The sequence below is a fragment of the Oncorhynchus mykiss genome, chromosome 15 (assembly GCF_013265735.2).
Source record: "Oncorhynchus mykiss isolate Arlee chromosome 15, USDA_OmykA_1.1, whole genome shotgun sequence".
NCBI classification, from domain to species: domain Eukaryota; kingdom Metazoa; phylum Chordata; class Actinopteri; order Salmoniformes; family Salmonidae; genus Oncorhynchus; species Oncorhynchus mykiss.
Window position 1 is genome coordinate 58313640 of NC_048579.1, and position 143018 is coordinate 58456657.

General features: G+C 43.8%; 8 protein-coding genes across 14 annotated transcripts in view; 4 read left to right on the forward strand and 4 right to left on the reverse strand.

Moving 5' to 3' along the window:
- Positions 1–10056: 10056 nt before the first annotated feature.
- LOC110490434 (nuclear receptor-interacting protein 2) lies at positions 10057–38314 on the reverse strand. The gene is made up of 6 exons (XM_021563824.2): positions 37522–38314; positions 24109–24438; positions 15301–15383; positions 14915–15030; positions 13911–13963; positions 10057–12548 (listed from the first exon to the last, which is right to left on the reverse strand). Exons 1-6 carry the CDS (start codon positions 37675–37677, stop codon positions 12429–12431), a joined length of 858 nt encoding a protein of 285 aa, XP_021419499.2. The 5' UTR covers positions 37678–38314; the 3' UTR covers positions 10057–12428.
- Positions 38315–41652: 3338 nt separating this feature from the next.
- Positions 41653–45203, reverse strand: LOC110490433 (kelch-like protein 42). Its single transcript, XM_021563823.2, has 3 exons — positions 43966–45203; positions 43620–43813; positions 41653–43433 (listed from the first exon to the last, which is right to left on the reverse strand). The coding sequence occupies exons 1-3, from the start codon at positions 44727–44729 to the stop codon at positions 42982–42984; spliced, it is 1410 nt and encodes a 469-aa protein (XP_021419498.1). The 5' UTR covers positions 44730–45203; the 3' UTR covers positions 41653–42981.
- A 7109-nt stretch (positions 45204–52312) lies between these two features.
- Positions 52313–65308, forward strand: elapor2 (endosome-lysosome associated apoptosis and autophagy regulator family member 2). The gene is made up of 22 exons (XM_036944817.1): positions 52313–52549; positions 55022–55142; positions 57112–57301; positions 57818–57965; positions 58263–58352; positions 58458–58563; positions 58775–58924; positions 59024–59112; positions 59250–59430; positions 59568–59696; positions 60138–60228; positions 60375–60477; positions 61523–61660; positions 61814–62083; positions 62379–62552; positions 62667–62856; positions 63025–63121; positions 63500–63601; positions 63929–64055; positions 64222–64400; positions 64706–64868; positions 65022–65308. Exons 1-22 carry the CDS (start codon positions 52445–52447, stop codon positions 65091–65093), a joined length of 3015 nt encoding a protein of 1004 aa, XP_036800712.1. The 5' UTR covers positions 52313–52444; the 3' UTR covers positions 65094–65308.
- Positions 65309–67331: 2023 nt separating this feature from the next.
- tsn9 (Tetraspanin-9) lies at positions 67332–71954 on the forward strand. Of its 5 annotated transcripts, NM_001165078.1 has the most exon segments (10): positions 67381–67591; positions 68052–68076; positions 68169–68217; positions 69381–69460; positions 69618–69809; positions 69908–69982; positions 70096–70197; positions 71025–71156; positions 71279–71362; positions 71434–71951. In NM_001165078.1, coding segments are annotated over 7 exon segments (720 nt in total). In that variant the 5' UTR covers positions 67381–67591; positions 68052–68076; positions 68169–68217; positions 69381–69397; the 3' UTR covers positions 71506–71951.
- Positions 71955–75879: 3925 nt separating this feature from the next.
- LOC110490436 (small nuclear ribonucleoprotein F) lies at positions 75880–77700 on the reverse strand. The gene is made up of 4 exons (XM_021563825.2): positions 77543–77700; positions 77157–77282; positions 76680–76744; positions 75880–76180 (listed from the first exon to the last, which is right to left on the reverse strand). The coding sequence occupies exons 1-4, from the start codon at positions 77543–77545 to the stop codon at positions 76114–76116; spliced, it is 261 nt and encodes an 86-aa protein (XP_021419500.1). The 5' UTR covers positions 77546–77700; the 3' UTR covers positions 75880–76113.
- Positions 77701–81362: 3662 nt separating this feature from the next.
- LOC110490767 (netrin-4-like) lies at positions 81363–119197 on the forward strand. Its single transcript, XM_036944818.1, has 10 exons — positions 81363–82026; positions 82716–83257; positions 101578–101850; positions 110433–110559; positions 110745–110930; positions 113900–114113; positions 116773–116867; positions 117346–117414; positions 117737–117910; positions 118069–119197. The coding sequence occupies exons 1-10, from the start codon at positions 81969–81971 to the stop codon at positions 118206–118208; spliced, it is 1878 nt and encodes a 625-aa protein (XP_036800713.1). The 5' UTR covers positions 81363–81968; the 3' UTR covers positions 118209–119197.
- A 2976-nt stretch (positions 119198–122173) lies between these two features.
- Positions 122174–141990, forward strand: LOC110490438 (ubiquitin carboxyl-terminal hydrolase 44). Of its 3 annotated transcripts, none has more exons than XM_036944819.1 (6): positions 122174–122952; positions 124527–126230; positions 137343–137541; positions 139529–139637; positions 139817–140058; positions 140205–141990. In XM_036944819.1, exons 2-6 carry the CDS (start codon positions 124662–124664, stop codon positions 140327–140329), a joined length of 2244 nt encoding a protein of 747 aa, XP_036800714.1. In that variant the 5' UTR covers positions 122174–122952; positions 124527–124661; the 3' UTR covers positions 140330–141990. The 3 variants fall into 3 exon arrangements, with proteins under 3 accessions (XP_036800714.1, XP_036800715.1, XP_021419502.1); XM_036944820.1 differs by lacking the exon at positions 122174–122952 and adding an exon at positions 123027–123494; XM_021563827.2 differs by lacking the exon at positions 122174–122952 and adding an exon at positions 124347–124436.
- A 462-nt stretch (positions 141991–142452) lies between these two features.
- Positions 142453–143018, reverse strand: part of LOC110490439 (methionine aminopeptidase 2) — a 6141-nt gene continuing 5575 nt past the window's right edge. Inside the window, exon 11 of the mRNA XM_021563828.2 lies at positions 142453–143018. This exon is cut by the window's right edge and continues 603 nt beyond it. The gene's annotated coding sequence lies outside the window, so the exon portion shown is untranslated.

Below are 143018 nucleotides of genomic sequence, written 5' to 3' on the forward strand. Positions count from 1 at the left end.
TGAAGTGTTCCAAAACGTGAAATCATGGGATTTTTCACGTCAGATCATGTGTTTTTTCTGTAAGGGAGTATCCCCCTCAAATCCTTCACCTTTGCCATCAGGTCACTCGGTTGTCATGGCCGTCTCCTCAGACGGCTAATAATAATGCGTGTCAGATAGCACTTGTGTGACACTAAAGAAGCCCCCCCTCTTCCCTCCCCTCCTTCCTCTGATCACTAGGACTGAGACTGATTCATGTTCAAATCAAATTGTATTGGTCACATACACATGGTTAGCAGATGTTAATGCGAGTGTAGCTAAATGCTTGTGCTTCTAGTTCAGGCAGTGCAGTAAAATCTAACAAATTCACAACGACTTTCTTATACACACAATGTAAGGGGATGGAATAATAATATGTACATATAAATATATGGATGTGCAATGGCCATGCGGCACAGGCAAGATGCAATAGATGGTATAAAATACAGTATAGACAAATGAGATGAGCAATGTAGGATATGTAAACATTATTAAAGTGGCATTATTTAATGTGACTAGTGATACCTTTTATTAAATCAATTTATTAAAGTGGCCAGTGATTTGAGTCTGTATGTTGGCAGCATGCTCTCTACAGTATGTTAATGATGGCTGTTTAACAGTCTGATGGCCTTGAGATAGAAGCTGTTTTTCTAGTCCCTCGTTCCCAGCTTTGATGCACCTGTACTTACCTCGCCTTCTGGATGATAGCGGGGTGAACAGGCAGTGGCTCAGTTGGTTATTTTCCTTGATGATCTTTTTGACCTTCCTGTGACATCTGGTGCTGTAGGTGTCCTGGAGGGAAGGTAGTTTGCCCCAGGTGATGCGTTGTGCAGACTGCACTACCCTCTGGAGAGCCTTGCGTTTGAGGGTGGTGCAGTTGCCGTACCAGGTGGTGATACAGCCTGACAGGATGCTCTCAATTGTGCACCTGTAAAAGTTTGTGAGGGTTTTAGGTGACAAGCCAAGTTTCTTCAGCCTCCTGAGGTTGAAGAGACGCTGTTGCGTCTTCTTCACCACGTCGTCTGTGTGGGTGGACCATTTCAGTTTGTCCATGATGTGTACGCCGAGGAACTTTAAATCTTTCCACCTTCTCCACTACTGTCCCATCTATGTGGATAGGGGGGTGCTCCCTCTGTTTCCTGAAGTCTCCTTTGTTTTGTTGACATTGAGTGAGAGGTTATTTTCCTGACACCACACGCTGAGGGCCCTCACCTCCTCCCTGTAGACTGTCTCATCGTTGTTGGTAATCAAGCCTACCACTGTAGTATCGTCTGCAAACTTGATGATTGAATTGGCCACGCAGTCATGGGTGAACACGGAGTACAGGAGAGGGCTGAGAACACACCCTTGTGGTGCTCCAGTGTTTAGGATCAGCAGGGTGGAGATGTTGTTTCCTACCTTCACCACTTGGGGGCGGCCCGTCAAAGTCCAGGACCCAGTAGTCGAGGACCCAGTTGCACAGGCCGGGGTCGAGACCCTGTGTCTCAAGCTTAATGATGAGTTTGGAGGGTACTATGGTGTTTAATGCTGAGCTGTAGTCAATGAAAAGCATTCTTACATAGGTATTCTTCTTGTCCAGATGGGATAGGACAGTGTGCAGTGTGATGGCAATTGCATCGTCTGTGGACCTATTGGGGCGGTAAGCAAATTAGAGTGGGTCTAGGGTATCAGGTAGGGTGGAGGTGATATGATCCTTGACTCGTCTCTCAAAGCACTTCATGATGACAGAAGTCGTTTAGCTCAGTTACCTTAGATTTCTTGGGAACAGGAACAATGGTGGCCATCTTGAAGCATGTGGGAACAGCAGACTGGGATAAGGTTTGATTGAATATGTCCATAAATACACCAGCCAGCTGGTCTGGGCATGCTCTGATGACGCGGCTGGGGATGCTGTCTGGGCCGGCAGTCTTGCAAGGGTTAACACGTTTAAATGTTTTACTCACGTCAGCCACGCAGAAGGAGAGCCCACAGGCTTTGGTAGCGTGCCGTGGCATTGTATTGTCCTCAGAGCGTGCAAAGAAGTTGTTTCATTTGTCTGGGAGCAAGATGTCGATGTCCGCGACAGGGCTGGTTTTCTTGTTGTAATCCGTGATTGTCTGTTGGCCCTGCCACATACTTCTCGTGTTTGAGCAGGTGAATTTCGACTCTACTTTGTCTCAAGACTGACGCTTAGCTTGTTTGATTGCCTTCTGGAGGGAATAACTACACTGTTTGTATTCGGTCATGTTTCCAGTCGCCTTGCCATGATTCAAGTTCAATTTCGGCCATCATTGTCCCTTCAAGGCCTCCTCTCTATCAAACACTGTATGCCTCTATAGGCCTACCGCCCCCGTTTCCTTTATATATCACAGTGTTTATGTGCCGTTCTGTGTGTTACTAGCCCACATGCTCCCCTGACCTCTGTAGCACATAATTAAATAGAACAGTTAAGTATGTATGTATCAATGCTCATTAGCCCCTCTATGTGAGAGCCTCCATGCATTATCTGGGTCTGTTGCACTACAAAGCCTTATTGATTTTTACACAATAGCGCTACAATGTTGCATTCATACAGGCTGAATAGGATTCATACAGGCCGAATAGGATTCATACAGGTTGAATATTGAAGTAATGTTGGTAGTTGTTTACGTACGCTTCATGCATTGTCTCAACCTGAATAGACATGGTAGTGTAATGTAATCAGTCCTGGTCCTTGTGACTACATGAGAGCTGGTAGAACGATAAGCCATAACAAAGTCCCTAGTACATGAGACAAAACTCATCTGTACTGTGCTTTTGCTGAGTCTCTGTGGTGGCTACAGTCTGTTCCAAACTGGCGTGGTACCCCTGTGCATGCTTAGGCTTGATGCTGATGTGTGTGTGTTTGTGTGTGTGCGCGCGCTCAGGCTTGATCCCAGTGTCACCGTGACGGGTTCTGATCCTGACTGACAGCCCGCCGGCCGCTAGCCACCTCACAAGGGTCCTTGATGTGAGGGCTAGTCTCTGTCTTCTCCACGGCCCCCGCCACGACATTTGACACAGCTGAATGGCATCCAATGGCGTACTTCACCATTTCATAAACTCACGATCCCCCTCGGGGGTCTAACGCGGGCTGAATGACACAAGTGGGCGTTTTAATAAGCGGCGAGTTTTATCACAGCGGCGAGGATTTCGAACTCAGTGTGTCCACCAAGCGCGGAGCACACATTGATGTGGACGTCAGTGTAATGTTTTTTTATCAACCACAAAGTCCCTGTGGGTCTGCTAGTCAGTGTGTAGAGGGCACTGCATGTTTCATTACAGACAGGAAGGAGTCATGTTGCTGTCTGTGGGAGGGGGAACTCTCCGTGTGTGTGTGTATGTGTGTGTGAGATATATATATATATATATTTTGTGTGTTCCCTGATTAATATCCTTCCCAGCAGCTCTCCCTGGGCTCAGGCAGCTGGAGGCTGTTCGTGACCACCCTTCTGGTAGCCACAGGAGAACGCTCTATGTGCCAGACAGAATCATCACTTCACCACAGCACTGAGAGATGGAGAGGAATAGAAACCCAAAGAGCAATTTGTCTTTGACAGGCAAGACAAATCATCGCATTGTGAGTTGACGTACAGAATACAGACAGACAGGTTTCTCCTCCACCCCACCAACCCTGTCTGTTTATTCTTAGGTCTATTACAATAGGAGCAGGTAACATGTCAATTATAATACAGTATGGCAACACTGGCCTGCAATTTTGACTACAATTGTGCTTTCTTGTCCAATATTTATTTTCATATCATGATCTATTGCATGATTTGAAACAACACTTTTCTTTCAATTGCCATAGTTACACCATTCAGCATGCGATGCTTAAAAGCAATGAAGGCTCTTCCATTCGCGACCGGTTGGACACAGTCACACATTGACCATCGTTCATCAGTGGAACGCCTATGTAACCTGAGATAGAGCCCATGTGTAGTGATGAAGACTCAGAGAGAGATTCAGTGTGTGATGGTTCTGTGGGTGGGAGTGTTGTATCAGCCTTTCATCCACTGGGTCTGAGTATGTCCCCTGCTAGGCTCTGCAGAGCCCCTCTCCTTCCAGTAAGTGAGAACTGTCTCCGGTACGGTGTCTATTTGTTGAGGTGTGAGGCTGTCATAAAATGGACACCGTACTCAAGGTCTGCGGGGAGGTGCTCTGTTACCCTGCAACACTCTTCTGAAGATGGCGAGAGACTTCAGACGTGGCTAGACTTTAGTGTGGGAGGCAAAAGAGGCCTCACTGAGGCCTCTAGTTTAATGTATTTTTAACCATATGACTAACAGAATCTCAAGTGATACACTGTTTTCTGTTTTATTCACAGCAGTTTTCAAGCAATCAAGCAAGAAAATAGCTTGGCGGAGGTCCAGAGGTGTAAAAAGCCTCAAAGTACCAACAATAGAGAGTACCATTGCTGTTTCCTGTGTTCAACGTTTATACCATATGCCGTTTGTTCTCTGCAGAGGAACAAATGATGTGGCGAGTTAGAGCTGTGACAGGATGTGGCCTGTGCACTGACTCCAAAGGAAAGTTGCTACTGGCCGCCCAAAGCATGCTGCGACTGCAAACTGCAGTTTTGCACAGATGACTATGCTTTGGTTTATCTGTAAGGTGCTCGGGGGACGTTCTGTACCTGGCTTTGATATAATGTAGCTCCGCAGAGTGCCTTTGAGCCCACGCGTTGTGTTTAAACCTAGGATAAGCCAGGGACGTCCCATGGCTCAGATGAAACAGGTACTGAGAGACAGTCCAGATGAGATGAATGGACTTGGCTGTTTTTGTGACATGACAGCTGATACATCTGTTTAAATCCCGAATCATAGAACAAACAGCAGCAGCAGCAGCACAGGACAATAGCTTTTTAAATTGACACTGATCTCTTTAGACATTTCCTTAGCCGAGGTCCATTTCTCATCAGCAATGTTATTCTGAATCCTGTGTACTGCAGTACCTGTTCTTATTTCATCAGCACTGTGGACATGGAGAACAGTGGGAAAATAGTCTCTTGTGACAGCCTTAACATTGAAGCTGATTTGGTTCTGGGTGCCAAGGTAATGACTTGGTCATAGAGACCTCTGCTAGTAGCATTGTTTTGAGCTTGTAGTCCTTCGCAGTCAGAGTTAAATCTGTGTAATATGAATGGCTCTAGTCCTAACGCTGTTTGTTGGTAGCAGTGATTCAGCAGAGCACCTGGGGCTGGACTGGTATGGGGGATTAACAGAGGCAGCCTGCCTCCCTGGTTCCTCTCTGATTGGGGGGGAGCATGTGTAACAGGGTTGGTTATGTTTCCACTTGCCACTGAAGAAATATGTATTCAATGTTTATGTATTCCTATTGGTTGGTTTAATTTACATATCAGTAAGGTGTTATGCCGTTGGTCATGCTTGCAGATAGGGGGAGATCGAAAAATGTACATTCTTCCCAGTCTGATATTGAAATGCAAGCGATAGGTCACGTTCTGAAATAGTGCATTCTATTTACATAATTACAATGTGTATGAGTTCACTATGTACATTTCCATATATATGTGCGTGTGTGTGTTATTAATGAAGCCGGTGACTGATGTGGTAAACTCCTCAATGCAGTCGGATGACTCCCGGAACATATTCCAATCTGTGCTAGCCAAACAGTCCTGGAGCTTAGAGTCCACTTCATTGGACCACTTTCCATATTGAGCGAATCACTGGTACTTCCTGTTTTGAGTTTTTACTTGTAAACAGGAATTAAGAGGATGGAGTTATGGTCAGATCTGCCAAATGGAGGGAGAGCTTTGTATACATCTCTGTGTGTCGAATAGAGGTGATCTAGAGCTTTGTATACATCTCTGTGTGTCGAATAGAGGTGATCTAGAGCTTTGTATACATCTCTGTGTGTCGAATAGAGGTGATCTAGAGCTTTGTATACATCTCTGTGTGTCGAATAGAGGTGATCTAGAGCTTTGTATACATCTCTGTGTGTCGAATAGAGGTGATCTAGAGCGTTGTATACATCTCTGTGTGTCGAATAGAGGTGATCTAGAGCTTTGTATACATCTCTGTGTGTCGAATAGAGGTGATCTAGAGCTTTGTATACATCTCTGTGTGTCGAATAGAGGTGATCTAGAGCGTTGTATACATCTCTGTGTGTCGAATAGAGGTGATCTAGAGCTTTGTATACATCTCTGTGTGTCGAATAGAGGTGATCTAGAGCGTTGTATACATCTCTGTGTGTCGAATAGAGGTGATCTAGAGCTTTGTATACATCTCTGTGTGTCGAATAGAGGTGATCTAGAGCGTTGTATACATCTCTGTGTGTCGAATAGAGGTGATCTAGAGCTTTGTATACATCTCTGTGTGTCGAATAGAGGTGATCTAGAGCTTTGTATACATCTCTGTGTGTCGAATAGAGGTGATCTAGAGCGTTGTATACATCTCTGTGTGTCGAATAGAGGTGATCTAGAGCATTGTATACATCTCTGTGTGTCGAATAGAGGTGATCTAGAGCTTTGTATACATCTCTGTGTGTCGAATAGAGGTGATCTAGAGCGTTGTATACATCTCTGTGTGTCGAGTAGAGGTGATCTAGAGCGTTGTATACATCTCTGTGTGTCGAATAGAGGTGATCTAGAGCGTTGTATACATCTCTGTGTGTCGAATAGAGGTGATCTAGAGCTTTGTATACATCTCTGTGTGTCGAATAGAGGTGATCTAGAGCGTTGTATACATCTCTGTGTGTCGAATAGAGGTGATCTAGAGCGTTGTATACATCTCTGTGTGTCGAATAGAGGTGATCTAGAGCGTTGTATACATCTCTGTGTGTCGAATAGAGGTGATCTAGAGCGTTGTATACATCTCTGTGTGTCGAATAGAGGTGATCTAGAGCGTTGTATACATCTCTGTGTGTCGAGTAGAGGTGATCTAGAGCGTTGTATACATCTCTGTGTGTCGAGTAGAGGTGATCTAGAGCGTTGTATACATCTCTGTGTGTCGAGTAGAGGTGATCTAGAGCTTTGTATACATCTCTGTGTGTCGAGTAGAGGTGATCTAGAGCTTTGTATACATCTCTGTGTGTCGAGTAGAGGTGATCTAGAGCTTTGTATACATCTCTGTGTGTTGAGTAGAGGTGATCTAGAGCTTTGTATGCATCTCTGTTTGTAGAGTAGAGGTGATCTAGAGTTTGTATAAAAAAAACAGTTAGATTTATATTTTCCTTTTCCTTGTTCAGCCACTACTAGGTGAAACAGGATATTACAGTTCTTCAGATCACGTTGATAGGATTGTCTCGAATGGAGCTCACCCAGTTTATTTTCCAGTGATTGCACGTTCGCCAATAGAACGGAGGGTAATGGCAACTTATCTACTCGCCCTCGCAGTCTCGTTAGATATCCCGCACGCCGACCCCTATAGCGCCGACTCCACAGGGATTTGGGCCTGGTCTGGGATGAGCATTATGTCCTTCGCCTCTGATTTGTTGAAATAGTCCTCATCCAAATCTCTGTTTTGTTGTCCAGAAGCTCTTTTCGGTCATATGAAACAATGTCTGAAACAAAATAGAACAATTGATCAGGAACCCGTAAGACGGCACCATTATAAGTCCATGGACTCATGCTGCTTATCGAAAATCCTGACTCTGCCATCAGCATGACCCAACAGGAACCGGGACTCGTGGGACCAGGCAATGTTTTTCCACTCTTCAATTGTCCAGTGTTGGTGATGGCGTGCCCACTGGAGCAGCTTCTTCTTGTTTTTAGCTGATAGGAGTGACCGTGTGGTCTTCTGCTGCAACAGCCCATCCGTGACGAGGGTTGTCGAGTGGCGCCTTTAAAGATGCCGTTCTTCACACCACTGTTGTACTGCACCGTTATTTTGTCTGTTTGTGTCCCGCATGTTAGCTTGCACGATTCTTGCCATTCTCCTTCGACCGCTCTCATCAATGAGCTGTTTTCGCCCACAGGACTGTCGCTGACTGGATGTTTTTTGTTTGTGTCACAACTCTCTGTAAACCCTAGAGACTTTTGTGTTTGAAAAGCCCAGTATGCCGGCCATTTCTGAGATACTGGAACCAGCGCGCCTGGTACTGAGGATCATACCACGCTCAGTCACTTAGGTCACTCAATTTGCCCGTTATAACATTAAATGGAACAGTAACCGAATGCCTTGATGCCTGTCTGCCTGCGTTACAAAGCAAGCCACGGCCACGTGACTCACTGTCTGTAGGAGCGAACCATTTTCGTGAACAGGGGGTGTACTAATAAGTGTACAAAACATTAGGAACACCTGCTCTTTCCATAACATAGCTTTCATTTGGATTCAACTGGTCAGTCTATGATCCCTGATTGATGTAACTTGTTAAATCCACTTCAATTAGTGTAGATGAAGGGGAGGAGACCAGTTAAAGAATGATATAAAATAAATGGCAGTGTCAGAGGAAGTCCCGTGTGGTGCCAGGTTAACAACCTCTCCCTCAACGTGATCAAGACAAAGGAGATGATTGACGACTACAGGAAAAGGAGGACAGAGCACGCCCCTATTCTCATCGGCAGGGCTGTAGAGGAGCAGGTTGAGAGCGTCAAGTTCCATGGCCCAAACACACCAAGACAGTTGTGAAGAGGGCACGACAAAGCCTATTCCCCCTCAGGAGACTGAAAAGATTTGGCATGGGTCCTCATGTCCTCAAAAGGTTCTACAGCTGCACCATCGAGAGCATCAATGGAGGTCCATCCAGGACCTCTATACCAGGCGGTGTCAGAAGAAGGCCCTAAAATTTGTCAAAGACTCCTGCCACCCTATTCATAGACTGTTCTCTCTGCTACAGCACGGCATGCATGCAAGAGGCTTCTAAACAGTTTCTACCCCCAAGCCATAAGATACCTGAACAGCTAATCAAATGGCTACCCAGACTGTTTGTATTGTCAAGAACTGCAACGCTGCTGGGTTTTTCAAGCTCAACAGTTTCCTGTGTGTATCAAAAATGGTCCACCACCCAAAGGAGATCAAGCCAACTTGATACAACTGTGGGAAGCATCGGAATCAACATTGGCCAGCATCCCTGTGGAACGCTTTCGACGCCTTGAAGAGTCCATGCCCTGGGGAATTGAGGCTGTTCAGAGTGCAAAAGGGGGTGCAACTCAATATTAGGAAGGTGTTCCTAATGTTTTGTACACTGTGTGTGCGTGCGTGAGTACGTGTTAGATATTGTGGGCTTCCTGGGATTTGCTTTTGTATGTTATCGCTGTAAGAGCAAGTTAGCTAGCATTCTCTGATTGTAGTGGTCGCATTAGCTCCCTGCTTATTCAGTTGTTTTTATGCTAACAGACAAATCACAAATCTACAGCCATCAACATACTGTTGGTCCTGCACATCTAATGTGCTTCCTTGTGTCTATTGTCAGGTACTTACATTTATTGTATTCTGTACTATTTTTGTCATTGTTTGATTACAAAATACCCAGTCTATTGACATGCAAACGACTAATAACGAATCTACAGCCGTCAACCTACTGTCCGTCATATCTAATGTGCTTCCTTGTATCTATCATCAGAATAAACACCAATCAACAGGGGATCCCTGGCTGGACAGAACACAACGCAAGAGTTCCGTAGTACGATCACATCTGTTACACATGTCAGCATTAGCACAGGGACACAGCCATCCAGGGACCTGCTCCCTAGTCAGAGGAGTCATCCCTCCAGCCCCCCAGTCCCTCGCTGTGGGAACATCTGCTTTCTCTGCTGCATCAACGAGAAAAGGGTATTTTTATAACGACGTCACAGCAACACAACCATGAGAATATCAGAGCTACAGGTGGGTTATTAAAAAAAGAAAATGGCAGCACAGTGACTCATGTTTTAGTTAGCGCTGCATATCCTCAGTTGATCAGGTGGTGGATATTAGTGATACTGCTTGTGGTTTGATGTGTTTTGAGCAGATAAATAGTTGTACTGTTAGCTTAGTCTTATTTTTGTGTCATATCAGGCATTCGTCAAGATGTGACTGGCACATCATAGTCTTGGCATAGTAAATGTGTGCAAATTAGTCCTATAAAAAACTGCAAGCATAATAGCTAGCCAGAATACATATTTTAATAGGCAGAGAAAATACTGTTCAGAAAAAACACAAAAAATAAATGTATTTCATACATCGATTACCATCGCACAGCATATTAAGAAGTACACTAGTACGAAACATTAGCAATCTATTCGTGGGTGACCTCCAAAGAAAGAGCTAGAGGTCAGATGGATATTGTTACACAGTCGAGAGCATGGCACTGTCCAGGGCCCTTCTTCACAAAAAGTCTGAGTAGAAGTGCTGATCTAGGATCAGGTCCATGTAATCTTCTCCATTATGCTCTGAAAGGCATGACTGATCCGATATCAGCACCTACCCAGGGTAGTCACTAGTTACCACAGCCACAAAGTCATAAAACCCAGCCTATTTCTACGTCTCTTCCAAAAATCTGATTTTAAACCTAACCGTAACCACACTGCAAAACGTATGCCTAACCTTGAATTAAGACCAACAAGCAAATTTTTGTTTTCATGTATTTTTATTTTTCGATATATAGCCAATTTTGACTTTGTGGCTGTGCTATCTAGTGGAAACCCGTACTCAGAGAGTCTTTGAATACAGGTCCAGATGGTAAAAGCAGAGTATGAAGACCTTTCTGAGGGCGTCTGAAGCGCTTCTCGATTGTCCAAACAATGTGAATGGATCAAGGCAGAGTGTAATTCATGTTAATGGGAAGATTATAGTGTGGCCTTTTGGCTCTCTCACATGCCTGATTCACACCATAGGGTCAAACTGAACTAAGCCGAGCTGTACAGTACTGGGTTGGCCTCGTTACGACTCCACCGTAGTAGCTGGAACCGTGCTGCAAAGGATAATGAGAAAATACAATATTCAAGCCAGCACAGTACGTTTCGGCCCTGTAGTCGACTCTGTAGTGTGAAACTGTCAGTCAGGCAACAAGGGGCTTGATGATAATTCTGTACCGCTGCGCCGGTCCTAGTAAAATACCAAATCAGCAAACAAGGCTTGTCAAAGTGAATAACGTACGTCAGCAAAAGTGGAACGAACGAGAAGAGGAAAAATGTACCAAGCAGATTTGTTTCCCGAACTTCAAAAATTAAGAGGGAGAGAGAGAATATGCTTAAACAAACATCTATGAGGGCCTTGACTCAGAGAGCAGCCTCAGAGCAGAGTGATTAATGTCCCCTGAAGAAGACGAGGGAAGGAAGGCAGCTGGGGTCGGCTCCGTCTTGCCAACTCCCTCTGACCGGAGCTGGGAGGAGGAGGAGGAGCTGGGAGGAGGAGGAGAAGTATAGAACTCACACTCTCACAGGAACACTAACATCCAGACTTCGACAAAAAAGAATGCGGAATTATGGACTGTTTGGATCTTTTTGTTGTGCTGTCCGTCTGACACACACAATTAGCTCTAGGACTCTATTGACATTTAAGTGGAATTATTGAGAATTAGTTTTGATGGGGGTCATTGTGACATTCTTAGGAGCACTCTTCATTTGGGAAAATAGATGAGAGAAAGAGTCTTCACTTGGCTGAAGGCAGTTAGTTCAGGAGTAGCAGTAGTCTCCTCACATCTCTTCCAGAATTCCCTCTGTCCTGACTCAATTAGATTTTTTTAACAGGCAGATTCAAAGGTTTCATAAGACCTGTTTTTTGTTTCTCTGAGCACGTATGAGAGGACATCTAGAAGACTATCTCTCTGTAAAGGGATGTGAGGGAGATATCATTTTTTTCCTCAAGGCTGAACTGTTTTTGATTTTAAACAGTTTGGGCATTTAATTGATGATCAACGTAAATTATTTCATACTTCCAAATCACAATATGTTCATTTTCAAATGATAATTATCGTCTGACTCCTCAGTATGTTTCAGTACACTCTTAGAAAAAAAGGTGCTATCTAGAACCTAAAAGGGTTCTTCGGCTGTCCCCATAGGATAACTTTTTGAAGAACCCTTTTTGGTTCCAGGTAGAACACTTTTGAGATCAATGTAGAACTCTTTACAAAGAGGATTCTACATTCTACATTCTCCTATGGGGACAGCCAAAGAAAGCTTTTGGATTCCTTTTTTCCCAAGAGTGTATTGAACAATGATGCACTGTCTGGCAGATAAAAAAACACCACGGTACATAATTATGAAGATTGTTACATAGAATCGTCCCAAACCTTGAGCTCCATCCACTCCATAAACTAGGCTAATTCAATACAGCAGTAACATCATGGTAATGTCTTAATTCCACAGAAACAAACACAATGGTGTAAACTGAAGAGAATTGGGATGCTCAACCATGTTGCTGGCAGTGCGAAACACTGGTTGGACAGTCCAGACCCAGACTGCATCATGTTTTTACAGCGCCAGCCAATCAGAGGAGGGTGTGGGACGGCTGGGAGGTTGTGACCCGCCAGGGTCACAGGTTCTCATTGCTGTCTTGGTGATGGCACTGGCTGACCAATGGCGGCTCCAGGAAAGGCAGCTCCTCCCCTGAGCCCTGGAGCTTTAGGACTCTACTGCTCAGGTCCACACAGCACTGGAGATAAAGGATGGATATGGGAGACGTCAGATGGGTGACCGTGACTGACCATAGGGTCAAAACATGGTTTAACATCAACTCTACTACAGATAGAGTGCAGTGCCATGGAAACGCCATTTGTTTGTAGTACTGCCATCATCCAACAATGTGCCATTTTAGACAGCAGAAGGTTAATAATGTTATGTAAACCAATATCCTCGGAAAAGTCGCCGCTGCTGCTCCAAATAGCAGTTAAATCTGTCTGCACATGGTGACATTAAAGGGAGACACTGTACTCTTTTCAGTTCTGTGCTTTTCCATCCAAATGGTTCTTGAGGGGCTCCATGCAATGTTGCACAACATTGAGTATGCCCCAGTGCGCATGCATATGTGATCACAATTCACACAATGGCTGTGAGATGCACCTGAGTCTAGCTCTCTGCTTTCCATTGGGCCTGACAGACTCCACTGAGCTCTGTGTTTTACTTCCAGGTCACCAGAACGGCCCAGGGACTAAACTGAACATTTTGTCTCCGTTCTAACAGTTGTCTATAACTGTAACGCCAGGCTTCCTCCATCTGAATGTATGAGTATCTTTCCTTGCAGGCATACGTGATAATTCAATTAGGATTCACCCTTTTTTCCAAGCCACCGATCTATTTAAGGAGTATTTTGAAAACTTTTCAGCTATGATTTAAATTGAGTTAAAGTTCCCATCTTGAGTTTTGCCGAGGGAGCAGAATACTGAGACTGGATGCACTTGGAAGGAAAATTGGCTCCGGTATCGTGGATCCTCCAGGGGTGCTTTTGCGTAATCGGAGATCTGGTTTCCAGTGTACTCTTAAAGTCTAATTAATTTGATTCTCTGTGAGAAATGGTCGCAATTAGTCTCATCCCTAATTCTACTTTCCCTCTCAGATCCTCTAAGACAGAATTCTGTTCGTGTTTTCCTCTCCTGTTCTGTCTGTTGATTGTCACGTTGTGTTGTCATTTCCTGGTATATCCTGGGGAAATGGCAGCATTTTAAACCTCAGTGAGATGTGCTGATCTGAATTCTGTCTTATCTGTCTGCTTTCACCTGCAGTCCTCACCAGGCAACGCCAGCAGACAGCCGTAACATAACATAGCACAAACATGTCTGTCTCCATCTCTGTTTTAACCTGATATTACTTGACGTGTTCTGATAGGAACCGGCATCTTCAATGTGTTACTAAGGTCTCTGCATAATCTAATTGCTACATTCAATGTCTGCCTCCTTTTTCCTATGATTATTTTTAGCAGCAATTTTCATTAGCTGTAAAGTTCAAGTTGGGGGAGATTTAGGGAGGATGGCAGATCAAACACAGCATTTACATATTTGCGACACTAATGAGGACTTACTTTGATTTCCTGCAGAGTCTGAAGACCCAGGCACAGCTCAAACACCTCATCCTCTGTGGAGAGATGGAGAGGAGAGAGAAGGAGAGACAAAGAGAGGAAGAGAGAGAGCAGAATAAGAAACAGTGAATTTCTAACCTGCCGTGTCTCCTGCTGACTGATTAATTAACACTGTATAAATGAGCTCAAATCTAACAGGAATCATCAGCACATCTCCATTCTCCCATCTGCGTTGTGTGCTTGTGTGTGTGTTCATATGTGTGTGTGCGCGTGCATGCTCTATGTGTGTGTTCAACCATTAAGATATTAATCTCTCCCTGCTTGCTCAGTGTTATTTGTCTTTGTGATTTGACCCTGGCTGCTGAATAGGAAAGGTCAGGAGCACATGCTGCACACTGAGTACACACTCACACTCTCTCACACACATACTCACACTCTCTCACAGACACACACGCTGTCACACACATTGGCTGCCAAGCGCATCTCCAACACCTTTTAAGACAGCTGACTTTTTAGAGCAAGCATTCAGGAATAACACAGCCAGTAAGCAAATCTATTACCGTCTGTTAATGATCAGTACCTAGATGCAACACAGTGTTGGGTCTAGGCACTGATTCGTTGGGGGGTTTTTTACCAGGGGGTTTTGTATTGACATGGGTAAAGGGAAGTAATCTTGATGGTGTGGAAAATGGCTTGTGGTCATTGTGAGAGAGCACCCAGACGGTTTGTATTGATCACTGTCAGGAACATTACTGTTTAACCCCAGCGATTTATGTAATCAAGTGTACTTGTCCAATCCATAGTATTATTCAATTCAATTTTGTTTGTCACAGTCTGTATGTTTACAGAGAAAGAAAAACAAAAGTCTTTCATTGACACTATCATAACACCTGTATTCCTACCCTGTATGAGTGGACTCTCTCTTGCTTCATTGACAGTCAATACAACTGGCTGCAATGCTGCTTTAAATGTTTATGTGACGTAATATGTGGTCTCCCCTTCCTTACCGGTGACGTGGGCAGAGCACTGGACACTCTGTCTGCCCAGCTGCAGCTGCAGGCCCCTCACAGAGCCCTGGCCCTCTGTCTGCTCACAGGGTGGACCTTCCTGGGTGGGATCCAATCTGGCAACACACAACACGGCCATGGTAGAGGTTATTAGGACGCTCCTTTGTTCTGTCTCTCACAGGCCAGTTTGTTGATGCTGATGCAGTCTGATGTTGGTTGTGGTTGTGTGAATGCCTGTAGAACTCAAATGTGTGTGTTGGCACTCTGTACTTCGGTGCTGGTTGGCAAACCTGGTCCCAGGAGTGTTATGTGATGGGTGGGTATTCGTGGGTGTGGTAGAGGTCGACGGAGAAAGAGAGATAGCGAGGGAGAATAAGGCCTCTCACCCAAGCCTCCTGCAGCAGGAGCTGGAGATACGGTTGTGTTGACTCCCGGTGTTGATGGAAGCCTTCACCTCAGTGTCACAGCACTGTGGAAACACAGCAGAACAACTACAGTGTTAACTGACAGTGTACGTGTATAGTCAACACACTTATACTCCCACAAAGGAGAGAACATCAGACAGGAACACGTATATTTGTCCTGCGGCTTTAGTGAAATAGATCTGTTTGATTACAAAAGGCTTTTCATCAAATGGGTCCCAACAGCTCTGCTACGTCTGCCAAGTGCCTGCCTGTAAAACTGCCAAACTACGATATAAAGTCTGAATTAAAGGCGTACCGACTCTAGAGTTTTGGTCATATTTGTGCTAGTAGTCCATTATTAAGCCACATTTCCCAACCAATTACAAGTAGTGTTAAAGACTAGGCGTTTTCTAGGTTTTGCATAGTTGTTTATATGCAATCACGTTTGTATTGATCCTCTCTGTCTGAGTCCGAGACTATTAGACCATGAAGCCTGTGCTGATGATGCAGGACTATTCTGCCTCATGGTTAGAGATAATACCAAACCAACCATGACTGTTTTAGAAAAAAACACCTATGAAATTAGTCTCACTCCAGTGGATGTGTTGACTATTAGTTCAACCATTAGAGCACGTGACTGTGCTTGTTTTCTGAAAAAGATGATGATCCCATGTTATCTGAGGCCTCTCCATGCTTTTATCATCCTGAATGCATTACTAGACAGTGGAATATTCTTCAAATAGTGTTTGTCCGAAACCATTATGCTCAAGGGCAACATCTTCTGTACAAGAGCAACATGATGTTGTCTTCTGAGCCAGAACCATAGAACAGTAAACAACACTTCTGAAGTGAGGATCAGCAGTGCTGTCTTCTCCTGGGTACCTAAAGCATCCTATCCGTCTCACTTCCTGTCATCCAGCGTGTGTGTGTGTGTGTGTGTGTTCAGCCAGGGTGGTGGTCCTTTATCCTCCTCCACATCTCCCAGTGGTTCTGCCGTAGGGCACTTCATGTCACAATGCAGTGATTCACGGTAAAGGGGAAGCAGACATTGCAGCAGATTCTAATGACTGCAGGTAGCCTAGTGGTTAAGAGCAATGGGCCAGTAACAGAAAGAGAGCTGGTTTGAATCCCCGAGCCGACTAGGTGACAAATCTGTCGATGTGTCCTTGAGCAAGGTACTTAAACCTAATTTCTCCTGTAAGTTACTCTGGATGAGAGTGTCTGCTAAATGACCAAAATATAAATGTAAAATGTTCTATAATGAAGTTTCTGTTGTAAATCTTAAGGCTCTTATTAGAATATGACAAATCACACTTCTTCGAGTGGAAGGGAGAACAGGCAATGCTGGTGAAAACACGCAACTATGGAGGGAGGATTTAAAACATGTTCACACTTCACAGCATATGGTGGATCCGCAAGAGTGAGAACGGAACAAGATGTCACACCCGCCCCCTCTCGATGGAGAGGGAAAGACACAGAGTGGACACATAATGATATGCTTCCCTGAACACGAGTTAACACAACCCAGTGACATAACCTCTGTGTTCTCACTGTGTCAGCAGTACTACCTTGTGGTTTCTGAGCCAGTGTACCTCATCTCAAGCCTTCTCTAACATCCACCATGTTTTGAATGAATGGTTCGATAGGTGGATGGATGAATAAAGGTTGGATGGGTGGATAAATGAATCATAGATGTATGGATGGATAAAACATCCTGAGAAAGCATATTTTCACTTTGTATCACACATACATCGACTTGGCTCTAGGGCATTTTTACCCCCTAGATTAAAGCCCACTAGGACATCAAATCCCGTTGCTGTGGCTGGGTGTAAAAAAGTAGTCCCCGACACACAATATAGTTGAGCTTCCCCCCCTTAATCCCTGCAGGCTTCTCACGGCCAGGCTTCTCAGAAGGCCTGCAAACGTGTGCTTTTGTCTCTGCCTGAGTGGTGAAAAATTCCTCCCTTTTCTGTGATGTTTAAAAATGGCTCCGGAATTAATGGGTAACTATGGAGCTTTTAGCCGCTTAAAAAAATGAATTAAACAAACAAGATCAAAGATAAGCTGATCCCCATGGAATGTTCCCAGGCAAACCACTCACTTCAAACACATACACAGTAGCTGTGCTCGAATACTCATACTAACCGCACTAACCATACTACTTGTGATGTGAATTGAGTATATAGTATGCTTATTGGTAATAATATGGATATAGTTAGTATGCCAAAAGTTCCCGGTTGTCGTACTACATTCGCCAAAATACGAAATATAAACTGGGTAGTTTGAGCCCCGAATTCTGATTGGCTGAAAGCCATTGTACATCAGACCGTATACCACAGGTATGACAAAACATTTAGTTTTACTGCTTTAATTACATTGGTAACCAGTTTATAATAGCAATAAGGCACCTCAGGGGTTTGTGATATATGGCCAATATACCACAGCTATGGGCTGTATCCAGGTGTAACAGTTGTTAAAGTACTATGTGAATTTCACCAGGTTCATATATTAACATGTTGTGTGGATTTGTTATGCATGCCTGCATCCTGGGAGAAGGGGAGTGTGTACTTACGTTTTGCCCGGCGTGCTCGTGCTCAAATCATTTTGATGCACTGAGAGAGGTAGGCACGCTTTTTCTGTCTTCAGAAAAGTTTGATTCTTTTAAGTACAAAGTCATACACACAGTGTTTTGTTCATGAATAATGATGTATATTTAGAGGTTACTCATAAGTGGATGGTATTGTTAAGATGCACTTGTAATTGTACTTTTTAGGATGATTTCAACATTCTGAATTCAACATGTGGTTAATAGCTGGCTAAGGTATTAGCAGGCTATTGTATGTGTGAACGATGGCTAGCTCCTCGAATGATCCCAGTCCCTCCTATTGTGCATCTGTTGTAGAAAGAGGCGACGATTCTCAGAACAGATGTGCTCTACAAATGTTTTATTTCCTTTTGGATGCAGGTATGTGGTTTTATCTATGTACAATATGTTATGTATAATAAGGAGAGAGTGTATTCATTTTTGTATTACATTTTTTATTTGATGCACTGAGAAAGAGGCGACAATTCTTAGAACATATGTGCTCTACAAATGTTTTGTTTCCTTTTGGATGCAGAGAGTGAGTTCTGCTTGATTAAAACTACCTGATCTCCAAAGTCCACGTTTATAGTCTCAATCAACCCCACACACAACGCAGAGTTACAGCGGTGCAGTATAGCACCGGCTACACAGGCACTCCGCATTGTGTCGTGCAAAGAACAGCCCTAAGCAGTGGCATATTGGCCATATACCACACCCCCTCGGGCCTTATTGCTTAAGTATTCACCTTATTTATGAACCCGGAAAGAAAACAATGTCCAAACGTTCTGTTTTGTGGAGTACTTCCGTTGTGACGTTCTTGCCTTTTTGCGAACGTTAGCTAGCTAGCTCAAAATGTCGTGGGATCATACCAAAAAAAAACTTTCAAAGCCAAATCAAATGGCAAGTCTGTGCCACATCCGCAGATTATTCAAGAGTGGGAGGACGATATGAAAAAATGGCCGAATATCGCCTCCGAAGACATCTTCAATTATTTTGTCCTGTCTCTCGGTGTGGATGGGTCAGAGGTGAGGAGCTATTATTCACTGTCTTGAGGATGACAACCTGCTGTTCCTCAAAGCAGATGTCCAGCCCAGCCAGAGCAAAACACACCATCATTCTGCCTGGATTCTTATATCATCTGTTGGTACGGTGGAGAGTGCAGGGTGTTGTTGTGTTGCAGGTCAGGGGAAGTCTTGTGGGCATGCAGCTGCAATACTATGGAAGGTAGCTAGCTCGCTGGCTTTTTGTTTATCATAACCCTTTCTTTGACTGATACGCTTGACGTTAGCTAGTTACTAACTAATTGTCATGATACCATATCACTGACCAGAACGTTAACTAGTACAACATGCATACACACTTTTTGGTTTCAATGGCTCATTGTGTAAGTATATCAGTTTAATCTCGAATGGTAATGAGGTCGGTACAGAATCACAGTGAGTTTTACAATCAAATAGGAAATTACCAGCATAACCTAAACCTACCAGTTAAAAGGAGACTGTGTAAACTAGTCAGCTGTGAACACCATGTAAACTAGTGTTCTGTACTGTAATTGACTATTCTAACAGTGGTGTTTTGTTGAAGGTGCAGAATGCTGTGTATGGAAGATTGACAGGGGTGTCCTGTACAGATGAGCAATGCCAGTGGCACTCTGGGGACGCAGCGGAATTTAGCTCCAAAAAGGTTGAGCGAGATCTGTTTCAAACGTCACAAACCAAGTGACGAGTTCTCTGACATCACCCCAGCCGCTTCTCCATCTCTACCTCCAACTCCTGCGTACCATTCCAAAACTTTTATTACGTGCGTTGTGGAAGGGGCCAATGTTCCAGTGGGGTGCCTTCTGCATCAAAGCTAAACTCAACAGTCGTCAGGTTCCAGCAGCAGCCACACAGCTACAGCAGCCTTATGGTGAACACGGCATTAACATGCAGTGTCAGAAATGCTTTTCATTTTGTGACGTCTATGTTAAGCTGGAGGAGTGTAAATGTGCCAGCTTGGAGAAGGCCACTAAAGCACAGAGTGTCTCCCATGCATTGTATGACGCGCGTAAACTTCGGATCCCTGCTAGCTCAGAAAAGAAGGTTTGTGTGCGCAACCCAACAAATCCCGACCACTTTGTGCGGGAGCATCTCTTCCCCCAGGTTCCGCAAGCACATATGGCAAGGAGAACGAGCAGGTGGCCTACACATGGATGGAGAGCTGCGGGTTTAGTCTGGAGAGTGGAGGCACAGTAGTGAGTGTCAAAGAGCCATGTCTTTCTCCAAGCCCAGATGGAGTGTTAAACTCTCAAGAGCTATTCGAAATCAAATGTCCTCTTCTGATTAAAAAGTGTGAGTCTCTGACTGAACTGTTCTCTGGCAAACTCACCGATGTGAAGCTGGTGGATGGGGTTCCTCAGCGGCAACCTAATGCAGCCCGTGGGTACTACATGCAGGTGCAAATGGTTAATGACTGGAGAGATGTGTTAGCAGTTGATGTTATTCTTCAATAACACAGACCCCTAAGCAAATCAGTGGGAGAAAAATATATTTATTCAAAGAGAACAAATCATTGTTGTTATGCTTGAAAGTAGGTGGCAGATGTTTATTCTTCCCTGTCCTCAATGTTTCTCCTCTGAACAAAGAGACAGGATGTCGTTTATAACCCAACCCTAGCCTATTGACCAATTAGAATTCCTTGCAATAAAACTGGGCCAATGGCCAAATAACAAATATCCTGTTTCAGGCTCAACGTATAGACAATACGGACCAATGAGAACTTGACACATGGAGCTATGAGACACAGTGACTGAAATTCCTCCCGTGTCCCTGACCCATTAATCTTCAGTTCCCCATTAGAGAAAAACGACTATTTGCATTGATAATGAATTCCCTCTTGACCTTTAGTCCTCTGAGTTGTGTATTTATCTTTGAATACTCGTACAGATGCAAACTGCTTGTCTGGGCTCCATCCGAGCAGGTTGTTATTGATGTGCCTTTTGATGTGAAGTTCTGTGCTGATGGTATCCCTAAACTGAAGGGGTTCTATTTCAAAATATGCTGCCAAGGATAGTAGATGAGTTCCAGTCAGGCAGACTAACTATGTGCTCCAAATATGCCCATCTATGTGTTATCTAGGGGCCTTATACTTAAAAAAAAAATGTACATATATTTTGTGTCTTGTAAAGCTCTGTCAGCTCTACCTTATTGTTGAAACATAACTCTAGATTGGTGTGTTTTTGTCTGTCACAGTTCTCCTTCAAATGCACATTTACCTGATTATATTTGCAAAATTCTTGTTTTTTTTTATATCGTGTCTTGTACAGCTCTCTTCATACATTTTTATCTAATGCCTACAGATAATGATTTATGAATGTTTTTATTGTGCCTTGTTATAGCTCTCTTTTCATATGGCACTTTATGAACTTATCTCAGCATACCATAATTCATCTTGCACTTGGCAAATGATGGTGTTAATAAAAACCACTATGAAATTCAACTTCGTTGACATTTTCTTTTGATACTTAACATTTTGAAATGAAGGACGAGGAGGCATGTCTAAAGGTCTCAAATGTGTTTTCAGTTTGATTCTGCGTTTGGTTTTCAAGAGCACAAATTAAGAAAACTGTGCAAAGCTATCATCAAGGCAAAGGGTGGCTGCTTTGAAGAATCTAAAATACCAAATATATTTTTAATTGTTCAATAGTTTTTTGTTTACTACATGATTCCAAATGTGCTATTTGATAGTTTTGATGTCTTCACTATTATTCTACAATGTAGAAAATAGTACAAATAAAGAAAAACCCTTGAATGAGTAGGTGTGTCCAAACTTTTGACTGGTACTGTATTTACACCCCTTGATTGGAGTCCACCTGTGGACATTTCAATTGTTTGGACATGATATAGAAATAAAACACACCTGTCTATATACAGTCCCACAAGGTCCCACAGTTGACAGTGCATGTTAGAGCATAAACTATAACATGAAGTCTGTAGATCTCTGTGATATAAATGTGATGAGGCATATATCTGTGGAAAGGTATAAAGTGTTGAAAGTTTCCAAGAGCACAGTGGTCACCAGCATTGGGAAACTGAAAAAATATGGAACTACCCAGACTCTGCCTAGAGCTGGTTGTCCGACCAACCTGAGCAACCGGGCAAGAAGGAGGTGACCAAGAACCACTCTGACAGAATTATAGAGTTCCTTGGCTGAGAAGGGATAACCTGCCAGAAGGACAATCGTCTCTACAGAACTTCACCAGTCTAGTCTTTATGGGAGAGTGGCTAAACAGAAGCCACTCCTAAGAAAAAGGCACATGACAGTAGGCAAATCCTTGATGAGAACCTGCTTCAGAGTGCAAATGACCTTAGACCGGGGTTAAGATTTACGTTCCAACAGGGCAATGACCCCAAGCATACAGCCAAAGCAATGCTGGGTTGGCTTCAGAACAAGAATGTGAAAGTCCTTGAGTGGCCCAGCCAAAGCCCAGACTTGAATCCCTTTGAAAATCTGTGGAAAGACTTGAAGATTGCTGTTCACCGCCACTCCCCATCTAACTTAACAGACCTTGTGAAAATCTGCAAGGAAGAATGGGAGACAATCCCCAAATCCAGGTGTGTAAAGCTGATACAGATATACCCAAGACGACTCAAAGTTGTAATCGCCGCCAAAGGTGCTTTTACAAAGTATTAACTCTGGTGTGAATACCTATGAAAATGAGATATTATTTGATTTTAAATACATTTGCAAACATTTAAAAAACAAATACTTTGTCATTATGTGGTATTGCGTGTAGATGGGTGAGATGTTTTATTGTCAATCAATCAATCAATTGTATTTATAAATTACTTCTTACATCAGCAGATCTCACAGAGTGCTGTACAGAAACCCAGCCTAAAACCACAAACAGCAAGTAATGCAGGTGTAGAAGCACAGTGGCTAGGAAAAACTCCCTAGAAAGGCCAGAACCTAGGAAGAAACCTAGAGAGGAACCAGGCTATGAGGGGTGGCCAGTCCTCTTCTGGCTGTGCCGGGTTGTAGTTAAAGTTATTGTAGTTAATCCATTTTGAATTCGGGCTGTAACAACAAAATGTGGAATAGGTCAAGGTGTATGAGTTCATCAACAAAGCTCCATCTATTCCAAACCACATTGATTTGTTGGAACCTTGAATGCTCTCACAGGTATGATTCAGGCAGGTGTGATTCTGAAAGCCAGTCAGTTAAATGCTGCTAGGTAACACGGAGGACATTGGAAATACACTGGGGACATTGGAAATACGCACCACACTACCTTGCGATGACATGACATCGGTCAGAAATGATGCAACTGAGTGGGTGTTTTTTGTGTGGCAGTCATCCTTGGTCTATAGAGTGACTCAGGTGAGGTGATCTGGAGGAAGGAAAGTTCACAATAGTCTCTGCCGCCAGGGTCAAACTCCTTTAATTGGGGGTATATTTCTGTACCTCTCAGTGGAGTTGATGCCTGGTTAGTCTCGTGTATGTAGGTGTTGTTTCATCAGTCTGAGCCTGTATTCCAGACAATCAACACTTGTGGGTGGGTGCAGTATGGTGTTTTAAAGTTAGTCCAATTATTACGTTGCAGTAGGTGGGTTGTCAGTGGGTTGTGTGCAGAAATAATGTAGCCTGAACATACGGAGTCAGAATTTAATTGAATGCTATTCATTCATTGAAATAAATTATGTTGGCAGTGAACTCAATGCAATTGCGTTACTGGTTTGTTTTCCCATCTTGCATATAGATTGATTCCACCAATGTTGTTCGTATGATTATCTTGTGATGTTAGTATGATTGTGTCTTCAGCTGTGTGTTGACTTCATTATGAGGCTGTTGTTGATCCTGCGTGTGGAGGAGTCACTGTTACAGTGTGTTACGTTAGCTCTTCCTTTAGCCACAGACACAGTGTGACGAGAGTGTCTGAGGGGTACAGAGGGCCCGATATGGGTACTCTACAAACCCTAGCATTAAAGCCATTAAGAATTGATGAAAGCGGGCTCAGTGGAATACAATGAGGGAATGCATCATCTGGATAAATGATGAGTCACTGTGGTCTCTCTGAGTGCTTCTCTCTCCTCCTATCCCTTTATCTCTCCGATTCACTCCTCTTTTATTGTCATATGGAATGGAACTGAATAGTATCTGAGATTTAATTTAGGTGAATAAAAAACCCATGAGGCCAAAATGAAGGAAGGGTGGGTGTTCAAGTGTACCTTGCACTGGACCAGCAGGGTAGTGAGATGCCTCTCCGTCCTCCTCTCCTCTGTTTTATCGTTCCCAGCCGTGCTGCTCGTCTTCCCCCCAGCCTCGCTGCTGTCCTCCTCCTCCTCGTCCGACCTCGTCTCTAGGCTCCTCTCGCTCTCCTCTGGCGAATCCCTCTCCTCCGTGGAGTCGTCAGCCGTGCTCTCGCTCTTCTCCTCTACGTCGCCGGAGCCCCCCTCCTTGCTGTCGACCAGGGGCGAGGGTCTCCCCACGCGGGCCTCGCCACGCAGCTGTGTGATGTTTCCCGCCATGAGGCGGCGCTGCACGATGCTGTGGGGCTGCTGTAACCAGGAGACAGGGCAGGTAGAGGGTTGTCAGACACCATTTTCAATGGGTTAATCCTAGTCCTGGACTAGATTAGATTAGAGAGTTTAATAGTCACATATACAGGGTTGCAGATGTAATTACAGGGTACAGTGAAATGATTGCGCTCCAGGATCCAACAATGCACGACAAAGTGAAAAAACTACAAAAATGTCATAAAAATCGATAATAAAATAATAATATATACATATTACAACTGTGGCAATGATAAATGTCCATTGGGGTGGGGGCAGGGTGACTCAAAAGGATGTCACTGGAGAATCTCCATTGAAAGTGCTTTTTAGTCTTAATAGGTCTTTTAGTTTAGGTAGTGAACAGTAGACCTGGAATGGAAAATAAATAGAAAAGAGAACCAGCTTGGGGTGGCAGGTGGCCTAGTGGTTAGAGTGTAGAGGCGGCAGGTGGCCTAGTGGTTAGAGTGTAGAGGTGGCAGGTGGCCTAGTGGTTAGAGTGTTGGGCCAGTAACCGAAAGGTTGCTGGGTCGAATCCTTGAGCTGACAAGGTAAAAATCTGTTGTTCTGCTCTTGAACAAGGCAGTTAACACACTGTTCCACGGTAGGCTGTCATTGTAAATAAGAATTTGTTTTTAACTTACTTGCCTAGTTTAATAAAGGTTAAATAAAAAAATTAATAGAACATATTGGCTGATGTTCAATGTTAGAATGTTATGATGTTTCCATATTCTTCAGGACAGAGAGTTCTTTAAATATGATACATGTCTATCTTAGTGTTCTGTACAGCTTTCATGTTAATTTACTCAGACCAACCCCATTCCATAGAGACATTAAGGCAACTGTTGTTTTATGATTTGATACTTGCCTGGATGACGAACAAGAAATTCGATTTTAAACCATTTCAAAACAACTGGTGGGCAATGGCTGAGTTGAACAATTGTTTTCATGTGATAAATCTAAAATTAATAGAATTTTGAGCTCCAGAGCCTCATGGTAATCTAATTGTTTTCCAGTAGGGAGTCACTCTAGAGAAAGATGGAAATAGTTTTTCTAAGAGGCCATGTGGTTCAAAGTGAACAGAAGGTCAGCAAACACCAGCAAAACCAACAGTATCAATTCACCAGAAGGAGGATTTCAGTGATTTCAGATATAACTGCTGCTGAAAAACGATGCTGCTACAGACGGGATGGAAACATCCATTGTCTCTATGCCAGAGGCACATCGTTAGCTGTAAATGGCGTGTGTGCGCTCTTATGTGTGTGTAGGCGCGCCTCCAATTTGATGTGTTTTTATCTGCACTGTGCATGTCTGTACAGTATGTAGCCTACAAAACAGTTGTTCTGCTTGTATCACACAGTTGCTGGTCTCAAATCTCACTAGCCTAGTGGTTAGAGCATTGGACTAGTAACCGGAAGGTTGCAAGTTCAAATCCCCAAGCTGACGCGGTACAAATCTGTTATTCTGCCCCCCTGAACAGGCAGTTAGCCCACAGTTCCTAGGCTGTCATTGAAAATAAGAATTTGTTCTTAACTGACTTGACTAGTTAAATAAAGGTAAAAAATATATATATATATTTTAAATGTGAGTTCAGTTGAGGTGTTGAAGGTTTCAGGTAATGACCACAACATCTGAGCATATCAGAGCCGAGCTGTCTGTCTGTCAGTCTCCTCCTGGGCTCATTTCTCCTGTGCTCCAGCTCTCCCTGTCAGCCCGTCAAAGTGATTACTGGTCAGTGCTCACACAATAGGCCTCTGTATACCTCTGTGGGTTGGTGTTCTATTGATCAGGGAGGAAGTGCTCTCTGGAGAGGCTTCTCTGTTATAGGGCTTATTGACACTGTAATCAGGCTTATATGCACTCTCTCTCTCTCGCTCCCTCATATATACTGTAGCTCTCTCTCTCTCACACACTCTCACACGCACCCAGAAGCAGGTCTGCGTATGTGTGATAACCACATGATCAAGGTCAAATTAATAGGTAAGCAAAAACAGGAATCTTGTTTTCTCTGACTTTTCTAAGACTTCAATGGGTATACTGTATATAGTGTATACAGTATTGGGACGGTGGCTTTTTTGTTGTTGTTTTGTCTCTGTACTCCAGCACTTTGGATTTGAAATGAGACAATGACTATGAGGTTAAGATACAGACTGTCAGCTTTAGTTTGAGGGTATTTTCATCCATATCTGGTGAATCGTTTTTGGAAATGACAGCCCTTTTTGTACATAGTCCCCCCATTTTAGGGGACCTAAAGTATTGGGATAATTCCCTCATGTGTATTAAAGTAGTCAAAAGGTTAGTATTTTGTCCCATGTTCCCGGCACGCGATGATGACATCAAGCTTGTGACTCTACAAACTCGTTGGATGGATTTACTGGTTGTTTTGGTTGCGTTTCAGATCATTTTGTGCCCAATAGAAATGAATGGTAAATAATGTATTGTGTCATTTTAGAGTCACTTCTATTGTAAATAAGAATAGAATATGTTTCTAAACACTTCTACATTAACGTGGATGATACCGTGATTAAGGATAGTCCTGAATGAATCATGAAAAATGATGAGTGAGAAAGTTGCAGACTCACAAATTTCAAACCCCCAAGACATGCTAACAATTACAATAACAGCATTTGGGGGTGGGGGGGGGGGTATGATATTTGTGCGTCTGTAACTTTCTCACTCAACATTATTCACGATTCATTTCAAAATCTCTGAGCGATGGCTACTGTAAAGTCAGCAAGATTGCATTAGGAGAGGAGGCTCAAATGAAGATCCTACATCTGTAGGTGGGTTCTGCTGCTGGTATTGTGGGAGACTGCAGTTTCTTGGAAGTGTCTGGTGAGAGTTTACACAGACGTGACCCTTGACCTCCTCAACACCTTCAGCAGACGAGCAGTCCGTTCTGTATGAAGCCTAGAGTCTGTAGTCTAGTGCCTCCTCTAAAATATACTATTACAGAGAGAAGCTGCAGGACATCAGCACAATCAGCCTACTATGTTGTGATACAATGCCACCTCTGATAGAGTTATTTTATAGTTCTATAATAAATCATGTTATTTTACATTTTCTCTGTATGTTAGTGTTATTAGAAAACCTCATAGCCTTGGTACCTTGTATCCTGCTCTCTCTGCATATAAATGAAGTATTTACATGGCCCACTCCTGTAATCACAGTATTGTATTGTATTGCACCCAGATACGAATCCCCAGAGGGTTGACTGTCCAAAATACTGCGATTGCGCAATCATACCCAATAGCCTGAGGAACAGATGGAGCAAGACGGAGAGGAAGGAGGAGGATAAATGCCAGGCTGGTATTTTGTCCCGTTCTTTTCTCAGTTGATTGTATTGTTCATCATTGTTTTGTATTGTGCAATGTGCAGGGCTAATTCACCATTCTCTACACAGTGCTGGAAGCTGCAGCTTGTTCTGCCTGTTTACAATATGAATGAAGATGAGGGGATAGTTTAGGAGGGTAGAGACAGGGAGATAATGAATGAAGGATAGAGCGAATAAGAGGGATAGAGAGATCCCAGCTATAATACTGTCCTCTTATTATTTTCAATGACGGCCTAGGAACAGTGGGTTAACTGCCTTGTTCAGGGGCAGAACGACAGATTTGTACCTTGTCAGCTCGGGGATTTGAACTTGCAACCTTTCGGTTACAAGCCCAACTCTCTAGCCACTAAGCTACCTTGCCGCACTCCTCTGTGTGTGCGTGTGTGCGTGCGTGTGTGAGTGCGCGTGCGTGCGTGTGCGTGCGTGCGCAGTGTATATAATGGCTTTCCTCCTGCTCCACAACACTGACTGACATCTGTCTCTCTGTAACACACCCTGTCATCCTAGAGGTCACATAGGGGTCACACTGTATTCCTCTCTTCATATACACATCCCAGTCCTATCTGTCATCCCTTTAGTTCTCCCTCCCACATCTCCTACTATTTTCCCTCCCATCTCTCCCCTCCTTCACTGTTTTCTACCAGTGCGAAGGCAAAAGTATATTGTTGCTGTTGCTTCCTCATAGTCCAACCAAGGTTAATGGATACTGGATGTGAGAGGTATTCAATCACTCCCAGAGGACATGGAACTTAGATAGAAAAATCCTTCTGTATTGTTCCAAAGCAACTAGTTTGGGCATTACACAATTCATCTGGGTACTTTAGAAGCTACCAGTCTGTATGTTATTGTCCTCCCTACCCAGCCTCAGTTCTAGCTGACCATGTAGTTGTTAGGCTGATCTGTGTTAGTCAGCTCTGACACAAGCTGTGAAAAAGGCCTCTCCACAGGAGCCCTCCCCAGAATAGGCTTTTCACAATGAGCAGCTCAATGTCTGCTCCACATCAATCAACAGGACCACTTGCACCGGGCCTGAATCATAGTGATCTATTATTATAATAGATAATGGTCCTGGAACGAAGTGGACAGTGTTTTCTGACTGTGTCATATCTGACAATCGTTCAAATCAAGCCCCATGTGGTTCCTTTGACCTCACTCACACTCACCTTCCCTGCTATCAACACCCATAGAGACGGGTTTTATCTCGATGTCCGCAGCCCTTTATCAAAGATGTCATTGGAAAACCAGCAGTGTGTCATTCTCGTTTGACCCCCACCATTCAGCCTTCTATCTTCCATCAGCACCAGCCTTGTTGAAGGCAACACAGAAAAGGCGTAATTGCAGCAGTTTTCTCATTTGCATTTCTCAAAGCTTGCAGCATCAGATAATTGATCTAAATCCAACAATGATTAAGGGTACTTCAACACGTATCCCCCCGCTCCTTCCTGCTGTAATGAACAGCATGTGTATGGAAACACACACAGGGAGATAGATAATGAACCCAGGTAAATGTGTGGCTGGCTGATGGATGGGCTTCCCTGGGTGAACAACTAAAGGTTTATCTGGAGGGAGGAGTCACAGTCTGGAGGGAGGAGTCACAGTCTGCGTCCACAAATGGCTCCCTGATCCCTATTTTGACCAGAGCCCCATAGTATCCCTGTCATTTCATTGGTACTGCTGATTTACCTGACTGCGTCCCAGTTACATTTATGGAGTTTTTGTTTGGTCCTTTGGAGGAGATAAAACAAGAAGAAGAAATAAACATATTTCTCATTGACACAGAGAGAGAGAGAGAGAGAGAGAGAGAGAGAGAGAGAGAGAGAGAGAGAGAGAGAGAGAGAGAGAGAGAGAGAGAGAGAGAGAGAGAGAGAGAGAGAGAGAGAGAGAGAGAGAGAGAGAGAGAGAGAGAGAGAGAGAGAGAGAGAGAGAGAGAGAGAGAGAGAGAGAGAGAGAGAGAGAGAGAGAGAGAGAGAGAGAGAGAAAGAGAAACAGGAGTTGCCTGGTTGCCTGCCTCCCCACCCAATGAGAAACCTTCCTTTAAATCCCATTATTGTAAATCAGTTAAAGAAAATCTCCATTACCCATACTTCCCCTCCTCAATGCTCCTCTCTGACTGGCAAAGAGCAGAGCAGATTGAAGCTGACAGCAGTGTACCCAATGTAATTCCCCCTGCTCCATGTGAGTGAGGAGGCAGCTGGCTGTTGTAGGTTCCGATTGCCCTGCAGCTACAGCGAGGTCAGACTGTTTGGATGCAGATCCTCTGTCCACAACAAGCGGCGTGTGTGCAGTGGTTGTGAACTGCCATACAGTATGTGCCCTGGCCTTTTTATAAAGTTCAAATGCAATTCCCTGTTCTAGTGCTGCACTTTGGCGGATGTGCTTAGTCTTTTGTCAGGTTTCAGGGACAGGGATGAAAGTGGCTGCAAAATAACCCGTTTGGAGACAAAGATTATAATAATGTCTGATGTTGCGTCTGTCTAGTCTCTTTTCTAGCCATGACATCCTCAGAGACAAGATAGAGTGCTAAAGTAAGCAGTATGATTTCAGGGCTTTTGCAACAACAATAAAATAATACATCGACCAAATACAGCGAGTAGACGTTGATTATTTATACAGTTTCAGCTGTCACAGTGGACACGTTCATCACTTTTGTGCCAACAGTCAAATGGCAAAAGCATGAGTACATGTAAAACTGTCTCGTTTTGGCCAAATAGATCATACAAGGCTTTTATTTGATTTGTCACACTAAATATGGAGTTACCCCTATTGAATCCCCCCTGGGATAAGGTAGCAGTCATACTACGTCAGACATTGTACGTCAGACATTGTGCTATACAACACCTTGGTTGTATATGGTTGTGAATGTATGTATATGGTTGTAAATGCATCCTGATAGGTGGTAGTCTTTATTGGCTAAGTGGTTCACTTGGAATTGGCATCCCTGCTATGAATTAGGCTAATCTTTGTCTGCATCCATCAGCGTTCATGCAGATGAGATTATATTGGCTGATATCATGATTGGCCATCATTCATTTCAGCCAACAGAGATGATGACTGGATGAGTCTTAAATAGGGATTTGTGATGGTTGGTTAAACATGTACAAAGGATGTGAAGATTCCTGTCCCTTCTTGTCCCTCTCCTAGTTGGTCTCTAGAAATCAATTGTCTCTTCAATTAGCTGTAATTAAAGAGTATAACTTCCCATAGCCTTTCTGGTACTAAAAGTATGGAGTAGAGATTTAAATTGTTTTTTTATTGGCATGACATATAATATTTATATGAGTGTTGTCATCACTGTATAACACTATCAATACCGATACCATAATTTCAAGCCCTCCTCAAATACACATACATATACACACACACTGTTTCTCTGTGTTCTTAATACATATTGCAGACTGCTGATTCGGCTGATGAGCATCTTGCTGTGACCTCCCTCGGAACACGTCCACAGTGTTCCAGTTCAAACCGATCACTATGATGCTCACTCTCTCTCTCTTTCTCTCTCCCTCCCTCCCTTTTGTCATGGCATGTCCTCTTTTCTCTCTCTCTCTCTCACTCTCTCTGAGAGATTAGAGCCTAATTGCCATGTGGGCTAATTATCTGACTGCAACAGGCTCCTCTCTCTGTCATGGCTGAAGTCACATGACTCTGCTAATGCCTGCTTTTCCATTTGGATCAAGGTCCCCAGCCGCTGGCTTCCTGTCATACAAACCATCAGGGTGTAGCCAGCGACACATCTGCTCTCTCTCTCCTCTCTTCTCTCTCCCTCCCCTCTCTGTCTCTCTCTCTTTCTACTCTCGATCTCTCCCTCTGCCATCCCCTCGGTCTCTGTACCTGTCTGTTTCACCCAGGTATTTTTAGGCGGCTGTCTGTCTGCTACCGCCCATCAAAGCTTCTGCCAACTGAGAGAGGGAGAGAGTGGATGAGAGAGAGCGGGAGGGTGAGAGAGTGCAGAGAAGAGAGAGAGAAACAGGTAGGAAGAGAGTGTGGAGAGAGGGTGGAGGGATAGAGAGAAGGGTCCTCGTCTGGCTGAAGTCAGAGGGGGGCTCACCTCCGCTCTCGTCAGCCGGACTTATTGGCTCAGTGCTGGGTTCTAATGGTAATCACTAGAACCTTCCTAAGATGTCTCCTGAATCAATTCACCATGGCCCTCCACAGTCAGAGTTAGGGCACTTTTCTCAAACTTCTTAGGGACATGTCAAGGGATCACATTGAGTGAGTGAGTCCAGACACCCAGACACCAAGTCCAGACACTTCCTCCACTCTGCTTTTCCCTTCCCTCGCTCTTGCGATTGAATGGTGGGTTGTCTTTGCCCTTTTCATGCTCACTGCTCCCTGGCTCTGGTATAGGATGATTACCAGAGCGGGAGAGCGGGAGAGCGGGAGAGCGAGAGAGCGAGAGAGCGAGAGAGCGAGAGAGAGAGAGAGAGAGAGAGAGAGAGAGAGAGAGAGAGAGAGAGAGAGAGAGAGAGAGAGAGAGAGAGAGAGAGAGAGAGAGAGAGAGAGAGAGAGAGAGAGAGAGAGAGAGAGAGAGAGAGAGAGAGAGAGAGAGAGAGAGAGAGAGAGAGAGAGAGAGAGAGAGAGAGAGAGAGAGAGAGAGAGAAAGAGAAACAGGAGTTGCCTGGTTGCCTGCCTCCCCACCCAATGAGAAACCTTCCTTTAAATCCCATTATTGTAAATCAGTTAAAGAAAATCTCCATTACCCATACTTCCCCTCCTCAATGCTCCTCTCTGACTGGCAAAGAGCAGAGCAGATTGAAGCTGACAGCAGTGTACCCAATGTAATTCCCCCTGCTCCATGTGAGTGAGGAGGCAGCTGGCTGTTGTAGGTTCCGATTGCCCTGCAGCTACAGCGAGGTCAGACTGTTTGGATGCAGATCCTCTGTCCACAACAAGCGGCGTGTGTGCAGTGGTTGTGAACTGCCATACAGTATGTGCCCTGGCCTTTTTATAAAGTTCAAATGCAATTCCCTGTTCTAGTGCTGCACTTTGGCGGATGTGCTTAGTCTTTTGTCAGGTTTCAGGGACAGGGATGAAAGTGGCTGCAAAATAACCCGTTTGGAGACAAAGATTATAATAATGTCTGATGTTGCGTCTGTCTAGTCTCTTTTCTAGCCATGACATCCTCAGAGACAAGATAGAGTGCTAAAGTAAGCAGTATGATTTCAGGGCTTTTGCAACAACAATAAAATAATACATCGACCAAATACAGCGAGTAGACGTTGATTATTTATACAGTTTCAGCTGTCACAGTGGACACGTTCATCACTTTTGTGCCAACAGTCAAATGGCAAAAGCATGAGTACATGTAAAACTGTCTCGTTTTGGCCAAATAGATCATACAAGGCTTTTATTTGATTTGTCACACTAAATATGGAGTTACCCCTATTGAATCCCCCCTGGGATAAGGTAGCAGTCATACTACGTCAGACATTGTACGTCAGACATTGTGCTATACAACACCTTGGTTGTATATGGTTGTGAATGTATGTATATGGTTGTAAATGCATCCTGATAGGTGGTAGTCTTTATTGGCTAAGTGGTTCACTTGGAATTGGCATCCCTGCTATGAATTAGGCTAATCTTTGTCTGCATCCATCAGCGTTCATGCAGATGAGATTATATTGGCTGATATCATGATTGGCCATCATTCATTTCAGCCAACAGAGATGATGACTGGATGAGTCTTAAATAGGGATTTGTGATGGTTGGTTAAACATGTACAAAGGATGTGAAGATTCCTGTCCCTTCTTGTCCCTCTCCTAGTTGGTCTCTAGAAATCAATTGTCTCTTCAATTAGCTGTAATTAAAGAGTATAACTTCCCATAGCCTTTCTGGTACTAAAAGTATGGAGTAGAGATTTAAATTGTTTTTTTATTGGCATGACATATAATATTTATATGAGTGTTGTCATCACTGTATAACACTATCAATACCGATACCATAATTTCAAGCCCTCCTCAAATACACATACATATACACACACACTGTTTCTCTGTGTTCTTAATACATATTGCAGACTGCTGATTCGGCTGATGAGCATCTTGCTGTGACCTCCCTCGGAACACGTCCACAGTGTTCCAGTTCAAACCGATCACTATGATGCTCACTCTCTCTCTCTTTCTCTCTCCCTCCCTCCCTTTTGTCATGGCATGTCCTCTTTTCTCTCTCTCTCTCTCACTCTCTCTGAGAGATTAGAGCCTAATTGCCATGTGGGCTAATTATCTGACTGCAACAGGCTCCTCTCTCTGTCATGGCTGAAGTCACATGACTCTGCTAATGCCTGCTTTTCCATTTGGATCAAGGTCCCCAGCCGCTGGCTTCCTGTCATACAAACCATCAGGGTGTAGCCAGCGACACATCTGCTCTCTCTCTCCTCTCTTCTCTCTCCCTCCCCTCTCTGTCTCTCTCTCTTTCTACTCTCGATCTCTCCCTCTGCCATCCCCTCGGTCTCTGTACCTGTCTGTTTCACCCAGGTATTTTTAGGCGGCTGTCTGTCTGCTACCGCCCATCAAAGCTTCTGCCAACTGAGAGAGGGAGAGAGTGGATGAGAGAGAGCGGGGAGGGTGAGAGAGTGCAGAGAAGAGAGAGAGAAACAGGTAGGAAGAGAGTGTGGAGAGAGGGTGGAGGGATAGAGAGAAGGGTCCTCGTCTGGCTGAAGTCAGAGGGGGGCTCACCTCCGCTCTCGTCAGCCGGACTTATTGGCTCAGTGCTGGGTTCTAATGGTAATCACTAGAACCTTCCTAAGATGTCTCCTGAATCAATTCACCATGGCCCTCCACAGTCAGAGTTAGGGCACTTTTCTCAAACTTCTTAGGGACATGTCAAGGGATCACATTGAGTGAGTGAGTCCAGACACCCAGACACCAAGTCCAGACACTTCCTCCACTCTGCTTTTCCCTTCCCTCGCTCTTGCGATTGAATGGTGGGTTGTCTTTGCCCTTTTCATGCTCACTGCTCCCTGGCTCTGGTATAGGATGATTACCAGAGCGGGAGAGCGAGAGAGCGAGAGAGCGAGAGAGAGAGAGAGAGAGAGAGAGAGAGAGAGAGAGAGAGAGAGAGAGAGAGAGAGAGAGAGAGAGAAGCCGAACCCAAACCACATTCACTCATATAACTGGCTCTATACTGTTAAATGATGTACTGGCTCAGCTGAAGTGGAGGGGCAAACCAAGGTACATCTAAAGAAGCCCTGCGTGGTTCAATGTGTGCTTTTACACCAGGAATAGTTCTATTTTAATGACTTGAGAATGATAATGAGGACAAATGTCTTCATCATTCCTCAATAGGGGAAGGAACCCATGAGACTGATAATAGAGCATTCTTGAGATATGAGCACTATTTCAGAATGACAGACACACACACACACATACACACATACTGTCTGTCTATTCAGCTGTGAGGTGACATCACTACCCTGTTGTTGCCTATCAGCTGGCTTCTGTTTGGTCTCAGAGTAGCCCCACGCACCTTAGGGACCCTCCTGCTGCTCTTCTACAATTCACTTTAGCCATTTCTCCACCCGGAGCGTGATTGCTTTTGACAGTCAGTATGGAGAGCGAGGCACGGCGGGGGCGCTGTAACAATGGCTGCCTCTCTGGCGTTCTGCCGTTCAGGCTCCGAGGCCATTACAATGTGATGCAGGGCCTTGAGATGACATGCAAATCATTCTGTAACCCCTGTGGCCTGTTTCCTCCATCGAATGGGGTTTCTAGCAAATGAGGTATGAATCTGAGTTCTTTTCTCTTTCCTTTGAGCAGATAATTGGTATTAGCATAAGAGGGATTTATCCCAGTAAGGTCGTAGAATTAAATGCTGCCATTCACATTCAGATTCAGCTCTGACTGCATTATATCGTGACAAAGTGGCATAAAGTTATACATGTGACTGTAAATACACACTGAAGAGCCTGAGTGTGTCAGTGGCATCATCCTCTCTTGTTGTCACCATTGTAATAAAATATTCCCCTGAATATTTCTTGTTTATATTCAGAAGAATGGAGAAGCTCGTTTACAAGTCAGACACCATGGGTGAATCCGAAATGGCACCTGACTTACTACTGTATATAGTGCACTACTTTTGCCCAGAGCATTATGTGTGTAGGGCATAGAGGGCCATTTAGGATGCAGGAGACAGTTACCTCCAGGTTCTCTCACTGCATAGGGATTTGATATTTTCTCAGTGTGAATAGAATCCAGAGCACCAGACAGGCTCCAACAAATATTTAATTTAGCTCTAAATAACAGCTTGTTATCCTCCCAGCAAAGGAAAATAGATTTAGAGATGAGATTTAGATATAACGTGAGAGGGTTGAGAGAGATGGAAGTTAGTCATAGAGATGCTGCTGCTGCCTTCTGTGAAAGCTGGCTTTAAATACACAGTGTAATCACACACACAGACACACACACACTGACACACACACACAGACAGTGTAAACACACACACTTAGGATGCTCTCCAGTCATTCTGGAGATTTTTGGAGTGCGTTCTGGGAATTTGGGAGGCAGCCATCTAATCAAGACTGTGTCAGGAGTTGACAGTGGGGCAATAAAGCCATTATCACTGGAAGCCCTTGTGTTCATAGAGGAGGACTGGGGGAGAGAGGACTTAGGGAGGTAGTTCGGGCTGATTGAGCAGGAGGTGGGAGGATGGTGGGGGACGGACGGACACTTCATAACAGGGACTGTGGGTCTGTCTCACAGTGTGGTCTGTCAGTGTGTCATGCATTGATTAGAAGAATGCGGGTGGCTGCGTGGGTGGTTGCGTGGGTGGCTGCGTGGGTGGCTGCGTGGGTGTGCGCCTGCATCTTAATCTAACTTGCCTCGCTCTGTTTGTTCTGTCGCTCTGACCTCATAGCTAGTGTACTGATGGAAGGAGACGTGTGAGGGCCACACTGTGTCTCTGAGGCTCCATGTTCTCTGACAGGGTTTGACAGGCAGTCCTCTCATCTACTGTATCTACCGAGTCTTTCATCTTCTATGCGGTTACATGGCCTACCCTCTTCTCTTGCCACCTCGTCAGATAATGGAAATTGCAGTTGATGGCGCAGCGGTAACAGTGAACGGCAGATCCATGATAGGAACACCACAGGTTTGATAGAAAAGCAGCATGGTGTTGATATTCAACTCTTTTTCTGACGACGACATCAAGAGAACAGAGCAATATCATAATCAATCAAGGGTCCACCTCATTAGTCATAGACTTAGTACATTTACTTTACACCGCATTTTACACCTAGTAAATCATGCAGTTAGATTCAGCCAACCGTTGACCCCAGTGGTGTCAGAATACTGTGACAACTTGTCTCCCAACGGTCCCCAAAGCACCAGCAATGCCAAGCAGCTGGTGGCAAACAGAGGACAGCCTCTTCAACTAACTATCCAAACAAGCTCATTTCAACATCTTCTATCTGCCAAGTCTCATCCAAAATGTATTTAGCCATCATTAGCCACCACCACTAAGAGTCAAAGTGACACAGTACAAGCAATAGAGTGTGATCTAATGGGGCTTTCAGACAGCCACTGACCAGGGTCGTAGGGCAGCAAACAGAAGACAAAAGACTGTTCGAGGCAGGGACTATCGGAACGTGTTCAATAAGAGCAGGGCACACTGTAGTAAAGCATTCTACAACAGCAAAACAAACATTTTCCCTTGCAAAACATTTTGCTACGGTGACTTAATGAATAGAACTCATGTAAGTGACAGTACCGCCAATAACAGAATAAGAATAGTCCAATGGGACATTGACAGCCACTCACCAGATCTTTGGAGGTGCCCAGTCTCTTGAGCCCATCCAGGGGCAGCAGGTCGGCTGAGTCTTTGTGTGTGAACTGGGTGGCCTGCTTCAGACGCCTCTGCTGGCCCAGGATGGCTTTATCCCGGATAGCCAGATCACCCTTCTTCGACTCACTCATGGTCAGTCAGTCAACCAGTCAGTCAGTGCAGTACAGCTAGCTAGAGTGTAGAGCAGAGCTGCTCAGTTCAGCGTACCTCTGTCTGATGTAGCCTGGTTTGGAACAGCAGGAACAGCAGTAGCAGCACAGAAGGGTATGAGTGTTGAAGGCAGAGCAGCACAGCCCAATGCCCTGTCCTGTAAAGTCTCTCCTTTTCACTTCCAAGAGCTAGATCGCAGAGAGGAGATGATACCGTTGATTACTCCTGTTTTAGTTGGTCTCTTCCAGAACAAATGTCTTCCTTCACCTTTACTGTGTCCGTCTTCAAACTGTTCCACCTTCAAACTGTGACCTCCCTCTCTGTGAGGGTGAGGTTGTTTTGAGGTGCTAGTCCTTAGCATCTATTTGTGTTCTGTGTTGCTGTCAGTGTCCAGAAATGATTAGTGTGCTGATGGTCCTGTTATGTAGACATGTCTCTCTTCAGGCTGGGCTGTGTGTGTGTCCCCTCCTCTGTCAGTGCAGTCTGTCCTTGCAGCGCTGCAGGAGCAAACTGTGCCCCTCTCTTTCTCTGCTGTCTCTCTCCCTTTCTCTGCTCTCACTCTCTCTCTGCTCTCTCTCTCTCTCTGCTCTCTCTCTCCCCTCTCACCTCTCTCTCTGCTCTCTCTCTGCTCGCTCGTTCTCCTCGCTTTCTTTCTGTCTCCTCTCTCTCCCCTCTCTCTCTCTCTCTCTCTCTCTCTCTCTCTCTCTCTCTGTGATTCTGTCTCTTCCTCTCATTGCTGCTCTCTGGAGGAGTATATACCCACCCCCTGTCCCTCCCCTCAAGCCCTCTTTCCATCACACACACTGACACACACACACACACACACACACACACACACACACACACACACACACACACATCTCGCCTAGTTTCAAAACACGACACCCACATGTTCTCGGTTAATGCCCCGTAGTGGGGGGGGGGACACACTTTGAAGTAGAAAAGCACCCAGCTGCCTTCTTATTAACTCCCTACCCTCCACACACAGAGCTGGAATACCTTTCTGCCCTGGCTGACGTACAGAACATGCTGAGTCATGCTGCTATAGAACATCAGAGATGAACACATCAGACGCTTACTACCTGAATAAATACATAAAGATCAGATTCTCTCCCCTTGAATTTATTTGAGCCTTTCCCCTGAATGTCCTTCTGCCGTGCACCGAGCCACATCTAAAGCACATCAGAGATGTAACATGTTATAATGCCGTCAACCAATAGAGATTCTAACTCCTGTACAGTAGTAGTTCTATGTGACGGATAACACATTGAGGGATCCACTCTGTCAGCTATATGTGTATTTAGCTGAGTTCTAACCAGTTGTCATTTGGTTGCCCTGGGTTTTCAGTGGTTCCGGCACCTATGCTATGGTTGTGTCTGTGATTGGTGTCTGTGATTGGTGTCTGTGATTAGTGTGTGTGTGATGGGTGTGTGTGATTGATGTGTGTGATTGGTGTGGTTGCCCCAGCATTGATCTCCACTCAATCAAGCTCCATGAATAAATGAACAGGCTCCAGCATGAGATTCACAAACCCCTTCAGTTCAGACCCCCCTCATTTATATAAGTATAACCTCATGTATATATAATTATCAAAAGGGGAAAAAATCAATCCCTCAATGAGCATCAGTGTAATAGAACCTATTAAAATGGTAATATATATTTTGCAACTCATTGCTTTTGACCTTGGGCTAAGCAGGTTAAGTCATAAACAACATTTCTCTGGTGCTGCAACAATGCATGTAGCCTAACGCAATACGTGTACATTTACTCATGCCTCTCATGTTTCATGTTCTCAACATTTACATGTCAAACAGAGTATAATGTCCTTAAAATGTCTCCGTGCACAGAATATTGTTTTCACACATGCAATTAACCTGTTTACCGGTGTTTATTTATGGGACTGTTGGACTTCCCAAGGCGATTGATTGGAAATAAACTGTATTGAAAATCTAAATACTCAGACAGGGATATACTGCCACCTTCTGGTGATATTTTTCTTTAACCCTGGTGGATTGTTACATGGGTTTTTTGTCGAAGATGTGCACGCTCACACACGGCAATTTGCATAGCTGACATTAAAAGGTTGTATTTTTACCTTGGCACCAGTCTGTGTTTGCTCTCTTGCCAACTCCTTACGGAATTATCTACAATGCCAAAAAGCATAAACAAATCTGAGACCAGGCTAGTTTTGTTTATGTAGTTTAAGAGAAATGTAATCTAAATCGGTATGTTTGGTGGGGGTTGCAAAATGCTTTTAGCATTGATTTGCAGCTGTGTAGAATAGTAAACATAGTTGCCCAAATGTTGTAGATTCAAATCTCAAAGGAAGCAGACAAATTCCAGATGTTTTAATGGCCACTATTTTAGAATTCTACTAATGTGCAGGGCCATTCCAATAGAATTCAGAATGATTTCCAAATGATTGTTTCCATAGAGACATTACAAACCAAGTGTATAAAAAATATTGTTTTAATTCAAATAAGCAAAGTGTTGATTCACTGCAAGACATGGAGGTGGTTCAGCCCTATGCAGAGAAATATCTTATGAAGCTGACATTCTACGCAGAAGACGATCCTGCCTTCAATTTAGGTAAATATAGTTTTTTTAATGTAAATTGTGAAATAGCCACCAATTTCTTATTTTTTTGTCCGAGTTATTTCAAACTATTTCATAGTTCCGTTCTTTGTTTCATGATTGGGCAGATGTCATGAAGGAAACATTCTCCAACTCAACATACACAGTGACAGTGCGACTGACCAATACAGAGGAGAAGCCTCTGACACAGCAGAACCTGCAGTGTGTGGCCCTCAGCATCCCGGACCTCCACTACCGTCTCACAGGCCATCCTTATGCCCTGGGTCTCCTCCACCTTGCCTACCTCCAGACAGACCCTCTACCCCTGGACTATAGCCCTCCAGCTAGACCAACCCTGGATCCCAGAAAGCAGACATGGGACAGAGTCTCTCTGGAACATTCCACTATTCCCCTGACCAATGTGTCTCTTCCTGAGGGCCAGTTCCATGGCTCTCAAGGGGATAGCGAGAGCAGCAGTATCACTGACTGGTTCCTCTGTGATGGGTCCTTTGTGCCAGACTTCCCAGGGAAGGAGTGGACCTCTGTGAACTATGGAGGCCTAGAGTTTATAAGGGCTTTCTCCCCAATCAGACAGACTGATGATGCAGCTGATATACTGGGAAGGTGTAATATCACCGATTACACTGCTTACGAGCAGTTTGTCTTCTCTGTCGATGTGGACATCCTCAAGGCAAAAGATCCTTCAGGAACAGAGGAATCTAGTCCTGCCTCCAAAATGTTAAAAGAGAATAGTTTAGAAAGAGAGGAAGCTAGTCCCGCTTCCAAAAGGGAAGAGGGGAATAGTTTTGTAAAAGAGGTCACTCGTTTTGATGACAAATGGGACAAGGGGAATAGTTTAGAGAGAATGCCAGTTCCGCCTACACATGGGAAGAGATGAATAATTTAGACAGAGAGGGAACTAGTTCCACCAACGAATGGGAAGAGCAGAATAGTTTAGGAAGAGAGGACCCTAGTCCCACCTACAAAAGAAAAGACAGCAATAGTTCAGGAAGAGGCCACTAGTTTTGCCTACAAATGTGAAGAGAGGAATCATTTAGGAATAGAGGATGCTAGTTCCGCTTACAAAGGGAAAGAGGGGAATCATTTCAGGAGAAAGGCTGTTAGTTCCCCCTACATAAAAAAAGAGAGGACAAAGTACCTGGATGTACAGAAGCAAGGACTAAACCGAAGACAGGGATGAAAGATAACTAAATGATCCTTAAGGCCTTAATATGGCCAGACTATGAAAGTTTAGATGTGATTCAAAGTATTTTATGTCGCTTCACTTGCAGATGAAAAGGCAAAGCCTCCTACTTCCAAAAAGGCATAATCACTGAATGCATGGTTTCAATGTTTATACAATTAAACAGAACACCTACTCCCTGAATATTTTCTTTATTCTTCTAAGTCAAAGTCCAAGGCATCTGTCAGAACATAACCAGAGGTGACAAAATAATATACAGTACATTCATCAAACTCCAACACATCTTTAGAAGCTAAACGACGTAGTTGTATTATCAACAGAAAGACAAACCATCTCCACAGAAAAGGTCTGTAATCCCCTTTAATTAAAGGTAGACTCAGCAAAGTTACGTTGCAGAAAACAGCGCCGGAGATATTGAGATGAGCGACAGTCACACACAGTATCTGTGCACGGGTTCGCGTCACCCTGTTCACAGCGTGGTAGCCAGGGCACCAAAATAGCTGAGAAGTCGAGCCTCACGCTCCTACGCTTCTTAGTTGTGGAAATTGAACCACTATGTTGTTAAGTTTTCTGCTTCATATCACGGAGTCTACATTTGAACCAAAACTACATTCTCATTGTCTTTCATCAATTTGTCCTTAACGTACCCTAATGAAAGCTCTTTCCTGATAATTCAACAGGGAAATGGGAGAAAAAAAACACAGTTTTGGTTGGTCACTTACAATTCAACTCTTGTTCATCTGTACAAAATCCCCCCAGGTGAGGGAGAAGGCTTATCTTATCCATTTCATTGAACTGTACTGCTGCTGAGCTTAGCATTTGTTTTCTGAACAATGTTCATAAGTTAAATCAAGTCAATGAATTACTCAATTTCATCCATTCATGATTCTACCATTTTTCTTCACACAGAAGAGTTAAAATATTTGTTTAGTTACAGTATTAATTGTGGTCCGGCATCAACTTAGCATTTTATTTCAGTTCTTCAATCTCCCATTGCAAAACCGGCAGTGTAAAACCAAAGCCACTTCTTGGCTACAAACGTTCTTCAATATCCAATATGACATGTATTAAATCTATTAGTAATTTGCATTAGCGTTTAAGGTTTGTAGTGAACACTGCAGTGTAAACAATAGGGAATGTTCTATATGATTCAAGTCTACTTCTAATCAAAGAATCCGAAAATGGATCTCGATAGTAGGCCAATGCTGCTATGCTAACATAGACATTGACACGCAACGCGTGACTGTTGCTTTGCCTGTGCTTGTAGCTACTTTAAGGTTTAAATAATGTAACAAGTCTGTGTCTTTCTATATTTTGCCCCACCAACAGGGATGTGGCCACGCTGTGTCCTACTGCAGCCATCTACAGCTCTACCGTTACCACTTCTCTCCATGGGAGCTATGTAGCCGCAGCACGCACAAACAAGCCTCTTGTGGCATATGATGTAGTCTCTGGACTGTACGACCACTGCCATCAACTAAACATCCTTACATTCCATCCGCAACGCTCACAGAACGTTGGGCAGATAGAGGGAGCAGAGTAGCATATTCTGGCCCAGTGCGGGGAAGCGTCTGAAGGCCTCCCAGGCGTCTGAGAAGATGTTGTACTTGAGGAAGACGCGGTGCTCCAGGCTGGTGGGCAGGCTGACGTCGCGCGACATAATATAGACCCCGTCGTTGTGCAGTGTACACGTGAGGTTCAGGCCCGACTTGGAGGTGTTGTCCTTCAGGTGGAGCCACTCCCCGGTGGTCACGTTGTAAGACTGCACCGTCAGCATGTCCTCCGTCTGGCTGGCCCGCCGCCCTGGACCCGGCTCCAGCTCGTGGGTGTACCCCCCCACCAGGTAGATGGTATCTTCCACCGAGAGCATCTGCTGCTTACGCACGTGGGCCGAGCAGGAGCGGAACACTGTCCAACTGTCAGAGGTGGGGCAGTAGCGGAGTACGCTGGTATTCCTGTCTAATAGATACACAGAGAAAAAACAAACAGCATTTGTTAAAATAATTTAAGAACCAGTTGATATTTTGTCAAATGAACAAGCACTATTTGTGTAGCCTACAGTTCTTTATGTCTACTGTGTGTATACATTGGACATTTTAGAAAATGTTCTCACTTCTGCTGGGAATTAAAATCCCCCCCACTAACCTCTGGCAGTATATCCTCCCATGACGTAGATCATGCCCTGGCACTCGCAGGCAGAGAACTCTGCCAGGGGGTCGGGTAGTGACGACACACAGGTCCACCAGTCCTGCTCAGGGCTGTAGCACTCCACAGTGCCCTGACACTGGCCTCCCACTGCATACAGCTTCCCTCGTACAGCCAACAGCTTGAAGTTGGACCTGCCCGGAGGAGAGACGGATATACAACAACGTTACAGGACGGAGACATACTGTAGCCTATGTAGTTTGCTGGCTCATCATCAAAACAGATTGAAGATCAAGACATCGACAGACTGCATAGAGATCTATTCATATGGCTGACCTGTACTGACCTCTTCTGGTTCAGGGGGGCTACCTGGTTCCATTCATTTCTACAGGGGTTGTAACAGTGTGCCGCTGAGATCTCCTGGCTGGTCATTCTGTACCCACCAACAATGAACAGGTAGTTGTCCAACACGGCTGAGCCGTAGCCTCTCACATTGACCATGTCAGAGGGCAGGTTGTTAGCGAGCGGCTTCCAACGCTGCTCTACTTCCCCATATCTCAGCATTGACCAGGGCTCGTCCTGGTCTGGTAGGTCCAGAGCCAGACAGGTGAAGAGTCCGATAGCCACCAGAGTGGCCGTGCCTTTCATACGCATCTCTCTAACCTGGTTACGCAGGGCAGCAGGTAAGTCGCTGAACTCTGGTCTCCGCAGCATCGGGTGGTAGTGACAGCTCATATATCTGAGACAAGCGTTGTGTAGATCATGAGTTCCATATACCTCAGATAGGCTGTATAGTTCCACACAATTCTCTTGTCGAATTTCAGACGAAAGGAGTTTTAGGATAGAGGTGACTTGCAAAAAAGATGCAGTCTCAATCAGGTCTTCCAGGGTCTCGTTGACTACTTTCACTTTGGAGGTGTTGATAAACTCCAGGACCAGCTCGAGCCCTGGCACACTCAGCCCCTGCAGTTGCACTGAATCCTCTCTGGACTCGCGCATCCCAGAGCTGTACAGTGCACGGAAGTAGTCGCTTTTTTCTATCAACTTGCCTTTGTTGACGCTGTACGTTTTGTCATCCATGACAATTACGATTATTTGTTCGGATGACATGTTTAGTGGTTGGGTTAGCTTGATAATGTTGTCAAGTGATCTGTTTTGTTGACTGTCCTCTTCCGACCTCGATCTGTTAATGACTGCCTGTCAGTTTACATTTCTCAGGCGCAGGGGTGGTCTGCAACTCTAGTCGCACCGCAGTCACCAGGCCTATATATGGTAATATTCAGCCCATACGTCTGGATGATGCCTGGATCATTTCAACTCAGCTGTGAGTGTGCTAGCTAGCTAGCAAGAGTGACTTGGAAATCTAGCTAGCCTCTTTATCTTTCAAAAACAGTGGTTATTATCTCGACGTACATCCAAAGAAGATGTTTTGCTGGACCATGTGGTCATTTTTAAGATGTATATACTGGATAACACACTTTATTTGCATTGTCGAGATAATCTGCAGAAAGCTGCAGTTGGTTTTTGAGGAGAAATTGGCCAGCATATTTCCTGTTTTGATCCTGTGGGTTGCGTCACTTGCTTGCTCAACCGGAAACCACCGTTTTCTTCTTCGTGTAAAGACAATGCCATGCAGATTGGTACAAGATGTGTTGCTGCCACCAGCTGGCTTGGGGTATACTCTACCTGCACTCGACAGGTGCAAGCCACCCGTAGTGCATGTTCCTATATTTTGCTTCACCAACTTTTCATGGAACCAGGTACATTAAAACCAACCGTTTCCAACTATCAACAACATAAACTTGCAATGAAGTAAGACCGTGTATAGGGCGGCAGGTAGTGGTTAGAGCGTTGGACTAGTAACCGGAAGGTTACAAGATCGAATCCCTGAGCTGACAAGGTAAAAATCTGTTGTTCTGCCCTTGAACAAGGCAGTTAACCCACTGTATCTAGGCCATCATTGTAAATAAGAATTTGTTCTTAACTGACTTGCCTAGTTAAATAAAATAAATAAAATATAGCCTCTGTGGCACCTGACACACACCTCATCTAGCCTACAACCTCAGGCTGAGCCTACCCAACAGGGACATGTTTATTGGGGGTTGATGTAGGATACAGTATTTTACTGTTAACATAATGGCTATATGGACTGGAGGCAAGCATTGTGCATTACTGCCACCCAGTGATGAAATATGTAACTGTTTTGCACTTCACTGAGTAGGCCTTTTGGAGTACCAATGATATATATTTGAATCTCAATTTAACAGTAGAGTAGTAGGAAGCTGAATCTGATACTTATGTATCAAAAAACACTCATCGAGGGAGGACAAGTCTAGATAATGGCTGATAGCTCTCTTCAAGAATGCAGATGTATAGGGGCAGGCAACGCCATGTATAGGGGCAGGCAACGTGTGTGTGTGTGTGTGTGTGTGTGTTGGTAGGAGGGGGGATGGGTGGTGACACGACACTATGGCAGACCCCACTACTTAGACTGGGACTAACAGCAGATATTCACCCCTGCAACGGGTCTACCCTATATGGGACCTATGAGCTGGACTGTCAGGTGTCCATACGTTGTGGACACTGCCCCAGAACTGTGGTTTGCTGCACCTCTACAGACAACCATCTGGCACCTCCTTCTCATGTACCAAAGCAGATAAATTGTATTCCTATGCATACATGTTTCCAGGGTGAGGGTATATTACTGGTAACTTTAAACTACCAGAATTTTGGTAACTTTCAAGGATTTTATGTCATTTATTAAAGGACATCTAGTGGCCCTTTTGGGTACTTCAGATTATCACAGGCATCTAATTAAATCAAGACCCCTGTGTGGCCTTATCACATGTAAAATATATAAAATAATAAAATAAGAGCATTTTTTACCATAAACTTAGTCAATACCATTGGTCTTTATATAAGGGTTTCAGCACAAAATATGCTTTATATATTTTTTTTTACACACTTTCATTTATTTTACTATGTCAATATATCTGTGCTGTTAGTGTTTTGCTACCAAACTGGTGGCAATTGTGAAAAAAATCAATAGTTGCAGAGTTAATCAAAAAATATGCCTGGTATTTCCCCAGTCATCTTGTATTCTACTTCATTGATGTCTCATCTTGCATCTGTCACAACTCCTCTTGAGAATTAGGACAGGCCTACAACTGGTTTAGTGTGGTTGTTAGCTGACAAGTCAGCAGCTCAGTATCTTCCTGGTGCTTCATTAAAAGTGGTGTGCGGTGCCAGGGTCTGCTGCTTGACCCAATGCTTGACCCATCTGTCTGCCTATTCAGACTCCCCATTTTGACCAACATTCACCCCATTCCATGTTTCTGGACTGCTGTAAGATGTTTTAATTTTCGCCTAATCATTTATGGAAATAAACGGTAATATATTTTAACAGTGACCACTATTGGTAATAGGTCAATACACAGATGGTGGACCTAATAACAAAACAAATTGTTCTTGCTGTCAATTAGACCGAGGTAAAGTTGGTTTTATATTCACATATTCAGACTTTTCATTAGACATTCAAGAGACATTCAACAGACATTAGTCAAAATTCATTTAAAATTGTAAAAATCAATAACTAATTCATCGATTGTCACAGAAACATACAAAAATATATGGTTTATTCTATAAATGCCTAGCAAACTTTTACAATATTTGTTTTGAATAAAAATTCCAGTTTTTGTCATGTATTGTCATGTTGTGTCTTTCTGTCCTTTCCTTTCACCCTGTCTCCCTCTGCTGGTCGTATTAGGTTACCTTTTCTCCCCCGCTTTCCCCCAGCTGTTCCTTGTCTCCTCTGACTACCTCATCCACCCCTTTTCCCACCTGTTCCCTTTTTCCCTCTGATTAGGTCCCTATATCTCTCTCTGTTTCTGCTCCTGTCTTTGTCGGATTCTTGTTTGTTGTGTTTCATGCCTGAACCAGACTATCGTCATGTTTGCTGTAACCTTGTCCTGTCCTGTCGGAATCTGCCGGTCTATCTGAGCCTACCTATGTTTGGTTATTAAAGAAGCTCTGTTTAAGTTAATTCGCTTTTGGGTCCTCATTCACTCACCGTAACAGTTTTGATTTGATGGAAACACATACAAATCTTTCAAATACAATTTAAAGCGGTATAAATCAATAACTAAATCACCGTTTGTCACAGAAACATCAAACTAGATATGATTTATTCTATAAATATCTAACATACTTTTACAACTTTTGTTTGGAGTAAAAATTCCAGTTTTGATTTGATAGAGGGCATGTAGTCTGTCTTGAGGGCGTGTGGTAAAAGTTCTAACGAGTCTGATACCCTATTAGAAGGGGCCTGGTGTAAAATTCTGCATCTTCAGTCATATTAAATTAGATTACAGGAAAAAACAATGGGATGAACGGGTCAGGTCTGACTAACAAAGAAGACAGGTGGATGGATCAAGAGGACCAAGACAACCAAGAGGATCAACATGGGCATCTCCACAGTGGAGATAAGGGAAACTAAGAGTGACCCGTAACACACACTACCGTTCAAATGTTTGGGGTCACTTAATAATCTAATTGTTTTTGAAAGAAAAGCTATTTTTTTGTACATTTAAAATAACACAAAATTGATCAGAAATACAGTGTAGACTTTGTTAATGTTGTAAATAACTATTATAGCTGGAAACTGCAGATTTTTATGGAACGTCTACATAGGCGTACAGAGGTCCATTATCAGCAACCATCACTCCTGTGTCCCAATGGCACATTGTGTTAGCTAATCCAAGTTTATAATTTTAAAAGGCTAATTGATCATTAGAAAACCCTTTTGCAATTATGTTAGCACAGCTGAAAACTGTTCTCCTGATTAAAGAAGCAATAAAACTGGCCTTCTTTAGACTAGTTGAGTATCTGGAGCATCAGCATTTGTGAGTTCGATTACAGGCTCAAAATGGCCAGAAACAAAAAACTTTCTTCTGAAACTCGTCAGTCTATTCTTGTTCTGAGAAATAAAGGCTATTCCATGAGTGAAATTGCCAAGAAACTGAAGATCTCGTACACTGCTGTGTACTACTACCTTCACAGAACAGCGCAAACTGGCTCTAACCAAGAAAGGTCTTCTCTCTACTACCGCATGGAAAGCGGTGCCGGAGTGCCAAGTCTAGGACAAAAAGGCTTCTCAACAGTTTTTACACCCAAGCCATAAGACTCCTGAACACTATTTGCATTGTGTGCCCACCCCCCAACACCTCTTTTACGCTGCTGCTACTCTCTGTTTATCTTATATGCATAGTCACTTTAACTATACATTCATGTACATACTACCTAAATGGCCAGACCAACCAGTGCTCCCGCACATTGGCTAACCGGGCTATCTGCATTGTGTCCCACCACCCGCCAACCCCTCTTGTTACGCTTCTGCTACTCTCTGTTCATCATATATGCATACTCACTTTAACGATACCTACATGTACATACTACCTCAATAAGCCTGACTAACAGGTGTCTGTATATAGCCTTGCTACTCTTTTTTTAAATGTATTTTTACTGTTGTTTTATTTCTTTACTTACCTACACACACACATATACACACACACACACACACACACACACACATACCTTTTTTCCTGCACCATTGGTTAGAGCCTGTAAGTAAGCTTTTCAATGTAATACAACACCTGTTGTATTCGGCGCACGTGACAAATAAACTTTTTTGAAAAATCTTAAAGATTTTATGTATTTCTATCAAGTCAAAAATAACATTTTTCCTCAAAACAATGGTGTATACCTCTGGCCCTTCTTTGGACACCTCCAGGCGAGCTTCAATGCCATACAACTCTCTTTCCGTGGCCTCCAACTGCACTTAAATGCAAGTAAAAATAAATGCATGTTCTTCAACCGATCGCTACCAGCACCTGCCCGCCCGTCCAGCATCACTGCTCTGGACGGTTCTGGCAGTTTATCAAATACTTGTTCTCCCAACTGTATGTGGACATCTACAAATACCTAGGTGTCTGGTTAGACTGTAAACTCTCCTTCCAGACTCACATTAAGCATCTCCAATCCAAAATTAAATCTAGAATCGATTTTCTATTTTGCAATAAAGCATCCTTCACTCATGCTGCCAAACATACCCTCGTAAAACTGACTATCCTACCGATCCTTGACTTCGGCGATGTCATTTACAAAATAGCCTCCAACACTCTACTCAGCAAATTGGATACAGTCTATCACAATGCCATCCGTTTGGTCACCAAAGCCCCATATACTACCCACCACTGCGACCTGTAGGCTCTCGTTGGCTGGCCCTCGCTTCATATTTGTTGCCAAACCCACTGGCTCCAGGTCGTCTATAAGTCTTTGCTAGGTAAAGCCCCGCCTTATCTCAGCTCACTGGTCACCATTGCAGCATCTACCCGTAGCATGCGCTCCAGCAGGTATATCTCACTGGTCACCTCCAAAGCCAATTCCTCCTTTGGCCGCCTCTCCTTCCAGTTCTCTGCTGCCAATGACTGGAACGAATTGCAAAAATCACTGAAGCTGGAGACTCATACCTCCCTCACTAACTTTAAGCACCAGCTGTCAGAGCAGCTCACAGATCACTGCACCTATACATAGTCCATCTGTAAATAGCCCATCCAACTACCTCATTCCCAAACTGTTATTATTATTTTTTGCTCCTTTGCACCCCAGTATCTCTACTTGCACATTCATCTTCTGCACATCTATCACTCCAGTCTCTATCACTCAGGTGTTAAATTGCTAAATTGTAATTATTTTGCCACTATGGCCTATTTATTGCCTTACCTCCTTTATCTTACCTAATTTGCACACACTGTGTATAGACTTTTTTCTATTGTGTTATTGACTGTATGTTTTGTTTATTCCTTGTGTAACTCTGTGTTGTTGTTTGTGTCACACTGCTTTGCTTTATCTTGGCCAGGTCGCAGAAGTAAATGAGAACTTGTTCTCAACTAGCCTACCTGGTTAAATAAAGGTGAAATAAAAAAAACAAAGGTTGTAAAAGTATGCTAGACATACATAGAATAAATCATTCTGAGTTAGATTTTTCTGTCATAATCAGTGAAAACGTTATTGATTTGTACTGCTTTAAATGACATTTAAAATGACATGTTTACTCAAAATAAAAGGTTGTAAAAGTATGCTAGACATTTATAGAAGAAATCATACCTAGTTTGATGTTTCTGTGACAAACAGAGAACTAGTTATTGATTTGTACCGCCTTAAATGGCATTTTATAGATTTGATGTATTTCTATGAAATCAAAACTGGATTTTTTTCCTAAAAACAAAGGTTGTAAAAGTATGCTAGACATTTATATAATAAATCATACCTAGTATGATGATTCTGTAATAATCAGTGAAAACGTTATTGATATATATTGGTTTAAAAGGCATTTTATAGAAGTTATGTGTTTCTATCAAATCAAAACTGGATTTTTTTCTCAAAGCAAAGGTTGTGAAAGTATACTAGACATTTATAGAATAAATCAAACCTAGTTTGATGATTCTGTGACAAACTGTGAATTAGTTATTGATTTATACCGCTTTAAAGGCCATTTTATAGATTTGATGTATATCTATGAAATTAAAACCGGAATTTGTATTCAAAACAAAGGTTGTAAAAGTATGCTAGACGTTTATAGAATAAATCATACCTAGATTGATGTTTCTGTGATTAACGTGAAATAGTTATTGATTTATACCACTTTTAATTGCATTTTATAGATATGTTTTTTCTGTCTATCAAATCAAAACTGTAATTGTTCAACGACAAAAAAGATTGGAAAAGTATGCTAGACATTTATAGAATAAATCATACCTAGTTAGATTTTCTGTCATAATCAGTGAAAACGTTATTGATTTGTACCGATTTAAATGACATTTTATAGATGTTATGTATTTCTATCAAATCAGATCTGGAATGTTTACTCAAAACCAAAGGTTGTAAAAGTATGCTAGACATTTATAGAATTAATCATACCTAGTTTGATGTTTCTGTGACAAACGGAGAAACAGTTATTGATTTATACCGCTTTAAATGTCATTTTATAGATTTTATGTATTTCTATAAAATCAAAACTGGAATTTGTCCTAAAAACAAAGGTTGTAAAAGTATGCTAGACATTTATAGAATAAATCATACCTAGCCTGAAGATTCTGTCATAATCAGTGAAAATGTTATGGATTTATATAGGTTTAAAAGGCAGTTTTATTGATGTTATGTATTTCTATCCAATCAGAACTGGAATGTTTACTCAAAGCAAAGGTTGTAAAATTATACTAGACACTTATAGAATAAATCAAACCTAGTTTGATGACTTTGTGGCAAACGGTGAATTAGTTATTGATTTATACAGCTTTAAGTTGCATGTTGTAGATTTGATGTATTTCTATAAAATCAAAACTGGAATATGTATTCAAAACAAAGGTTGTAAAAGCATGCTGGACATTTATAGAATAAATCACATCTAGTGATGATTCTTTGACAAACGGTTAATTATTGATTTTTAAATTTGTAAATTGATTTTGGTGAATGTCTGTTGATTGTCTGGTGAATGTCTGTTGAATGTCCGAATGTGTGAATATAAAACCAACTTTACCTCGGTGTCAATTGGCTGTTTTAAGATAACGCAAAGCCCGTGCTTTAGCAGAGTAACGTCGGCCGCGTGCCTCTGACAGGATGGATCTTGAGCGCAGAGTAGCCGAGTGGGTGGAGAGAACCGCGCGCATGCATAAAGACGGAGCACCATAACCAAAATCACGCACTGTCATTCATGCGTTTGGTCTTCAACCGAATCCTTTCACGGACTGTCTTTACACAAAACGAGGATGAGGGAAGAGTCACGCGGGTTCTGTTTTCTTAATTGTTTTTTATTCATCTTCAGCGCCCGGCAATGGGTGTCCGAGAGCAGGAACCTGCGCCCGTGCAATGAGGTAAGAGCGCGCAGCTCGACATGTTCGGCAGAGGCTGTCACACTGTTATTTATAACACTGTTTTAAACTACATTAAATAAGCAAGCCATGACATTGCCACCAAGTGCGCTGAACGCACAATGTGTAATCATCTTATACTAGACTATGTCCCAACCATATTGATCATGTTTATGATACGAACGTTATCAAATGGGTCAAGAATTAACATTAACCAGAGGATTATAGGCTACAACCTTCTGCCAATCATTGTTATAAAATGCCTATTGGCGCGGAATGGAGTTGAGATATACGATGTTATGGGAGCCTTCTTTGTTTGTGGTGGGAATTAAAATGTGTTGGTCGCCTGTTCTTCTTATCGGCTTAAATCCTAAACATGTTGACAAATTATAAGGCTCCATAATATGATGACGCAGCGCACTGAGCCGATCACTTGGCATCCATCCTCGTCCGTGCTGCCTTCCGTCGATGTGCGGGAGTAATATTACCGCTGAGTAAGAGGAAAACAGAGGGAAGGACAGCTGAACAGCAAGGGCCCTGGCACTGCATTATCCGGTTAGATTGATCTGTTATGGCAACGATATCAACTCTCTAAGGAAAAAAGCTGCCTGGAAGCCATCTATGTCCCAGCCTTCTCCGTATTATTGGATCTGAAAATGATTGAGTGCTGTCAGATTTGTGTTCCAGAGTGTGTGCCATTACACTGCCAGATCTACACACACACACACGCACACACACACACACACACACACACACACACACACACACACACACACACACACACACACACACTGATGGATTAATGGATGATGGATAGGTCACACTGGTACTAAATATCTCCTCTGTATCCATGGTGACCATGATGTGTCACAAGGAGACAAATTATGCACATTAACCTCAATACCCTTTTATCTAGCTCCAAATCCACTGCACAGGCCCCATATCCACTACAGTACCAATATTTACCCACCAGCCCCTCCCCAGACTCCAGTTGCCTCAGGGGAAAGCAGGTGCATTCCTCTTGAAAGGGGTTGCCATGGGGCATGGTACTAAGGGATTTCTATAGCTACCTCTCATCTAGCTGATATATGGCCTCACATATTGAGAGTCTGTTATGTGTGTGTTTGCTTGTGTGTGTGCCCATGTCCCCAATATTTGTGTGGAAATAGCAGGAACAATACTTGTTAGCGCTAGAGAGAGATGATGATCTATACAAAAGAGCTCAGGCTTATCTATACTCCATGCACAGCCGTAAACTGTCTCTCGCTCTCTCTCTCTCCATCCTCAGATTCCTCACCCTCTCTCTCTCTCTCTCCATCCTCAGATTCCGCACCCATCTCTCTCTCTCTCACCCCCTCTCTCTCTCTCTCACTCACTCACTCACTCACTCACTCACTCACTCACTCTTGTTCTCTCGCTCTCTCACACACAAACACAAACACATTTAGCATTAACAGAACCACATACAGTCAGTATATACACACACACACTCACCCACTTTGAATGCAAAAATGATTTGGGTGGCAGTGAGCTGTTTGTCGGTGGTCCTGATTGATTGCCATGGCAATGCTGGGTGAACAGAAGGTTTGGGAGGATGGGGGAAGGGGACGGGGAGCAACATGGTGGTGGAAGTGAAGTGTTGCATGACTGGCTGCAGATAGAATGCTTAGAGACAAACCTCCATGGCCTCCAAAACAAGATGGCCATCCAGTCTCCTTATGCCTTTTCTCTGTGGGGATCCTCCCTCTCTCTCCCTTTCTCTCTCTCTCTTTCTCTCTCTCTCTCTCTCTATCTATCTATCTATCTATCTATCTATCTATCTATCTATCTATCTATCTATCTGTCTCTCTCTCTCTCTAACTGTTTTTCCCGGTAGAAGTTATAATGTCATTGACCTGAAGTGACCTGTTCACACCTGGCTTACTACTTCGTAGTAAACAAACAGAAGAACAAATGCACACGGCTGAGACAAAGATGAGCGGTGATAACCCAGAGTATTGACTTAACATACAGCAGAGCCGACCCCAGTCTCTGACTCTGTCATCAGAGCTGCTCAGAGACCATGATGGTGACTCTCTGTTCATTTTGAATGGAGCTTTCTTCTCTTTCCGTCTGATTTTGTTTTCCTTATCTGCCCCGCTTCACTGATGACAACCTGCTCTACCACTGGCTTTCCGTCATACTTGATGTTGGCTGTTTAGTACGCCTATGCAGCTTATTAGATTCATTTGGTGCATGCTGTCTTGAAAAACAACTGCATATGACGAGTGAATGGGTGTTCTGGCACATTGACGCAGAAATGACAAGGAGGTGTCACTAAAATGAAATGCTTGCAACCTGTTCTGTCACTGCAGATTTAAGTGTGTCTTAGATTGTTGTATCTACTGGGTCATGTGTGACTGATCGTGACTGTGTTTTAGGTGAGTGTGAGTATCATGCTCTAATATAACTACTGTGTGATTGTGTATCTTCCAGACAGACTACTACTATGAGTATACAGAGTGTGACAGTGTAGGGTCTCGATGGAGGGTGGCCATCCCCCACATTCTGGGCACCTGCTCAGCCCTGCCTACTCCCGCCAGAGGAACAGACTGCTGTGAGTAGTGTGTGTGTGTGTGTGTGTGTTCATTCACATTTATTTCACCTTTATTTATTCAGGTTTGCCTCATTTAGATAAAAATCAATTTTTCCAGAGAGACCTGTTCAAGATAGCAGTGTACGTTCATGAGAGAGAGAGAGAGAGCGAGAGTACAGTTGAAGTCAGAAATTTACATACACTTAGGTTGGAGTCATTAAAAGTAGTTTTTCAACCACTCCACAAATGTATTGTTAACAAACTATAGTTTTGGCAAGTTGGTTAGGACATCTACTTTGTGCATTACACAAGTAATTTTTCCAACAATTGTTTACAGACAGATTATTTCATTTATAATTCACTGTATCACAATTCCAGTGGGTCAGAAGTTTACATACACTAAGTTGACTGTGCCTTGAAACAGCTTGGAAAATTCCAGAAAATGATGTCATGGCTTTAGAAGCTGCTGATAGGCTAATTGACATCATTTGAGTCAATTGGAGGTGTACCTGTGGATGTATTTCAAGGCCCACCTTCAAACTCAGTGCCTCTTTGCTAGATATCATGGGGAAATCAAAAGAAATCAGCCAAGACCTTAGAAAAAAAATGGTAGACCTCCACAAGTCTGGTTCATCCTTGGGAGCAATTTCCAAACGCCTGAAGGTACCACGTTCATCTGTACAAACAATAGTACACAAGTATAAACACCATGGCACCACGCTGTACAAACAATAGTACGCAAGTATAAACACCATGGGACCACGCAGCCATCACACCGCTCAGGAAGGAGATGAACGTAGCTTGGTGCGAAAAGTGCAAATCAATCCCAGAACAACAGAAAAGGACCTTGTGAAGATGCTGGAGGAAACAGGTATAAAAGTATCAATATCCACAGTAAAATGAGTCCTATATCGACATAACCTGAAAGGCCGCTCAGCAAGGAAGAAGCCACTGCTCCAAAACCGACTACGGTTTGCAACTGCACACAAGGACAAAGATTGTACTTTTTGGAGAAATGTCCTCTGATCTGATGAAACAAAAATATAACTGTTTGGCCATAATGACTATCGTTATGTTTGGAGGGAAAAGGGGGAGACTTGCAAGCCGAAGAACACCATCCCAACCGTGAAGCACAGGGGTGGCAGCATCATGTTGTGTGGGTGCACTTCACCAAATAGATGGCATCATGAGGTAGGAAATTATGTGGATATATTGAAGCAACATCTCAAGACATCAGTCAGGAAGCTAAAGCTTGGTCACAAATGGGTCTTCCAAATGGAAAACGACCCCAAGCATACTTCCGAAGTTGTGGCAAAATGGCTTAAGAACAACAAAGTCAAGGTATTGGAGTGGCCATCACAAAGCCCTGACCTCAATCCCAAAGAAAATTTGTGGGCAGAACTGAAAAAGCATGTGCGAGCAAGGAGGCCTTCAAACCTGACTCAGTTACACCAGCTCTGTCCGGAGGAATGGGACAAAATTCACCCAACTTATTGTGGGAAGCTTGTGGAAGGCTACCCGAAATGTTTGACCCAAGTTAAACAATTTAAAGGCAATGCTACCAAATACTAACTGAGTGTATGTCAACTTCTGACCCACTGGGAATGTGATGAAAGAAATAAAAGCTGAAATAAATCATTATCTTTACTATTATTCTGACATTTCACATTCTTAAAATAAAGTGGTGATCCTAACTGACCTAAGACGGGGAATTTTTACTAGGATTAAATGTCAGGAATTGTGAAAAACTGAGTTTAAATGTATTTGGCTAAGGTGTATGTAAACTTCCGACTTCAACTGTATGTATACTGTCTAGGTGTGAATGTGTCTGTCACATTGTGTGTGTGTGACCCTCCTCTCTCCCTGTCTATCTATCTGTCTGTCTGTCTGTCTGTCTGTCTGTCTGTCTGTCTGTCTGTCTGTCTGTCTGTCTGTCTGTCTGTCTGTCTGTCTGTCTGTCTGTCTGTCTGTCTGTCTGTCTGTCTGTCAGCGTTCTCGTGTGCGGTGGGAGAGTTCCTAGAGATGTCCGCTCAGCAATGTACGCCGTGTGCTGCCGGCTCCTATTCGCTGGGCAGTGGGGTGCGTTTCGACCAATGGGACACTATCCCTGCCGGCTTCACCAGCCTGGCCACCTACATGGACCCAGGACCCAGTGGAGAGGAGAGTCAGGCCTGTAATAGGTAACACATGTCTGTTTTCCTGTCCTTGTGGGGACCAAAAAGTTGATTCACATTCAAAACCCTAACTCTTAACCCTAACACCTAACTCCTAACTCCTAACTTCTAACCCTAACACCTAACTCCTAACTCCTAACCCTAACTCCTAACCCTAACTCATAACTCATAACTCATAACTCATAACTCCTAACCCTAACACCTAACTCCTAACCCTAACTCCTAACTCTAACCCTATCCCTAACACCTAATACCCAACGCAAACCCTAAACTTAACACCTAACCCTAACCCTAAACCTGATTCCAACCCTAATCCTTAACCTCTAACCCTAACCCTAATTGTAGCCATAAACATAAATTAGCCTTTGTCCCTGTGTTGAACATTTTCCTTGTTTTACTATCCTTGTGAGAACTTCTGGTCCCCACAAGAATAGTACAACACACACACATTTACTACACATTTAGTTACACACACACACACTCACAGTCATCCTGTATTCTCTTTCTCTCTGTGTACTGTAGCTCGTCGTGGACGCCACAGGGTGTGTATCTGGAGTCTAGTCGTGATGAGTGCACCGTGTCTCTGGTCTACGCTGTGCATCTGGAGCAGCAGGGCTCCGTCTCCTTCAGCTACCAGTACCCTGACAACAACATATTTTTTGAGTTCTATGTGAGTCTGACTCTCTCCTCCCTGCTGAAGCTTATATCAGTTCATTTATTACCCTTTTTTGTAGCTGGTTGACGTACGTAGAGATAAAAAGTGGGTCTTTTTTGCGGTAGCAGAGAATACTTTAATTGTGCATTAATATATTTTTGTACATCAATGGCTTTACATCAATGGGTTTTACATCAATAGATGTGGGCAATTGAGTGCTTTTCTGTGGTGAGGAGAATTAGCTGCTGATTGAAAGCGAGAGAATCATGTGATGCAATATTCTGAGTGGTTACCGTGGTGATGCGTATTCAGGTCCAGAACGAGCAGTGTCAGGAGATGGCCCAGACAGATGATCAGAAGTGGATCAAACTCACCACCAACGGAGAGTGGGACACACACACGGTGAGGAGGAAGGCAGTGTGTGTGACCCATGTGTGTTATATGATTGGTGTGTGTGATGTGTGTAACATAATCTGTGTGCAACATATTGTGTGACTTGTGACTCAGGTGAATCTGAAGTCTGGCACTAACATACTGTACTGGAGGACGACAGGGATCCTGGTCGGAGGGAAGATGGTTAAACCAGTGTTGCTCAGGAACATCCAGATTGAGGGTAAAGACCGCTCGTACCCCTACTCCCTATCTTCACACTCACCTCTATTCTCTCTCCCATTCTGCATGCCTCTGTAATGTGTTTGGTCAAGGCAGTGTAGTATCACAAGTTCTTACCCACTCCAGAACTCGCCCTTCTTAGATCTAGGAAATGAGACCACAGAGACGACAGCCGAATCTACATCTTAATGAATTAATGTGTCTCTTTCTAGGTGTTGCCTACACCTCGGAGTGTTTCCCGTGCCGACCAGGCTGGTTTAGCTCCTCCCCTGGCTCCTCCTCCTGCCAGCCCTGCCCCAGGAACACATCGTCTAACAAGGGAGCCGCCTCCTGTACTCCCTGCCCCGACACACAGTACTCACGTATGTACTAGACACACACACACACACACACACATTGAAATGTATCAGTAGATACCAGTTAAAATATCCACTGTCTCTCTCTTTCACTCTTTCCCTCAGATGAAGGATGGTCACAGTGTAAGGAGAGGCCTCCGTGTTCAGAGAAGGATTACTTTCAGATCCACACAGCCTGCGACAGCGAGGGAAAGGTAAGTCACACACATATATAGTGTGCATATAGAGAGAGAAAGCTGTGGTCATATACATTAGATTACAATACATAAGACATCCTGTGTATAGTATCTCTATGGTTGTGATGAAACTGCTGTGGTTGCCGTGGTGACAGACTCAGGTGATGTACCGGTGGGTGGAGCCGAGGATCTGTGAGGAGAATGTGACGGGCGCTGTGGCACTGCCCCCTACAGGGGAGAGAGAGGCCTGCCCTCCATGTAACCCTGGTTACTACAACACTAACGACTCCACCTGCTTCCCCTGTCCTCCTGGAACACACTCTGACGGCACCTCAGGTACACACACACACATACTATATGTAAACATAAACAGTGCACATACACACACTTACAGTACACACACACACACACACCCACGCCTGTATTGCTGTATATTGAAATGTGTTGTTGACGGTTGTGTGTGTCTGTCCCAGTGTGTGAGGAGTGTCCTGCGGGGACAGAGCCAGTACTGGGGTATGAGTATAAATGGTGGAACGTCCTCCCTTCCAACATGAAGACTTCCTGCTTCAACGTGGGCAACTCCAAATGTGACGACATGAATGGTGAGACGTGTCTCGGGTGATTAGGGTCAAGAGATATGTGATACGATTGTAGTGGGTGAATGGTAAATATGTCTAATATAGACATCCTGCTGGGTATGTAATATCTCTGTGTCTCTCTGACTGATCTGAGCATAGATGTCTTTTTAATAGATATGAGGTGTCCCTCAGATTGTTATTATTTTACCTTTATTTAACTAGGCAAGTCAATTAAGAACAAATTCTTATTTACAATGATGGCCTCCCGGGGAACAGTGGGTTAACTGCCTTGTTTAGGGCCAGAACGACATACAGTATTTTTACCTTGTCAACTCGGGGATTCGATCCAGCAACCTTTTGGTAACTGTCCCAACGCTCTAACAACTAGGCTACCTGCCGACCCTGTAAGGAATATAGATGTGTGTTTAATAGAATGTGTAATCACAGTAATATGTTGTTGTTCAGGCTGGGAGGTGGCAGGGGATCACATCCGCAGCGGTGCTGGAGGCTCGGATAACGATTACCTCATCCTGAACCTGCATGTTCCTGGCTTCAAGTTAGTCTTGGCTTGACTGCATATTATTGTTAGAGCTCTCAGGTTTTTCCTGGTTAGGTCATATGGTCAGAATGAACACATGGCTATGATTATTGTGAAATATAATTTTTTATTGGCCCTGTGTGTGGGTGTGTGTGTTCTGTCAGGTTACCCACATCCCTTGCTGGGATGACCGGGACTGAGTTTGGCCGGATCACCTTCGTCTTCGAGACAATCTGCTCTGCCGACTGTGAGCTCTACTTCATGATGGTGTGTGTCGGACCATTCACATCTGCACGAGTGTGTGTCTAGGATCTCAGGGAAATGTTACTGGCAATATCAACAGTGTGTCAGCCAGTAAATCAATATTACCCAACCCAACATAGTCAGTGTGACATAGCCAATACATGAGTGACCTACTTTCATATTGCTATTGGATAAATACATATCAATATCTATGTTTGTTAGTAAAGCCATGTAAAGCAGAACAGGGTTCCCCAACTGGCAACCCGCTGAGCTCAAAGAAATAATACAAAATGTAACTGTTGGACATAAAACACTGTAAAAACACACCAGCAATCAGTTACCAATTGTAAAAAGTATTCCCACATATAATAGAGAGATATATGTGACTGTATACAAATGTACGCAAGGTTTGAAGTTATTATGTTTTAGTCAAATATTATGTTTGGGCTTCTTGCGGTCAATCCGCGGCTGAATCTAGTTGATAATCCCTGCAGTAGACTCAGTGAAAACAATCCATGTATCCAAATGAAACCAAAGTATATTTGAACAAACACAACTAAATCACAGTACACAATCTACACAACTAAATCGCAGTACACAATCTACACAACTAAATCGCAGTACACAATCTACACAACTAAATCACAGTACACAATCTACACAACTAAATCACAGTACACAATATACACAGCTAGTCACAGTACACAATCTACACAACTAAATCACAGTACACAATCTACACAACTAAATCACAGTACACAATCTACACAACTAAATCACAGTACACAATCTACACAACTAAATCACAGTACACAATCTACACAACTAAATCACAGTACACAATCTACACAACTAAATCACAGTACACAATCTACACAACTAAATCACAGTACACAATCTACACAACTAAATCACAGTACACAATCTACACAACTAAATCACAGTACACAATCTACACAACTAAATCACAGAAAAGCAGTGAGATTTCAGATAAACCAGTCACTGTGTCAATTGTAAACCAGAGTGAGCCGCTGCCATATAAACCCTGTGTGTGTGTCGCCCCCTGTAGGATGTGAACAGGAAGAGCACCACGGTGGTGGAGTCATGGGAGGGCACTAAGGAGAGACAGAGTTACACACACATCATGACCAGAAATGCATCCGTATCATACACTTGGGCCTTCCAGAGGACCAACCAGGCTCAGGACGTGAGTACACACACACTCGCACAAAACTCACAAAACACATACACTCTCTCACACACACACATAGTGACACTGCACACACACATACTACACAGACACACTTACATACATATACATATGTACTTACATATAATTTATTGACGTGGGTGTATCTAGGTGCGGCGGTACATCACAGATGTTGTGATACTCTACTCGGTGAGCGTGACAAATGTCCAGGATGGCGTGGCATCTGCGTGCCGGGCCTGCGCCCTCCTATCCCAGAGTTCTCAGCGGCCTGGGTCGTGTATTCCATGCCCAGCTGGGTTCTACATTGACAGAGACACCAACCGGTGCCAGGAGTGCCCCCCCAACACATACCTGTCTGGTCACCACACATATGGAGAAGACGCGTGTCTGCCCTGTGGCCCCGGGAGTAAGAGCAACAAGGTAATATATTACACACAAACACACAACTCATATCATCACACAACCATAAGTTACAAACTTACAAACTAACCTTACGCAACCATTATAATCATTAGAACCACTTTATAACATTAAATCCTCCTAATCTAAAATCTCAGGGCCATAGTTCTATGAGTTTTACTCTCATCCAGATCAACAGTTAACCGTCTATGGTCTGGATTAGAATGTTTTTAGCATTGGTACTATCATGTGTGTATCATGTGAGCCACTATTTGTTCGATGTGTGTTGACTTGATGCTATTGTGCCCCCTCCTAGGAGCACTCTCGTTGCTATAGCGACTGCTCCTTCAGTCACACGGAGCACAACCGTACCCTGACCTTTGACCTGAGCTCTCTGAGCACCGTGGCCTCGCTCACCATCGGCCCCAGCTTCACCTCTAAAGGCACAAAGTACCTCCACGTCTTCAACGTCAGCCTGTGTGGACACCAGGTAACACACACACACATTCACACACACACACATTCATGCACGCACACATCAGCTTGTGTGGACATTAGATAACACACACATACCTCAGAGTTGTTGTTGTGTGTTCTGTTTCAGGGGAAGATGGCAGCTGTCTGCACAGATAATGTCACCGATCTCGCCAACAAGGACATGGGGAGTGATTCCACCCAGTTCGTCAACTCAGTGGACAGCTTCATCTGTCAATCAACCATCATTCCTGCGGATGGGCGGGGCTTCAGGATGGCTCTGGCATCACAGTCTATCAGTCTGGCTGATACCTTCCTCGGTGAGATTGCAATAGAATAGTGCCTTCATAATGATTATAGGACAGTGCCACAACCACTAGTAGTCATATATCCAGAGCACAAAGTATACTCTTGATCTAAAATCGGATTTATTTTCAATCATTTCATTTGAAAGTTGTTTTCTCCATCTCTTCCCGTCTCTCTCTCAGGAGCGACAGTGGACAGTGATTTAGACGGAATAAACGCCAGACCAGAACTCTTCTCTGACAACGCAAAAGGCATTCCAGACATCAACTTCTTCTACAGGTAGGCCAGCGTAGAGCTAGACGCCATAGAACTGCATTCATAGTTGAATGGTTCCAGTGAAGATCAGTCTGTCTATTATCTATGCGCTGCCTATTATCTATGCATATTCACTTTACCCACACCTACATGTACAAGTGACCTCGACTAACCTGTACCCATGCACATTGACCCTGTATATAGCCTCATTATTTTGTTACTTTGTATTTTTTTTAACTTTAGTTTATTCAGTAAATATTTTCTTCATGCTTTCTTGAACTTCATTGCTGGTCAAGGGCTTGTAAATAAGCATTTTACATTAAGGTCTACACCTGTTGTATTCGGCGAATGTGACAAATAGAATTAGATTTTTGTGTTTGTGTTTGACTCTCTCTTTCTCAGGTCTACTCAGGCGACTGGATCCTGTGAGCGTGGTCGGAGTGCGGTCATGACAATACGCTGCAACCCAGAGAAGATGGACCGCGGGCAACTCACAGTGCCCAGGTATACACACCGGTCTGACTGTCTGCTCAACGTCACCGGTCTGACTGTCTGCTCAACGTCACCTGTCTGACTGTCTGCTCGACGTCACCTGTCTGACTGTCTGCTCGACGTCACCTGTCTGACTGTCTGCTCAACGTCACCTGTCTGACTGTCTGCTCGACGTCACCTGTCTGACTGTCTGCTCGACATCACCTGTCTGACTGTCTGCTCAACATCACCTGTCTGACTGTCTGCTCAACATCTGAGCTGAAAACGTTTGTGTATTATTTGTGTGTGAATTTTCATTAGCTCCTTCTACATTTCTCCTGTGTGCATGTGTGTGTGCAGTGCGTGCCCTGCAGGTACGTGTGACGGCTGTACGTTTCACTTCCTATGGGAGAGTGGGAGCGCCTGTCCCCGCTGCACCCAGGATGACTATCACCAGATAGAGGGAGCCTGCAAGGGAGGGGTCCAGGTAACCTACACTCCCTATATTCCCTCTCTCTTCATCTCCTTTTACACACTCATGCTACTCTTACTTTCACCTCTTGGTATTTCAATTTAACCTACTTTCTCTCTTTCTCTACTCTCTCTCTATCACTTCCCCCCTCCTTCCATCTCACCTCTCTCTCTCTCTGTAGGTGACTCTGTCTGTGTGGAATGAGCCAAAGCTGTGCACCAAAGGTATGTCCCTGCCAGCTAAGAGCTCCGCCCCATGCGAGGCCATTGCCCTATGGCTAAAGGTGGGGGTCGGGGGCGGGGCCTTCTTAGCTGTGCTGCTCGTCTCTCTCACCTTCTATTTCTGGAAGAAGAACAAGAGGTGATTGCCTGACACCTGTTAATAAAATAACCATCCCAGCCATATTCCAGGGCTGTCTAACCCTGTTCCTGGAGAGCTTCCCTTCTGTAGGTTTTCACTCCAACCCCAGTTGTAACCAACCTGATTCAGCTTTTCAACCAGCTAATTATTAGAATCAGGTGCGCTAGATGAGGGACGGAGTGAAAACCTACAGGACAGTAGCTCTCCAGGAACAGGGTTGGACAGCCCTGCCATAGGCTGTAGTACAACGCTCCTGACTCCTGCATCTCTGTGTGTTTCTGTGTCACTATGGCGCCCCATGTCAGGCTGGAGTATAAGTATTCTCGGTTGGTGATGTCAGCCAATAAGGAATGTGAGCTGCCGGTGGCGGATAGCTGTGCCCTGGCCGAGGGGGAGGAGCCTGAAGACGACGTGGTCTACTCCCACAAACCCTCACTGCTCGGCAAGCTCAGGGCCATTGCCAACAAGGTACCTGTGTGTGTGTGTGTGTGTGTGTGTGTGTGTGTGTGTGTGTGTGTGTGTGTGTGTGTGTGTGTGTGTGTGTGTGTGTGTGTGTGTGTGTGTGTTAACCCTGTGTGTATAATCGTGTGTGTTAACCCTTTGTGTATCTCTATCCTTCAGCAGAGGGAGGGAGACAGCAGTGAGTCGGTACAGCTGAAGTCATCCCAGTCTGAGAGATGGGTCTGGGGGTAACGATGAGCAAGAAAGAAGAGAGAGAAAGAAAGAAGAGAGGAAGGAAGAAAGAGGAGAGGAAGGAAGAAGAGAGAAAGGGAGAGAGAAAGAAAGAAGAGTAAGGAAGATAGAAGAGAGGAAGGAAGGAAGAAGAGAGGAAGGAAGAAAGAGGAGAGGAAGGAAGGAAGGAGAGAGAAAGGGAGAAGAGAGTAAGGAAGAAAGAAGAGAGGAAGGAAGGAAGAAGAGAGGAAGGAAGAATAGAGGAAGGAAGGAAGAAGAGAGAAAGGGAGAGAGAAAGAAAGAGGAGTAAGGAAGATAGAAGAGAGGAAGGAAGGAAGAAGAGAGGAAGGAAGGAAGAAGAGAGAGAAAGGGAGAAGAGAGTAAGGAAGAAAGAAGAGAGGAAGGAAGGAAGGAAGAAGAGAGGAAGGAAGGAAGAAGAGAGAGAACGGGAGAAGAGCGTAAGGAAGAAAAAAGAGAGGAAGAGAGAAAGAAAGAGGAGTAAGGAAGATGGAAGGAAGGAAGAAGAGAGGAAGGAAGGAAGGAAGAAGAGAGGAAGGAAGGAAGAAGAGAGAGAAAGGGAGAAGAGAGTAAGGAAGAAAAAAGAGAGGAAGGAAGGAAGAAGAGAGAAAGAAAGAGGAGTAAGGAAGATGGAAGGAAGAAGAGAGGAAGGAAGGAAGAAGAGAGAGAAAGGGAGAAGAGAGGAAGGAAGAAAGAAGAGAGGAAGGAAGGAAGAAGAGAGGAAGGAAGGAAGAAGAGAGAGAACGGGAGAAGAGAGTAAGGAAGAAAAAGAGAGGAAGGAAGGAAGAAGAGAGGAAGGAAGGAAGAAGAGAGGAAGGAAGGAAGGAAGAAGAGAGAGAAAGGGAGAAGATAGTAAGGAAGAAAGAAGAGAGGAAGGAAGGAAGAAGAGAGGAAGGAAGAAGAGGAAGGAAGATAGAAGAGAGGAAGTAAGGAAGAAGAGAGGAAGGAAGGAAGAAGAGAGAGAACGGGAGAAGAGAGTAAGGAAGAAAAAAGAGAGGAAGGAAGGAAGAAGAGAGGAAGGAAGGAAGAAGAGAGGAAGGAAGGAAGAAGAGAGAGAAAGGGAGAAGATAGTAAGGAAGAAAGAAGAGAGGAAGGAAGGAAGAAGAGAGGAAGGAAGGAAGGAAGGAAGGAAGGAAGGAAGGAAGGAAGGAAGGAAGGAAGGAAGGAAGGAAGGAAGGAAGGAAGGAAGGAAGGAGAGAAAGGGAGAAGAGTAAGGAAAAAAAAAGAGAGTAAGGACGGAAGAAGAGAGGAAGGACGGAAGAAGAGAGAGAAAGGGAGAAGAGAGGAAGGAAGATAGAAGAGAGGAAGGAAGGAAGAAGAGAGAGAAAGGGAGAAGAGAGTAAGGAAGAAGAGAGGAAGGAAGAATAGAGGAAGGAAGGAAGGAAGGAAGGAAGGAAGGAAGGAAGGAAGGAAGGAAGGAAGGAAGGAAGGAAGGAAGATAGAAGAGAGGAAGGAAGGAAGGAAGGAAGAAGAGAGGAAGGAAGGAAGAAGAGAGAGAAAGGGAGAAGAGAGGAAGGAAGAATAGAGGAAGGAAGGAAGGAAGGAAGGAAGGAAGGAAGGAAGGAAGGAAGGAAGGAAGGAAGGAAGGAAGGAAGGAAGAAGAGAGAAAGGAAGGAAGAAGAGAGAGAACGGGAGAGAGAAAGGGAGAAAGAAGAGAGGAAGGAAGGAAGAAGAGAGAGAAAGGAAAGAAAGAAGAGAGGAAGAAAGGAAGGAAGGAGAAAGGGAAAGAGAGGAAGGGAGAGAGTTGGTAGGGTTGACACTGAGTTCCACTCCTCTTCATGTCTCCTGGGCTCTGTTTATTCCTGAGAACTCCATCGTGGCTCCAGCCACTCCAGTTTTCTCTGCAAAGGTACTTGTTCCCATGATTCTGACTGAAACTGGAAAGTGGTTTGGCTCTCCACCCTAGACCCTACAACACAGGGGAACACATCCCTGCTTAATGCTATGGATATTATAGGACTGCAAATGAAAGGAACTGTCACTGTTTTGTATATTTTGTATTGTCATTTGGAGTTTATCTGTACAGTCATGTCTAAAGTATTTATAATTATTAATGTTGGTATGATTCATCTTCATTAAATTCTCACTTGGCTTTGGGGCCGTGTTTGTATTTGTGTGCAGTTATGTTCTGTTAGGTTACACATTATTATTAGTTAATGTACCATGAAAGAAAAATGGCAACACAGTCACACACACAAATAAATCCATTATCTCCCAGGACGTCCCATACTCTCGTTGCAGTTCCATTCGGTAACATAATTCCTCCCCACCACAGTCACGCCTCCAGACCAGTTTCCGCCCTTCTGAGAGAAAATACTCCGCCTGCGACTCATCGACGACAGCAGGAAAGTTTAAATATAGCCTACAAAAAGAATACAATCGGATTTGTTAACTTCTGCATTATCGCGAATTCTACGCTGGAAAACCGGATAGAGGTCGGTCGCAGTAGTCAGGAGATGGTTGAAATGAGGATGAGCTGAACTCGAGCTGGTGCAGTTACGGTACGGATTCATCTCTTTGGTCTGGATACTTCGGCCATGGTGTTTAGGACAAGTCTAAAATCATCCCAGCAGTCTGGGTATCAATCCAGTCTGTGTAATGTTCTAAAACTTGGATGAGAATATATGCTTGTAAAGATTTACGCACGACCAAAGTTATATGTTTACGACGTTAACGAATTAAATCAGAAGTGTGGCCAAAACCATTGGACCTGGCTACTAAACAATGTTGACATTTTCTTTGAACAGAAGTTACATCATAACACTATCAGATTCAAACAGTAACATAACACATCCTAGAGCGAGCAACAATGCTTCTTTCTCGATCCTCACCAAATGTCACTTCCTGTGGTGGCGATGTAGAAAAAAGATGAAGAGGGAGTGCAATCTGATGTATTATTCTGTATTTGGCCTAAAAGTGATGGTAGATTTCTCTCTCTCTGTGTGTGTGTGTGTTTGTCAGAGCCCACCACACTGTTACTGGCTCGGTAAGTAATTTCCAGAAGAACATAACTAAGTTTCTACTACATAGAACAACAGTAGGCCTACATGAAATAGTTGTGTGTGCTTTGTTTTACAGGTCCCTCCGCTGAAGGCTCGACGGCACCATCTAATTCCTTATCTAAGTGGTAAAATTATTACGAGAACAGTTTACATGTTCAAATAGTATCAATTGTCATGCCTCAACACGACCCCAAGAGGGCAGGCCTTTCCCATGAAAGAAGTGACTAAATCAAAACATTGTTCGGTATATGTTCTTTAGTTTTTCAAATGCATTTTCTGTTATTTCTGCGGGGCTACCTGGAGGTTTTGGCATTGTGCTCGTATATACGACGTTCCCAAACACTTCTATATCAGGAGTGAACTGGATAGCCTACATAATTATGAAAACGTTGCTTTAGTCCATAGGACTCCAGTCACGTTCAATCTTGAGCAAACTGCCCTCGTGGTTCCGCTGAGGAATTACAGCGGAGTATATTTTCACTGGTACATGTGAAGCAGATGGATAGGAGCTACTCATCTTTATGTATATTCACCTGGGAAAATGTAGGCCTTAGTCTGTTGTAATCTCTCAAAATATCAACCAATTTTTTTGGGAGCAAAAAACCCTTGACATTTTAATAGATGGGTTAGCTGGACATGTCACGAAAACAATGTGCATGATTCTATGGGGGCAGAAGTCAGCGTCTTGTGGTTTTGGATGACCAGATTGCTCGCCAGAATGAGAAGTGCCATGTGGGGAATCGTAAGTGGCTCATTTTCTTGATACCATGTCTTGTTTTGACAGATTTCATGTCAATGCTATGGCCCAAATTCGCAAGCTAACCAACAACTTTAACGATGTATTTGATAGACAATTGCTCATTGTGCACATGTATTTCTGTTTTAATAAACATTGAATTCGAAATAGAGTTTACATGTTGTCAGCAATGTAAAGCCAACCCCGTGTGTTTTGCCCTATAGTTGTGTAAGCGTTGATTTTGTTGCTAAACAACCAACCCTTCTATACCTGCGAGTTTTGATTTTTACTTTGTTAACGCTGCACTGGTGGTTTCTTGAGGAATTACAACAGTTTCGCAAGTGAGGTGAGTGCAGTATTACTATTTACTAGTGCCTATGGAAATACACTCCGTTGTAACGACTAAAAGGAAACAAGTTCGAACAATGTTTGAAGTCATCGAGATATTCAGTCACATTTGAATTGTAGTCGATTGCTGATCATTTGCAATGGAGACACGTACACATTCTTCACAAAAGTTTTGCATAATAAACACTGACGTTTTATTTGCAGATTGTCACAGCTTCACCATGGCTCGCGGCTGCCTCTGCTGTGTCAAATACATGTTGTTCCTCTTCAACCTGCTCTTCTGGGTGGGTGAACAAACTCACTATACACATAATGATTTTCAAACGAATTGATCTTCTGATTCTGCATTATATTTTATTATTAAATCATAGTATACTAAAGGTATAATAATGAGTAGAGTAATGACACTCATGTATTTATATTTTATTCTGCCTCTTTCAGTTGGGGGGCTGTGGTTTGTTGGGTGTGGGGGTGTGGTTGTCTGTGTCTCAGGGCAGTTTTGCCACCCTATCACCATCCTTCCCCTCCATCTCTGCTGCCAACCTCATCATCACCCTGGGTGCTGTCATCATGGTTACAGGCTTCCTGGGTTGCCTGGGTGCCATCAAGGAGAACAAGTGTCTGCTGCTGAGTGTGAGTGAACTACATGACCCACGATGCACCACACTACATTGCTTGGCACATTGGCAACCTCACCTGCCTCTCTCTCTTCTCTCACTTGTTCCCTGTAGTTTTTCATCACGTTGTTGGTTATTCTGTTGGTGGAGCTGATCCTACTCATCCTGTTCTTCGTATACACAGACAATGTAAGACTCCCATAGAGCCTCCTGTCAATTCAACCCCAGGTTATCCTTCCTCCTATGGTTCCTGTACCCATAGTGCCTCTGCCTACATTTCTCATGATCCACTGTGTGTGCAGGTGAGTGATAACGCCAGACAGGACCTGCAAGAGGGACTTGCTCTGTACAGCACCAACAACAACGCTGGCCTCCGCAACGCCTGGAACACCATACAGACAGAGGTACGGTACCTAACTACTAATGATCTACCATATAACGCCTGGAACACCATACAGACAGAGGTACGGTACCTAACTACTAATGATCTACCATACAATGCCTGGAACACCATACAGACAGAGGTACGGTACCTAACTACTAATGATCTACCATACAATGCCTGGAACACCATACAGACAGAGGTACGGTACCTAACTACTAATGATCTACCATATAACGCCTGGAACACCATACAGACAGAGGTACAGTACCTAACTACTAATGATCTACCATACAATGCCTGGAACACCATACAGACAGAGGTACGGTACCTAACTACTAATGATCTACCATACAATGCCTGGAACACCATACAGACAGAGGTACGGTACCTAACTACTAATGATCTACCATATAATGCCTGGAACACCATACAGACAGAGTTACTGTACCTAACTACTAATGATCTACCATACAAGCCTGGAACACCATACAGACAGAGGTACAGTACCTAACTACTAATGATCTACCATACAAGCCTGGAACACCATACAGACAGAGGTACGGTACCTAACTACTAATGATCTACCATATAACGCCTGGAACACCATACAGACAGAGTTACTGTACCTAACTACTAATGATCTACCATACAAGCCTGGAACACCATACAGACAGAGGTACAGTACCTAACTACTAATGATCTACCATACAATGCCTGGAACACCATACAGACAGAGGTACGGTACCTAACTACTAATGATCTACCATGCAACGCCACACTAATAGCATAGCATTCCACAAGGGAGAGGTGCAATATATAACCCTGTCTCCTCTCTCTCCCTGTCAGTGGCATTGTTGTGGGGTGAATGGGTACACAGACTGGCACACTGCCCTGCAGGAGAAGGTGGTTCCTGACCACTGCTGTCAGGATATCTACCAGGACTGTGGGCGCAATGCCACCAACCAGTTCTGGACACGGGTCAGTTTGTGTTTGTTTAAAAATGTCTGATCTTCTCCCTCCCATCAAGGAGTGTGTGTGTGTATTGCTGTGTAGGAGTGTCCTTTTTCACTTCTCAAGATTGTATGTTTCTCTCTTGTCAGGGTTGCTATGAGAAGGTGGAGGAGTGGCTGGATGACAATAAACACCTGCTGGGAACCATCGCCATGTGTGTTCTGGTCATACAGGTAAGGTGTGTGTGAGTGTGTGTGTGTAATGATGTTGTTGCAGTGTTATTGATGTGACTTCCTGTCTGCAGCTCCTGGGTATGGCCTTCTCCATGACTTTGTACCAGCAGATCCACCGATCCGGGAAGAAGTACGAAGCTTAGAACACACACACACACAGAGTTTGAGGCCCATTACTTTTATACAAAATTATACTCTAAAAAGGCACAAACGTGCACACACACATGCCACAAAACTACTTTTAATTTAGTGTTTATATTTACACACCCATGTATCATTTTGTGCACAAAGGCAATTTTAATGTTTTTTGAGGATCATCTTTATCATTATGTTCTTGGCCGGGATTGAATCCCAGCCCTAGTTCAGTTATGGTGGGTGAGGAAGGGGGGTTGGATTGTGTGTATGTGGGTGTAGGGTTATCCCTCGGTCATCCAGAATAGAATGAATGGCTTGAACACAAAAAAGAGTAGAGGGACAGAGGTTTGGTTTCATGCCTTAGAAATTCTTAAACGGATTAGTTATATTGTATGGATGCATTATTGTAAAACCAGTTACTGAGATGTTCAATAAAAGTTAAGCTTATTCTGTCAAAGTGCTGGCCATCTTTCCTTCAGTTCAAATTCCAATTCTGTTTACTAAAGCATCATTTAGTACTGTTACAGGAGTGAACTATCGTCATCTAGTACTGTTACAGGAGTGAACTATCATCGTCATCTAGAAACTGTTACAGTAGTGAACTATCGTCATCTAGAAACTGTTACAGTAGTGAACTATCATCATCTAGAAACTGTTACAGGATTGAACTATCATCATCATATAGAAACTGTTACAGGAGTGAACTATCGTCATCTAGTACTGTTACAGGATTTAACTATCATCATCATATAGAAACTGTTACAGGCTGGAACTATCGTCATCTAGTACTGTTACAGGAGTGAACTATCATCATCATATAGAAACTGTTACAGGAGTGAACTATCATCATCATCTAGAAACTGTTACAGGAGTGAACTATCGTCATCTAGTACTGTTACAGGAGTGAACTATCGTCATCTAGTACTGTTACAGGAGTGAACTATCATCATCTAGAAACTGTTACAGGAGTGAACTATCATCATCATATAGAAACTGTTACAGGAGTGAACTATCATCATCTAGTACTGTTACAGGATTGAACTATCATCATCATATAGAAACTGTTACAGGATTGAACTATCGTCATCTAGAAACTGTTACAGGAGTGAACTATCATCATATAGAAACTTTTACAGGAGTGAACTATCATCATCTAGAAACTGTTACAGGAGTGAACTATCATCATCTAGAAACTGTTACAGGAGTGAACTATCATCATCATATAGAAACTGTTACAGGATTGAACTATCATCATATAGAAACTGTTACAGGAGTGAACTATCATCATCTAGTACTGTTACAGGAGTGAACTATCGTCATATAGAAACTGTTACAGGATTGAACTATCATCATCATATAGAAACTGTTACAGGATGGAACTATCGTCATCAGATAGAAACTGTTACAGGAGTGAACTATCGTCATCTAGTACTGTTAGAGGAGTGAACTATCATCATCTAGAAACTGTTACAGGATTGAACTATCATCAATTTATAGAAACTGTTACAGGATTGAACTATCATCATATAGAAACTGTTACAGGAGTGAACTATCATCATTATCTGTTACAGGAGTGAACTATCATCATCTAGAAACTGTTACAGGATTGAACTATCATCATCATCTAGAAACTGTTACAGGATTAAACTATCATCATATAGAAACTGTTACAGGAGTGAACTATCGTCATCTAGTACTGTTACAGGTCTGAACTATCATCATCTAGAAACTGTTACAGGAGTGAACTATCATCATATAGAAACTGTTACAGGAGTGAACTATCATAATATAGAAACTGTTACAGGAGTGAACTATCATCATTATCTGTTACAGGATTGAACTATCATCATCTAGAAACTGTTACAGGAGTGAACTATCATCATATAGAAACTGTTACAGGAGTGAACTATCATAATATAGAAACTGTTACAGGAGTGAACTATCATCATTATCTGTTACAGGAGTGAACTATCATCATCTAGAAACTGTTACAGGAGTGAACTATCATCTAGAAACTGTTACAGGAGTTCCCAGTAGAAACAATGCCACCTCATTCTGCAGAATATTACAGAAGTCTGCCTCATGATTCTGAGGTTGTATGTTCAAGAGAGAACGTGCAGGATTTTGTGGCTCAATGGTTAGAACCCCTGTCTCATAACCTTGAGTTTGTGGGTTTACCTCAACTTTACACTTGTGTAGATTTCTGCAACTATTAATGTCAAACATACAAAGAGGAGCAAGAAAAGTGTGAAGGAGTCTGCACCCCCCACCCCCACCTTGCACCACTGTGGTTGAGTTCAATGCCATGACATTGTTGAATACTTGTTTCTGATTGGCTTGAAGGGCATTCTAGATTGGCATTATTTCCATATAAGGCACGGTAGTCAATGGCTGTAGTTCATTACATGTTTGAGCTGCAAAAATAAATACAAATGAATTGAAACCACTGCCATTTTTTTATTAAAATTCATAACAGCAAACTAGAACTGATGGTTTGATAAGCTAAACTAGCAAGTCTGTTTCTTTGGTTACCAAGGCAACTACTGTCGCTATCTAGTAAACTTGTAAGCAACTTCAGTGGATGTTGAAGCAGCAAATGTGTCAAATTATAGCCCTGGTTTAATAAAAGGGATAATCAACTAGTGGCTCTGCGTTATCTGGAAAATAATGCAAATCTGTGGAAGGTCAGTTCCACTCTGCGAGCATGTCCTACCGAGAGGTTATGGGTTCAAACCTCATCTCTTGTGCTTTTATGTACGTTTCAAACAATTCCCCATGCCAAACATACAGAGGGGAGGGTGAAGAAGTCGGTGGCTCTGGTGTAAGGATCTTTTCCATAAGCACAGGGTTGTAGGTTCAGAATATCAGAATTGGGCTGCTTGTGTAAATGCCATATAAACCTTTACTTTTACTCTAAAAGGCGAGTCGCATTACAAGCGGTTGAGTCAGAGGGGACAGGACCCATGGACGTCATATTACAAGCTGTTGAGGCAGAGGGGACAGGACCCATGGACGTCATATTACAAGCTGTTGAGGCAGAGGGGACAGGACCCATGGAAGTCATATTACAAGCTGTTGAGGCAGAGGGGACAGGACCCATGGAAGTCATATTTATCTTCACGGCAAATTCATGCACCCTGTCTCCAGCCCATACGGGTGAGTGTGTGCATCAACCAGTCCTGAAACGTAATAATACACAGAGCACGGCTGCATTTCTACAAAACCTAATTCTCTACATGATAGAACACCAAACCAATGATTCAAATATTTGTCTCAATAGAACAGGGGAGCATTCGGCAGGACCGAACATTTTGGAACATTAAAATATGCCAGTTAGGCCAAACATGGCTCTCTGACACACAGGAGGCTGCAGAGGGGAGAACGGCTCATAACCATGTTTGATACCATTCCACTGATTCCGCACCAGCCATTACCTCGAGCCCGTCCTCCCCAATTAATGTGCCAACCACCTCCTATGCTCTGACATGTTGAATAAGGAATAACATCAGCCCTATTCATGGCATTTCTATCTGCACCGTTCGACAACGTTTGACAAATAAACGTGGCCCAGGTTGCATGTTTACATGGCCCTTGCTATCCGGGATCCTTGGGACGTCCCACACCATTGAAATTTACATTTAAAAATGGTACGGGTTAAGTTTAGCATTGGGAAAGGGCTATGGTTAAGGATCCCAGATAGCACAAACCATGTTTACACCTTCGTGCACGCCTAGATCTACCTCCCCGATTGTCCAGGGTGGTGTATTGCACTGATACTTGCCTGGAATGACACACATGCCAGTTGCATCGATTACTTCATCAAACGAGCACCCTGCATATTGGATATCAATGGTGCTCGCAAGTCCAATATCCTTTATCAGACCGTCGCTACACGAACAAAACACAGCTCTTTTAATCAAGTTTGCGGTGGAATAACATTTGGTTTAGCCAAAATGTAGTTTTGCTTTCACAGCACGTTAGGGCAATCTGTAGGCAACTCGTTCTAACCAGATTGTAACAAACATTAACTAGTAGCCACATCCCTTCCTTCGTCAGGAACTTCTCACCGCTGTTGCAACTTAAAACCACCTCTTTCGCATTCTTTACCAAAAGTTTGTTAGACATTTAGAAATTGTCAAAATTAAGCTTAAAAATGCGAGTTACTTTTGTAAGTCACCTCTGTCACTTTCTAGTGGTTTGGGGAAAAGTTCATATGTGGACAACAGGTGTTCAAAGTACATGGTCGGGAGGGGCTTTGGAAATGAGGAATATGGTACATTGATTGACAAGTTCTGTTCAATGTGTAGTGTTTGTTAATAAGGTTGAGACACCACATCAATCACCTCCCTCACAAACCTGTAATAATACCACCAGACAGCAGGTTTAGGAATGGGTACAATAACCATCATTTTCTACATTTATTCTACAGTGATAATACATATTGGATCATAAACAGTAAAAATAAAAAATTAAATAAAAAATGCTCTTGAAAGTTTCATACATGTAAAGCTAACTTTCTTACCAAGAGTCCATTTTCCACACAGTGAAAATGAAAAAAAAACAAAGATTCAAACAACACTCATCCAGATCATCAGTTGCAAGTCTCATCCTCGCCATCACTCTTTCATTTCTCCGTCCTCCTCTTCTTCCTCCACTCCTCTAATATATAAAACATTATTGCACCTGTGGGTAGAGAATTACACACTTTAGATCATAGAGAATTACACTGAAAACAGCCACTATCAAACATCTGCATCAGTCACACCAGAAGTATGCTGGATACAGAAGTCCAGAGAGAATAAATTTCTACTGGTACTCATTAAAAGGTTGACTTGCAGTTCAACAAATATTTCAGAATATAGAGTTACATTCTATTGCAGAAAACATCTGATTTCAACAAATACTTCCTTTCTTGAACTGGGTATTATTTACTACAAACCAAACAAGCCAAAGTGGGACTTTGAGGGACCTTCCTGAACTTGTCCAATATGAAACTTGTTTTTTTTTAAAAAAACACTTTCTGTTGAAACAGTCTACACTAATGAATACACCCCAGATCACTGCTCTAAGAAAAGTAGGTATTTCATGAATGGAGTCGTTGCCGATCATGATCACCTCAGGAGTAAAGGACAAGGGGCAGAAGGCAACATTGTAGAGAATCCAGAAGAGGGCTCTTATTTACCTAACAAGTACTTCTCCAAGGTGACCAGCCAACGCTCCATCTACATACTCTTCTGTGTTCGCCAACTGTCGAAACCAATGACAAAAACATGACAAATTTACATCGCCATTTATTTGCACCAGCCACACACACTGTCCAGGTTCGGTGCAACATACAAGTCTTGTACCTGCGGCATACGTGGACAAAATTAATAACTTGTGGGAGACTTATTTTGATGAGATAAGCAGATAGGAAGTGAGTCTACAACAGACCCACGTTTGGAAAGTCTGTTAAATAACACAATGCTTTGTCTCAAATTCCCAGTCATAATGACCAATCCTCCTGTCCACCGGCACTGTAAGCTGAAATGGAACTGTTTTTAACTTCTGGCTTCCCACGTACTGTTTTTGTGCAACCAAATTCAATTGAAAGCAACGCTAGCGTATATAAATACACCCACGTTGCTAAAAGCACCCGTGTCCAGGTGTGCTCCCTCACCTGCATGTTCATGTAGCTGTCCACAGACACTAGGTAGCCCTTGTACTCCATCCCCCACTTCAGCTTCACCATCACCGGCTTGCCTGTCAGGCCATTCAGGAAGGGTTTAGGGTTCAGAGGTAAACTCTACAGACACACAGAAACAGGAAGGTGGGATTAATTGTTATGGTTAATAATTTAATGGAACAAAATAGAACGTTCAGACCCATGTGTATTAGATTTCAATCTGCAACATGACTTTATTTGCTGCTCATTCACTGTAAATGCAATGAATGAATGGGATAACGTTAGCTTGCCGGAAAAAGGCACCCAACTCAACTGCTAATCCGTTTCTCTTTTCAACAGATCCGGGCAATTTTATTATTACCAACCATATCAACACTCACCATTGCTGTACGAAATGTGGTGCTTTTATATCTTTGTACTTTACTATTTTTTCGACACAAAAACGTCCAGACTTGTACACATTGCCGCCGAAACCAGGAAGCTGGAACCTTTCAACTTTGACCCAAAACAAAGGTTAATCGATTGAGAAAAAGAGCTCGAATTATTTATGTACTGCCACCTAGTGTACCGAGGGGCAAAAATGAAGAGACATGATTTAAATGTTCATGTTCATTGCTCATTGCGGCAGATATTTTAATGGAAATGTTATGGATAAATAAAGGAGAGTAAACTGTTATATTTATCCATGTCCATCTAAAATGGTTGCATTTTATTCAAAAGACTGCCCATGTGAAGTTAACTGAACACCTATGGGGCAGTGGCGCCCTCTGGCGGTTATAGTGGTTATCGTGTTGCGTATTGCACCACGGTCCACTTCCCCAAAATCTTTGGGCTATGATGTAATTTATTTGCTATCAATGGATGTAATCTACCTAGATAAAGCTTTACTAATTTCTATGTAACGCAGCAAATAAACAAATGTATGTTTTCAAGACAAAACCCAGTCTTCGGCCATGCCCCGGGAGGAGTGACCATCAATGGAAACCACTGGTGTCCAAGGTAATTGTCATTTAATTAAAACATTTGAAACAAGATTTTAAATCTGTATTTCATTTCAAATAAAATGTTTCTTTATGAATACATTTTGTCTGGAATTGCATGAAGAACTTATGGCATAGAGGTAGACTGTCATATCTAGGTCTATCTGGCAGCTCTCTTTATGCACTGCCAGTCTGGAGAATGCTCTCATTAATTTTTCTGTCTTGAAGCATTCGACTGTTACTAAACCATTTTGCAAGTTTGAACTTGAGATCATGAATAATACTTCCAACAGCAAGGGATGGTTTCAGTGGAAATTCCTCTGAAATTACACAAAACCCTCTTTGTTGCTGAAATACTGATGTCCTTACATCAATATTAATATGTTTGTGTGAGCATGTTCAGGTGTGTGTGTGTGTGTGTGTGTGTGTGTGTGTGTGTGTGTGTGTGTGTGTGTGTGTGTGTGTGTGTGTGTGTGTGTGTGTGTGTGTGTGTGTGTATGGACAAACATACACCTAGGTATGTATCATGGGAAAACTCTTATACTGTTAAAGGATAGATAAATGATCACTAATCATGAGCTGCTGCATGCATGACACAGACATGTCCCATTGTCTACTGTGTAATAGATATGCAGGGAGGAAGACTCATGGGGAAGATGGAAACAGAAGTGCAGGATATAATCCAGGAGAACTAGAGCGCTCAGCAAAACAGAGAATGAGAGATATTAGACAGTATGCAGGTCGGCTCTGGTGTGCTCCATAGAGAGGAGCCATGCTGGGCTCATTGAGGTGAAGTGGAAAGCAGCAGAGAAGAGGCGGGTTGAGGGCCTATCAAAGAATTAGAGCAGGAGATCACTAAACTAAAGGAGGAAGGGGAGGGGGCATTGAGAGTCAGAGCCCCACATCATTCCTGAATACCAATGCAGCTCCATGACTTTACTGTACTATTGTATAATGCTCATCACCAGCACTGACCACACGAGGGCAGCATGTACACAGAAACGGTTTGTTATTGATTTCGTTCAAATTTCCCAATATTTGTAATCTACTGCAGAGAGAGAATATGCTACAATCAAACCCCATATCCCCAGCAGTGCTGTCACCAACTACACTATCATATAGGCCTAACGACAAGATGAGAAGTTATATTATTATTGAGATTGGGCCTATAATATTAGGCCTACATAAGATTTATTGCTGTCATTATTAAAGGGATATTTTGGCAATGCCCTTTATCGACTTCCCCTGAGTCAGATGAACCCGTGGATACCATTTCTATGTCTCTGCGTGCAGTTTGAAGGAAGTTGATAACTTGCAGATACCCATAGACTTCCAGTTATTGCGCTAACGCAAGTTAGCATTGGCTCGCAAAGCTATCCTCTTACTTTCTTCATAATGGTTTGTCTGACTCTGGGGAACTCTTTGCCAAAATTCCAAAGTACCCCTTTAGGAGTCCTTTGGAAACGGAAACAAGACTTTGGTAGGCTATTAAAAATTAATCTAGGAATTTAAAGGCCAACCCCTGGTATAATCTTCTCTGCATAGGGCAGGGTAGTTCATTAATATATTGGTACTGCGTAATATGGATCAGTTAATAAATCTCAATTGGCTTGCATTCCACTCCAATTAGCTGGGATTTTGTTGGGATAGGCCATCAGTAGCATATTGTCAACATGGCCCATGCAGAATTGTATTTAGCCAAGTGACCAAACTCTTTTGTTGTTGTATTTTACCCCCTTTTCTCCCCAATTTCGATCATGTCTCTTCGCTGCAACTCCCCAACAGGCTTGGAAGGCAAAGGTCCAGTCATGCGTCCTCCGAAACATGACCCGCCAAACCTTGCTTCATAACACACACCCGCTTAACCAGGAAGCCAGTCGCACCAATGTGTCGGAGGAAACACAATTCAACTGATGACCAAAGTCAGCCTGCAGGCGCCCAGCCCGCCACAAGGAGTCGCTAGAGCACGATGATCCAAGTAAAGCCTGCCCGGCCAAACCCGGGCGATGCTGGGCCAATTGTGCGCCGCCCTATGAGACTCCCGATCACAGACGGTTGTGATACAGCCTGGGATCGAAGCCAGGTCTGTAGTGACGTCTCTAGCACTGCGATGCAGTGCCTTAGACCATTGTGTCACTCAGGAGGCCCTCAAACTCCACAATTTTAAAGTAAGTGCCCAGTGAAAATCTCCATTTTAAAGTTAATATTAATCTCTTTGACTCTTCCTACACTCCTATTTGTGGCCAAAGCATAAATTGGAGAAAAAACCCTTCAAAACCCCAACCTTAAATTTGTATTTTAAACAGATGTTTAAAAAATGCTTGCTAAAAAAATGTCCTCAAATAACATGACGTCATCTCCCTGAGGAGGATGAGCTGGCCTATCTTCTTCTAGAGGAGGATGAGTTGGCCATTCCAGTCTACTTCCGTGAATATTTATAATGCCCAGTGCACACACACCATTCTGTTTTTGGGGTATGCCCACACCATTCCACTGTACAATTCACGTGTACAGATTAACATTTTTAAAGTTAAATGGGTTTCCATTGTATTTTCAACTCTACTGATGTCACAAAACATGTGTTATATAGCGAATGTGCCCACTCTGGTATAGGCACGTGCGCTCTATCCACCAGCTCGCAGATACAGTTGTGGGTACAGTCTACATGATACGATTATTATGGCCAAAATTGAGATTGTTTTAATTTGTCAAACGGCAGCCAAGCATGGATTCATCAAATCACCAGAATAAGATCCTCGATATTTATTGGAAAGGAGCATCAAGCTTTCCACCTTGCACCTTCACCACCCTGTGAAGTTCATCCTCATTTATTTCATCTGTAGCCTAATAAACTGTATGTTTTCCCGAGTCGTAGTAGGATGACCACATAAACATGTCATTCCGTGACTCCAAGTTTACTTCGATATGATAGTTATATCAATATTTGGGCATAAACGCGTTCCTACCTTAATTCTCGCATAATACATTTACCTACACAAAAATATCCAACCTTATATTTTACCGACAAAATTAGCTGTTTCCATCAGGTTTGTTGTCATTTTTTTATCGGACATATAGGGCTACTTTATTCGCCTAAAAAGGTTGGTTGGAAACGCGGTTAGAGTCTCCTTTCTAAAAGGGGGCAATTATTACAAATTTGGATCCTGTTCAGCTCACGAGCCTCATTAATTCTGGACCCTGGGTTTTGTTATTCTGTGTTCCTTTGTTTTGTTTAAACGATGTGTCAATAAACTTTACCGTATTTTTTTTTATCCGGATAAGTGTCTGTGGATTGGAGAGGTTTGGATGACCACAGCGTGCCAGCTCTGACCTGACACTAACTGGATCCTGACGACCAAGAATGTTCCTTTAAAGAGAAAAATGCAAAGAGACGGGGCGGAGCCGCAAGCCCGCTGTCACTCTCTCTGTATTCTATAGTAGATTCACAGTTTATCTTCAGGCTATTAGCAAGCAAATTAACTGTAAGGTAGAAGGTCCCGGCGAATACGAGAGAACGCAAATCAGTCCTCGGCTTTTGCAGAAGTAATGCGGAATAATGGAATACTTTTCCCTGGGTGTCTGACCCGGCTGTGTTGTCAAACTGGGGTCTTTGTTCTTCTTTGATCATATCTGATTGTTATTGAAACAGGGAAAGTAAAGACTACTGGCTTTGAACCTTGGCTTTACATTCGGAGGATGACATCTTGCATCTATTTGCCACTTGAATAACACCAACGAGGTGTCGCGTTGCCTATTCACAAGGCTTCTCTCTAGGTATCTCATAGCCTAACCTCTTCTTGGGAACACTTGCTTTTGGGTCGGAACTATGATGTGGACTTTGTTTGCTGTTTTTACCTGTACTGGACTATCTGGGCTTCTTGCAGGTTTGTATTTTTTCTTGAAAAAAAACCCTGCTTCTAATCGAATTCAATTCATAGGAAGTGTATTCATTGTGTGCAACAATGTAGCGTTCCCGCTGTCTGAGAACAATACGCCTGACAAGTGCAGCAACGGTGACAAAAGTATTTCCTTACGCTCCGCTCTGTTGACCACCTCGGGTCAACATTCTATTTGTATGGAGGTGAAACTCGTGTCTCATGATATCACTGAGATTTTCTCTATAATGTAGAATGTTTTCAAACGAAACACAAATATACCGACATGTTTTTATAACTATGTAATAACCTCAAAAGACCCATAACAATGACGGCTACTGTGAGCTACCAATCATTGTTGACTGCCAAAAATCTATTTTGAATACCTGCCAACATTATAAACATAATTGTTGTGTTATATAAAAACATGAAACCCCCGTTCCCCTGTGTGCATGTTGGCCGTGGAGAGGGCTCTTAAAGATGGCAGTGTACCCCAGAAGGTGTTCTTACATCCCACACCCAATGCATCTGGAACTCGTCTGCAGTGCACATCCTCCTCCCATAGCTGCCCAAAAATTGATCTCTGTCAAAGTCCACACTGAAGCATTCAAGTTTAAACGTTTATCTTCAAGTTTAGATTAAATACACAAGAGATCCTCGTCCATCTCCTATAACCTGTCCAATCTCTCTTCCTATAGATTTGGGTCGTGTAGGGGGGGTAGCCGCTCGCTGTGAGAGCCAGGCGTGTAACCCCCGAATGGGCAATCTGGCGCTAGGTCGCAGGGTCCTGACCCAGACCGTGTGTGGCTACAAGGGCACCGAGCCCTACTGCTCCTACTCTGACCCCTCCTCCTCCACAGTGCCCTGCCCCCCGGCCAGGTGTGGGGAGTGCAATGCGGCCCTCCCCCTGCAGGCCCACCTGGCTGCAGCCATGGCCGACTCCTCCTTCCGCCACCCCAACACCTGGTGGCAGTCGTCCGTGGAAGTGGAGTCTGAGACTCTGCAGCTGGATCTGGAGGCAGAATTCATCTTCACCCACCTGATCATGGTGTTCCGCTCGCCCCGCCCTACCGCCATGACCCTGGAGCGCTCGCAGGACTTCGGGCAGACCTGGAAGATATTGCGGTACTACGCCAGGAACTGTAGCGCCACCTTTGGACTGAAGGAGGGAAAGGCAGTGCTGGACAGGGCCCCCTGCACCTCCAAATACTCTGGAGCTTACCCCTGTACCAGGGGAGAGGTGAGGAGGGATTGAGGAGGGCTTTTGTGTGTGTGTGTGTGTGTGTGTGTGTGTGTGTGTGTGTGTGTGTACAGAGACAGACAGCACTGTCTGAGACAGAACCAGGTGTTAGTCCAGACAGCAGCTCAGACTCACACCTCTAGCGGTCCAGGATGTGCCCTGTCATGGCACCTTACTTATGGACGGATGAACAGCTGGAAGGAAGGAGGGATGATAGATGTTGGCTACTGTACTACACACAGGAGTGTCCACTCCACTTCCCCCCATTCATAAAGCTAACCTGCATATTCCCCTGTGTGTCTGAATCATGGGTCTCTAATCTAAATACAGGTACTAATCAAAACCGTGATGAGTTGAGTCAGGTGTGTTAGTGCTGGGCTGGAACTCCAGTCTGCACACCCTAACCTCTCTACAGCTCTCTACACCCTGGGTAGTCCATAGAGCCCAAGACAGCAGCAGCACTACGGAGGATAGTGTTATTACTAGGGAAGGATGGTTATCAGGTGGGGGTGGGGATTATGTGGCATGAAAGTGTTCCTGGCAGCTCCTTGATGTCTAACTGAAACAGTGTGTGAGTGGTTTCAGCTCCTACCAAGGCAGAGCTAACAGTACACAGTGCAGGGAGATCATGTAATGCAGGGTTCCCCAACTGGCAGCCCACGGGACCAATTTGGTGGTTTTATTTGCACCGCACAAATTTTCTGAGAATAAAAAATATATATATATTTTTTGTTGTTGTTGTTGTTGTTGTTTTTTTGTTGGACATAAAAGACTGTAAAAACACCAGGTAATCAGCTCCAAGTAATTTTCATTTAGGAAATCTGTTCCCAAGTATTCACACTCATAATAGAGAGACACGTGATCGTAAACAAAAGTAAGCAAGGTTTGAAATGATTGTTTTAGTCAAAAATTCTATCTGTTTGGGCTTCTAGCGGTTCATTTGCCGTCTACAAATTATTTCCAATTAAGATCCAGCCCCCCGACCATCCGCGTCAGAAAATAATGGGCCGCGGCTGAATCTAGTTGATGATCCCTGATCTAGTGCATGTTGACTCTGTAATGACTCTAGTTGATGATCCCTGATGTAGTGCATGTTGACTCTGTAATGACTCTAGTTGATGATCCCTGATGTAGTGCATGTTGACTCTCTAATGACTCTAGTTGATGATCCCTGATGTAGTGCATGTTGACTCTGTAAGGACTCTAGTTGATGATCCCTGATGTAGTGCATGTTGACTCTAGTTGATGATCCCTGATGTAGTGCATGTTGACTCTAGTTGATGATCCCTGATGTAGTGCATGTTGACTCTGTAATGACTCTAGTTGATGATCCCTGATCTAGTGCATGTTGACTCTGTAATGAATCTAGTTGATGATCCCTGATGTAGTGCATGTTGACTCTGTAATGACTCTAGTTGATGATCCCTGATGTAGTGCATGTTGACTCTGTAATGAATCTAGTTCACGATCCCTGATGTAGTGCATGTTGACTATGTAATGAATCTAGTTGATGATCCCTGATCTAGTGCATGTTGACTCTGTAATGAATCTAGTTGATGATCCCCGATGTAGTGCATGTTGACTCTGTAAGGACTCTAGTTGATGATCCCTGATGTAGTAAATGTTGACTCTAGTTGATGATCCCTGATGTAGTGCATGTTGACTCTAGTTCATGATCCCTGATGTAGTGCATGTTGACTCTGTAATGACTCTAGTTGATGATCCCGGATCTAGTGCATGGTTACTCTGTAATGAATCTAGTTGATGATCCCTGATCTAGTGCATGTTGACTCTAATTAATCTAGTTGATGATCCCCGATGTAGTGCATGTTGACTCTGTAAGGACTCTAGTTGATGATCCCTGATGTAGTGCATGTTGATTCTAGTTGATGATCCCTGATGTAGTGCATGTTGACTCTGTAATGACTCTAGTTGATGATCTCTGATGTAGTGCATGTTGACTCTGTAATGACTCTAGTTGATGATCCCTGATGTAGTGCATGTTGACTCTGTAATTACTCTAGTTGATGATCCCTGATATAGTGCATGTTGACTCTGTAATGACTCTAGTTGATGATCCCTGATGTAGTGCATGTTGACTCTGTAATGACTCTAGTTGATGATCCCTGATGTAGTGCATGTTGACTCTACTTGATGATCCCTGATGTAGTGCATGTTGACTCTGTAATGACTCTAGTTGTTGATCCCTGATGTAGTGCATGTTGACTCTAGTTGATTATCCCTGATCAAGTGCATGTTGACTCTGTAATGACTCTGGTTGATGATCCCTGATGTAGTGCATCAGTAATGACTATGGTTGATGATCTCTGATCTAGTTTATGTTGACTCTGTAATGACTCTAGTTGATGATCCCTGATGCAGTGCATGTTGACTCTGTATTGACTCTAGTTGATGATTCCTGATCTAGTGCATGTTGACTCTGTAAGGACTCTAGTTCATGATCCCTGATGTAGTGCATGTTGACTCTGTAATGACTCTAGTTGATGATCCCTGATGTAGTGCATGTTGACTCTATAATGAATCTAGTTGCTGATCCCCGATGTAGTGCATGTTGACTCTGTAATGACTCTAGATGATGGTCCCTGATGTAGTGCATGTTGACTCTGTAATGACTCTAGTTGATGATCCCTGATGTAGTGCATGTTGACTCTGTAATGACTCTAGTTGATCATCCCTGATGTAGTGCATGTTGACTCTAGTTGATGATCTCTGATGTAGTGCATGTTGACTCTGTAATGACTCTAGTTGATGATCCCTGATGTAGTGCATGTTGGCTCTGTAATGAATCTAGTTGATGATCCCTGATGTAGTGCATGTTGACTCTGTAATGAATCTAGTTGATGATCCCTGATGTAGTGCATGTTGACTCTGTAATGACTCTAGTTGATGGTCCCTGATGTAGTGCATGTTGACTCTGTAATGACTCTAGTTGATGATTCCTGATCTAGTGCATGTTGACTCTGTAAGGACTCTAGTTCATGATCCCTGATGTAGTGCATGTTGACTCTGTAATGACTCTAGTTGATGATCCCTGATGTAGTGCATGTTGACTCTATAATGAATCTAGTTGCTGATCCCCGATGTAGTGCATGTTGACTCTGTAATGAATCTAGTTGATGATCCCTGATGTAGTGCATGTTGACTCTGTAATGACTCTAGTTGATTGGCCCTTGATGTAGTGCATGTTGACTTTGTAATGACTCTAGTTGATGATCCCTGATGTAGTGCATGTTGACTCTGTAATGACTCTAGTTGATCATCCCTGATGTAGTGCATGTTGACTCTAGTTGATGGTCTCTGATGTAGTGCATGTTGACTCTGTAATGACTCTAGTTGACGATCCCTGATGTAGTGCATGTTGGCTCTGTAATGAATCTAGTTGATGATCCCTGATGTAGTGCATGTTGACTCTGTAATGAATCTAGTTGATGATCCCTGATGTAGTGCATGTTGACTCTGTAATGACTCTAGTTGATGGTCCCTGATGTAGTGCATGTTGACTCTGTAATGACTCTAGTTGAGGATCCCTGATGTAGTGCATGTTGATTCTGTAATGATTCTAGTTGATGATCCCTGATGTAGTGCATGTTGACTCTAGTTGCTAATCTCTGATGTAGTGCATGTTGACTCTAGTTGATGGTCTCTGATGTAGTGCATGTTGACTCTGTAATGACTCTAGTTGACGATCCCTGATGTAGTGCATGTTGGCTCTGTAATGAATCTAGTTGATGATCCCTGATGTAGTGCATGTTGACTCTGTAATGAATCTAGTTGATGATCCCTGATGTAGTGCATGTTGACTCTGTAATGACTCTAGTTGATGGTCCCTGATGTAGTGCATGTTGACTCTGTAATGACTCTAGTTGAGGATCCCTGATGTAGTGCATGTTGATTCTGTAATGACTCTAGTTGATCATCCCTGATGTAGTGCATGTTGACTCTAGTTGATGATCTCTGATGTAGTGCATGTTGACTCTGTAATGACTCTAGTTGATGATCCCTGATGTAGTGCATGTTGACTCTATAATGAATCTAGTTGCTGATCCCCGATGTAGTGCATGTTGACTCTGTAATGAATCTAGTTGATGATCCCTGATGTAGTGCATGTTGACTCTGTAATGACTCTAGTTGATTGGCCCTTGATGTAGTGCATGTTGACTTTGTAATGACTCTAGTTGATGATCCCTGATCTAGTGCATGTTGACTCTGTAATGACTCTAGTTGATCATCCCTGATGTAGTGCATGTTGACTCTAGTTGATGGTCTCTGATGTAGTGCATGTTGACTCTGTAATGACTCTAGTTGACGATCCCTGATGTAGTGCATGTTGGCTCTGTAATGAATCTAGTTGATGATCCCTGATGTAGTGCATGTTGACTCTGTAATGAATCTAGTTGATGATCCCTGATGTAGTGCATGTTGACTCTGTAATGACTCTAGTTGATGGTCCCTGATGTAGTGCATGTTGACTCTGTAATGACTCTAGTTGAGGATCCCTGATGTAGTGCATGTTGATTCTGTAATGATTCTAGTTGATGATCCCTGATGTAGTGCATGTTGACTCCAGTTGCTAATCTCTGATGTAGTGCATGTTGACTCTAGTTGATGGTCTCTGATGTAGTGCATGTTGACTCTGTAATGACTCTAGTTGACGATCCCTGATGTAGTGCATGTTGGCTCTGTAATGAATCTAGTTGATGATCCCTGATGTAGTGCATGTTGACTCTGTAATGAATCTAGTTGATGATCCCTGATGTAGTGCATGTTGACTCTGTAATGACTCTAGTTGAGGATCCCTGATGTAGTGCATGTTGATTCTGTAATGACTCTAGTTGATCATCCCTGATGTAGTGCATGTTGACTCTAGTTGATGATCTCTGATGTAGTGCATGTTGACTCTGTAATGACTCTAGTTGATGATCCCTGATGTAGTGCATGTTGGCTCTGTAATGAATCTAGTTGATGATCCCTGATGTAGTTCATGTTGACTCTGTAATGACTCTAGTTGATGATCCCTGATGTAGTGCATGTTGACTCTGTAATGACTCTGGTTGATGATCCCTGATCTAGTGCATGTTGACTCTGTATTGACTCTAGTTGATGATCTCAAATTTAGTGCATGTTGACTCTCTAGTGACTCTAGTTGATGATCCCTAATGTAGTGCATGTTGACCGTGTAATGACTCTAGTTGATCATCCCTGATGTAGTGCATGTTGACTCTGTAATGACTCTAGTTGATGATCCCTGATGTAGTGCATGTTGACTCTGTAATGACTCTAGTTGATGATCCCTGATGTAGTGCATGTTGACCGTGTAATGACTCTAGTTGATGATCTCTGATGTAGTGCATGTTGACTCTGTAATGACTCTAGTTGATGATCCCTGATGTAGTGCATGTTGACTCTGTAATGACTCTAGTTGATGATCCCTGATGTAGTGCATGTTGACTCTGTAATGACTCTTGTTGATGATCCCTGTTGTAGTACATGTTGACCCTGTAATGACTCTAGTTGATCATCCCTGATGTAGTGCATGTTGACTCTAGTTGATGATCTCTGATGTAGTGCATGTTGACTCTGTAATGACTCTAGTTGATGATCCCTGATGTAGTGCATGTTGACTCTGGAATGAATCTAGTTGCTGATCCCCGATGTAGTGCATGTTGACTCTGTAATGAATCTAGTTGAGGATCCCTGATGTAGTGCATGTTGACTCTGTAATGAATCTAGTTGAGGATCCCTGATGTAGTGCATGTTGACTCTGTAATGACTCTAGTTGATGGTCCCTGATGTAGTGCATGTTGATTCTGTAATGATGCTATTTGATGATCCCTGATGTAGTGCATGTTGACTCTAGTTGCTGATCTCTGATGTAGTGCATGTTGACTCTAGTTGCTGATCCCTGATGTAGTGCATGTTGACTCTGTAATGACTCTAGTTGATGATCCCTGATGTAGTGCATGTTGACTCTGTAATGACTCTAGTTGATGATCCCTGATGTAGTGCATGTTGACTCTGAAATGACTCTAGTTGATGATCCCTGATGTAGTGCATGTTGACTCTGTAATGACTCTAGTTGATGATCCCTGATGTAGTGCATGTTGACTCTGTAATGACTCTAGTTGATGATCCCTGATGTAGTGCATGTTGACCCTGTAATGACTCTAGTTGATCATCCCTGATGTAGTGCATGTTGACTCTAGTTGATGATCCCTGATGTAGTGCATGTTGACTCTGTAATGAATCTAGTTGATGATCCCTGATGTAGTGCATGTTGACTCTGTAATGAATCTAGTTGATGATCCCTGATGTAGTGCATGTTGACTCTAATGACTCTAGTTGATGATCCCTGATGTAGTGCATGTTGACTCTGTAATGACTCTAGTTGATGGTCCCTGATGTAGTGCATGTTGACTCTGTAATGACTCTAGTTGATGATCCCTTATGTAGTGCATGTTGACCCTGTAATGACTCTAGTTGATGATCTCTGATGTAGTGCATGTTGACTCTGTAATGACTCTAGTTGATGATCCCTGATGTAGTGCATGTTGACTCTGGAATTAATCTAGTTGATGATCCCTGAATTAGTGCATGTTGACTCTGTAATGAATCATCTAGTTGATGATCCCTGATGTAGTGCATGTCGACTCTGTAATGACTCTAGTTGATGGTCCCTGATGTAGTGCATGTTGACTCTGTAATGACTCTAGTTGATGATCCTTGATGTAGTGCATGTTGATTCTGTAATGATGCTAGTTGATGATCCCTGATGTAGTGCATGTTGACTCTATTTGCTGATCTCTGATGTAGTGCATGTTGACTCTAGTTGCTGATCCCTGATGTAGTGCATGTTGACTCTGTAATGACTCTAGTTGATGATCCCTGATGTAGTGCATGTTGACTCTGTAATGACTCTAGTTGATGATCCCTGATGTAGTGCATGTTGACTCTGAAATGACTCTAGTTGATGATCCCTGATGTAGTGCATGTTGACTCTGTAATGACTCTAGTTGATGATCCCTGATGTAGTGCATGTTGACCCTGTAATGACTCTAGTTGATCATCCCTGATGTAGTGCATGTTGACTCTAGTTGATGATCTCTGATGTAGTGCATGTTGACTCTGTAATGACTCTAGTTGATGATCCCTGATGTAGTGCATGTTGACTCTGTAATGACTCTTGTTGATGATCCCTGATGTAGTGCATGTTGACTCTGTAATGACTCTAGTTGATGATCCCTGATGTAGTGCATGTTGACCCTGTAATGACTCTAGTTGATCATCCCTGGTGTAGTGCATGTTGACTCTAGTTGATGATCTCTGATGTAGTGCATGTTGACTCTCTAATGACTCTAGTTGATGATCCCTGATGTAGTGCATGTTGCCTCTGGAATTAATCTAGTTGATGATCCCTGATGTAGTGCATGTTGACTCTGTAATGAATCTAGTTGATGATCCCTGATGTAGTGCATGTCGACTCTGTAATGACTCTAGTTGATGGTCCCTGATGTAGTGCATGTTGACTCTGTAATGACTCTAGTTGATGATCCTTGATGTAGTGCATGTTGATTCTGTAATGATGCTAGTTGATGATCCCTGATGTAGTGCATGTTGACTCTATTTGCTGATCTCTGATGTAGTGCATGTTGACTCTAGTTGCTGATCCCTGATGTAGTGCATGTTGACTCTGTAATGACTCTAGTTGATGATCCCTGATGTAGTGCATGTTGACTCTGTAATGACTCTAGTTGATGATCCCTGATGTAGTGCATGTTGACTCTGAAATTACTCTAGTTGATGATCCCTGATGTAGTGCATGTTGACTCTGTAATGACTCTAGTTGATGATCCCTGATGTAGTGCATGTTGACTCTGTAATGACTCTAGTTGATGATCCCTGATGTAGTGCATGTTGACCCTGTAATGACTCTAGTTGATCATCCCTGATGTAGTGCATGTTGACTCTAGTTGATGATCTCTGATGTAGTGCATGTTGACTCTGTAATGACTCTAGTTGATGATCCCTGATGTAGTGCATGTTGACTCTGTAATGACTCTTGTTGATGATCCCTGATGTAGTGCATGTTGACTCTGTAATGACTCTAGTTGATGATCCCTGATGTAGTGCATGTTGACCCTGTAATGACTCTAGTTGATCATCCCTGGTGTAGTGCATGTTGACTCTAGTTGATGATCTCTGATGTAGTGCATGTTGACTCTCTAATGACTCTAGTTGATGATCCCTGATGTAGTGCATGTTGACTCTGTAATGAATCTAGTTGATGATCCCTGATGTAGTGCATGTTGACTTTGTAATGACTCTAGTTGATTATCCCTGATGTAGTGCATGTTGACTCTATAATGACTCTAGTTGATGATCTCTGATGTAGTGCATGTTGACTCTGTAATGACTATAGTTGATGATCCCTGATGTAGTGCATGTTGACTCTATAATGACTCTAGTTGATGATCTCTGATGCAGTGCATGTTGACCCTGTAATTACTCTAGTTGATGATCCCTGATGTAGTGCATGTTGACTCTAGTTGATAATCTCTGATGTAGTGCATGTTGACTCTGTAATTACTCTAGTTGATGATCCCTGATGTAGTTCATGTTGACTCTGTAAAGACTCTAGTTGATGATCCCTGATGTAGTGCATGTTGACTCTGTAATGACTCTGGTTGATGATCCCTGATCTAGTGCATGTTGACTCTGTATTGACTCTAGTTGATGATCCCAAATTTAGTGCATGTTGACTCTCTAGTGACTCTAGTTGATGATCCCTAATGTAGTGCATGTTGACCCTGTAATGACTCTAGTTGATCATCCCTGATGTAGTGCATGTTGACTCTGTAATGAATCTAGTTGATGATCCCTGATGTAGTGCATGTTGACTCTGTAATGATTCTAGTTGATGATCCCTGATCTAGTGCATGTTGACTCTGTAATGACTCTAGTTGATGATTCCTTATCTAGTGCATGTTGACTCTGAAATGACTCTAGTTGATGATCCCTGATGTAGTGCATGTTGACTCTGTAATGATTCTAGTTGATGGTCCCTGATGTATTGCATGTTGACTCTGTAATTACTCTAGTTGATGATCCCTGATGTAGTTCATGTTGACTCTGTAATGACTCTAGTTGATGATCCCTGATGTAGTGCATGTTGACTCTGTAATGACTCTGGTTGATGATCCCTGATCTAGTGCATGTTGACTCTGTATTGACTCTAGTTGATGATCCCAAATTTAGTGCATGTTGACTCTCTAGTGACTCTAGTTGATGATCCCTAATGTAGTGCATGTTGACCCTGTAATGACTCTAGTTGATCATCCCTGATGTAGTGCATGTTGACTCTAGTTGATGATCCCTGATGTAGTGCATGTTGACTCTGTAATGACTCTAGTTGATGATCCCTGATGTAGTGCATGTTGACTCTGTAATGACTCTAGTTGATGATCCCTGATGTAGTGCATGTTGACTCTGTAATGACTCTAGTTGATCATCCCTGATGTAGTGCATGTTGACTCTAGTTGATGATCTCTGATGTAGTGCATGTTGACTCTGTAATTAATCTAGTTGCTGATCCCCGATGTAGTGCATGTTGACTCTGTAATGAATCTAGTTGAGGATCCCTGATGTAGTGCATGTTGACTCTGTAATGAATCTAGTTGAGGATCCCTGATGTAGAGCATGTTGAATCTGTAATGACTCTAGTTGATGGTCCCTGATGTAGTGCATGTTGATTCTGTAATGATGCTATTTGATGATCCCTGATGTAGTGCATGTTGACTCTAGTTGCTGATCTCTGATGTAGTGCATGTTGACTCTTGTTGCTGATCCCTGATGTAGTGCATGTTGACTCTGTAATGACTCTAGTTGATGATCCCTGATGTAGTGCATGTTGACCCTGTAATGACTCTAGTTGATCATCCCTGATGTAGTGCATGTTGACTCTAGTTGATGATCCCTGATGTAGTGCATGTTGACTCTGTAATGAATCTAGTTGATGATCCCTGATGTAGTGCATGTTGACTCTAGTTGATGATCCCTGATGTAGTGCATGTTGACTCTGTAATGACTCTAGTTGATGATCCCTGATGTAGTGCATGTTGACTCTGTAATGACTCTAGTTGATGATCCCTGATGTAGTACATGTTGACTCTGTAATGACTCTAGTTGATGATCCCTGATGTAGTGCATGTTGACCCTGTAATGACTCTAGTTGATCATCCCTGATGTAGTGCATGTTGACTCTAGTTGATGATCCCTGATGTAGTGCATGTTGACTCTGTAATGAATCTAGTTGATGATCCCTGATGTAGTGCATGTTGACTCTGTAATGAATCTAGTTGATGATCCCTGATGTAGTGCATGTTGACTCTGTAATGACTCTAGTTGATGATCCCTGATGTAGTGCATGTTGACTCTAACGACTCTAGTTGATGATCCCTGATGTAGTGCATGTTGACTCTGTAATGACTCTAGTTGATGATCCCTTATGTAGTGCATGTTGACTCTAATGAATCTAGTTGATGATCCCTTATGTAGTGCATGTTGACTCTGTAATGACTCTAGTTGATGATCCCTTATGTAGTGCATGTTGACTCTGTAATGACTCTAGTTGATGATCCCTGATGTAGTGCATGTTGACCCTGTAATGACTCTAGTTGATGATCTCTGATGTAGTGCATGTTGACTCTGTAATGACTGTAGTTGATGATCCCTGATGTAGTGCATGTTGACTCTGGAATTAATCTAGTTGATGATCCCTGATGTAGTGCATGTTGACTCTAGTTGCTGATCTCTGATGTAGTGCATGTTGACTCTAGTTGCTGATCCCTGATGTAGTGCATGTTGACTCTGTAATGACTCTAGTTGATGATCCCTGATGTAGTGCATGTTGACTCTGTAATGACTCTAGTTGATGATCCCTGATGTAGTGCATGTTGACTCTGAAATGACTCTAGTTGATGATCCCTGATGTAGTGCATGTTGACTCTGTAATGACTCTAGTTGATGATCCCTGATGTAGTGCATGTTGACTCTGTAATGACTCTAGTTGATGATCCCTGATGTAGTGCATGTTGACCCTGTAATGACTCTAGTTGATGATCCCTGATGTAGTGCATGTTGACTCTAGTTGCTGATCTCTGATGTAGTGCATGTTGACTCTTGTTGCTGATCCCTGATGTAGTGCATGTTGACTCTGTAATGACTCTAGTTGATGATCCCTGATGTAGTGCATGTTGACCCTGTAATGACTCTAGTTGATCATCCCTGATGTAGTGCATGTTGACTCTAGTTGATGATCCCTGATGTAGTGCATGTTGACTCTGTAATGAATCTAGTTGATGATCCCTGATGTAGTGCATGTTGACTCTAGTTGATGATCCCTGATGTAGTGCATGTTGACTCTGTAATGACTCTAGTTGATGATCCCTGATGTAGTGCATGTTGACTCTGTAATGACTCTAGTTGATGATCCCTGATGTAGTACATGTTGACTCTGTAATGACTCTAGTTGATGATCCCTGATGTAGTGCATGTTGACCCTGTAATGACTCTAGTTGATCATCCCTGATGTAGTGCATGTTGACTCTAGTTGATGATCCCTGATGTAGTGCATGTTGACTCTGTAATGAATCTAGTTGATGATCCCTGATGTAGTGCATGTTGACTCTGTAATGAATCTAGTTGATGATCCCTGATGTAGTGCATGTTGACTCTGTAATGACTCTAGTTGATGATCCCTGATGTAGTGCATGTTGACTCTAACGACTCTAGTTGATGATCCCTGATGTAGTGCATGTTGACTCTGTAATGACTCTAGTTGATGATCCCTTATGTAGTGCATGTTGACTCTAATGAATCTAGTTGATGATCCCTTATGTAGTGCATGTTGACTCTGTAATGACTCTAGTTGATGATCCCTTATGTAGTGCATGTTGACTCTGTAATGACTCTAGTTGATGATCCCTGATGTAGTGCATGTTGACCCTGTAATGACTCTAGTTGATGATCTCTGATGTAGTGCATGTTGACTCTGTAATGACTGTAGTTGATGATCCCTGATGTAGTGCATGTTGACTCTGGAATTAATCTAGTTGATGATCCCTGATGTAGTGCATGTTGACTCTAGTTGCTGATCTCTGATGTAGTGCATGTTGACTCTAGTTGCTGATCCCTGATGTAGTGCATGTTGACTCTGTAATGACTCTAGTTGATGATCCCTGATGTAGTGCATGTTGACTCTGTAATGACTCTAGTTGATGATCCCTGATGTAGTGCATGTTGACTCTGAAATGACTCTAGTTGATGATCCCTGATGTAGTGCATGTTGACTCTGTAATGACTCTAGTTGATGATCCCTGATGTAGTGCATGTTGACTCTGTAATGACTCTAGTTGATGATCCCTGATGTAGTGCATGTTGACCCTGTAATGACTCTAGTTGATCATCCCTGATGTAGTGCATGTTGACTCTAGTTGATGATCCCTGATGTAGTGCATGTTGACTCTGTAATGAATCTAGTTGATGATCCCTGATGTAGTGCATGTTGACTCTGTAATGAATCTAGTTGATGATCCCTGATGTAGTGCATGTTGACTCTAATGACTCTAGTTGATGATCCCTGATGTAGTGCATGTTGACTCTGTAATGACTCTAGTTGATGATCCCTTATGTAGTGCATGTTGACTCTGTAATGACTCTAGTTGATGATCCCTTATGTAGTGCATGTTGACTCTGTAATGACTCTAGTTGATGATCCGTGATGTAGTGCATGTTGACTCTGTAATGACTCTAGTTGATGATCCCTGATGTAGTGCATGTTGACCCTGTAATGACTCTAGTTGATGATCTCTGATGTAGTGCATGTTGACTCTGTAATGACTCTAGTTGATGATCCCTGATGTAGTGCATGTTGACTCTGGAATTAATCTAGTTGATGATCCCTGATGTAGTGCATGTTGACTCTGTAATCAATCTAGTTGATGATCCCTGATGTAGTGCATGTCGACTCTGTAATGACTCTAGTTGATGGTCCCTGATGTAGTGCATGTTGACTCTGTAATGACTCTAGTTGATGATCCTTGATGTAGTGCATGTTGATTCTGTAATGATGCTAGTTGATGATCCCTGATGTAGTGCATGTTGACTCTGTAATGACTCTAGTTGATGATCCCTGATGTAGTGCATGTTGACCCTGTAATGACTCTAGTTGATCATCCCTGATGTAGTGCATGTTGACTCTAGTTGATGATCTCTGATGTAGTGCATGTTGACTCTGTAATGACTCTAGTTGATGATCCCTGATGTAGTGCATGTTGACTCTGTAATGACTCTTGTTGATGATCCCTGATGTAGTGGATGTTGACTCTGTAATGACTCTAGTTGATGATCCCTGATGTAGTGCATGTTGACCCTGTAATGACTCTAGTTGATCATCCCTGGTGTAGTGCATGTTGACTCTAGTTGATGATCTCTGATGTAGTGCATGTTGACTCTCTAATGACTCTAGTTGATGATCCCTGATGTAGTGCATGTTGACTCTGTAATGAATCTAGTTGATGATCCCTGATGTAGTGCATGTTGACTCTGTAATGAATCTAGTTGATGATCCCTGATGTAGTGCATGTTGACTCTGTAATGACTCTAGTTGATGGTCCCTGATGTAGTGCATGTTGACTCTGTAATGACTCTAGTTGATGATCCCTGATGTAGTGCATGTTGACTCTGTAATGATTCTAGTTGATGATCCCTGATGTAGTGCATGTTGACTCTAGTTGCTGATCTCTGATGTAGTGCATGTTGACTCTGTAATGACTCTAGTTGATGATCCCTTATGTAGTGCATGTTGACTCTGTAATGACTCTAGTTTATGATCCCTGATGTAGTGCATGTTGACTCTGTAATGACTCTAGTTGATGATCCCTGATGTAGTGCATGTTGACTCTGTAATGACTCTAGTTGATGATCCCTGATGTAGTGCATGTTGACCCTGTAATGACTCTAGTTGATCATCCCTGATGTAGTGCATGTTGACTCTAGTTGATGATCTCTGATGTCGTGCATGTTGACTCTGTAATGACTCTAGTTGATGATCCCTGATGTATTGCATGTTGACTCTGTAATGAATCTAGTTGATGATCCCTGATGTAGTGCATGTTGACTCTGTAATGAATCTAGTTGATGATCCCTGATGTAGTGCATGTTGACTTTGTAATGACTCTAGTTGATGGTCCCTGATGTAGTGCATGTTGACTCTGTAATGACTCTAGTTGATGATCCCTGATGTAGTGCATGTTGACTCTGTAATGATTATAGTTGATGATCCCTGATTTAGTGCATGTTGACTCTAGTTCCTAATCTCTGATGTAGTGCATGTTGACTCTGTAATGACTAGTTGATGATCCCTGATGTAGTGCATGTTGACTCTGTAATGGTATTGCTCCACAGGCTTTTCCCTGGTAGTATTGCCTACATATTATTCTGTCATCTTTTATGATCCGCTGTATCGTACATCCAAAAGCAGTCTTCCCCTGTGAGTGGTGTGTGTGTGTGTGTGTGTCCATGCAAGTGTGAGCATGTGAAAGTGTGTATGTGTTTATTTGAGGGACCCAGCTAACATAAGATACTTGAGTCATGTTGTGATGTGCGTGCAATGCATGTGTGTGTGTGAATGCTTTTGTGTTTTTGTGTGTGAGGGAAGCGAGACACTGTGATAGTAGCATGACCTTTACCCTCTAACCCCTGTCTGTTGACCCTGAGGTCAGGGGAGGGGTCCAGACTCCAGTGTCCTTTCAGCTCCTCAAAACAGAGCCTGCTATACTAAACCATCCTCCACTCTCTCTATCACTATGGCTACTATATTTATCTTGTGATGTTCATCATAACTTAAATCATAATGCTGACATAATGCTGACAGCTCAATTGTCTGTGGCCTGTCTGAGGTGATGACAGCAAGGCATGTACAGAACTGTGTGTGTACTTTACCATGGGAGCTGAGAGTTGTGCTCCGTGTGTTTATGTCCATACAGAGGGCAAGGTGCACACGCGAATATGCCTACCCTGTCAGGCTTTCACCTACTAGCTCAATATGTCAAGTGCATCTCTGTGTGACTGTATGTTTGTGTCTGTGTGACTGTGTGTTTGTGTCTGTGTGACTGTGTGTTTGTGTTTGTGTGACTGTGTGTTTGTGTCCGTGTGACTGTGTGTTTGTGTCTGTGTGACTGTGTGTTTGTGTCTGTGTGACTGTGTGTTTGTGTCTGTGTGACTGTGTGTTTGTGTCTGTGTGACTGTGTGTTTACGTATTGAATGTTTGAGCTTAACTGGAGTGACAGTTATGTGTCGAGAAGGTGACTGTGTGTATGTGTTTGTGTGTATATACACCCGTGTGTGTGTTTAGTCAGTGTTAAGTGTTTGGGCTCCTGCAATCAGATAAGTGTTTAGCTGTGATGGATAGCAAGAAGGAGGGAGGGGGAGGAGGTGTGTCTTAGCTTGGAGCAATACTGTGAGGGAGCAGGTATTCCCAGCTTTCCCCCTCCTTTATCTGATGAACATTAAAAAGCATGTCATCTCTTGTGCTGAGAGCTGAACATGTTTGTCTGAATGGGGGAAAACCTGGGAGGCTTGTTCAGGTACTAACTGAAGAGGTTGTTGGAGAGCTCAGGGCTACTTGTGTTATTTATGAGGTCAGCTGGGCTGGAAGAATGTGTGTTTAGGTGTTATAGAGACTGTGATCTTCTTAGGGAGGGAGCTGTCCAACCAGAGCCCCACACACACCTCTCTCTCTCTCTGTCTGTCAGGGAGGAAGTGCCCTTTGCCCTGATGGAAGTTGGTCCTGCAGGCGAGACGGCCCATCCCCCTTCTCTCGCGATCTCTCTCTCTTTCTCTCTCTCTCTCGCTCTCTCCCTCCATCAATGCCCATTGTTCCTGTTTACCAGAATACAGTCCACAGCACTTTGATGGAATTAGGGCTGTTAAAGCCAGACTTACACTGTTTTTCAGATTGTAACAGGAAGAAGATTATGAGCGTAGAAATGCCACATGCTCCCCCTAACTAAGGTTTCTGTGGGACTGCTCTCTCTGTTTCTATAGTTTGACAGAGAGAGCATACCCAGACAATGACTTGACATTTTGTATGCACGAAAAACTTGAATGAGATTCTTAATTTGTTTGTTTGTATGTGTGTTAGAGTTTGCATTCGTTGTGTGGGTTGCATGAAGTCTGTGTCCACTGCCTGCAGCTGGAGCATACAGAAGGCCTCTTGTGGAATCTTTGCAGGGTTTGGGAATGTTGATTGGGTAAGTGTGTGTGTAGTTGGGAATGTTCATTGGATGTTGTGTGTGGAGTTTGGGATTGTCCATTGGGGATGTGTTTGTGTGTGGGGTGTGTGTGTGTGGGACAGTGTTGCTGCGGTGTCGCCGGGCTATCGCAGAGCCTTTGTCCAGGGCTAAGTTATGTGGGGCTGCATCTCTCGCCCGCTCTTTGTCTCGTCCTCCTCTCCCGCGGACTGGCGCCCCTTGCCCTATTTGTTGTGTTCCCTTAATTGCGAACACAATGCCGTGACTCTGTGACCTATTCCAACAACAGGGAACTTAATAGTGCTCCTCCCATCACACCCCAGGCCAGCCATACAGCCAATGGGGACACAGCATGGGCTCGACTCACACAGTCAACCCCCCAATGGTATCTATGTCAGGGATACTTCTCTGTATACATCAATGATGTCGCTCTTGCTGCTGGTGATTCTTTGATCCACCTCTACGCAGACGACATCATTCTGTATACCTTTGGCCCTTCTTTGGACACTGTGTTAACTAACCTCCAGATGAGCATCAATGCCATACAACTCTCCTTCCGTGGCCTCCAACTGCTAGTAAAACTAAATGCATTCTCTTCAACCGATCGATGCCCGCACCTGCCCGCCCGTCCAGCATCACTACTCTGGACGGTTCTGACTTAGAATATGTGGACAACTACAAATACCTAGGTGTCTGGCTAGACTTTAAACTCTCCTTCCAGACTCACATTAAACATCTCCAATCCAAAATTAAATCTAGAATCGGCTTCCTATTTTGCAACAAAGCATCCTTTGCATCCTTTACCGATCCTCGACTTCGGCGATGTCATTTACAAAATAGCCTCCAACACTCTACTCAACAAATTGGATGCAGTCTATCACAGTGCCATCCGTTTTGTCACCAAAGCCCCATATACTACCCACCACTGCGACCTGTATGCTCTCGTTGGCTGGCCCTCGCTTCATATTCATCGCCAAACCCACTGGCTCCAGGTCATCTACAAGTCTCTGGTAGGTAAAGCCCCGCCTTATCTCAGCTCACTGGTCACCATAGCAGCACCCACCCGTAGCACGCACTCCATTAGGTATATCTCACTGGTCACCCCCAAAGCCAATTCTTTCTTTGGCCGACTCTCCTTCCAGTTCTCTGCTGCCAATGACTGGAACGAACTGCAAAAATCACTAAAGCTGGACTCTTATCTCCCTCACTAGCTTTAAGCACCAGCTGTCAGGGCAGCTCACAGATCACTGCATCTGTACATAGCTCGTCTGTAAATAGCCCATCCAATCTACCTCATCCCCATACTGTATTTCTTTATTTACCTTGCTCCTTTGCACCCCAGAATCTCTACTTGCACATTCATCTTCTGTACATTCTACCATTCCAGTGTTTAATTGCTATATTGTAATTACTTCGCCACCATGGCCTATTTATTGCCTTACCTCTCTTATCCTGCCTCCTTTGCACATGCTGTATATAGATTTTTGCACTGTATTATTGATTGTATGTTTTGTTTATTCCATGTGTAACTGTGTTGTTGTACGTGTCGAACTGCTTTGCTTTATCTTGGCCAGGTCGCAGTTGCAAATGAGAACTTGTTCTCAATTAGCCTACCTGGTGAAATAAAGGTTAAATAAAAAAATATATACTCTCCTCCAATAACACTCCCTCCCAGAAACACACTTCTGCCCCAGGGATATCTGTGGCAGAAACACACAGCCCTCTCAGGAACATAATTCACCCTCAACAACAGCAGCAGTGTAAGCAGGTTGCCATAGGAGCAGTCACCAGGGTGATGGCAGTTGTGCTTGGGCTGGAGGGTAATATGGAGGGATCATCAATTTAGGGATGCACGACTCAGAGAGGGAGAAAGAAGGAGAGACAGAGAGAGAGGTGCAGAAAAGAAGCTGCGTTGTCACCAAGTCTTGCATAATAACATAGTGCCACTAACTCGTATCATTTTGACTGACTGTTGGATTGGTTGATTGACAGGTGATCTACCGTGCCCTCCCCCAATGGGAATCTCTTGACCCGTATGGGGTGGCAGGCCAGGAGCAGCTGAGGGTGACCAACGTGCGCATACGTCTGCTGGAGCGCCAATCCTGTCCCTGCCAAGCCAAAGATCCCACCGTTGGAGCCCCGCTCACCCAGCACTTCGCCATTTATGACCTTATTGTGAAGGGCAGCTGCTTCTGCAACGGGCACGCCGAGCAGTGTGTCCCTGCGCCCGGCTACCGCCCTGTCAGGGACAGAACTAACCACGTGGTGAGTGTGTATGTGTGTGTGTGTGTGTGTGTGTGTGTGTGTGTCTGTCTGTGTTTCTGTCTGCATATCTGACTGTCTGTGTGCATGCATGCGTTTTGTGTATCAGTCATTAGCATAGTGATGAGGGATATCACCTTTCTCTGTCCCACTTCCTGTGCTGGGCTTGCTCTGTCTGGGTAGATAAAAAGCTGCCTTTCCTGTGATCCAGATTACAAAGGAAATGTTGATATGGATTCAGCACTGGGCTAATGATGGTGTGGAAGTCTCAAAAAGTGTGCGCTGATAAAGGTGTGAATGGACATGGCTGATTCACAGTGTGTAGATGGACATTAGAGATGCAGCGAGCGTTTCCAGACTGCCTGTGGAACGCCTATCTCGGCCGTCTCCACAAGCAGTTCCGCCCGATGCCTTTTGAAGCAGAGCGCCTATTCTATTGCAATCAGCAGGCCCAGAGAGCAGGGAAAGTGAGTGTGATGAGTGTGACAACAGAACCTTTACACTGGAGACACAGACACAAAGACATAGACACAGAGACTGTCTGACTGTGGGTAACTATAACTTTGTGTATGAGTGTTAAGCCCACAATAGCAGTGTCTGTGGCTGTATTACAGTATCTAGGAGCTTGTATGGTTGCAGCCGGTCAGTCTGTCTCTTCTGTGTGAGCCCACTGTAATCAGGGGTGTCTGTCTGTCATCCTCCCCCATAATATCACTGGCTTATCTAGTAACCCAGTGGGCTACACCTAGTTAACTTAGTTTGGACTTGACTCTATCTAGGCTACAAAAGCATCCTCAGAATGTGTTTTAAGCTTTTAAATGTTGATATTCTAAACATTAGGATATATCACAATACAACATGACCTAACGTTGTAGGAACGTCGGTGTGTCGTGTGATATGAGGGAGAGTTGGGTAAACAAGCATTGAGACGTGGGACGGTAAGAGGTTATATAAGTACTTTCTCTCTTTCTCTTTCCCTCTCTCTCTCTCTCTCTCTGTTTCTGTCAGCAGTTTGTTTTCTGTCTCTGTTTCGACCCAGGACGGTCATATCTACCAAACCCAAACAACCAGATCATGGCAAGACAGTGAGGAGAGATTAGAAGCCTGTAAACACACTCAAACAAGACGGGAGGGTGTGAGTTTGTGTACATGTTTTCCTCCCTAATCAGAACCAGAATGTCCTAACAAGACAAGAAACTTTTTGAAAAGTCAGGACTTTGTTCATGTTCTGAATTTCTTCAATTGCTATTTTAGGCTTAACGGTTAGGTTTAGTGTTTGGGGCTAAGGTCAGGGTTACGGTTGGGTTAGGAGTTAGGGTTAGGGTTTGAGGTTTAGGTTAGGTTAAGGGAAAATAGGATTTTGAATGGGAATATATTTTTACTCCCCAAAAGTCCTGAAAATTCCGAGTACCCCTCGCCATGGCACATGGAACGGGGCGGGGTCGGTTGTGGGTGGGGTCAGGCCTGAACCTGCCCCGCCCACCACATGTTTTCATTGGTTGAGGCGCATTCGCATTCCACCACGCTCTGCTTGGTGATATGTCAGCACATACAGTATCAGTCAAAAGTTTGGAAACACCTACTCATTCAAGGGTTTTTCTTCATTTGTACTATTTTCTACATTGTAGAATAATAGTGAAGACATCAAAACTATGAAATAACACATATAGAATCATGTAATAACCAAAAGTGTTAAACAAATCAAATATATATTTTATATTTGAGATTGTTCAAAGTAGCCACCCGTTGCCTTGATGACAGCTTTGCACACTCTTGGGATAACGCTCTCGGTAGCCGATGTGAACAAAACCTTTAAACAGGTCAACATTTACAAAGCCGCTGGAAAAGACGGATTACCAGGACGCGTACTCAAAGCATGCGCAGAACAACTGTCAAGTGTCTTCACTGACATTTTCAACCTCTCCCTGACCGAGTCTGTAATACCGACATGTTTCAAGCAGACCACCACAGTCCCTGTGCCCAAGGAAGCGAAGGTAACCTGCCTAAATCATTACCTCTCCGTGGCACTCACGTCGGTAGCAATGAAGTGCTTTGAAAGGATGGTCATGGCTCACATCAACAGAATCCTCCCGGACATCCTAGACCCACTCCAATTCACATACCGCCCCAACAGATCTACAGATGATGCAATCGCACTCCACACTGCCCTTTCTCACCTGGACAAAAGGAACATCAATGTGAGAATTCTGTTCATTAACTACAGCTCAGAGTTCAACACCATAGTGCTCACAAAGCTCATCACTAAGTTAAGGACTCTGGGACAAAACACCTCCCTCTGCAACTGGATCCTGGACTTCCTGACGGGCTGCCCTCAGGTGGTAAGAGTAGGCAACAATACGTCTGCCACGCTGACCCGTAATACTGGGGCCCCTCAGGGGTGTGTACTTAGTCCCCTCCTGTATTCCCTGTTCACCCACGACTGCGTGGCCAAACATGAATCCAGCACCATCATTAAGTTTGCTGACGACACAGCAGTGGTAGGCCTGCTCACCGACAATGATGAGACGGCCTATAGGTAGGAGGTCAGAGAACTGGCAGTGTGGTGCCAGGACAACAACCTCTCTCTTAATGTGAGCAAGACAAAGGAGCTGATTGTGGACTACAGGAAAAGGCTGGCCGAACACGCCCCCATTAACATCGATACAGGTGTAGTGGAGTGGGCCGAGAGTTTCAAGTTCCTTGGTGTCCACATCACCAACAAACTATCATGGTCTTAACCTACCAAGACAGTCGTGAAGAGGGCACGACAAAACCTTTTCCCCCTCAGGAGACTGAAAAGATTTGGCATGGGTCCCCAGATCCTCAAAAGGTTCTACAGCTGCACCATCGAGAGCATCCTGAACAGTTGCATCACCGCCTGGTATGGCAACTGCTCGGCATCTGACTGTAAGTCACTACATAGGGTCGTGCAAACGGCCCAGTACATCACTAGGGCCAAGCTTCCTGCCATCCAGGAAGGCGGTGTCAGAGGAAAGACCATAAAGTTGTCAGAGACTCCAGTCACCCAAGTTATAGACTGTTTTCTCTGCTATTCACGGCAAGTGGTACCGGAGCGCCAAGCCTAGGACCAAAAGGCTCCTTAACAGCTTCTACCCCCAAGCCACAAGACTGCTGAACAATTAATAAAATGGCCAACAGACAATTTACATTGACCCCCACCCTTCCCTTTTGTACACTGCTGCTACTCGCTGTTTTATTATCTATGCATAGTCACTTCAATCCCACCGACATGCACAAATTACCTCAACTAACCTGTACCCCCGCACACTGACTTGGTACCGGTGCCCCCTGTATATAGCCTCATTATTGTTATTCTTATTGTGTTACTTTTTATTTTAGTCTACTTGGTAAATATATTCTTAACTCTTTTTGAACTGCACTGTTGGTTAAGGGCTTGTAAGTAAGCATTTCACGGTAAAGTCTACACTTGTTTTATTTGGCGCATGTGACAAATAAAGTTTGATTTGATTCTCTCAACCAGCTTCATGAGGTAGTCACCTGGAATGCATTTCAATTAACAGGTGTGCCTCGATAACAGTTACAAATTGATTTCCTTCTTAATACATTTGAGCCAATCAGTTGTGTTGTGACAAGGGGTGGTATACAGAAGATAGCCCGATTTGGTAAAAAAACAAGTCCATATTATGTTAAGCACAGCTCAAAACAGCAAAGAGAAACAACAGTCCATCATTACTTTAAGAAATTAAGGTCAGTCAATCCAGAAAATGTCAAGAACTTTTAAAGTTTCTTCAAGTGCAGTCGCAAAAACCATCAAGTGCTATGGGGAAACTGTCCCCCATTGAGGACCGCCACAGGAAAGGAAGACCCGGAGTTACCTCTGCTGCAGAGGATAAGTTAATTAAGAGTTAACTAATTAACTGTGAGACGCAGAGTAGGTGAACAGATGATCTCCGCATGTGTGGTTCCCACCGTAAAGCATGGAGGAGGAGGTGTGGGGGTGCTTTGCTGGTGACACTGCCTGTGATTTATTTATAATTCAATGCACATTTAACTAACATGGCTACCACAGCATTCTGCAGTGATATGCCATCCCATCTGGTTTGTGCTTAGTGGGACTATCATTTGTTTTTCAACAGGACTATGACCCAACACACCTCCAAGCTGTATAAGGGCTATTTGACCAAGAAGGAGAGTGATGGAGTGCTGCATCAGATGACCTGGCCTCCACAATCACCCGACCTCAACCCAATTGAGATGGTTTGGGATGAGTTGGACCGCAGAGTGAAGGAAAAGCAGCCAACAAATGCTCAGCATGTGTGGGAACTCCTTCAAGACTGTTGGAAAAGTATTCCAGGTGAAGCTGGTTGAGAGAATACCAAGTGTGTGCAATGCTGTCATCAAGGCAAAGGCTGGTTTACTTTGAAGAATCTCAAATATAAAATATATTTTGATTTGTTTAACACTTTGTTTTGCTTAATACATGATTCCATATGTGTTATTTCATAGAGTTGATGTCTTCACTATTATTTTACAATGTAGAAATACCTTTGAATGAGTAGGTGTTTTCACACATCAAAAATATTAGTTTACTCCATTGCTATTGTCACCGGTGCCTGTCCTTTGTGTGTGGTGTAGTGTAATTTTTGGTTTGCCTCCAAAAAAAAAAAAAAATCCCTAATTGAAAGTGACGCAAACTAATACAAATAGTGGAATCATGCTATATTTGGACTAGATAATGCTAATTAGGTTGGAATGTTGTTAGATAATTTAATATGAAATACAATAATTCATTAGTTTGACAATAAACATTAAACACGGTTGAAATCCCACTGTGGATGTATTAGACTGTATAATTGCTTTGGGGCATACAGTATGCACTGTACAGCCTTACCCCATTTCATGGGTGCACAATCCATGGGTATCAGCCTACTTAGTGAAACCCACAGAACATAACTATGTAGAGTTTACACAAATATTAGCATATTAGCTCTTTTGCAGGACTCTGAAACCACTGTGAAATGAGCCATATTAGATCTGAATTTTCAATACACAATAGGTGGACTCGTGAGCTAATGTGGCTCGTTTCACACTTGTTTCAGAGTCCTACAATAGAGCTAATACACTAATATGTGTTTAAACTCTACATAGTTATGTTCTGTGGGTGTCACATAGGTTGGGCTGTTCAGTGCAATTTGAATGTTCAATATGCAGAATAGACTGACTGGGAATGGGATTTCCCACAGTCAAAGTCTTGCAATGAGAGCTAAGATGCTAATATTTGTGTAAACTCTTGATAATTGTTTTCTATGGGTGTGACTGTGTATGTAGGCTGTAACCCTATTTCCCGGGGGCACAATCCATGGGTAAGGCCGTACAATGCATATAAGTATGCCCCCAAAGCAATTATGCAGTCTAATACATCCACAGTAGGATTTCATTTTTGTTGTTGTTGTAAACAACAGGTGTGGCCTAACAGTGAAATGTTTACTGACAGGCCCTTCCCAACAATGCAGAGAGAAAGAAAATAGAGAAATAATAGAAAAATAAAACACAATAATAAAAGTAGTAATAGATACACAATTGGTAACGATAACTTGGTACTGGTACGCAATGTATTTAGCCGAGTTGATGTGCAGGGGTACGAGGTAATTGAGGTAGATATGTACATATAACTAGGAATAGAGTGACAGATAGTAAACAGTAGCAGCAGCGTATGTGATGAGTCAAAAAGGGTCAATGCAGATAGTCTGGGTAGCTATTTGGTTAACTATTTAACTAACAAGTTAGCAGTCTTATGGCTTGGGGTTAGACTTTGTGCATTGGTACCACTTGCCATGTGGTATCAGAGAGAACAGTCTATGACTTGGGTGGCTGGAGTCTATGACCATTTTTAGGGCCTTCCTCTGACACCGCCTGGTATAGAGGTCCTTAGATGGCAGGGAGCTTGGGCCCAGTGATGTACTACTAGGCTGTGCGCACTACCCTCTGTAGCGCCTTGCGGTTGGATACCAAGCAGTTGTCATACCAAGTGGTGATGCAGCCAGTCAAGATGCACTCAATGGTGAAGCTGTAGAACTTTTTGAGGATCTGAGGACCCATGCCAAATCTTTTCAGCCTCCTGAGGGGGAAGAGGCGTTGTCAATGAGGGACTTTTATTCTGAACCGCAATTCCACTTGTGTGGCTAATTGTTAATGTGGCTAGCTTCACATAGGTAGAGACAAGCATGTACCAGGGCAGTGTTCAACAGGAGGAATGACACAACGTTGGCCAACGTTCAGATATTAATGTATTATGTAGAACAAACATGCCTCTCTGATTTAAGAAATCGTGTCAGTTCTATTCATGGCATTTGAGTTTGCAATGTTCCAAAACGTTTTTTTTTACTGAACATGCCCAGGCGAACCCATTGAGTTACACGAACCCAGCTCTGCGCATCTCTTGTCTGGAAGGCCTCAGCAAATGAAACCGTGTGGTGGGCGCGGTAGACCGGGCCGACCACACCCACAGCCATCCCGCCCCCCTAAGTGTGTCGTGGTGAGGGGCTTCTCAAAGATTCACTAAGACTAAGCTGTGTGTGTGTGTGTGTGTGTGTGTGTGTGTGTGTGTGTGTGTGTGTGTGTGTGTGTGTTTGTGTGAGTAAATTAAACCCAGTAATCAGTGACCTTGATATTGAGGGCTATTAGTGCCCAGAAAGTTTAGTGCAGTCCAAAGTGTTTTTGGGGAGAAACAGTGTTTTTGTTGTTGTGTTGCAGGGCTCACAGGTCCAGACCACATGGGAGGGTGATCATGGTCTATGTGAGCCACTCTGAGTTGACCACAGAGCCAGTTTTTGACCCACATCCAACCCTCCTGGCCCATGCTCAGCTACTGGAGAGTTAGCAGCAATTAGCATAGCAAGCGGAGAGGCAGTATGAGTATCTCAGGGCTATACAGACTTGCACAGTAACTGGAGTCTGAGAATGAGTTTCTGCAGAGGTGTTGGAATTTAAAGACTGCACCTCATGGAGAGTATTGTGCTATACAGGTGTTTGCCTGAGTACACACACACGCTGATGATCGGATTAACACACACACTTATCATGTTGTTTGGATGAACACACACACACACACACACACACACACACACACACACACACACACACACACACACACACACACACACACACACACTGCTGATGAATGACTTAATTTCACATTAGCCAATAAAGCTTTTGTGGGGGGGAGCTGTCGAGGTCTTCCTGAGCACCCCTCTGTACCCTCTGCCACCCCTCCCTGTCCATGTTCAACAACCTCTTTATCAAAGGGTCAGAGTGTTTGAAATACAGGCCTGTCAAAACGGAACACGCACAAGCTCTTGGAGATGGGGGTGGGGGGTGCAGGCATTAGTGTGTGTGCATTTTATTTGTGTGTGTGCTTGGGAGCCTGGCTGCTTGGGTTTGTATTTGTGTGTGTGTGTATTGGTGTTTGTGTATGCGCTAATTGTCCCATATCCCGCAGGTAAACATGTGAAATTGTTTGGAATACCAGCTGTCTGGAGCTTGGCCAATGTCTCTCTCTTCTCTCCTTCCCCCCTCTTTCTCCCCTCCTCCCCTCTCTTCTTCTCTCTACTTGCCTCCTTCCCCCTTTTCCACAATCAATCCTGGTTACAGATGATTTCATTCTCATTGATGTAGTTATGTACACAGAGTTCTTTCACTCATTTTCTCTTTGTTTGTCCATTCCAGACCTACCACATCCATTTCCCACACTGTCTTACCTGCCTGTCCTTATCTTCCTCCATTCTCCTGGTTGATGGAATATGGTTGGGGTTATGTCTTGGGCTGGCACAGTGGCTGGGATTGAGTTTGAGATAAGGTTAGGGTTAGATCTGGGGTTAATGCAAGGGCCTGGGATATGTCCCAGTTCCGGTAGCTACAGGTCTCTCCCATGCCCGTGTTTAACCCTCTGTGTGAGCGTCTGTGCAGCATAGGGGAGAGGGGAGAGGGCATTTTGAGGTAGAGGGCAGCAGCCTCTATAGCCATACACCATGGGAAACTGAAACTACCACAGGTGTTGGAGTGTTGTTGAGCGTTTGTGTTCAATATGTGTGTGTTCGCATGCGTCAGTGTGCTTGAATGTGTGCGTGTGTGTGTTCAGGCCTCTCTCTGTGTCTCTGTTCCCCACACAGAGGCACTGTAACCCAAACAGATAAATAGCTACCTCAGATGCCATGTCAACCTCCCACCTAGATCACATCATTAACCACTCACAGGAATGACAAGGAGACTGTTATTGTGCTCTCAGCGCTGCATATTTCCGCAGACACACACACATACACACACACTCAGACACGGTCCTTTTCAGGCCCCTTTCGTCATGAGGCCAATGTTCATTTCCAGCGATGAAGCCAAACAATCAGTCTCCATTCAGCAATTACAGGACAGGACCTGAAAGAGAACAGGCAGGGGAGCCCCCCCCCCGACCCCCAGGGCTTAGACTTGGGGTGCTGCTGCTCTCACGTGGGAACTGCTCTCTCCCTTACACTGACCTCTTTGTCCCCCCCTTCCTCTCCTCTCTCCTTTCCCTCTCCTCTTCCTCTCCCTCTCCTCTTCCTCTCTCTCAGGTTCATGGGAAGTGTGTGTGTAGTCACAACACTGCAGGTGTTCACTGTGAGCGCTGTGCTCCGCTCTACAATGACCGACCCTGGCAACCTGCGGACGGACTCACAGGGGCTCCACACGAGTGCAGGAGTGAGTGACACTACTGCTATTCACTATACGCTAGGGCCAGGAGTTTTATCTGAGGATAGGATCTGGTCAGGAAAAACTCACGGCCCTACTTACAGCCATCATTGATCATAATGACCAATCAGTGCCTGTTTAGAGAAGATTGACAGATATCTGTGATTCTGATGTCCCGTCCTGTCTCCCTATAGAGTGTAAGTGTAACGGGCATGCCCAGAGCTGCAGTTTTGATTGGTCGGTGTGGCGGGAGTCCGGCCAGCGCAGCGGAGGTGTGTGTGAGTGTCTACACAGCACAGAGGGACGCAACTGTCAGAGCTGTAAGACTGGCTTCTACAGAGACCCCCAGAGGGCGCACACGGCCCAGGACTCCTGTAAACGTAAGACAAACTCACGCATACGCACTCCAGATGGCTAAAGCAAAAGCTCAATGTACTTCAAAGATTTCAAGTAGTATTTGAACCCATGTCTGACTCACATTCACTGGCTTGCTCTATCACTCACTCACTGACTCAATCACACAAACACTCACACACATAAACACACACCGTAGGAATCCAGAAAACATGAGACACATACACACCGTATACACACACCCTTACTGGCAGAGCCAACTCATTCCTGCCCGGAATGCTGATTGCTGAGATCGCAAGCCGAGACGTGCTGGATAACGTCGCTCCTGATGGGCACCTGGTTCTTTGTGTGGGTGTGTGTGTGTGTGTCTGAGTGTCAGTGTGTGCTGTTTGCGTTCACCTGTGAGTTACTGGAGTGGTTCGTCATCACTAATCAACACAGTAGCGGCTCATGTAAGGAAAGGGAAAGGGGGATACCTAGTCAGTTGTACAACTGAATGCATTCAACTGAAATATGTCTTCCGCATCTAACCCAAGGGCCTTGTGTGTGTGTGTTGTTTGTGCTCTGTGATGGGACTTAAGTAAACACTAGATACCCATCCATAAACACCACAGTGGTTACATTCTCAGATTATCTGTCGGATTTGACCCAGTGAGCTCAGTCCTACAGTTATGCAGAAGGCTGGGGAGACGCTGGCTGGTGTGTGTGTGTGTGTGCGTCACTGCATGCTTGTGTGCATGTGTTTAGTTTTGCCTTTAAGGACGTCTGTAGCATATTGGTGTTTTCACATTGTCAACAAGTGAGAGTGGAACACATATTTGGGGAATGTTTGTAGACAGGACACATTTAGGAGGGGAACCCCAGTGTCAGAGTGAGGTTGAAATCTGACAACTGAGGAATTTCCCTCCGTCTCTAGGAACATATTTCCAATTCCAGGCATGGTGGAGCTCTTTAAAGAAAACACACAATCCAGCCGCAAGCTCACACACACACAGTAACAATGAGTGTGTGTGAGAGATACATTTTTGTTTGTTTTCTAAGTGGGTGTGTTCTGTGGTTGTTCGGGCAGCTGCTATGTCACGTATCACTACAGACCCATAATGTTCTCACTGTGAGAGCTCACTGCGTCAACACACACACACACACACACACACACATTCTCATCTCTAAACTCCAATTATTATACAACTACTGTATTAACAATGTTCTATTATACAACATGAGAGAGGGAGAGGGAAAGTGTGTGTGTGCACCTGCGTGTGTGTGTGTGTCGATGGCTTTGCTGCTTCTGGGCTGGTATTGTTCTCCTGTAATGATTAACTTGAGGCGACTGAACACTACAGTCTCAACAGGGCCTCAATAGATGATTTTCAGGAAGAGAAATGATTTGAAGTTCAAGTTTATTATCGTTAATCGGGAGAACCCTGAAGAGAAAGACTGTCTCTCCTAGCTGCCGTACATATGCCTTGGGGATTAAGATGTCAGTGTAATGATTCCCCTGTCTTTATGAGTATGTGATTGTGTGTGTGTGTGTGTGTCTGTGCGTGCATGCGTGTGTCCGTGAGTGAGTGAGTGAGTGAGTGTGTGTGTGTGTGTGTGTGTGTGTGTGCGTGCGTGCGTGGTCTGCATGGGTCTTTACAAGGTCTGTTGATAATGAAAGATACAAAATGAATGAAACAACAAATGCATCTTATCACATATTTGTTGCCCACGGCGATAAGTGATAAAGGTACAGCCTTGTCTGGGTCTCAGACAGTAGAGCCTTGTGACATCATCTCCCTGCACCCAGACAGGGGAACGGGGGAGAGACACAGGGGGTCTGGCTCTGGTTATATAGTAATTTACTGCCAGTGGGGTAGGATGGGGGGGGGGGGGCTAAGCATCATTAAACAACAGAAATAAAGCTCTACACCACCCCTCCTCCTCCCCTTCCCATCTCTCCTTCCCTCCTCTTGTCTCTCTAGTCCCCCCCCCCCCCCCCCCCCTTTGTATCCCTCGCTCTGATGAGTACAGATTTATGATGACTACTTTGGCTGTTACTCTCACCCCCTGCAAAGTTCTCTTGTAATTCACATACTATGAGGACAGCAAGAATGTGTATGTGAATTTATGTGTACATTTTATGTGGTGTGTGTGTGTTTTGAGCCTTTGCAAGTTGTGTGTTTTTATAGGGGGGGTGATGTGTGTGTGTGTGTGTGTGTGTGTGTGGTGGTTGTTGAGTGGGCAGAACATAGCACTGACTGTGCTTGTCCCTCTATCTTATATTGCTGCAGGCTGTTAAAAGAACACTCAGCAGAGAGAAGGGAGAGAGACAGGAGAGAGAACTGTGGAAGGTATTTGAGAAAGATGTGCGCGAGTGTGTGCGCGACTGTGCATTCCCGCGCGTGTGCTTGGGTGCATGCGCCTGTGGTAGCCGCGTGCATGTGTCCTTGTGTGTGTGATGGCGATCTGATAAGAGGATGACAGAGAGACCATTGTGCTTCGTGGTCCAGGAAAACCTTGGACTGTTCCAGTCAGTCCAGAGTCCTTTGGGAAGTGGTCTCTCTCCCTCTCCCAGTCTTATCACTTCCTCCTCCAGGCTGGGCTATAATGAGGTGGCACGCTCTGGAGTGTGTCTGTGTGACAGTTACACAAAGGGAACTCTACATGACTAATACGTGCCTAATAAAGTCATAGGTAGAAAAACTAAATATACTCAACTGGAAATGTTGCCAGCATTAGGGTTCTCAATCTGAATGTGTGTAGTGGTTTACTTTGAGTGGATTTGATTGGCTGTGGTTGAGTGTGGTGAATTTAATTGCCTGTGATTGAGTGTGGGTGGATTTGATTTGCTGTGGTAAGGTGCAACTAGATCCAAATGAATGCCTGTGGTTTATTTGTAAGTAGATAACATTGGGTTGAGTGCCGATGTATTTGATTAGCTGTGGTGGAGTTATTGTTGTATATGTGATGTGCCATGTCTCCCCTCTCTTTCTCCTCCCTCTCTTCCCCCCAGCATGTGGCTGCCACCCCCTGGGTTCAATACCATTCCACCTGGGCGGGGGGTCTCTCTGTGACCCTACCAACGGAGACTGTGTCTGCAAGCCCGGCGTGGGGGGCTCCCACTGCGACAGGTGCATGGTGGGATACTGGGGTTTCCATGACTACGGCTGCCGTCTGTGCGACTGTGTGGGAGACTGCGACCCCTTTACAGGATACTGCATGTCTGGGTGAGTCATATATACAGTTGAAGTCAGAAGTTTACATACACCTCAGCCAAATACAATTAAACTCAGTTTTTCAAAATTCCTGACATTTAATCCTAGTAAAGATTCCCTGTCTTAGGTCAGTTAGGATCACCACTTTATTTTAAGAATGTGAAATGTCAGAATAATAGTAGAGATAATTATTTATTTCAGCTTTTATTTCTTTCATCACATTCCCAGTGGGTCAGAAGTTTACATACACTCAATTAGTATTACTTAGCATTGCCTTTAAATTGTTTAACTAGGGTCAAACGTTTCGGGTAGCCTTCCACAAGCTTCCCACAATAAGTTGGGTGAATTTTGGCCCATTCCTCCTGAAAGACCTTGTGTAACTGAGTCAGGCTTATAGGCCTCCTTGCTCGCACACGCTTTTTTCAGTTCTGCCCACAAATTTTTGATGGGATTGAGGTCAGGGCTTTGTGATGGCCACTCCAATACCTTGACTCTGTTGTCCTTAAGCTATTTTGTTAGAACTTTGGAAGTATGCTTGGGGTCATTGTCCATTTGGAAGACCCATTTGCAACCAAGCTTTAACTTCCTGACTGATGTCTTGAGATGTTACTTCAATATATACACATGAAGTTCCTTCCTCATGATGCAGTCTATTTTGTGAAGTGCACCAGTCCTTCCTGCAGCAAAGCACCCCCACAACATGATGCTGCCACCTCCACAACATGATGCTGCCACCACCGTGCTTCACGGTTGGGAAGGTGTTCTACGGCTTGCAAGCCTCCCCCTTTTCCCTTCAAACATAATGATGGTCATTATGGCCAAACAGTTATATTTATGTTTCATCAGACCAGAGGTCATTTCTCAAAAAATTACGATCTTTGTCCCCATGTGCAGTTGCAAACCATAGTCTGGCATTTTTATGGCGGTTTTGGAGCAGTGGCTTCTTCCTTGCTGAGCGGCCTTTCGGGTTATGTCGATATAGGACTTGTTTTACTGTGGATATAGATAATTTCGTACCTGTTTCCTCCAGCATCTTCACAAGTTCCTTTGCTGTTGTTCTGGGATTGATTTGAACTTTTCGCTCCAGAGTACGTTCATCTCTAGGAGACAGAACACGTCTCCTTCCTGAGTGGTATGACAGCTGCATGGTCCCATAGTTTTATACCTGCGTACTATTGTTTGTACAGATGAACGTGGTACCTTTGGGCGTTTGGAAATTGCTCCCAAGGATGAATCAGACTTGTGGAGATCTACAATTTTGGAGGTCTTGGCTGATTTCTTTAGATTTTCCCATGATGTCAAGCAAAGAGGCACTGAGTTTGAAGGTAGGCCTTGAAATACATCCACAGGTACGTCTCCAATTGACTCAAATTATGTCAATTAGCCTATCAGAAGCTTCTAAAGCTATGACATAATTTTCTGGAATTTTCCAAGCTGTTTAAAGGTACAGTCAATTTAGTGTATGTAAACTTCTGACCTTCTGACCTCCCTGAATTATAAGTGAAATAATCTGTCTGTAAACAATTGTTGTAAAAATTACTTGTGTCATGCACAAAGTAGATGTTCTAACCGACTTGCCAAAACTATAGCTTGTTAACAAGAAATTTGTGGAGTGGTTGAAAAACAAGTTTTAATGACCTCAACCTAAGTGTATGTAAACTTCCGACTTCAACTGTATACCAGTCTCAACGTCAACAGACTGGCAAATAAAAATAAAAGGTTAAGATGGGCAGAAGAACACTGGACAGAGGAACTCTGTCTAGAAGGCCAGCATCCCGGAGTCGCCTCTTCACTGTTGACGTTGAGACTGGTGTTTTGTGGGTACTATTTAATGAAGCTGCGAGGTGAGGACTTGTGAGGCTTCTGTTTCTCCAACTAGACACTCCATGTACTTGTCCTCTTGCTCAGTTGGGCACTGGGGCCTCCCACTCCTCTTTCTATTCTGGTTAGAGCCAGTTTGCGCTGTTCTGTAAAGGGAGTAGTACACAGCATTGTATGAGATCTTAAGTTTCTTGGCAATTTCTGGCATGGAATAGCCTTCATTTCTCAGAACAAGAATAGACTGACGAGTTTCAGGAGAAAGGTATTTGTTTCTGGCCATTTTGAGCCTTTAATCGAACCAACAAATGCTGATGCTCCAGATACTCAACTAGTCTAAAGAAGGACAGTTTTTTTGCTTCTTTAATCAGAACAACAGCTTTCAGCTGTGCTAACATAATTGCAAACAGGTTTTCTAATGATCAATTAGCCTTTTAAAATTATACACTTGGATTAGCTAACACAACGTGCCATTGGAACACAGGAGCGATGGTTGCTGATAATGGGCCTCTGTACGCCTATGTAGATATTCCATAAAAAATCTGCCGTTTCCAGCTACAGTAGTCATTTACAACATGTACAATGTTTTCACTGTATTTCTGATCAATTTGATGTTATTTTAATGGACATTTTTTAAAATGTTCTTTTAAGTGACCCCACACTTTTGAACGGTAATGTGTGTGTGTGTGTGTATGTATATATATATATCCACATGTACATACACATCATCGGATATGATATCTATAATATTAAGTTTATATTAACAGCAAGTCTATAATATGTGTGTGTGTGTGTGTGTGTGCGTGCGTGCGTGCATGCGTGTGTGCGTGTGTGTGTGTGTGTATGTGTGCAGGTCAGATCTGGACCTGTATAATCTGGAGGGTAATTCCAGTGAGCTGGTGAGGATCTTCAAGGCAGATGAGCTCTTTTCTGCCCTACACTACTCAGGTTAGACATGGGGTCACCACTGTGTGTGTGTGTGTGTGTGTGTGTGTGTGTGTGTGTGTGTGTGTGTGTGTGTGTGTGTGTGTGTGTGTGTGTGTGTGTGTGTGTGTGTGTGTGTGATATGCAGTCTGCTCCACAGCCCAGTGCCCAACTGTTAATGGTTAAGTCGTGAAAGTTATTGTACATCCTTACAAGGGCAGAGAACAAAGATCTGTGATTCTGTGTGTCTGTGGACAGTTTCCAAAATGTCCTTCTCCCAGACCTCCCAGGGCCTTCAGCCGAGTGAGACAAATTCCTCCTTGATCTCACACACACATACCCACACACACTGTCCTCACATTCCTAAGTCACCACTTATCTACGTCCACACACACACACACACACACACACACACACACACACACACACAGAGCAGGTGTCAGTCACATATCTGGACGGGGTATTGGTGTATAATATGTCAATATGATTGTGTCCCCTGCAGAGAAATGTGAGTGTAAGGAGCAGGTCCTGGCTAACAGCAAACTCTTCTGCACCATGAAGTTTGCCTATGGTGAGTACTGAGACACACATGAACAACAGCGAGAGAGATTGTGGTAATAACACCATATTTGTTTTTTTGCTTCCTTGGTTTCCATTGTGTTGTTTGTTTATTGATAACTCTATGTAAACAGTATTTTATTGTACAATAAAGGCTTTCCCTCTCTCTCCCTATCTTTGTCTCATATCTCCCTCCCTCCCTCTTGTTCTCTATCTCGCTCTCTCTCTCCCTCCTCTCCTCCCTCCCTCTTTCTCCCTCTCTCCTTTCCTATCGTTTTTCTCTCTCTCTTCTCCCCCTATATCTCTCCCCTTCTTCCCCTCCCTCTTTTTCTCAGTGTTGAAGGTTAAGGTCTTGTCAGCCCATGATAAGGGCTCCCATGCTGAGTTGGAGGTGAAGGTTCAGAAGGTGTTGAGTCAGAGCACTAAGGTGAAGATCCAGAAAGGACGAGTAACACTCTACCCAGAGTCCTGGACCGCACGGGGCTGCACCTGCCCCATCCTCAACCCAGGCCAGTCTCACACACACACACACCTATACATACACGCATTCACAGGCACACGTGTGCACACACGCACAGTTACGTACGCACACACGCATGCACACACACACACACACACGCAGGGCTGCTGAGCTAATGATGTATCTGTTTATGCTTTGACTACTTAGGTGGGGAGTACTTGGTGGCGGGCCATGCAGACAGGAAGCAGAACCGTCTTATCGTCAACATGAAGAGCTTCGTCAAGCCCTGGAGAGCCAGCCTTGGACGCAAGGTCCTCACACTAATGAAGAAAGACTGCACCTGGTAAACAGACTGGAGGACACTGGGAGTTGGACAGACTGATAGATGGAGAAAGAAGACACTGCCATTCATTTGTTTTTGCCTTCTCTGGAGGGGGAATTGTCTTATTGAGGTGGGGACTAAACATACTATAAACGCCCACCCCTATCTGCCCTGGGCCAATAAGAGTGTGTGGCTGGCAGAGAGAACATACACAGACTCTATGAGCCTCTGTTTGAGTGACAGTTCGGCCCTCTCTTCCAAGCGCACATACACACACAGCCACTCCCTCTCTCTAGCACTTTAGCCCATGGCAGAAGGGCCAATAGGATCATGTGTTGACCTCAAGACTGGACAACAGAAGGACACATTTGACCCCTTGTGACCCCTGTAGGAAGGCTTGTGGTGGATGACCTATGCCTCATTCCCCGATGTGTTCTGTTACAACAAACTGCCTGTCAAGCTGTGTAACAGAGACAGATTTGTACACACAGAATGATGTTGAATAAGCCATGCATGCCACTACAGGTGGTTGAGTCCAGGTGGGTTTGCGAATGTGTATGTGTGTTGTGAACTCTGTCTGTGTGTGTGTGTGGCTGCGTGTCTGATGAGCACAAATCCATCCAGCTTCAGTCTAATTGATCCATTTTTGACTCTGAAATTTGGGCAGGATAACCTATAGAGATGTAGCATCTCTTGTGGAGGGGTTCCTGATAAAAACACAACAACATATACCACTGAATATATATATATATATATATATATATATATATATATGACAATACACATATTACCTCCCAATATGTAATACTGCTGTGACCTACAGAGCCCTGAATTAATCTCTATTCCTTCCTATGTCTGCTCCTGTACAGTATTACTTGTATATATCTATAGAAATATGATGATGTCCTCTCTCTTTCTTTGATGGTGTGTTAATGTAATAATGTCATTCCGGGCAAATGTTGAGGCATTACATTTTCTTTAGATTTCCTCACTGTGGAAAAAACCCTGTCCTCCGGGTTAGTGAGGACACAAGACCGATAAGTGAAAGCACACGCACGCACACACACCGACTACTGTTTATAGACTCTAAAACAACATAGTTAGATTCCTCCATCAGGAGCCTTGGAATACCTCAGATTAGTTTGATGAAAATATCCATAACATCCTTCCTTTCTCTCCTGCTCCTCCTCCTGTCTTTCTCTCCCTCACCAGATTAGGTAATAATACACCCCTCCCCCTCTCCCAAAACACTGACACGTTCACACAGACTCAGGGAATGTTGACCATAACAGAGAGATGGGAGAGTAGACAGAATGTTTGGCTTTAGGGAGAGGGTGATTGCTGTGACATTCCGGACCATTCCTGGCGTTCTCGTCAGATTGACGTGGATGAGCTGAAGGTGCCGAGGTGTTCCACACTTGCCAGGTGTGGGTAGTCCAGCTCCACTCCTGGTCGAGTCAGAGTTCACAACCTACTATGGTGACACTGCACACTACGGGCGATCACAGGAGTGGGAGGCAGAGGTGTGGGTCAAGAGTCAAGGCCATGGGGAACTGAACTGCCCTTGGAACAGAGACACAACAGTGAGCCACACACACCCCACTGGGAACACACTGGTTGAACCAACGTTTCTTCAACCAGTGTTGCACCAACGTTGAATTGACATCTGTGGGACCTGACTACTGTAGCTGGAACACACAACACATCCATATCAGCTACTGCCCTCCATCTCGCGCTCTCTCCTCCGCTCGTGGAACTGAGGGGTGTATGATGTGAGAAGGTTGACTAGTATGTGTGTGTTTGGTCTCTGTGTGTATACAGTTTCTGTTCATTAGGGTTAGGTGCATTGCTCAAGGGCACATTTACATATTTTTTAGCACCTAGTAAGCTCGGGGATTCGAAACAGCAAGCTTTCGATTGCAGGCCTAACACACTTCAATGCTAGGTTACTTGGCACCTTGTGTGTGGGTCAACATCCACCCAGACCACTGTGTTGTATAAGGGGATACAGAGACAGGAAAACGGAGAGATGGGAGGGAGAAGTAGGGGGTGGGGAAAGAGGAAAATGTGGTCAAGAGAAAGGAGAAAAGAGGAGAACAGGGGAGACACACCAACCTGATCCCAGACCTGTTTCATGTGTAAGGAGTAGAGAGGATGGGGAACGGGAGAATGATATATATAGAGAGATATGCCCTACTGAGAGTGAATGAGCATTATGTGGTCTTATCCTATCTGCTCCCGATTCAGTTAGAGAGGAAATGAAGAGAAGGGAAACCTGACTGGAACTATCAACTCAGAGACTCAATCACTGATCCTAAAAATACCACAGCTATTCTGTCCTATGTATCCATCAAACCATTGACACACACATGCAGGAACACTTCTTTATCAAAAGTGGCCTACATCAAAAGAAGCCAGAACTGGGCCTTGCTCTTGTTGACATAGCAGGGTGATTGAGACACAACTTGTGATTATGATACTTCCAAGAAAATGAGCCCCTGATGTCATCCACCTATTACGCCCACATGTACACAGAGTGAGTGACACAGTGAGTGACACGCAAGAGAAAGGTGCTGACAAGACAGACAGACAGACAGACAGACAGACAGACATACGGGTGGGTAGGCAGACAGACATAAACCATTAAGACGTACCAATGAACACATAAATGCTACAAACATAAACCATAATTATGGGGAATGTATTTATTCACTGGTTGTAAACCATTTCCCCTCACCCATCAGCACCTGTGTTTTCACTTGCCACAAACCGCCACTATATAGAACTTTCACAGAGCTATAGTATCCACCTTTTTCAATACAGACAGGGGGTGTGTGTGTGTTTATGTTTGGTTTGTGGAGTATGTAGAGTGTGGGTGAGAGAAGGAGCGATGGAGAGGAGAGAGAAAGAGGGAGTGAGAGGGGGGGAGGGAGGGAACATGTGTGGACATGAAGACTCAGTTAAGGCCGCGGGATATAGAAGGAGAAAAACAGTGATTCAACAGGAATCGGAGGACAGATCTACACACACATACATGTACCTCTTTCTCACACACGCACACGCACACACACACACACACACACAGTCTTGTATAACTAACTTTGTGGGGACACAAAATTCAGTCCCATTCAAAATCCTATTTTTCCTAACCTCTAAACCCAACCTTTACCCCAAACCTTAACCCTAACCCCAAAAACTAAACCTAGCTCCTAACCCTAAAACTAACCCTATCTCCTAACCCTAAAACGAATTATAACCCTAACACAAATTCTAACCTTAACCCTAAACCCCCTAGAAATAGCATTTGACCTTGTGGGGACTAACAACATGTCCCCAGTTGGTCCAATTTTAATTTGTTTACTATACTTCTGGTCCCCACAAGTATAGTTAAACACGTCCACACACACACAGACTCACCTTTCACTCACTCACTCAAGCACTCACTCACTCACTCACTCACTCACTCACTCACACACCTGTGGTACTGCTGAAAGCTAAGCCCTTCTCCATATCAGAGGGGATCAGTGAGAGAGACAGTGACCATACACGTGTGTGTGTGTGTGTGTGTGTGTGCGCGCGCGTGTGTGTGCGTGCGTGCGTGCGTGTGCGTATACAGTGTGTTATTATTGGCTTTCCTCCTGCTCCACAACACTGATTGACATCTGTCTCTCTGTAACACACCCTGTCATCCTAGAGGTCACCTAGGGGTCACACTGTATTCCTGTGTGTGAACCCAATCACCGGTATGTGCATGTGCATATTTTTTCATTTTTCTGTTTAGTGATCAACAATCCTCTCTCTCAGTACCCCTTTGATGCAGAGTGACGGTTGGCAATGTCTCTTGACTGTTTCCCCTCATTCTCACATTCACTGTGTCAGGACATTTTCCACATGAGGCCAGAGCTGCTGACAGAGTTTGGGAACATTGGGTATATTTGCGTGAGTCAGTCTTAGGCTCCAGTTGTGGTTAGCATGTCTAAGACTTATGTCTCAGGAGTTCTGGAGTTTAATGTTAGACACCCAGTCTGATACCATCTCTATAGTGTGTGCCTTCATCCCCCAATGCCCTCATTAACCAGCATGGAGCCCTACACCTGCATCCCCCCAACACACATACACACACCTAATACTCTCACATGCAATGTTTGCTACGTATTCTCAGGTAAAATGAAAAAACACCTGCACAACTTGAACATTGATTGATACATCACTGCCATCTTGTGGCATTGATACGTTTTGAATGTAATTGTTTTTCCAGAAGCGGTGACAGAAAAAAACGTGTTTTGGGGTTGCTTTATTAGTAGCCTGGTGTAGAAAAGGGTAAATAGGCCATTTGCAGTGCAGTGTCAAACAGTATGTATGTCATACTCAACAGCAGAATGTGCTTAATAGAATGTGAAGGGCCACTTCGATTTTATTTCAAATATTTCCTCTGATTGTGTTGTGTAGGCCTGGCTTCATGAATTTGACATGACAATATCCTGAGATTATGTCACAAAATTGTGCCATCTGTGCTGAGTAGGTTAGAGGTTGCCCCTAACCACTGATACAAAGTCAGATGTTTTCTAATCACCTCAATGATAACGTTTAGAGTTTGGGTAGAATAATCTGATCCTAGATCTGATGTTAGGAGAGCCTCTACCTTGAGCCAGGCAACGACACTTGACGCTACCCTACCGAGGACATGCTCGAGCCAACACCACGCGACAAGAGTAGATACAAGATGGCGACCGTTTTAGTACCAGAGGAATAAGTGCCGTGAAGGATAGGTATGGTACTTTTTTTTTACATTTTCGGCTTTCTTTACAATTCCTGTCAGTTGTAATGGTGTACACATTCCTCTGAAAACTAACTACCATGTTTGATAAACAATTCAAACCCTGACGCATTGACCCCTAACCTATTTAGACTTGGTTTGACAATATTAGCTTGGTTGCTGCTAACCATGTAGCTAGCTCTGTTACTCACCACGTTAGCCAACAAACTAGCTGGATACTTTATTATTTTACTAGCGATTTTTTAGCTATCTTACGTTAGATATTCGATTTGTGTTTATTTAGAAGATACATACCGCCCGATGGAGAGAGAAAGCACAAGGGCACCTTAGGTGCGCGCACGAGCCTTTGATATCCTCCTCGATAAGTTTCCGAGTAGGGATCTTGTCAGCAGTAACGTTAGCGGTGTTATAACTATAGATAGTTAGTGACATCAGGATAGAAGAAGGAGCGGTTAGTTACCAGTATTTGGGTGACATTTGTTAGCTAGAGCTAGTTTTCAAAGTTGTCTTGCGGGGACAATTTACCAATGTCGGGTGAGTTAACGTTAGTGAAGTGGTAAACACGTCTGGGAAAGCTTGCTAGCTAAGTTAGCAGGTTTGAAAACACATCTCTCGCTTTATGTTATCAGTGTTGACTGGGTAAAATGAAGCAGAAGCAAAGGAATGTCCTTGCTAGTAACTGCCCACCATATCTATTGTGGATTTAAAAAAAACTAAACAATGTATCACGATTGTCGATGGTTATAAAACCACAATTGCATTGCCATCACGAATGTCGATGGTCATAAAAAAAGAATTGCATTGATTAAATGTTATATAAAAACAGTGGGAGTCAAAGGGGTACAAGGTTGACAGACAGACACTCAGTGTGCCAGCCAGAAACTCCTTCAGTGGTAACAGCTACTTATTTAAATCATACACAGGGAGTCTTGCATGGTAAACAAACACCCGTTAGTCAGGGTCGGCCTTGTCCCGTTTCTCCTCCTAAATATACTATAGATTGGTTCATGGAGAAGGGTAACAGTAGCTAGGACTGGCATCCTCTGATCCTCGAGTTTAGTTTCCCTTTTGATCTTCCTATCCACCTCTTTCTCCTTTCCCTTTCTATATCCATCTCTTCTCTTGCCTCTTCCTCTTTGTAAGGCTGCCTGTACACATACAAAGGGTGATCTACCCTCCCAGCTCAGCCCCCCTTTGTTTTCCAGGCTTAAGTCTCACTTAAAGGGTACATTCGAGGAAGGAAATCTGTAATGGCAGAAAGCCACATCTGATCACCATAGTCAACATTCAGGATATTGTCCTGTTTTAAAAAAAATGTTTTTACAATAAGTACCCATGTTAGAGAGCTAACTGGTAAAATGCATGACCACAAGTTATTATAAAGACCAGAATGGGATTTGGGTTAAAAAGGTTTTAATGCAATTGTTTTCACTAACAGGCATCTTGTAAAACAAAGGATCTCGTTATACGATTTGGGTAAGGCCTTTACTGAGAGGAGATTAGAGAAGTTTAAAGAGTTTTGTACAACTGCCTTACTCACTCACTCTCTCTTCTCTTCCTCCCCAGATAAAGCCATGCCGTGGGACCGCCCAGTTTCTGAGCTCGCCATGGTGATCTGAAGCCCCAGTGTGGACGTGTCACATCCACACTCGCCTACCCACAGACACACACACGGACTGAGCCCCCCAGCAAGTGTGTGCGATGGACAGGTGTAAGCACGTGGGGCGGCTCAGGCTGGCCCCAGACCACTCCATCCTCAACCCCCAGAAGTGGCACTGCGTGGACTGCAACACCACAGAGTCGGTGTGGGCCTGCCTGGGCTGTGCCCATGTTGCGTGCGGCCGCTACATCGAGGAGCATGCCCTGCAGCACTTCCTGCAGCATCACCACCCGTTGGCCATAGAGGTCAACGAGCTCTATGTCTTCTGCTACCTATGTGACGACTACGTGCTCAACGACAACGCGACGGGAGACCTCAAGCTGCTGCGCTCCACGCTCAGCGCCATCCAGAGCCAGCGCTACGAGGTCACCACCCGCTCAGGACGCATCTTGAGATCGGCTAGCGCTCCGCCCGACGCCCCCCAGCCCTGCGGCTCCAGCGAACTGCAGCTGAGGGACGAGGACCGCATGTTCACGGCGCTCTGGCACCGCCGCCGGGCACTGATGGGTCGAGTGTTCCACACCTGGTTCAGCCTGACGGAAGGGGGGAAGAGGAGGGAGGAGGAGGAGAGGCAGAGAGAGGAGGAGGAGAGGAGGAGGAAGGAGTTGAGAGAGAGGAGGAAGACGTTGAAGAGGCAGCTACAGGAAGCGTTGGAGAGTGCCCCACCCAGGAAGAGTCACCGCCTGAGGAGAGCCAGCCAGAGAGCTGCTGCTGCCGCTGCTGTCACCCCCTGCTCCACACGAACACGCACCCACAGCACCACTTACACACCCCAGACCCCCCTCGCCCCACAACCAAGAACCCAGAGCCCTGCCACTCACACCCCCAAGAGAATGGGCCGCCCCTCTAAAACCCCTGCGCCCAAACCCTCTCGCTACTCAACCCCCTCTTCTTCCACCAAAGGCAAACCCAGAGCCGCCTCTGCCCAAGCCCGGACTGCCCCCTCCCTGGCCCCCCGCCGTGCCCCCCCCAAACAGGGCGACTCGCCCCTCAAACGGCGGCCCACTGTCACTCCGGGTGTCACGGGTCTGCGTAACCTAGGCAACACGTGCTACATGAACTCCATCCTGCAGGTGCTGAGCCACCTTCACATCTTCAGGGAGTGTTTCCTCCGGCTGGACCTGACGCAGGCCCTGGAGCTGCTGGCTTCGGCCGTTCACGGCCAGCTGGTGGTTCCCAGCCCCGGGGGCCCTGTGTCGTCCTTCCCGCTGGCTCAGAGGAGAGGCCCCCAGGTGGGTGCTGGGCTAAGCGGGGGTGCCTCCAGGGCCCAGAGCATGGAGCTGATTCAGCCCAAGGAGCCCAGCTCCAAGCACATCTCCCTGTGCCACGAGCTGCACACACTCTTCCAGGTGATGTGGTCGGGCAAGTGGGCGCTGGTGTCGCCCTTTGCCATGCTGCACTCAGTGTGGCAGCTGATCCCAGCCTTCCGGGGCTATGCCCAGCAGGATGCCCAGGAGTTCCTGTGTGAGCTGCTTGACAAGGTGCAGCACGAGCTGGAGAGCACAGGGACTCACACGCCGCCCGCTGGTGTGTCAACCGGACAGAGACATCTCATCAAGCAGGTGCTCAGCATAGTCAACACCATCTTCCACGGTCAGCTCCTCAGCCAGGTAAGAGAGAGAGAGGCACACACTCTCCCAAACACAGATATGCACAGACTGATACACATTTTTATACTGATAAACACACACACTTCTGCGATTCACCAGTCTGGACATGGTTTAAAATGGATTGAAAAGGGATTAAAGGGCCTTTACATTTATTAGTAGTGATCTTACTGGAGGATTTGGATGGGAGCTTATACTGCACAATGTGTGTGACTGTTACCACATTTTTGTCTTGATAGTAATATAAAATACATATATATAAAATACAATATGCCAAAATGATAGTCTAAATGTGCTTGGCTCCAATCAAGAAATGGGGACATTTCAATGGCAGATCAACACATTCTGAACCTCCATCATTTTAATAGTTAATGGAAGGGTAAATCCATTTGAATTCATAAACTTTTCGACGGAACCCCTTTTGATTTGAACTAAACCTCCATACTTTCCCATTGTAGAACGGCTCAGAAAGTGACTTTTTGGACCCGAATGCCAAAACACTCGAGATAAAAGTGCTCGAAGTTGACCCCTTTTGCATACCATACCAAGAGACATCCATGTCTTCATCAATGGAAAATATAAATGGTTGAGATTTTACATTTTTGAATTTTAAAGTTTACAAAAAGCGTTGTCAAACTACTTTATAATTATTTGATTTTTGTTTTGTTATTGACATTTTTTAACCTCTACCGTTCAAAAGTTTGGGGTCACCTAGAAATGTCTTGTTTTCCATGAAAACATACGTGAAATGAGTTGCAAAATGAATAGGAAATATAGTCAAGATGTTGACGAGGTTCAAAATAATGATTTTTAATTTAAATAATAATTGTACTTCAAACTTTGCTTTCATCAAAGAATCCTCCATTTGTGGCAATTCTCCAAGATGTTAGCCAATCAGTCTATCCGTTTGTGTGATCCTTGAGATCAGAGATTTAATGACCCTGATCCTGTTTACAGAAGCAAATACTTTTTATGTGAAAGTGGGTGCTGTATATAACAACTATTATTTTTAGATCTCAGTCTCTATTTTTACGAAATTTACTTGTACAAAGACTTAAGATTGAGAATGCCATTATTTTTTTCTATACCTTTCTGGAGGCTAGGAGCGGAGAAGTGGTTATCGGATTGGAAAACCTGATGCGCTGTGGGGAAAATCTAGGTCTACAGGTCATTGCGCACCTGTGCTGAAAGACCTCTAAAAACCGTATTATGTATCTGTTACTGGGCCTGCTCTTTACTCAATGCTATCCTGGATTAAATAGGCTGAATGATCAATGGGTGAGTGAATTATCTTCGCCTTATGCCCTACAATTTGCAAACACTCCGACGAGACCATGTCAATACCACCAGGAACTTGGTCTCTCTCTGCAATTACATTTGTACCACGCAACTGGACCTATACTTGATGGCATTCTTCCAAAATCAAAAACTATTGAATTACTTTTTTTCCTGTGTTTGTTTTATTCACAATGGTGCTGGCTCCACCAAGTCCTCACTCATTGGGCAATTGAGATATATTGTTATGCTTTTATTGTTGATTTCTGGTAATGTGTGACCAAACCCTGGGCCGGTAGATACCATGCAATCTCCCTATGATTTTGAAAATAGAGCAGGTTTTGGCCTCTTGCATGTTTAATGTCAGAAGTCTATTTCCAGAAATAGACATGATTAGAATATGCAGACGTAATGGTTTTATCAGAAACTTGGCTAATGTAATCTTTGTCAAATAACTCAATTTCTATTGATGGGTACACAGTTTTTTAGAATGTATCGGGTGAGTAAAGGGGTTAGAATTTATATGATATCCGAGTTTAACACCTCTGAAATGACCAAAGCCAAACATTTGTAAATGCTTGCGGTTAAAGTAAACATATATGAGGACTCCCACATCACTGTAGTCTGCTGCTACAGACCAGCATCGGGAGACGCACTTAACTCTCTTTCTGATGTCCTGCACAAGTTAAATGACTCAATTCATTATTTTGGGAGATTTGAACTGGGACATGCTTAGATCTGTATCGGACTCTTTTAAACAACTGTGTGACTCTGAATCTCGCTCAATTAATTAATGTGCCAACAAGACCGAATCCAAGAGCACCTAACAAATCCACGCTATTGGACATTATGCTAATGAATACCCCTCACAAATACACATCAACTGGGATATTCTGTAATGATGTCAGTGATCACTGCAATTGCTTGTGTTAGAAATACAAAAATGACCCAAGCCAAACCCCGTTATATTTTTAGAAGACATTTTAGACAGTTTGATGAGCAAGCGTTCTTACATGATCTGTACCATAATATTGACAGAGTAAGTCTGATTCCCAATGTTGACACTGCCTGGGACTATTTTTATATGACATTTGTGTCGATGTGGGGTAAGCATTCCTCAGTGAAGAAATTTTGAATCAGTGGAGGGGACAATCCCTGGTTTTCAGATAACTTGGCAGAATTAATTAGAAAGATAAATATCTCTTGGGCTCAAGCTAGACATACAAATGCTCCTGTTGACTGTACCTCCTTCAGAGCGCTAAGAAACAAATGCACAGGATTGATCAGGAAGTCCAAATCAGATTACTATTTAAATGCTGTCACAGAGAACCTAAACAACCCTACCAAATTCTGGAAGCGAATCAAATCAGTGTCGTGTTGTAATGTATCCTCTGGCCTTCCTGACCATTTAATGATGGATTCCAATGAAGTGAAGGACAAAGCTGACTTTGTAGGGGTTTTTAACAATCACTTCATATCTGCTGGTTCAGTTTTTGATAATGGTGGGGCCCAGGCCTCTAATGTAAGCTCTGTTACTGTCAACTATGATATAGGCCCTCATGTGAACCATTCTTTTTTTTGCAACAGTATTTTTTTATTGGAATTTCACAATTTTCACCCATATTAAGAGATACAACAACAGAGACAAAGCAACAAAAAGAAAACAGCACTCACTTACACATACCTACGTGTGTGTGTGTGTGTGTGTATATATATATATATATATATATATACACACACACACCCCCATACATACGTACACCATTTTCCTCTTCCCGCTCAGTGCTTCTCTCACCCCATCCATCATTGCGTCTCTCAATACATACATTTTTAACAAACTTACAAACAGAAATTAAACAAAAAAGCTCAGTTTAAACCAAGAAGTTAGGTTCCACACATGTAACGTACAGTGTAGTTCTGAAATGCATAGATCCCCGCCATTCTAAGAGAATCCTTGCAGCATAATAGCTATGTGAACCATTTTAACTTTGAGCCTGTTTCTTATACAGACAACCTGGACCCCTACCTCTTAAAGATAGAAGCTGGTATTATCACTGAACCTGTTGCTCACATTTTCAACTTGAGTCTCTTGACCAATTCCATACCCAGCATTTGGAAATCAGCTTATGTCCTCCCACTGCTGAAGGGTGGAGATCCCTCAGATGCTAATAACTATCGTCCTATCTCCAAACTCCCTATCCTAGCCAAAGTCTATGAATCCCTAGTGAACCAGGGATTCATAGACGTCTTCATTGAAAAGAACATACTGAGCGAGGTTCAGTCTGGCTTTAGATCGGGGCACAGTACCACAACTGCAGCTATGGCAGTGGTAAATGACATCATAAATGCACTTGATAAAAAAAAATCAACTGCTCCCACAGTTGATTTCTTCAAACCAAGCTGCTTACCTATTGCAAATTCAGTCTTCCCAACCTGGTGCAGGTCTAAAATTTTGTTTCTGGTGTCCTTTGACAGCTCTTTGGTCCTGGCCATAGTGGAGTTTGGAGTGTTGACTGTTTGAGGTTGTGGACAGGTGTCTTTTATACTGATAACAAGTTCAAACAGGTGCCATTAATACAGGTAACGAGTGGAGGACAGAGGAGCCTCTTAAAGAAGAAGTTACAGGTCTGTGAGAGCCAGAAATCTTGCTTGTTTGTAGGGGACCAAATATTTATTTTCCACCATAATTTGCAAACAAATTCATTAAAAATCCTACAATGTGATTTTCTGGATTTTTTTTCTCATTGTGTCTGTCATAGTTGAAGTGTACCTATGATGAAAATTACAGGCCTTCTCTCAAGTTGGATAACTTGCACAATTGGTGGCTGACTAAATACTTTTTTGCCCCACTGTATGTGTTCATCTACAAAGCCCTTTTGGGTAAACTCCCTCTTTACCTCTGTAGTATGGTCTCCTTCACCACCAATAGTTACCATACCCAGTCTGCTAGGTGGTTGCTACTTAAAGTCCCCAGGACATTCACAGTATTAGGCAAGACTGCCTTCTCTTCTTGTGCACCAGACATATGGAATAGTCTACAATCCATGCTTCATCTAGATATGTTAGTCCCACTGAATGAATTTAAAATATTGATGGGAGACTCTGTTGAGTGTAAATGCTTTTTTTATGTTGTATGTTTTAATTATGTAATGTATTGATTGTTGCTGCCTTCTTGGCTATGTCTCCTTTGAAAAATAGACTTGTGTCTCAATGGGCTTTTTCATGGTTAAATATATATATTTTTTAATACAGCCTTGCAGACCTTTGGCATTCTAGTTGTCAATGCGTCGAGGTAATCTGAAGAGATTTCACCCCATGCTTCCTGAAACACCTCCCACAAGTTGGATTGGCTTGATGGGCACTTCTTACGTACCATACGGTCAAGCTGCTCTCACAACAGCTCAAACGGGTTGAGAACTGGTGACTGTGCAACCACACCATTATTGACAGAATACCAGCTTTCTGCTTCTTCCCTAAATGGTTCTTGCATAGTTTGAAGCTGTGCTTTGGGTCATTGTCTTGTTGTAGGAGGAAATTGGCTCCAATTAAGCGCCGTCCACGGGGTATGCAAAATAGCCTTCCTTCTTCAAGATCCCTTTTGCCCTGTACAAATCTCCCACTTTACCACCACCAAAGCACCCCCAGACCATCACATTGCCTCCACCACTCTTGGCAGATGGCGTCAAGCACTCCTCAGCATCTTTTCATTTTTTCTACGTCTCACGAATGTTCTTTGTGATCCGAACACATCAAACCTAGATTCGTCTGTCCATAACATTTTTTACAATCTTCCTCTGTCCAGTGTATGTGTTCTTTTGCCCATCTTAATCTTTTCTTTTTATTGGCCAGCCTAAGATATGTCTTTTTCTTTGCAATTCTGCTGCCTAGAAGGCCAGCATCCCAGAGTCGCCTCTTCGCTGCTGACGTTGATTGGTGTTTTGCGGGTACTATTTCAAAACTTTGGGGTCACTTAGAAATGTCTTTGTTTTTGAAAGAAAAGCAATTTTTTTGTCAATTAAAATAACATAAAATTGATTTAATGTTGTAAATGACTATTGTAGCTGGAAACGCCTGATTTTTAATGGAATATCTACATAGGCATACAGAGGCCCATTATCAGCAACCATCACTCCTGTGTTCCAATGGCACGTTGTGTTAGCTAATCCAAGTTTATCATTTTAAAATGCTAATTTATTAGAAAACCTGTTTGCAATTATGTTAGCACAGCTGAAAACTGTTGTCCTGATTAAAGAAGCAATAAAACTGTTCTTCTTTAGACTAGTTGAGTATCTGGAGCATCAGCATTTGTTCAAATCAAAAATCAAATCAAATTTTATTTGTCACATACACATGGTTAGCAGATGTTAATGCGAGTGTAGCGAAATGCTTGTGCTTCTAGTTCCGACAATGCAGTAATAACCAACAAGTAATCTAACTAACAATTCCAAAACTACTGTCTTATACACAGTGTAAGGGGATAAAGAATATGTACATAAGGATATATGAATGAGTGATGGTACAGAGCAGGATACAGTAGATGGTATTGAGTACAGTATATACATGAGGTGAGTATGTAAACAAAGTGGCATAGTTAGTGGCTAGTGATACATGTATTACATACGTATGCAGTCGATGATATAGAGTACAGTATATACGTATGCATATGAGATGAATAATGTAGGGTAAGTAACATTTATATAAGGTAGCATTGTTTAAAGTGGCTCGTGATATATTTACATCATTTCCCATTATTAAAGTGGCTGGAGTTGAGTCAGTGTCAGTGTGTTGGCAGCAGCCACTCAATGTTAGTGGTGGCTGTTTAACAGTCTGATGGCCTTGAGATAGAAGCTGTTTTTCAGTCTCTCGGTCCCAGCTTTGATGCACCTGTACTGACCTCGCCTTCTGGATGATAGCGGGGTGAACAGGCAGTGGCTCGGGTGGTTGATGATCTTTATGGCCTTTCTGTAACATCGGGTGGTGTAGGTGTCCTGGAGGGCAGGTAGTTTGCTCCCGGTGATGCGTTGTGCAGACCTCACTACCCTCTGGAGAGCCTTACGGTTGTGGGCGGAGCAGTTGCCGTACCAGGCGGTGATACAGCCCGCCAGGATGCTCTCGATACTGCATCTGTAGAAGTTTGTGAGTGCTTTTGGTGACAAATCGAATTTCTTCAGCCTCCTGAGGTTGAAGAGGCGCTGCTGCGCCTTCTTCACGATGCTGTCTGTGTGAGTGGACCAATTCAGTTTGTCTGTGTGTATGCTGAGGAACTTAAAACTTGCTACCCTCTCCACTACTGTTCCATCGATGTGGATAGGGGGGTGTTCCCTCTGCTGTTTCCTGAAGACCACAATCATCTCCTTAGTTTTGTTGACGTTGAGTGTGAGGTTATTTTCCTGACACCACACTCCGAGGGCCCTCACCTCCTCCCTGTAGGCTGTCTCGTCGTTGTTGGTAATCAAGCCTACCACTGTTGTGTCGTCCGCAAACTTGATGATTGAGTTGGAGGCGTGCGTGGCCACGCAGTCGTGGGTGAACAGGGAGTACAGGAGAGGGCTCAGAACGCACCCTTGTGGGGCCCCAGTGTTGAGGATCAGCGGGGTGGAGATGTTGTTGCCTACCCTCACCACCTGGGGGCGGCCCGTCAGGAAGTCCAGTACCCAGTTGCACAGGGCGGGGTCGAGACCCAGGGTCTCGAGCTTGATGACGAGCTTGGAGGGTACTATGGTGTTGAATGCCGAGCTGTAGTCGATGAACAGCATTCTCACATAGGTATTCCTCTTGTCCAGATGGGTTAGGGCAGTGTGCAGTGTGGTTGAGATTGCATCGTCTGTGGACCTATTTGGGCGGTAAGCAAATTGGAGTGGGTCTAGGGTGTCGGGTAGGGTGGAGGTGATATGGTCCTTGACTAGTCTCTCAAAGCACTTCATGATGACGGAAGTGAGTGCTACGCGGCGGTAGTCGTTTAGCTCAGTTACCTTAGCTTTCTTGGGAACAGGAACAATGGTGGCCCTCTTGAAGCATGTGGGAACAGCAGACTGGTATAGGGATTGATTGAATATGTCCGTAAACACACCAGCCAGCTGGTCTGCGCATGCTCTGAGGGCGCGGCTGGGGATGCCGTCTGGGCCTGCAGCCTTGCGAGGGTTAACACGTTTAAATGTCTTACTCACCTCGGCTGCAGTGAAGGAGAGTCCGCATGTTTTCGTTGCAGGCCGTGTCAGTGGCACTGTATTGTCCTCAAAGCGGGCAAAAAAGTTATTTAGTCTGCCTGGGAGCAGGACATCCTGGTCCGTGACTGGGCTGGATTTCTTCTTGTAGTCCGTGATTGACTGTAGACCCTGCCACATGCCTCTTGTGTCTGAGCCGTTGAATTGAGATTCTACTTTGTCTCTGTACTGACGCTTAGCTTGTTTGATAGCCTTGCGGAGGGAATAGCTGCACTGTTTGTATTCGGTCATGTTACCAGTCACCTTGCCCTGATTAAAAGCAGTGGTTCGCGCTTTCAGTTTCACGCGAATGCTGCCATCAATCCACGGTTTCTGGTTAGGGAATGTTTTAATCGTTGCTATGGGAACGACATCTTCAATGCACGTTCTAATGAACTCGCACACCGAATCAGCGTATTCGTCAATATTGTTATCTGACGCAATACGAAACATGTCCCAGTCCACGTGATGGAAGCAGTCTTGGAGTGTGGGGTCAGCTTGGTCGGACCAGCGTTGGACAGACCTCAGCGTGGGAGCCTCTTGTTTTAGTTTCTGTCTGTAGGCAGGGATCAACAAAATGGAGTCGTGGTCAGCTTTTCCGAAAGGAAAGCGGGGCAAAGCCTTATATGCGTCACGGAAGTTAGAGTAACAATGATCCAAGGTTTTTCCACCCCTGGTTGCGCAATCGATATGCTGATAAAATTTAGGCAGTCTTGTTTTCAGATTAGCCTTGTTAAAATCCCCAGCTACAATGAATGCAGCCTCCGGATAAATGGATTCCAGTTTGCAAAGAGTCAAATATATACGGCTGTGATTATAATCGAAGAGAATTCTCTTGGTAGATAATGCGGTCTACATTTGATTGTGAGGAATTCTAAATCAGGTGAACAGAAGGATTTGAGTTCCTGTATGTTTCTTTCATCACACCATGTCTCGTTAGCCATAAGGCATACGCCCCCGCCCCTCTTCTTACCAGAAAGATGTTTGTTTCTGTCGGCGCGATGCGTGGAGAAACCCGCTGGCTGCACTGCCTCCGATAGCGTCTCTCCAGTGAGCCATGTTTCCGTGAAGCAAAGAACGTTAGTCTCTGATGTCCCTCTGGAATGCTACCCTTGCTTGGATTTCATCAATCTTGTTGTCAAGAGACTGGACATTGGCAAGAAGAATGCTAGGGAGTGGTGCACGATGTGCCCGTCTCCGGCGTCTGACCAGAAGACCGCCTCGTTTCCCTCTTTTTCGGAGTCGTTTTTTTGGGTTGCTGCATGGGATCCATTCCGTTGTCCTGGGTGAAAGGCAGAACACAGGATCCGCGTCGCGAAAAACATATTCTTGGTCGTACTGATGGTGAGTTGACGCTGATCTTATATTCAGTAGTTCTTATCGACTGTATGTAATGAAACCTAAGATGACCTGGGGTACTAATGTAAGAAATAACACGTAAAAAAACAAAACACTGCAGGTGGAACAGGTGGAAATTATAGGCAATTAGCAAGACACCCCCAATAAAGGAGTGGTTCTGCAGGTGGTGACCACAGACCACTTCTTAGTTCCTATGCTTCCTGGCTGATGTTTTGGTCACTTTTGAATGCTGGCGGTGCTTTCACTCTAGTGGTAGCATGAAACGGAGTCTACAACCCACACAAGTGGCTCAGGTAGTGCAGCTCATCCAGGATGGCACAACAATGCGAGCTGTGGCAAGAAGGTTTGCTGTGTCTGTCAGCGTAGTGTCCAGAGCATGGAGGTGCTACCAGGAGACAGGCAAGTACATCAGGAGACGTGGATGAGGCCGTAGGAGGGCAACAACCCATCAGCAGGACCGCTACCTCCGCCTTTGTGCAAGGAGGAGCACTGCCAGAGCCCTGCAAAATGACCTCCAGCAGGCCACACATGTGCATGTGTCTGCTCAAACGGTCAGAAACAGACTCCATGAGGGTGGTATGAGGGCCCGACGTCCACAGGTGCTTACAGCCCAATACCGTGCAGGATGTTTGGCATTTGCCAGAGAACACCAAGATTGGCAAATTCGCCACTGGCGCCCTGTGCTCTTCACAGATGAAAGCAGGTTCACACTGAGCACATGTGACAGAGTCTGGAGACGCCGTGGAGAACATTCTGCTGCCTGCAACATCCTCCAGCATGACCGGTTTGGCAGTGGGTCAGTCATGGTATGGGGTGGCATTTCTTTGGGGGGCCGCACAGCCCTCCATGTGCTCGCCAGAGGTAGCCTGACTGCCATTAGGTACCGAGATGAGATCCTCAGACCCCTTGTGAGACCATATGCTGGTGCGGTTGGCCCTGGGTTCCTCCTAATGAAAGACAATGCTAGACCTCATGTGGCTGGAGTGTGTCAGCAGTTCCTGCAAGAGGAAGGCATTGATGCTATGGACTGGTCCGCCCGTTCCCCAGACTTGAATCCAATTGAGCACATCTGGGACATCATGTCTCTCTCCATCCACCAACGCCACGTTGCACCACAGACTGTCCAGGAGTTGGCGGATGCTTTAGTCCAGGTCTGGAAGGAGATCCCTCAGGAGACCATCCGCCACCTCATCAGGAGCATGCCCAGGCGTTGTAGGGAGGTCAAACAGGCATGTGGAGGCCACACACACTACGGAGCCTCATTTTGACTTGTTTTAAGGACATTACATCAAAGTTGGATCAGCCTGTAGTGTGGTTTTCCACTTTAATTTTGAGTGTGACTCCAAATCCAGACCTCCATGGGTTGATAAATTTGATTTTCTTTGATCATTTTGGTGTGATTTTGTTGTCAGCACATTCAACTATGTAAAGAAAAAAGTATTTAATAAGAATATTTCATTCATTCAGATCTAGGATGTGTTATTTTAGTGTTCCCTTTATTTTTTTGAGCAGTGTATTAGCATCTAGGACAGAGTAGCATGCAGTTCACTATGGGCACGCAATTCATCCAAAGTCAAATTGCTGCCCCCTATCCCTAACATGGACAAAATGTGTTTTTCTTTGAAAAACAAGGGAATTTCTACGTGGCCCCAAACTTTTGAACGGTAGTGTATATTTTTAAAGAAATGATCAAATAGTTTCACAACCCTGTTTGTAAGCATTTTAAATGATATCAAACTCAACCATTTATCTTTTCCAGTGATAAAGACATGGATGTCTCACCCTGTAGGGTGGGGTATGCAAAACTTTGAACACCTTTTATCTCCTGAATGTTTTCAGGTTCAAAAGTCCATTTCAGACCACTTCTTCCATGGCCAAACATGTATGAAAAGGGATGCTGTCTAAAGTGATTGAATTCAAATCGATTTACCCGTAATAGAGTGAGTGTGACTGAACGTGTGTACTTTCTGCTTCGGTGTGTGAAAGAGAGGAGTGTCTTGAGTTCTCTGAGCATACCCACACCTGCTCTTTCCTAACAAGGGGGTGAGTGTGTGTGTGTGAGTGGTGGGGGGGCAATGTTTCTATAGCAGTGTATCTCAGACAATCCAGTTCCTGTGTGTGCTACTGCGTTAGTTAGCTCAGCTGCCCTTGGCTTGCCTTCACACAACTCTCTTTCATCCTCACTTTTTCCCTCCTCTCACTCTTTCGCCCCCCAACTCTCACTTTCTCCCTCTCTCTGCCCCACCTCTTTCTCTCTCTTCTCTTCCCCCTCCATCAGGTGACGTGTCTAGCATGTGACCACCGCTCCAACACGGTGGAACCCTTCTGGGACCTATCGCTGGAGTTCCCCGAGCGTTACCACAGCAACAGCCGAGAGAGCGCAGCGCAGGTCTCGTGCCAGCTGACGGAGATGCTGGCCAAGTTCACGGAGACCGAAGCCCTGGAGGGCAACATCTACGCCTGCGACCAGTGCAACAGTGAGTGACAGAGGCACACACAAACACACATTCATTCAATGGTAAGTTTGTTAGAGGTACAGTAATTTTGCCAAAGCAGTTCGTTTTCTTGATATTTCTGTCTGCATGTCAAACTACCATCCAATGCTATAGTTAGACTGAGTGAGTATTCACATAGCCCTGTCCAGAGCATGTGGCCTTAGATGGAGTGGAGCATGCTAAATTTGACTGTAGCGAGTTTCCCAAAGGCTGGAGCGTCGGCCTTCTCGCCCACTCCAATTTCGCTCCAGTAGCGCTCACTTCACAAGCTCAGGGCATGCCCGGACCAGCATGTATTTGTCGTCTACTTGTGTGCTGCTTTATCCCCTTGCTTTAGTTACTGTTATCTAGTATGCTAAATATTTTCAGAAAGGAACTGATAAAACACACAGGTGAAAAATCAAGGTGCGTTACAAAGATAGGGAGCAAGAGAGGGAGTGCAGGGATATTGTGTCGACAACTAAAGAATCACTGTGGAATCTGAAAAGACAGGGATCCCGAAAGCATGATGGTGTACTTAGTACGTGCACTCGCTAACAGAAAATAACGAGTTTGGTAGCTAGCTATGTCATTGTAGCAAAGTATTTTAAAAAAGTAAAAAAATTGATCTCTTAAACCCTATCTTATTAGCATAATACAAAAGTTCCCATAAAAATCTCAGTTTAAGCTAGATTTTTTTTTGCATTGGATGCGTCTCCATCCACTGCATCTGCCTGTCGCATTTCCGCATCTGCGGTGAGAGGTGACAGAGCTAAAAGCGGTGTTTCTCACCATGAGATATCCCGAAAATTGGTCTTCACACAAAATCGGCTGTAGCGTGTGAACGGTTTGGCGCTCAAACTATTACGACCCCTCTATGGACAGTTGACACCTCTCACGAACATGATGTTGTTCTCCGTTTTGCTCTACGACCCCCAAAAACGGCTTGGGACTCGTCTGAAGTTGGTATCTGCCAAATTCTGTCTGTAGCATCCAAACAGTTTGGGCTACACACTAATATGACCCTTCTGTGTGAAGGTGAGACTCTCACGAACAGGTTGGTTGTTTTGCTCTAGGACACCCACAGTTCTCACGACTCGTCTAAAGGTCCCCTGGTACATACGGAGACTGTTTAGTGCCAAAAATGTGTTAAATACATGTAAAAAAAAAAAAAAATGTTTGCTGATCTTTCTTATATTTCTCAGATATAGGACAGACACTTCAAAACAAACTTCCTTTAGATTTTCTTTTGGGGGGGGGGACGACTATTTGTTCCATGTAGTGAATCTGTTATTCATTGCGTTTGTATGGGCTAATAGCAGTAAGGCCAAAACATTCATTAAAAAGATGTATAAATTGTTTTGATACTTCAAGGGGTCTTAAAATTCCAAATCAAATAGCAAAATTATCCTTGGTGTGACACTTAAAACAGTTCCATATAGCTTAGTAGAACCCCCCCACCCCGGCATAGACCGTGTTTAGAGCCAAAAATTATGGGTTAAATACACGTATAAAAAAATATATATAATAATAACAAATGTTTCCTGATCTTATATCTCTCAAATATAGGACAGACACTTCAGAACTAATTTAATTTAGATATTTTTAGGGAACTATCTGTTCCATAATGCATTTGTATGGGCTAATAGAATGAAGGTCCCCCCCAAAAAAATTCATCAAATTATATATTTTTGTTATAGTCCAATGGGTCTTAAAATTCCAAATCAAATAGCTAAATGCTCCTGTGACGCCCGGGGTTACCGTAGTAAAACCACCCGAACCTCACCCGGCTTAGACAGGGCTAAGACTCTGGGTTAAATGTTTAGTTCATTTTTGTTCTATTATCTATACAATCATTGGTTTCGGCTCAATAGGCCTGGCATATTCTCTTTCAAGGAGGTAAGCACTGCCCCATGAGCGATGAGGGGGATTTCAACACGCTCAACTCCTCACTACTCTGGTCCTGTCTAATGCTCACTCTTGTCTCTAGGTAAGCGGCGGAGGTTCTCCTCCAAGCCTGTCATCCTGACTGAAGCTCAGAAACAGCTGATGGTTCACAAACTGCCTCAGGTCCTGCGCCTGCACCTCAAACGCTTTAGGTACTGACCGCATTATGACCACACAATGACTACAACACACCCATGCACTTCAAACACTGCAGGTAACCATTGAGCACATAGCAATTGCTCAAGAACCATAACACAACCATGCATTTGAAACACCCTAGCTGTCTTATTTGGTGATTTGGTCTGTTGATGTGCTTGTGATTGGTCGTCAGGTGGTCTGGAAGAAACCACAGGGAGAAGATCGGGGTCCACGTCAGCTTTGACCAGCTCCTCAACATGGAGCCATACTGCTGCAGAGACCCCTCCCCCAAGGGCTCGCCATACTCCAGTCCGGCCCCCGCCGGCTCCCCGACCCCCAAACACTTCCTGTACGAACTGTCCGCTGTGGTGATGCATCATGGGAAGGGCTTTGGTTCTGGCCACTACACTGCCTACTGCTACAACAAAGAAGGAAGTAAGAACATCTCACGCACACGCAAAATACATTTTTATGTAAAAGATTACATATACAAAGGTGATACACAACCTTCTCTTGATACATTTTCTTGGAATTGACCTACATCTAATACCCTTTCTCTCTTCACCTTTTCCCTCTGTCAGGGTTCTGGGTCCACTGTAATGACTCTAAGCTGAATGTGTGTTCTGTAGAGGAGGTGTGTGGTGCCCAGGCCTACATACTCTTCTACACGCAGCGCTTCACTCAGGACAAAGACAGGCCGCTATAGGACCAGGACCCACTGAGCCCGCCCCAAACCCTCCTCCTTTGTACCTCAGCAGTCCAGTGATGTGACATCATCAGCATTACCACCACCACCAAAACATCTCAACCCCCCCCCCCCTCTCTCTTCCTTTGTGTTCATTTTATCTCCTCTGGGGGGGAGGAATGATAATTTTATCATTTATTTTTCTAAAAGACACAAAGGACAGTCTTTTAAAATTTTATTTTTGTCTTTGTGAATCTCTTGTACATGTTGTTTATATGGGTTTTTAAAGAAAAGGAAAACATGTTTGATAGTGTACAGGTTTATTTTATCAAGAGTATCAGCCAAGTTGTGCGTTGTATTATAGACACGCCTTTACAGGAGTAGAGACAGACTTTGGCCAGGTGTGACTGTGTAATCTGTAGTTCAGATTTATTCAGGTGTCAACCTTCTGCTCTTCTGTGCTCTGTATGTTTTTCTTTTTCTCAAACGATTTGAATCAACTACGTTTCTCACAGCCACTTTAGGCAGTTGACTAAGGGATGTCACAGTCAGTCAAATTCTCAACTGGAATGTAGACTGAAACAGATAATTCCCTCCATAAGTAGTCTTTAGAGTTTAATCCCTTTAGTTTCGCCAGGGGAAGCGAGATACCTCCCTCGCTCTTTTTTTCTGATTCATATAGTCAATGAACTAAGCAGACCAGACCCAGCTGCTAATGCATTGGTGCCTATGGGAGAGCCACCACTTCAGTGGACCGGAACGGTGATATTTAAAAAAAGAAAAGATAAACAGCCTGAGTGGGACATCTTAATTTATCCACCATCTTTGGTATCGCTCTCTGTAGTAAGTCCGGTCGGTCAGGAAATGGTTCATAATTGACTACTGACCTCACGCCAAAGCATCTCAGCTTCCCCAAAAACAATTACAGAACATTTGCAAGATATATTCTTTGATTGGTTTTGGAAAATCTATTTTATAACCAGTTTCCAGCTGAATGCTGCCCTCTGTCTTCAGTGGTGCTGGTGTTTTTAGGCCTGTTGCCGCCTAACTTTTGGTTGGTATCCCGACAGCAGTCATAATTGTCATAGAAAAGTGCCCTTCGTTATCAGAACATATCTATTTTTGTAGTTCCTTTGCCAGAAGTGCATTTGGTATCAGTTCTTTGTAGCAGTCCTACCCAGGCCAGCATTTAGAATATTGATTGTATTTTTGTATACTCTGATATCGAGGATGTTTCACAAAAGTTATGTTTAAAAACAGGGCCACTGACTGTTAGAGCTTTTGTAATTGATTCCTTCCCCCTCTAGTTGTTTGGAATCACCAGCAGGTCTGACCTGTGTGTGTATACCAGCATGTGTTCACACAATATAGTTGGCTCTGTATAATGTAAGTATAAAATAGCCAGACTGGTGCAAGTAGATCCTTGCTGTGTGTTTGAAACTGTGTGTGTGAGAGATATCTCTATGCTGGTACTAGCTTAACTGCTCTCAACCTAAATGCTGTTCATCTCTAGATTCACCTTTTGGGGAGAATTCAAAGCACATTTCCACCCGATGTATGTTGGCATTGTGCTCATACTGCCTCGGGTGTGTACACATTTATGAAAGTGATACTATGCAAATTCTTACCTCAATTTTTAGAGAATTACCTCATGAGAATATATTTTCATTTTTCTAAGAAAACACTAATTTGTGTACTTTTTTAAAATCCGCACCACTTAATTCAGTTAAGGTTGCTGTAGCCCTCACACAATCCCCTTTCACTTGACTATTTCTAAATAGGGTATACATAATGGCGGCTGCCTACTAGACTCAAGATTTGTATGTAATGACGAGACGCTCATGTCTCCCCCCTAACAATGGGAGTCGTCCAAAATAAGCCCATAGAAATGTTTTGGACAGAGTGAAATCGTTGCCTTTTCCTCTCTGATCGAATCTACTGGAGGCCTGCAAGGACAGTGGGCTCCCGAGTGGCATAAGATACTGCATTTCAGTGCTAGAGGCGTCACTACAGCCTGGTTCGAATCAGGCTGTGATTGGGCCAGCATATTCTGGTGTAGGCTGTCATTGTAAATAAGTATTTGTTCTTAACTGACTTGCCTAGTTAAACAAATTAAATATAGCCAATCAAGGATATCTTCCCAGTGAAGGAATACAGAGAATTTTTTTATTTCAATAGTTTTCTTACAAAAACATTTCCAGGGAACTCCAAATGAAGCACTACATTTGAGTACATATAGTGGCAGCAGCCATTTCAAAGATATTTTACAAATCGCTTCTCCAGTATTTGTTTCTTAAGATGAGTGCAGAGTCCCCTCCCTGTATCATGAAGCCAAACATACAGCTGTAGATGCATGGTTGTCTAGTCATCATCGTTCCCACCAGGAACTCGAAAGGGGAAGAGTTGTACAATTTCAGGGTTCTGACGAGCAATCGAGTGACTAGTAACTGTCAGGACCCGATGACCAGAACACTGTAGGGTCAGGCTGAACCAGGAACTGTATAGCAGTAAGGGCCAGGAGTTTTTCCTGATCAGGTCACATGATTAGGAAACACTCCCTTTCCTATGCATACTTCGAGGGAGAAGGTACTTATTTTGGTAAGGAAAGGTTTGTTTCTTCACATTCTTACTGGGTCTAAATAATGGGTGTTCTAAGCAGTTGAACTGTAACAGTTTGAGATTCTATGGCAGTTCCGGCTTCAGAAGATTG

What these genes read in the sequence shown, in the direction of transcription:
- LOC110490438 (XM_036944819.1), top strand. Translation starts at nt 124,662, where the DNA reads ATGGACAGGTGTAAGCACGTGGGGCGGCTCAGGCTGGCCCCAGACCAC. An exon ending in ACGGTCAGCTCCTCAGCCAG is followed by an intron (nt 126,231 to 137,342) that starts GTAAGAGAGAGA and finishes CCCCTCCATCAG; the next exon opens with GTGACGTGTCTAGCATGTGA. An exon ending in CTGCTACAACAAAGAAGGAA is followed by an intron (nt 140,059 to 140,204) that starts GTAAGAACATCT and finishes TCCCTCTGTCAG; the next exon opens with GGTTCTGGGTCCACTGTAAT.
- tsn9 (XM_036943670.1), top strand. Translation starts at nt 69,398, where the DNA reads ATGGCTCGCGGCTGCCTCTGCTGTGTCAAATACATGTTGTTCCTCTTC. An exon ending in GGAACACCATACAGACAGAG is followed by an intron (nt 70,198 to 71,024) that starts GTACGGTACCTA and finishes TCTCCCTGTCAG; the next exon opens with TGGCATTGTTGTGGGGTGAA. An exon ending in TGTGTGTTCTGGTCATACAG is followed by an intron (nt 71,363 to 71,433) that starts GTAAGGTGTGTG and finishes TCCTGTCTGCAG; the next exon opens with CTCCTGGGTATGGCCTTCTC.
- LOC110490433 (XM_021563823.2), bottom strand. Translation starts at nt 44,729, where the DNA reads ATGTCATCCGAACAAATAATCGTAATTGTCATGGATGACAAAACGTAC. An exon ending in GCCCCCCTGAACCAGAAGAG is followed by an intron (nt 43,814 to 43,965) that starts GTCAGTACAGGT and finishes TCCTCCGGGCAG; the next exon opens with GTCCAACTTCAAGCTGTTGG. An exon ending in GGGAGGATATACTGCCAGAG is followed by an intron (nt 43,434 to 43,619) that starts GTTAGTGGGGGG and finishes TGTATCTATTAG; the next exon opens with ACAGGAATACCAGCGTACTC.
- LOC110490767 (XM_036944818.1), top strand. Translation starts at nt 81,969, where the DNA reads ATGATGTGGACTTTGTTTGCTGTTTTTACCTGTACTGGACTATCTGGG. An exon ending in GGCCCAGGACTCCTGTAAAC is followed by an intron (nt 110,931 to 113,899) that starts GTAAGACAAACT and finishes TCTTCCCCCCAG; the next exon opens with CATGTGGCTGCCACCCCCTG. An exon ending in TTCTGCCCTACACTACTCAG is followed by an intron (nt 116,868 to 117,345) that starts GTTAGACATGGG and finishes TGTCCCCTGCAG; the next exon opens with AGAAATGTGAGTGTAAGGAG.
- LOC110490434 (XM_021563824.2), bottom strand. Translation starts at nt 37,677, where the DNA reads ATGAGTGAGTCGAAGAAGGGTGATCTGGCTATCCGGGATAAAGCCATC. An exon ending in TGGGCACCTCCAAAGATCTG is followed by an intron (nt 24,439 to 37,521) that starts GTGAGTGGCTGT and finishes TCCTGGTTACAG; the next exon opens with CAGCCCCACAGCATCGTGCA. An exon ending in TCCTGCTGCAGGAGGCTTGG is followed by an intron (nt 15,031 to 15,300) that starts GTGAGAGGCCTT and finishes GTGTGTTGCCAG; the next exon opens with ATTGGATCCCACCCAGGAAG.
- elapor2 (XM_036944817.1), top strand. Translation starts at nt 52,445, where the DNA reads ATGAGGGAAGAGTCACGCGGGTTCTGTTTTCTTAATTGTTTTTTATTC. An exon ending in CAAATGTGACGACATGAATG is followed by an intron (nt 59,697 to 60,137) that starts GTGAGACGTGTC and finishes GTTGTTGTTCAG; the next exon opens with GCTGGGAGGTGGCAGGGGAT. An exon ending in GTGAGCTCTACTTCATGATG is followed by an intron (nt 60,478 to 61,522) that starts GTGTGTGTCGGA and finishes CGCCCCCTGTAG; the next exon opens with GATGTGAACAGGAAGAGCAC.
- LOC110490436 (XM_021563825.2), bottom strand. An exon ending in ACAGCTACATGAACATGCAG is followed by an intron (nt 76,745 to 77,156) that starts GTGAGGGAGCAC and finishes TGGTTTCGACAG; the next exon opens with TTGGCGAACACAGAAGAGTA. An exon ending in CTTGGAGAAGTACTTGTTAG is followed by an intron (nt 76,181 to 76,679) that starts GTAAATAAGAGC and finishes CTCTACCCACAG; the next exon opens with GTGCAATAATGTTTTATATA.